The sequence below is a fragment of the Epinephelus lanceolatus genome, chromosome 22, assembly GCF_041903045.1.
Source record: "Epinephelus lanceolatus isolate andai-2023 chromosome 22, ASM4190304v1, whole genome shotgun sequence".
Classification (NCBI taxonomy): domain Eukaryota; kingdom Metazoa; phylum Chordata; class Actinopteri; order Perciformes; family Serranidae; genus Epinephelus; species Epinephelus lanceolatus.
In genome coordinates, this window is record NC_135755.1 from 21,912,555 (window position 1) to 22,017,653 (window position 105,099).

General features: G+C 40.0%; 1 protein-coding gene and 1 long non-coding RNA gene across 2 annotated transcripts; both read right to left on the minus strand.

Moving 5' to 3' along the window:
* Positions 1 to 341: 341 nt before the first annotated feature.
* On the minus strand, positions 342 to 75,674 carry LOC117246434 (uncharacterized). Its single transcript, XM_078164118.1, has 15 exons — positions 75,323 to 75,674; positions 71,165 to 71,224; positions 70,851 to 71,068; positions 70,653 to 70,717; positions 70,287 to 70,450; positions 24,651 to 24,805; positions 5,145 to 5,209; positions 4,791 to 4,954; positions 4,101 to 4,675; positions 3,908 to 3,972; positions 3,534 to 3,709; positions 2,696 to 3,042; positions 1,706 to 1,767; positions 1,418 to 1,566; positions 342 to 1,326 (listed from the first exon to the last, which is right to left on the minus strand). Exons 2-15 carry the CDS (start codon positions 71,205 to 71,207, stop codon positions 1,238 to 1,240), a joined length of 2,337 nt encoding a protein of 778 aa, XP_078020244.1. The 5' UTR covers positions 71,208 to 71,224; positions 75,323 to 75,674; the 3' UTR covers positions 342 to 1,237.
* A 21,761-nt stretch (positions 75,675 to 97,435) lies between these two features.
* Positions 97,436 to 98,100, minus strand: LOC117246436 (uncharacterized). The gene is made up of 3 exons (XR_013488531.1): positions 97,948 to 98,100; positions 97,762 to 97,826; positions 97,436 to 97,559 (listed from the first exon to the last, which is right to left on the minus strand). It is a non-coding gene; the product is annotated as an uncharacterized LOC117246436 (long non-coding RNA).
* Positions 98,101 to 105,099: the final 6,999 nt, after the last annotated feature.

Below are 105,099 nucleotides of genomic sequence, written 5' to 3' on the forward strand. Positions count from 1 at the left end.
AGTTATTATAAATTATTATTGATGAAGCTGACCTTTTTGTTGATTAATGAATCATATTTAAATCTGTAAAATATCAGTTAACAGTTGAACATGTCCATCACAAGTTCCCAGAGCCCAAATTGACATCATCAAATCACTTTTTTTGTTCAACAAGTCAACAACAGTCCTAATCCCAATGATATTCAGTTAAGTATTATAGGAAACAGAAAAAAACAACAAATATTTACATTTTGGAAGCTGGAATGTTTCTTCATTAGATCAGCTATTGATTGTGGCTGAGAATAGTTACTTTATGATGCTAGTGTAACATTCAATTTTAGGAAATGATGAGACTTTGTGCATATCTTCAATGCCTTTAATGGAAACAATTTTCATCCATATCATTCAATAAGTTGCATTTTATCACCCAGATAACAACATAGATTATGATATAAATGTTATAGCATGGACAGATTGTGATTTCTTTGATTTCTTTGTCATGTTTGCATTTTGATCATTAGGAAGAAAACAACGAAAAGTGTAGGCTATGAAAGTAAAGGTCTAAGAATACACAAATGTCAGATAACAGAAATATACATAAATAAGTAGAATAAAGGGATTGTTAAACAATCAATTATTCTGATAGTGTGGTAATGATTAGCCCCAACCATCAACATAAATCTGAGTAGGTAGAGCACACTATTGTAGGTTTTACCTCAGTGAAATTAAGATTTTTTTTCACTGTCAACTTTACTAGCCGAGCAGCTCTAAAAGACTCCATGTTTAAGTCAGATTCCTCAGTGATATGCATAAATTTCATGCAGGCAATTTTGGATTGAGGCTGTAATTTAAGAACCTGACAGTATGTTTTGATTTTTTTTTTTTTTGTCAAACAACTGCAATTTTTACTAAAGTGAGATTTTAAAAGATATTGGTTCTAAATATAATTATAGTACCTGTTACTCACAAATACACATTTAGACATACTGAAAATATTATGTATAGACTCATTAATATAACTGGTCAAATGGTCTAATTTCCATGCCATTGATCAGATTAGGTTAAACACATGTTTCTTTGTAATCAACCATTCTGGTTCACCAGTCAAAAGTTTAGATGTAATATCAGGTAGTTCGTCCCCAAACATATGGCAATTCAACTCCCCACAAGTGTAATTATTTTATGACAAAATTAATTTTTCACAACAGTGATAGCAGTCACTGTCTACTGGCATTTCACATGGACGTTAGCACAGACACTATTGCTGGCTGGACAGTAACCATGACAGCAGCACAAAGAAGGATGCAGTGATGAGACTGATCTTGTGGCTTACTCCACTTGAAACTTCTGTAAATGAGGAGAAAGGCAAATAAGACACAACAAATATTTCTGCAAAGTAATTAAAATGTTTGGTGAGGTAGCAATCAATATTGCTTACGTGTGCCATCCACAGAAATGGAGGTGGTGTCAATGTTGAAGGCTGTGATGTTTGAAGCTGCACCAACCAAAACATCTGCAATCTCAGTGCCATTAGGAACATTTGTGGATGCAAATTCAAGGTCCACGGTGCTGATGATTGATCCCCTACTGCATAAGGAATTTAACACAATGTCATATTTTTATATAATTTAAAAAATATATCATTTTTATAACTATTGTAAATGATTTCCATGTATTTCCAAAAACAATTTCTTTAGATTCTTTCAACAGAACATAGGTACATTACCTGAATGCAATTACTGTCAAGAATCTGAATGAAGGGAATGCTTTTTTGTAGAGAGGTTCAAGCTGCAAAAATACAAGCAAACAAACTGTAAGTACATTTATCTGTGGCTAATTCAAATAAACACAAGAAGTTTGTGCTCTGGAGAAAGGATCAGCACTCAGTGAATAACCTCCTAAGCCCTATGATAAGCTATATCCCCTAAGGCCAGGTCTCACTGCTCCCCGCACCGACCAAATAACCTCCTTTACCTTACTTACGCATGTCTTTCTCAGCCCAAACAACACTGCAACCTTCAACCAAACCCAGGCTCCGTACATGCAAGCTCCAGGTAGAAGCAGTGCTGATACTACCTTTCCTAGCACATTCACCATACTCTATTTCACACGCTACAGAGCATAACTCCAATATAAACTAAAGTTAAAGGAGATAGATTAACTCACAGGATCAGCAAATATTGTAATTGTGTGCTTTTCCTTGTTTGAGCAGTGCTTTTTATACAACTTGTTTTTTACAATTTAATAGCATTGTTTTCTTTATGATGTCTTCAGTACACTTTTGTCCAATTTCTGTTATGACTAACACATTTCCGATCTACTGTGTGTCCTTCATAATCTACATGGACAAATGGTTCCTTTGCTTCCTCATCTTCCTATTTAGACAGCAAATGAACTGTGGGATGTTTTGAGTGTGGGACCTGCAGATGTGTGTCCTGTTCTGGGCAGCAACCTGATGACAAGGTTGGTCTCAGTCTAATCATATGATGTTGCCTTTGGTTTGTATACACAGTGGAGAACAAGAACCCAGCACCTACCTACGGTTATGGGTCATAAAGTTCCTACAATTGAAAAGGCTTAAATGAGAGATAAAGGGCTTATTCTACAATATGTAACTATAGATCTTGTGATATTGGATGGAAAAACCTGTATTTTGAAATCATTGTGTTGTTGGTAATAACCTCACTCTACATGTCAAAGAAAGGATGAGATTTACCTCTGACTTTGTCATAGCAGCTCGGTTTATGAATGCTGAAGAAGATATATTCAGCAAGTCATTTGTAAATGTCTCTCCAGCAGATCTGAAAGTAAGCCTCCGTTTTATTAATTGTTCAGTAGTAGTAGTAGCAACTGCTGTTACAGAAGTCGTCGTTGCAGCAGTTGTAGCAGTTGTAAATTGAGATGCGGTAGTTGCTGTATTTGTGGTTGTGGCTGCAGCAGTTGTGGCTGCAGCAGTTGTAGCTGCAGTAGTTGTGGCTGCAGCAGTTGTAGCTGGAGCAGTTGTGGCTGTAGCAGTTGGATTTTGGGCTGTAGTTGGTGAACTTGTTGTTGAACTTGGAGTTGCTGTAAAAACAATAAGAATGCTTGAGAGTTTAAAAATTACCCATGAACATCAGCCTACTTATTTAGTTTGGCAGATAGGTATGTTACACCACAATCAATTCAACCTGGTTTTCACATTTGGTAAGGCTGGGCAGCATCAAGGAAAAAAAACTGATGGTAGCCAAAAGACCTTTCAAGGATATAGATATATATCAACACTCTTTAGGTCTAAAAAAAATCACACATTAATCTAATTGAAATACATCACAGTCAACTTTGTAGAAACAATATTGACAGGGTATACTCTTTATCCACCCAATTATTTTACAAAGAGGACTCAAGAAATAATCCATTGCTAATTGGACCTATTGTTTTTACATGAGATCTTGAAGAATGTCGGATATTTTGTGGTGATTACTGTGAACACACACACACACACACACACACACAAAGATGACTTGGTGACAGTTTTATCGATGGCTAAATCAACATATGAACAAGTGTTTACTTACCTAAAACTTCAACACTCTTGGGATCAACACTGAGGTTGAAGGTGTTGTTGGGGTTATTCACAGCTTGTACTAAGGTGTCTACAACAGCATCATCCTGTGGGATTTCCTCTGTTTGGTTGAACTCCAGTCCCACCTCTGCTCTAGTCTTCTCAGTTCGTGTCCTTGCTACAACACGACTGCATTTAGAAATCACACACACATACACACACACAACTTAATCTTAATCAACCTAATCACGTGATATTTCCAGATATTTTTACATACATTTTTGTTATCCACACTATTCTGTTATTGAAGACCAGACACTACAATGTACTCTTAAATTCTGAGTGAAAGTGTATTGTGTAGAATGCTTTCCAGGCTTGAAATATTACCTAAATCTTAGGAGAATGGTGCGGATGAAACGCAAACCAAATCTTGCCCTGTAAATGATGTCACACTGTGAAAGGGAAATAAAATTGAGAAAAAAACAATTAACTGGAAATGTCCCCAAATGTACATATAGCAAATTAAGATAAAATATCAAAATATCATTAAAATTATGTATAAGTAAGAGACAGTACTCACTGCTGTTACAACTTGTGTTTCAAGTGTTCTGTATTGTACACTGTTTGGATTATTTAGTTCTTCCACAAAAGGTTCTTCCAAGTTTGCTGCTAGAACAACAATTGACTGGGCAACTGTGGTAACTATTACACCGTTAGTTGTAACTGAAGGACCAGTTGACCCTGTAGCTGACCCTCCTGTTAAGGGAGAAGTTAATGAAGATGCAGTAGTTGCTGTAGTTGAAGTTGTAGCAGCAGCAGTTATAGCAGCAACAGTTGTAGCTGCAACAGTTGTGGGTGCCATAGCAGTCATAGCAGTTGTAAATGAAGATGCAGCAGTTGCTGTAGTTGAGGTTGTAGCAGCAGCAGTTGTAGCAGGTGACCCAGCTGTTGCAGTTGACCCACCAATTGTAGTTGACCCATCAGTATGTGTTGACCCAGCCACTGAAGTTGACCCACCAGTTGTAGTTGATGCACCAGTATGTGTTGGCCCAACAGTTGAAATTGACACACCAGCTGTGATTAATCCATCAGTACTTGTTGGCTCAGCAGTCGTTGTTGGCTCAGCGGTTGTTGTCGGCTCAGCGGTTGTTGGTACTACGGGTATTGTTAATAAGCAGTTGATGAAAAAGAGAAATATTATTTGCTGCATTTTCAAGATTTAATATTTACTGGAGGGAAATTTAGCTCCATGTATGAAAAGTTTATTTACCCGTGACTTCAATGGAGTTAGGATCAATAGTGAGGTTGAAGGGGTTGTTGGAGTCATTCACAGCTCTTTTCAAGGTGGTTACAACCAAATCAGCCTCTGGGGTCGGTGATACCGTGGTGTTGAACTCGAGCTCCACCTCCACCTCCACGTTTCCCATGTTTGACCTTGTGTGGTAAAAGCACATCTCAGTCAATTCTTATGTTGTAAAGTTACAGCAGGTTTTCTTGACTTTTTGTTTGATCAAATGGTCCAACACTTTGAAGACTTTATTTCTATTGACCGTGTTCGTCAACCTAGTTTTTTAGTAATGACTATGCAGCGTAAGCAAGGGACTTTCAAGATGTGGAATATTACCTAAATTCCAAGACAACAGTGCGGATGAATGTCGACTCAAAGCTTTGACTGAAGATGAAGTCACACTGTAAGCAGGAAAGAAAAATGAGGAACATTAATCATAGTAATATTACAGTGTTTTTCCAAGAAAGTCAAACGTCAGGACAAAGTTACACCAGGGAGCAACAAATGTTACCTGTAACTCTAAGTGTTACTTACCGTTTCTACCACTTGTTCTTCAAGCTCTCTGTATTGTTCACTGTCTGGATCATTGAGTTCTGGTACAAACTCTTCTTCCAAGGTTGCTTTGAGAAGCACAACTTCAGTGGGAGCTGCGGTGAAGCCAGTTGTGGTTGGCTCAGCGGTTGTTGTCGGCTCAGCAGTTGTTGGTACTAGGGGTATCGTTAATAAGCAGTTGATGAAAAAGAGAAATATTATTTGCTGCATTTTCCAGATTTAATATTTACTGGAGGGAAATTTAGCTCCATGTATGAAAAGTTTACTTACCCGTGACTTCAATGGAGTTAGGATCAATAGTGAGGTTGAAGGGGTTGTTGGAGTCATTCACAGCTCTTTTCAAGGTGGTTACAACCAAATCAGCCTCTGGGGTCGGTGATGCCGTGGTGTTGAACTCGAGCTCCACCTCCACCTCCACGTTTCCCATGTTTGACCTTGCGTGGTAAAAGCACATCTCAGTCAATTCTTATGTTGTAAAATTACAGCAGGTTTTCTTGACTTTTTGTTTGATCAAATGGTCCAACACTTTGAAGGCTTTATTTCTATTGATCGTGTCCGTCAACCTAGTTTTGTTGTCATGACGATGCAGCCTAAGCAAGAGACTTTCAAGATGTGGAATATTACCTAAATTCCAAGACAATAGTGCGGATGAACGTAGACTCAAAGCTTTGACTGAAGATGAAGTCACACTGTAAGCAGGAAAGAAAAAGGAGGAACATTAAGCATAGTAATAGTACAGTGTTTTTCAAAGAAAGTCAAACAGCAGGGAAAAGTTACACCAGGGAGCAAGAAATGTTACCTGTAACTCTAAGTGTTACTTACCGTTTCTACCACTTGTTCTTCAAGCTCTCTGTATTGTTCACTGTCTGGATCATTGAGTTCTGGTACAAACTCTTCTTCCAAGGTTGCTTTGAGAAGCACAACTTCAGTGGGAGCTGCGGTGAAGCCAGTTGTGGTTGGCTCAGCGGTTGTTGTCGGCTCAGCAGTTGTTGGTACTACGGGTATCGTTAATAAGCAGTTGATGAAAAAGAGAAATATTATTTGCTGCATTTTCCAGATTTAATATTTACTGGAGGGAAATTTAGCTCCATGTATGAAAAGTTTACTTACCCGTGACTTCAATGGAGTTAGGATCAATAGTGAGGTTGAAGGGGTTGTTGGAGTCATTCACAGCTCTTTTCAAGGTGATTACAACCAAATCAGCCTCTGGGGTCAGTGATACCGTGGTGTTGAACTCGAGCTCCACCTCCACCTCCACGTTTCCCATGTTTGACCTTGTGTGGTAAAAGCACATCTCAGTCAATTATGTTGTAAAATTACAGCAGGTTTTCTTGACTTTTTGTTTGATCAAATGTTCCAACACTTTGAAGACTTCATTTCGATTGACCGTGTTCGTCAACCTAGTTTTGTTGTCATGACGATGCAGCCTAAGCAAGAGACTTTCAAGATGTGGAATATTACCTAAATTCCAAGACAATAGTGCGGATGAACGTAGACTCAAAGCTTTGACTGAAGATGAAGTCACACTGTAAGCAGGAAAGAAAAAGGAGGAACATTAATCATAGTAATATTACAGTGTTTTTCAAAGAAAGTCAAACAGCAGGGCAAAGTTACACCAGGGAGCAACAAATGTTACCTGTAACTCTAAGTGTTACTTACCGTTTCTACCACTTGTTCTTCAAGCTCTCTGTATTGTTCACTGTCTGGATCACTGAGTTCTGGTACAAACTCTTCTTCCAAGGTTGCTTTGAGAAGCACAACTTCAGTGGGAGCTGCGGTGAAGCCAGTTGTGGTTGGCTCAGCGGTTGTTGTCGGCTCAGCAGTTGTTGGTACTACGGGTATCGTTAATAAGCAGTTGATGAAAAAGAGAAATATTATTTGCTGCATTTTCCAGATTTAACATTTACTGGAGGGAAATTTAGCTCCATGTATGAAAAGTTTACTTACCCGTGACTTCAATGGAGTTAGGATCAATAGTGAGGTTGAAGGGGTTGTTGGAGTCATTCACAGCTCTTTTCAAGGTGGTTACAACCAAATCAGCCTCTGGGGTCGGTGATGCCGTGGTGTTGAACTCGAGCTCCACCTCCACCTCCACGTTTCCCATGTTTGACCTTGCGTGGTAAAAGCACATCTCAGTCAATTCTTATGTTGTAAAATTACAGCAGGTTTTCTTGACTTTTTGTTTGATCAAATGGTCCAACACTTTGAAGACTTCATTTCGATTGACCGTGTTCGTCAACCTAGTTTTGTTGTCATGACGAAGCAGCCTAAGCAAGAGACTTTCAAGATGTGGAATATTACCTAAATTCCAAGACAATAGTGCGGATGAACGTAGACTCAAAGCTTTGACTGAAGATGAAGTCACACTGTAAGCAGGAAAGAAAAAGGAGGAACATTAATCATAGTAATATTACAGTGTTTTTCAAAGAAAGTCAAACAGCAGGGCAAAGTTACACCAGGGAGCAACAAATGTTACCTGTAACTCTAAGTGTTACTTACCGTTTCTACCACTTGTTCTTCAAGCTCTCTGTATTGTTCACTGTCTGGATCATTGAGTTCTGGTACAAACTCTTCTTCCAAGGTTGCTTTGAGAAGCACAACTTCAGTGGGAGCTACGGTGAAGCCAGTTGTGGTTGGCTCAGCGGTTGTTGTCGGCTCAGCAGTTGTTGGTACTACGGGTATCGTTAATAAGCAGTTGATGAAAAAGAGAAATATTATTTGCTGCATTTTCCAGATTTAATATTTACTGGAGGGAAATTTAGCTCCATGTATGAAAAGTTTACTTACCCGTGACTTCAATGGAGTTAGGATCAATAGTGAGGTTGAAGGGGTTGTTGGAGTCATTCACAGCTCTTTTCAAGGTGGTTACAACCAAATCAGCCTCTGGGGTCGGTGATACCGTGGTGTTGAACTCGAGCTCCACCTCCACCTCCACGTTTCCCATGTTTGACCTTGCGTGGTAAAAGCACATCTCAGTCAATTCTTATGTTGTAAAATTACAGCAGGTTTTCTTGACTTTTTGTTTGATCAAATGGTCCAACACTTTGAAGGCTTTATTTCTATTGATCGTGTCCGTCAACCTAGTTTTGTTGTCATGACGATGCAGCCTAAGCAAGAGACTTTCAAGATGTGGAATATTACCTAAATTCCAAGACAATAGTGCGGATGAACGTAGACTCAAAGCTTTGACTGAAGATGAAGTCACACTGTAAGCAGGAAAGAAAAAGGAGGAACATTAATCATAGTAATATTACAGTGTTTTTCAAAGAAAGTCAAACAGCAGGGAAAAGTTACACCAGAGAGCAACAAATGTTACCTGTAACTCTAAGTGTTACTTACCGTTTCTACCACTTGTTCTTCAAGCTCTCTGTATTGTTCACTGTCTGGATCATTGAGTTCTGGTACAAACTCTTCTTCCAAGGTTGCTTTGAGAAGCACAACTTCAGTGGGAGCTGCGGTGAAGCCAGTTGTGGTTGGCTCAGCGGTTGTTGTCGGCTCAGCAGTTGTTGGTACTACGGGTATTGTTAATAAGCAGTTGATGAAAAAGAGAAATATTATTTGCTGCATTTTCCAGATTTAATATTTACTGGAGGGAAATTTAGCTCCATGTATGAAAAGTTTATTTACCCGTGACTTCAATGGAGTTAGGATCAATAGTGAGGTTGAAGGGGTTGTTGGAGTCATTCACAGCTCTTTTCAAGGTGGTTACAACCAAATCAGCCTCTGGGGTCGGTGATGCCGTGGTGTTGAACTCGAGCTCCACCTCCACCTCCACGTTTCCCATGTTTGACCTTGCGTGGTAAAAGCACATCTCAGTCAATTCTTATGTTGTAAAATTACAGCAGGTTTTCTTGACTTTTTGTTTGATCAAATGGTCCAACACTTTGAAGACTTCATTTCGATTGACCGTGTTCGTCAACCTAGTTTTGTTGTCATGACGAAGCAGCCTAAGCAAGAGACTTTCAAGATGTGGAATATTACCTAAATTCCAAGACAATAGTGCGGATGAACGTAGACTCAAAGCTTTGACTGAAGATGAAGTCACACTGTAAGCAGGAAAGAAAAATGAGGAACATTAATCATAGTAATATTACAGTGTTTTTCAAAGAAAGTCAAACAGCAGGGCAAAGTTACACCAGGGAGCAACAAATGTTACCTGTAACTCTAAGTGTTACTTACCGTTTCTACCACTTGTTCTTCAAGCTCTCTGTATTGTTCACTGTCTGGATCACTGAGTTCTGGTACAAACTCTTCTTCCAAGGTTGCTTTGAGAAGCACAACTTCAGTGGGAGCTGCGGTGAAGCCAGTTGTGGTTGGCTCAGCGGTTGTTGTCGGCTCAGCAGTTGTTGGTACTACGGATATCGTTAATAAGCAGTTGATGAAAAAGAGAAATATTATTTGCTGCATTTTCCAGATTTAATATTTACTGGAGGGAAATTTAGCTCCATGTATGAAAAGTTTACTTACCCGTGACTTCAATGGAGTTAGGATCAATAGTGAGGTTGAAGGGGTTGTTGGAGTCATTCACAGCTCTTTTCAAGGTGGTTACAACCAAATCAGCCTCTGGGGTCGGTGATACCGTGGTGTTGAACTCGAGCTCCACCTCCACCTCCACGTTTCCCATGTTTGACCTTGCGTGGTAAAAGCACATCTCAGTCAATTCTTATGTTGTAAAATTACAGCAGGTTTTCTTGACTTTTTGTTTGATCAAATGTTCCAACACTTTGAAGGCTTTATTTCTATTGATCGTGTTCGTCAACCTAGTTTTGTTGTCATGACGATGCAGCCTAAGCAAGAGACTTTCAAGATGTGGAATATTACCTAAATTCCAAGACAATAGTGCGGATGAACGTAGACTCAAAGCTTTGACTGAAGATGAAGTCACACTGTAAGCAGGAAAGAAAAATGAGGAACATTAATCATAGTAATAGTACAGTGTTTTTCAAAGAAAGTCAAACAGCAGGGCAAAGTTACACCAGGGAGCAACAAATGTTACCTGTAACTCTAAGTGTTACTTACCGTTTCTACCACTTGTTCTTCAAGCTCTCTGTATTGTTCACTGTCTGGATCACTGAGCTCTGGTACAAACTCTTCTTCCAAGGTTGCTTTGAGAAGCACAACTTCAGTGGGAGCTGCGGTGAAGCCAGTTGTGGTTGGCTCAGCGGTTGTTGTCGGCTCAGCAGTTGTTGGTACTACGGGTATTGTTAATAAGCAGTTGATGAAAAAGAGAAATATTATTTGCTGCATTTTCAAGATTTAATATTTACTGGAGGGAAATTTAGCTCCATGTATGAAAAGTTTATTTACCCGTGACTTCAATGGAGTTAGGATCAATAGTGAGGTTGAAGGGGTTGTTGGAGTCATTCACAGCTCTTTTCAAGGTGGTTACAACCAAATCAGCCTCTGGGGTCGGTGATACCGTGGTGTTGAACTCGAGCTCCACCTCCACCTCCACGTTTCCCATGTTTGACCTTGCGTGGTAAAAGCACATCTCAGTCAATTCTTATGTTGTAAAATTACAGCAGGTTTTCTTGACTTTTTGTTTGATCAAATGGTCCAACACTTTGAAGACTTCATTTCGATTGACCGTGTTCGTCAACCTAGTTTTGTTGTCATGACGATGCAGCCTAAGCAAGAGACTTTCAAGATGTGGAATATTACCTAAATTCCAAGACAATAGTGCGGATGAACGTAGACTCAAAGCCTTGACTGAAGATGAAGTCACACTGTAAGCAGGAAAGAAAAATGAGGAACATTAATCATAGTAATATTACAGTGTTTTTCAAAGAAAGTCAAACAGCAGGGCAAAGTTACACCAGGGAGCAACAAATGTTACCTGTAACTCTAAGTGTTACTTACCGTTTCTACCACTTGTTCTTCAAGCTCTCTGTATTGTTCACTGTCTGGATCATTGAGTTCTGGTACAAACTCTTCTTCCAAGGTTGCTTTGAGAAGCACAACTTCAGTGGGAGCTGCGGTGAAGCCAGTTGTGGTTGGCTCAGCGGTTGTTGTCGGCTCAGCAGTTGTTGGTACTACGGGTATCGTTAATAAGCAGTTGATGAAAAAGAGAAATATTATTTGCTGCATTTTCCAGATTTAATATTTACTGGAGGGAAATTTAGCTCCATGTATGAAAAGTTTACTTACCCGTGACTTCAATGGAGTTAGGATCAATAGTGAGGTTGAAGGGGTTGTTGGAGTCATTCACAGCTCTTTTCAAGGTGGTTACAACCAAATCAGCCTCTGGGGTCGGTGATACCGTGGTGTTGAACTCGAGCTCCACCTCCACCTCCACGTTTCCCATGTTTGACCTTGCGTGGTAAAAGCACATCTCAGTCAATTCTTATGTTGTAAAATTACAGCAGGTTTTCTTGACTTTTTGTTTGATCAAATGTTCCAACACTTTGAAGACTTCATTTCGATTGACCGTGTTCGTCAACCTAGTTTTGTTGTCATGACGATGCAGCCTAAGCAAGAGACTTTCAAGATGTGGAATATTACCTAAATTCCAAGACAATAGTGCGGATGAACGTAGACTCAAAGCTTTGACTGAAGATGAAGTCACACTGTAAGCAGGAAAGAAAAAGGAGGAACATTAATCATAGTAATATTACAGTGTTTTTCCAAGAAAGTCAAACGTCAGGACAAAGTTACACCAGGGAGCAACAAATGTTACCTGTAACTCTAAGTGTTACTTACCGTTTCTACCACTTGTTCTTCAAGCTCTCTGTATTGTTCACTGTCTGGATCATTGAGTTCTGGTACAAACTCTTCTTCCAAGGTTGCTTTGAGAAGCACAACTTCAGTGGGAGCTGCGGTGAAGCCAGTTGTGGTTGGCTCAGCGGTTGTTGTCGGCTCAGCAGTTGTTGGTACTAGGGGTATCGTTAATAAGCAGTTGATGAAAAAGAGAAATATTATTTGCTGCATTTTCCAGATTTAATATTTACTGGAGGGAAATTTAGCTCCATGTATGAAAAGTTTACTTACCCGTGACTTCAATGGAGTTAGGATCAATAGTGAGGTTGAAGGGGTTGTTGGAGTCATTCACAGCTCTTTTCAAGGTGGTTACAACCAAATCAGCCTCTGGGGTCGGTGATGCCGTGGTGTTGAACTCGAGCTCCACCTCCACCTCCACGTTTCCCATGTTTGACCTTGTGTGGTAAAAGCACATCTCAGTCAATTCTTATGTTGTAAAATTACAGCAGGTTTTCTTGACTTTTTGTTTGATCAAATGGTCCAACACTTTGAAGGCTTTATTTCTATTGATCGTGTCCGTCAACCTAGTTTTGTTGTCATGACGATGCAGCCTAAGCAAGAGACTTTCAAGATGTGGAATATTACCTAAATTCCAAGACAATAGTGCGGATGAACGTAGACTCAAAGCTTTGACTGAAGATGAAGTCACACTGTAAGCAGGAAAGAAAAAGGAGGAACATTAAGCATAGTAATAGTACAGTGTTTTTCAAAGAAAGTCAAACAGCAGGGAAAAGTTACACCAGGGAGCAAGAAATGTTACCTGTAACTCTAAGTGTTACTTACCGTTTCTACCACTTGTTCTTCAAGCTCTCTGTATTGTTCACTGTCTGGATCATTGAGTTCTGGTACAAACTCTTCTTCCAAGGTTGCTTTGAGAAGCACAACTTCAGTGGGAGCTGCGGTGAAGCCAGTTGTGGTTGGCTCAGCGGTTGTTGTCGGCTCAGCAGTTGTTGGTACTACGGGTATCGTTAATAAGCAGTTGATGAAAAAGAGAAATATTATTTGCTGCATTTTCCAGATTTAATATTTACTGGAGGGAAATTTAGCTCCATGTATGAAAAGTTTACTTACCCGTGACTTCAATGGAGTTAGGATCAATAGTGAGGTTGAAGGGGTTGTTGGAGTCATTCACAGCTCTTTTCAAGGTGATTACAACCAAATCAGCCTCTGGGGTCGGTGATACCGTGGTGTTGAACTCGAGCTCCACCTCCACCTCCACGTTTCCCATGTTTGACCTTGTGTGGTAAAAGCACATCTCAGTCAATTATGTTGTAAAATTACAGCAGGTTTTCTTGACTTTTTGTTTGATCAAATGTTCCAACACTTTGAAGACTTCATTTCGATTGACCGTGTTCGTCAACCTAGTTTTGTTGTCATGACGATGCAGCCTAAGCAAGAGACTTTCAAGATGTGGAATATTACCTAAATTCCAAGACAATAGTGCGGATGAACGTAGACTCAAAGCTTTGACTGAAGATGAAGTCACACTGTAAGCAGGAAAGAAAAAGGAGGAACATTAATCATAGTAATATTACAGTGTTTTTCAAAGAAAGTCAAACAGCAGGGCAAAGTTACACCAGGGAGCAACAAATGTTACCTGTAACTCTAAGTGTTACTTACCGTTTCTACCACTTGTTCTTCAAGCTCTCTGTATTGTTCACTGTCTGGATCATTGAGTTCTGGTACAAACTCTTCTTCCAAGGTTGCTTTGAGAAGCACAACTTCAGTGGGAGCTACGGTGAAGCCAGTTGTGGTTGGCTCAGCGGTTGTTGTCGGCTCAGCAGTTGTTGGTACTACGGGTATCGTTAATAAGCAGTTGATGAAAAAGAGAAATATTATTTGCTGCATTTTCCAGATTTAATATTTACTGGAGGGAAATTTAGCTCCATGTATGAAAAGTTTACTTACCCGTGACTTCAATGGAGTTAGGATCAATAGTGAGGTTGAAGGGGTTGTTGGAGTCATTCACAGCTCTTTTCAAGGTGGTTACAACCAAATCAGCCTCTGGGGTCGGTGATACCGTGGTGTTGAACTCGAGCTCCACCTCCACCTCCACGTTTCCCATGTTTGACCTTGCGTGGTAAAAGCACATCTCAGTCAATTCTTATGTTGTAAAATTACAGCAGGTTTTCTTGACTTTTTGTTTGATCAAATGGTCCAACACTTTGAAGGCTTTATTTCTATTGATCGTGTCCGTCAACCTAGTTTTGTTGTCATGACGATGCAGCCTAAGCAAGAGACTTTCAAGATGTGGAATATTACCTAAATTCCAAGACAATAGTGCGGATGAACGTAGACTCAAAGCTTTGACTGAAGATGAAGTCACACTGTAAGCAGGAAAGAAAAAGGAGGAACATTAATCATAGTAATATTACAGTGTTTTTCAAAGAAAGTCAAACAGCAGGGAAAAGTTACACCAGAGAGCAACAAATGTTACCTGTAACTCTAAGTGTTACTTACCGTTTCTACCACTTGTTCTTCAAGCTCTCTGTATTGTTCACTGTCTGGATCATTGAGTTCTGGTACAAACTCTTCTTCCAAGGTTGCTTTGAGAAGCACAACTTCAGTGGGAGCTGCGGTGAAGCCAGTTGTGGTTGGCTCAGCGGTTGTTGTCGGCTCAGCAGTTGTTGGTACTACGGGTATTGTTAATAAGCAGTTGATGAAAAAGAGAAATATTATTTGCTGCATTTTCAAGATTTAATATTTACTGGAGGGAAATTTAGCTCCATGTATGAAAAGTTTATTTACCCGTGACTTCAATGGAGTTAGGATCAATAGTGAGGTTGAAGGGGTTGTTGGAGTCATTCACAGCTCTTTTCAAGGTGGTTACAACCAAATCAGCCTCTGGGGTCGGTGATGCCGTGGTGTTGAACTCGAGCTCCACCTCCACCTCCACGTTTCCCATGTTTGACCTTGCGTGGTAAAAGCACATCTCAGTCAATTCTTATGTTGTAAAATTACAGCAGGTTTTCTTGACTTTTTGTTTGATCAAATGGTCCAACACTTTGAAGACTTCATTTCGATTGACCGTGTTCGTCAACCTAGTTTTGTTGTCATGACGAAGCAGCCTAAGCAAGAGACTTTCAAGATGTGGAATATTACCTAAATTCCAAGACAATAGTGCGGATGAACGTAGACTCAAAGCTTTGACTGAAGATGAAGTCACACTGTAAGCAGGAAAGAAAAATGAGGAACATTAATCATAGTAATATTACAGTGTTTTTCAAAGAAAGTCAAACAGCAGGGCAAAGTTACACCAGGGAGCAACAAATGTTACCTGTAACTCTAAGTGTTACTTACCGTTTCTACCACTTGTTCTTCAAGCTCTCTGTATTGTTCACTGTCTGGATCACTGAGTTCTGGTACAAACTCTTCTTCCAAGGTTGCTTTGAGAAGCACAACTTCAGTGGGAGCTGCGGTGAAGCCAGTTGTGGTTGGCTCAGCGGTTGTTGTCGGCTCAGCAGTTGTTGGTACTACGGATATCGTTAATAAGCAGTTGATGAAAAAGAGAAATATTATTTGCTGCATTTTCCAGATTTAATATTTACTGGAGGGAAATTTAGCTCCATGTATGAAAAGTTTACTTACCCGTGACTTCAATGGAGTTAGGATCAATAGTGAGGTTGAAGGGGTTGTTGGAGTCATTCACAGCTCTTTTCAAGGTGGTTACAACCAAATCAGCCTCTGGGGTCGGTGATACCGTGGTGTTGAACTCGAGCTCCACCTCCACCTCCACGTTTCCCATGTTTGACCTTGCGTGGTAAAAGCACATCTCAGTCAATTCTTATGTTGTAAAATTACAGCAGGTTTTCTTGACTTTTTGTTTGATCAAATGTTCCAACACTTTGAAGGCTTTATTTCGATTGACCGTGTTCGTCAACCTAGTTTTGTTGTCATGACGATGCAGCCTAAGCAAGAGACTTTCAAGATGTGGAATATTACCTAAATTCCAAGACAATAGTGCGGATGAACGTAGACTCAAAGCTTTGACTGAAGATGAAGTCACACTGTAAGCAGGAAAGAAAAAGGAGGAACATTAATCATAGTAATATTACAGTGTTTTTCCAAGAAAGTCAAACGTCAGGACAAAGTTACACCAGGGAGCAACAAATGTTACCTGTAACTCTAAGTGTTACTTACCGTTTCTACCACTTGTTCTTCAAGCTCTCTGTATTGTTCACTGTCTGGATCATTGAGTTCTGGTACAAACTCTTCTTCCAAGGTTGCTTTGAGAAGCACAACTTCAGTGGGAGCTGCGGTGAAGCCAGTTGTGGTTGGCTCAGCGGTTGTTGTCGGCTCAGCAGTTGTTGGTACTAGGGGTATCGTTAATAAGCAGTTGATGAAAAAGAGAAATATTATTTGCTGCATTTTCCAGATTTAATATTTACTGGAGGGAAATTTAGCTCCATGTATGAAAAGTTTACTTACCCGTGACTTCAATGGAGTTAGGATCAATAGTGAGGTTGAAGGGGTTGTTGGAGTCATTCACAGCTCTTTTCAAGGTGGTTACAACCAAATCAGCCTCTGGGGTCGGTGATGCCGTGGTGTTGAACTCGAGCTCCACCTCCACCTCCACGTTTCCCATGTTTGACCTTGTGTGGTAAAAGTACATCTCAGTCAATTCTTATGTTGTAAAATTACAGCAGGTTTTCTTGACTTTTTGTTTGATCAAATGGTCCAACACTTTGAAGGCTTTATTTCTATTGATCGTGTCCGTCAACCTAGTTTTGTTGTCATGACGATGCAGCCTAAGCAAGAGACTTTCAAGATGTGGAATATTACCTAAATTCCAAGACAATAGTGCGGATGAACGTAGACTCAAAGCTTTGACTGAAGATGAAGTCACACTGTAAGCAGGAAAGAAAAAGGAGGAACATTAAGCATAGTAATAGTACAGTGTTTTTCAAAGAAAGTCAAACAGCAGGGAAAAGTTACACCAGGGAGCAAGAAATGTTACCTGTAACTCTAAGTGTTACTTACCGTTTCTACCACTTGTTCTTCAAGCTCTCTGTATTGTTCACTGTCTGGATCATTGAGTTCTGGTACAAACTCTTCTTCCAAGGTTGCTTTGAGAAGCACAACTTCAGTGGGAGCTGCGGTGAAGCCAGTTGTGGTTGGCTCAGCGGTTGTTGTCGGCTCAGCAGTTGTTGGTACTACGGGTATCGTTAATAAGCAGTTGATGAAAAAGAGAAATATTATTTGCTGCATTTTCCAGATTTAATATTTACTGGAGGGAAATTTAGCTCCATGTATGAAAAGTTTACTTACCCGTGACTTCAATGGAGTTAGGATCAATAGTGAGGTTGAAGGGGTTGTTGGAGTCATTCACAGCTCTTTTCAAGGTGATTACAACCAAATCAGCCTCTGGGGTCGGTGATACCGTGGTGTTGAACTCGAGCTCCACCTCCACCTCCACGTTTCCCATGTTTGACCTTGTGTGGTAAAAGCACATCTCAGTCAATTATGTTGTAAAATTACAGCAGGTTTTCTTGACTTTTTGTTTGATCAAATGTTCCAACACTTTGAAGACTTCATTTCGATTGACCGTGTTCGTCAACCTAGTTTTGTTGTCATGACGATGCAGCCTAAGCAAGAGACTTTCAAGATGTGGAATATTACCTAAATTCCAAGACAATAGTGCGGATGAACGTAGACTCAAAGCTTTGACTGAAGATGAAGTCACACTGTAAGCAGGAAAGAAAAAGGAGGAACATTAATCATAGTAATATTACAGTGTTTTTCAAAGAAAGTCAAACAGCAGGGCAAAGTTACACCAGGGAGCAACAAATGTTACCTGTAACTCTAAGTGTTACTTACCGTTTCTACCACTTGTTCTTCAAGCTCTCTGTATTGTTCACTGTCTGGATCACTGAGTTCTGGTACAAACTCTTCTTCCAAGGTTGCTTTGAGAAGCACAACTTCAGTGGGAGCTGCGGTGAAGCCAGTTGTGGTTGGCTCAGCGGTTGTTGTCGGCTCGGCAGTTGTTGGTACTACGGGTATCGTTAATAAGCAGTTGATGAAAAAGAGAAATATTATTTGCTGCATTTTCCAGATTTAACATTTACTGGAGGGAAATTTAGCTCCATGTATGAAAAGTTTACTTACCCGTGACTTCAATGGAGTTAGGATCAATAGTGAGGTTGAAGGGGTTGTTGGAGTCATTCACAGCTCTTTTCAAGGTGGTTACAACCAAATCAGCCTCTGGGGTCGGTGATGCCGTGGTGTTGAACTCGAGCTCCACCTCCACCTCCACGTTTCCCATGTTTGACCTTGCGTGGTAAAAGCACATCTCAGTCGATTCTTATGTTGTAAAATTACAGCAGGTTTTCTTGACTTTTTGTTTGATCAAATGGTCCAACACTTTGAAGACTTCATTTCGATTGACCGTGTTCGTCAACCTAGTTTTGTTGTCATGACGATGCAGCCTAAGCAAGAGACTTTCAAGATGTGGAATATTACCTAAATTCCAAGACAATAGTGCGGATGAACGTAGACTCAAAGCTTTGACTGAAGATGAAGTCACACTGTAAGCAGGAAAGAAAAAGGAGGAACATTAATCATAGTAATATTACAGTGTTTTTCAAAGAAAGTCAAACAGCAGGGCAAAGTTACACCAGGGAGCAACAAATGTTACCTGTAACTCTAAGTGTTACTTACCGTTTCTACCACTTGTTCTTCAAGCTCTCTGTATTGTTCACTGTCTGGATCATTGAGTTCTGGTACAAACTCTTCTTCCAAGGTTGCTTTGAGAAGCACAACTTCAGTGGGAGCTACGGTGAAGCCAGTTGTGGTTGGCTCAGCGGTTGTTGTCGGCTCAGCAGTTGTTGGTACTACGGGTATCGTTAATAAGCAGTTGATGAAAAAGAGAAATATTATTTGCTGCATTTTCCAGATTTAATATTTACTGGAGGGAAATTTAGCTCCATGTATGAAAAGTTTACTTACCCGTGACTTCAATGGAGTTAGGATCAATAGTGAGGTTGAAGGGGTTGTTGGAGTCATTCACAGCTCTTTTCAAGGTGGTTACAACCAAATCAGCCTCTGGGGTCGGTGATACCGTGGTGTTGAACTCGAGCTCCACCTCCACCTCCACGTTTCCCATGTTTGACCTTGCGTGGTAAAAGCACATCTCAGTCAATTCTTATGTTGTAAAATTACAGCAGGTTTTCTTGACTTTTTGTTTGATCAAATGGTCCAACACTTTGAAGGCTTTATTTCTATTGATCGTGTCCGTCAACCTAGTTTTGTTGTCATGACGATGCAGCCTAAGCAAGAGACTTTCAAGATGTGGAATATTACCTAAATTCCAAGACAATAGTGCGGATGAACGTAGACTCAAAGCTTTGACTGAAGATGAAGTCACACTGTAAGCAGGAAAGAAAAAGGAGGAACATTAATCATAGTAATATTACAGTGTTTTTCAAAGAAAGTCAAACAGCAGGGAAAAGTTACACCAGAGAGCAACAAATGTTACCTGTAACTCTAAGTGTTACTTACCGTTTCTACCACTTGTTCTTCAAGCTCTCTGTATTGTTCACTGTCTGGATCATTGAGTTCTGGTACAAACTCTTCTTCCAAGGTTGCTTTGAGAAGCACAACTTCAGTGGGAGCTGCGGTGAAGCCAGTTGTGGTTGGCTCAGCGGTTGTTGTCGGCTCAGCAGTTGTTGGTACTACGGGTATTGTTAATAAGCAGTTGATGAAAAAGAGAAATATTATTTGCTGCATTTTCAAGATTTAATATTTACTGGAGGGAAATTTAGCTCCATGTATGAAAAGTTTATTTACCCGTGACTTCAATGGAGTTAGGATCAATAGTGAGGTTGAAGGGGTTGTTGGAGTCATTCACAGCTCTTTTCAAGGTGGTTACAACCAAATCAGCCTCTGGGGTCGGTGATGCCGTGGTGTTGAACTCGAGCTCCACCTCCACCTCCACGTTTCCCATGTTTGACCTTGCGTGGTAAAAGCACATCTCAGTCAATTCTTATGTTGTAAAATTACAGCAGGTTTTCTTGACTTTTTGTTTGATCAAATGGTCCAACACTTTGAAGACTTCATTTCGATTGACCGTGTTCGTCAACCTAGTTTTGTTGTCATGACGAAGCAGCCTAAGCAAGAGACTTTCAAGATGTGGAATATTACCTAAATTCCAAGACAATAGTGCGGATGAACGTAGACTCAAAGCTTTGACTGAAGATGAAGTCACACTGTAAGCAGGAAAGAAAAATGAGGAACATTAATCATAGTAATATTACAGTGTTTTTCAAAGAAAGTCAAACAGCAGGGCAAAGTTACACCAGGGAGCAACAAATGTTACCTGTAACTCTAAGTGTTACTTACCGTTTCTACCACTTGTTCTTCAAGCTCTCTGTATTGTTCACTGTCTGGATCACTGAGTTCTGGTACAAACTCTTCTTCCAAGGTTGCTTTGAGAAGCACAACTTCAGTGGGAGCTGCGGTGAAGCCAGTTGTGGTTGGCTCAGCGGTTGTTGTCGGCTCAGCAGTTGTTGGTACTACGGATATCGTTAATAAGCAGTTGATGAAAAAGAGAAATATTATTTGCTGCATTTTCCAGATTTAATATTTACTGGAGGGAAATTTAGCTCCATGTATGAAAAGTTTACTTACCCGTGACTTCAATGGAGTTAGGATCAATAGTGAGGTTGAAGGGGTTGTTGGAGTCATTCACAGCTCTTTTCAAGGTGGTTACAACCAAATCAGCCTCTGGGGTCGGTGATACCGTGGTGTTGAACTCGAGCTCCACCTCCACCTCCACGTTTCCCATGTTTGACCTTGCGTGGTAAAAGCACATCTCAGTCAATTCTTATGTTGTAAAATTACAGCAGGTTTTCTTGACTTTTTGTTTGATCAAATGTTCCAACACTTTGAAGGCTTTATTTCTATTGATCGTGTTCGTCAACCTAGTTTTGTTGTCATGACGATGCAGCCTAAGCAAGAGACTTTCAAGATGTGGAATATTACCTAAATTCCAAGACAATAGTGCGGATGAACGTAGACTCAAAGCTTTGACTGAAGATGAAGTCACACTGTAAGCAGGAAAGAAAAAGGAGGAACATTAAGCATAGTAATAGTACAGTGTTTTTCAAAGAAAGTCAAACAGCAGGGCAAAGTTACACCAGGGAGCAACAAATGTTACCTGTAACTCTAAGTGTTACTTACCGTTTCTACCACTTGTTCTTCAAGCTCTCTGTATTGTTCACTGTCTGGATCACTGAGCTCTGGTACAAACTCTTCTTCCAAGGTTGCTTTGAGAAGCACAACTTCAGTGGGAGCTGCGGTGAAGCCAGTTGTGGTTGGCTCAGCGGTTGTTGTCGGCTCAGCAGTTGTTGGTACTACGGGTATTGTTAATAAGCAGTTGATGAAAAAGAGAAATATTATTTGCTGCATTTTCAAGATTTAATATTTACTGGAGGGAAATTTAGCTCCATGTATGAAAAGTTTATTTACCCGTGACTTCAATGGAGTTAGGATCAATAGTGAGGTTGAAGGGGTTGTTGGAGTCATTCACAGCTCTTTTCAAGGTGGTTACAACCAAATCAGCCTCTGGGGTCGGTGATACCGTGGTGTTGAACTCGAGCTCCACCTCCACCTCCACGTTTCCCATGTTTGACCTTGCGTGGTAAAAGCACATCTCAGTCAATTCTTATGTTGTAAAATTACAGCAGGTTTTCTTGACTTTTTGTTTGATCAAATGGTCCAACACTTTGAAGACTTCATTTCGATTGACCGTGTTCGTCAACCTAGTTTTGTTGTCATGACGATGCAGCCTAAGCAAGAGACTTTCAAGATGTGGAATATTACCTAAATTCCAAGACAATAGTGCGGATGAACGTAGACTCAAAGCCTTGACTGAAGATGAAGTCACACTGTAAGCAGGAAAGAAAAATGAGGAACATTAATCATAGTAATATTACAGTGTTTTTCAAAGAAAGTCAAACAGCAGGGCAAAGTTACACCAGGGAGCAACAAATGTTACCTGTAACTCTAAGTGTTACTTACCGTTTCTACCACTTGTTCTTCAAGCTCTCTGTATTGTTCACTGTCTGGATCATTGAGTTCTGGTACAAACTCTTCTTCCAAGGTTGCTTTGAGAAGCACAACTTCAGTGGGAGCTGCGGTGAAGCCAGTTGTGGTTGGCTCAGCGGTTGTTGTCGGCTCAGCAGTTGTTGGTACTACGGGTATCGTTAATAAGCAGTTGATGAAAAAGAGAAATATTATTTGCTGCATTTTCCAGATTTAATATTTACTGGAGGGAAATTTAGCTCCATGTATGAAAAGTTTACTTACCCGTGACTTCAATGGAGTTAGGATCAATAGTGAGGTTGAAGGGGTTGTTGGAGTCATTCACAGCTCTTTTCAAGGTGGTTACAACCAAATCAGCCTCTGGGGTCGGTGATACCGTGGTGTTGAACTCGAGCTCCACCTCCACCTCCACGTTTCCCATGTTTGACCTTGCGTGGTAAAAGCACATCTCAGTCAATTCTTATGTTGTAAAATTACAGCAGGTTTTCTTGACTTTTTGTTTGATCAAATGTTCCAACACTTTGAAGACTTCATTTCGATTGACCGTGTTCGTCAACCTAGTTTTGTTGTCATGACGATGCAGCCTAAGCAAGAGACTTTCAAGATGTGGAATATTACCTAAATTCCAAGACAATAGTGCGGATGAACGTAGACTCAAAGCTTTGACTGAAGATGAAGTCACACTGTAAGCAGGAAAGAAAAAGGAGGAACATTAATCATAGTAATATTACAGTGTTTTTCCAAGAAAGTCAAACGTCAGGACAAAGTTACACCAGGGAGCAACAAATGTTACCTGTAACTCTAAGTGTTACTTACCGTTTCTACCACTTGTTCTTCAAGCTCTCTGTATTGTTCACTGTCTGGATCATTGAGTTCTGGTACAAACTCTTCTTCCAAGGTTGCTTTGAGAAGCACAACTTCAGTGGGAGCTGCGGTGAAGCCAGTTGTGGTTGGCTCAGCGGTTGTTGTCGGCTCAGCAGTTGTTGGTACTACGGGTATCGTTAATAAGCAGTTGATGAAAAAGAGAAATATTATTTGCTGCATTTTCCAGATTTAATATTTACTGGAGGGAAATTTAGCTCCATGTATGAAAAGTTTACTTACCCGTGACTTCAATGGAGTTAGGATCAATAGTGAGGTTGAAGGGGTTGTTGGAGTCATTCACAGCTCTTTTCAAGGTGGTTACAACCAAATCAGCCTCTGGGGTCGGTGATGCCGTGGTGTTGAACTCGAGCTCCACCTCCACCTCCACGTTTCCCATGTTTGACCTTGTGTGGTAAAAGCACATCTCAGTCAATTCTTATGTTGTAAAATTACAGCAGGTTTTCTTGACTTTTTGTTTGATCAAATGGTCCAACACTTTGAAGGCTTTATTTCTATTGATCGTGTCCGTCAACCTAGTTTTGTTGTCATGACGATGCAGCCTAAGCAAGAGACTTTCAAGATGTGGAATATTACCTAAATTCCAAGACAATAGTGCGGATGAACGTAGACTCAAAGCTTTGACTGAAGATGAAGTCACACTGTAAGCAGGAAAGAAAAAGGAGGAACATTAAGCATAGTAATAGTACAGTGTTTTTCAAAGAAAGTCAAACAGCAGGGAAAAGTTACACCAGGGAGCAAGAAATGTTACCTGTAACTCTAAGTGTTACTTACCGTTTCTACCACTTGTTCTTCAAGCTCTCTGTATTGTTCACTGTCTGGATCATTGAGTTCTGGTACAAACTCTTCTTCCAAGGTTGCTTTGAGAAGCACAACTTCAGTGGGAGCTGCGGTGAAGCCAGTTGTGGTTGGCTCAGCGGTTGTTGTCGGCTCAGCAGTTGTTGGTACTACGGGTATCGTTAATAAGCAGTTGATGAAAAAGAGAAATATTATTTGCTGCATTTTCCAGATTTAATATTTACTGGAGGGAAATTTAGCTCCATGTATGAAAAGTTTACTTACCCGTGACTTCAATGGAGTTAGGATCAATAGTGAGGTTGAAGGGGTTGTTGGAGTCATTCACAGCTCTTTTCAAGGTGATTACAACCAAATCAGCCTCTGGGGTCGGTGATACCGTGGTGTTGAACTCGAGCTCCACCTCCACCTCCACGTTTCCCATGTTTGACCTTGTGTGGTAAAAGCACATCTCAGTCAATTATGTTGTAAAATTACAGCAGGTTTTCTTGACTTTTTGTTTGATCAAATGTTCCAACACTTTGAAGACTTCATTTCGATTGACCGTGTTCGTCAACCTAGTTTTGTTGTCATGACGATGCAGCCTAAGCAAGAGACTTTCAAGATGTGGAATATTACCTAAATTCCAAGACAATAGTGCGGATGAACGTAGACTCAAAGCTTTGACTGAAGATGAAGTCACACTGTAAGCAGGAAAGAAAAAGGAGGAACATTAATCATAGTAATATTACAGTGTTTTTCAAAGAAAGTCAAACAGCAGGGCAAAGTTACACCAGGGAGCAACAAATGTTACCTGTAACTCTAAGTGTTACTTACCGTTTCTACCACTTGTTCTTCAAGCTCTCTGTATTGTTCACTGTCTGGATCACTGAGTTCTGGTACAAACTCTTCTTCCAAGGTTGCTTTGAGAAGCACAACTTCAGTGGGAGCTGCGGTGAAGCCAGTTGTGGTTGGCTCAGCGGTTGTTGGTACTACGGGTATCGTTAATAAGCAGTTGATGAAAAAGAGAAATATTATTTGCTGCATTTTCCAGATTTAATATTTACTGGAGGGAAATTTAGCTCCATGTATGAAAAGTTTACTTACCCGTGACTTCAATGGAGTTAGGATCAATAGTGAGGTTGAAGGGGTTGTTGGAGTCATTCACAGCTCTTTTCAAGGTGGTTACAACCAAATCAGCCTCTGGGGTCGGTGATACCGTGGTGTTGAACTCGAGCTCCACCTCCACCTCCACGTTTCCCATGTTTGACCTTGCGTGGTAAAAGCACATCTCAGTCAATTCTTATGTTGTAAAATTACAGCAGGTTTTCTTGACTTTTTGTTTGATCAAATGTTCCAACACTTTGAAGGCTTTATTTCGATTGACCGTGTTCGTCAACCTAGTTTTGTTGTCATGACGATGCAGCCTAAGCAAGAGACTTTCAAGATGTGGAATATTACCTAAATTCCAAGACAATAGTGCGGATGAACGTAGACTCAAAGCTTTGACTGAAGATGAAGTCACACTGTAAGCAGGAAAGAAAAATGAGGAACATTAATCATAGTAATATTACAGTGTTTTTCAAAGAAAGTCAAACAGCAGGGCAAAGTTACACCAGGGAGCAACAAATGTTACCTGTAACTCTAAGTGTTACTTACCGTTTCTACCACTTGTTCTTCAAGCTCTCTGTATTGTTCACTGTCTGGATCATTGAGTTCTGGTACAAACTCTTCTTCCAAGGTTGCTTTGAGAAGCACAACTTCAGTGGGAGCTGCGGTGAAGCCAGTTGTGGTTGGCTCAGCGGTTGTTGTCGGCTCAGCAGTTGTTGGTACTACGGGTATTGTTAATAAGCAGTTGATGAAAAAGAGAAATATTATTTGCTGCATTTTCCAGATTTAATATTTACTGGAGGGAAATTTAGCTCCATGTATGAAAAGTTTACTTACCCGTGACTTCAATGGAGTTAGGATCAATAGTGAGGTTGAAGGGGTTGTTGGAGTCATTCACAGCTCTTTTCAAGGTGGTTACAACCAAATCAGCCTCTGGGGTCGGTGATACCGTGGTGTTGAACTCGAGCTCCACCTCCACCTCCACGTTTCCCATGTTTGACCTTGTGTGGTAAAAGCACATCTCAGTCAATTATGTTGTAAAATAACAGCAGGTTTTCTTGACTTTTTGTTTGATCAAATGGTCCAACACTTTGAAGGCTTTATTTCTATTGATCGTGTTCGTCAACCTAGTTTTGTTGTCATGACGATGCAGCCTAAGCAAGAGACTTTCAAGATGTGGAATATTACCTAAATTCCAAGACAATAGTGCGGATGAACGTAGACTCAAAGCTTTGACTGAAGATGAAGTCACACTGTAAGCAGGAAAGAAAAATGAGGAACATTAATCATAGTAATAGTACAGTGTTTTTCAAAGAAAGTCAAACAGCAGGGCAAAGTTACACCAGGGAGCAACAAATGTTACCTGTAACTCTAAGTGTTACTTACCGTTTCTACCACTTGTTCTTCAAGCTCTCTGTATTGTTCACTGTCTGGATCACTGAGCTCTGGTACAAACTCTTCTTCCAAGGTTGCTTTGAGAAGCACAACTTCAGTGGGAGCTGCGGTGAAGCCAGTTGTGGTTGGCTCAGCGGTTGTTGTCGGCTCAGCAGTTGTTGGTACTACGGGTATTGTTAATAAGCAGTTGATGAAAAAGAGAAATATTATTTGCTGCATTTTCAAGATTTAATATTTACTGGAGGGAAATTTAGCTCCATGTATGAAAAGTTTATTTACCCGTGACTTCAATGGAGTTAGGATCAATAGTGAGGTTGAAGGGGTTGTTGGAGTCATTCACAGCTCTTTTCAAGGTGGTTACAACCAAATCAGCCTCTGGGGTCGGTGATACCGTGGTGTTGAACTCGAGCTCCACCTCCACCTCCACGTTTCCCATGTTTGACCTTGCGTGGTAAAAGCACATCTCAGTCAATTCTTATGTTGTAAAATTACAGCAGGTTTTCTTGACTTTTTGTTTGATCAAATGGTCCAACACTTTGAAGACTTCATTTCGATTGACCGTGTTCGTCAACCTAGTTTTGTTGTCATGACGATGCAGCCTAAGCAAGAGACTTTCAAGATGTGGAATATTACCTAAATTCCAAGACAATAGTGCGGATGAACGTAGACTCAAAGCTTTGACTGAAGATGAAGTCACACTGTAAGCAGGAAAGAAAAATGAGGAACATTAATCATAGTAATATTACAGTGTTTTTCAAAGAAAGTCAAACAGCAGGGCAAAGTTACACCAGGGAGCAACAAATGTTACCTGTAACTCTAAGTGTTACTTACCGTTTCTACCACTTGTTCTTCAAGCTCTCTGTATTGTTCACTGTCTGGATCATTGAGTTCTGGTACAAACTCTTCTTCCAAGGTTGCTTTGAGAAGCACAACTTCAGTGGGAGCTGCCGTGAAGCCAGTTGTGGTTGGCTCAGCGGTTGTTGTCGGCTCAGCAGTTGTTGGTACTACGGGTATCGTTAATAAGCAGTTGATGAAAAAGAGAAATATTATTTGCTGCATTTTCCAGATTTAATATTTACTGGAGGGAAATTTAGCTCCATGTATGAAAAGTTTACTTACCCGTGACTTCAATGGAGTTAGGATCAATAGTGAGGTTGAAGGGGTTGTTGGAGTCATTCACAGCTCTTTTCAAGGTGGTTACAACCAAATCAGCCTCTGGGGTCGGTGATACCGTGGTGTTGAACTCGAGCTCCACCTCCACCTCCACGTTTCCCATGTTTGACCTTGCGTGGTAAAAGCACATCTCAGTCAATTCTTATGTTGTAAAATTACAGCAGGTTTTCTTGACTTTTTGTTTGATCAAATGGTCCAACACTTTGAAGGCTTTATTTCTATTGATCGTGTCCGTCAACCTAGTTTTGTTGTCATGACGATGCAGCCTAAGCAAGAGACTTTCAAGATGTGGAATATTACCTAAATTCCAAGACAATAGTGCGGATGAACGTAGACTCAAAGCTTTGACTGAAGATGAAGTCACACTGTAAGCAGGAAAGAAAAAGGAGGAACATTAATCATAGTAATATTACAGTGTTTTTCAAAGAAAGTCAAACAGCAGGGAAAAGTTACACCAGAGAGCAACAAATGTTACCTGTAACTCTAAGTGTTACTTACCGTTTCTACCACTTGTTCTTCAAGCTCTCTGTATTGTTCACTGTCTGGATCATTGAGTTCTGGTACAAACTCTTCTTCCAAGGTTGCTTTGAGAAGCACAACTTCAGTGGGAGCTGCGGTGAAGCCAGTTGTGGTTGGCTCAGCGGTTGTTGTCGGCTCAGCAGTTGTTGGTACTACGGGTATTGTTAATAAGCAGTTGATGAAAAAGAGAAATATTATTTGCTGCATTTTCAAGATTTAATATTTACTGGAGGGAAATTTAGCTCCATGTATGAAAAGTTTATTTACCCGTGACTTCAATGGAGTTAGGATCAATAGTGAGGTTGAAGGGGTTGTTGGAGTCATTCACAGCTCTTTTCAAGGTGGTTACAACCAAATCAGCCTCTGGGGTCGGTGATGCCGTGGTGTTGAACTCGAGCTCCACCTCCACCTCCACGTTTCCCATGTTTGACCTTGCGTGGTAAAAGCACATCTCAGTCAATTCTTATGTTGTAAAATTACAGCAGGTTTTCTTGACTTTTTGTTTGATCAAATGGTCCAACACTTTGAAGACTTCATTTCGATTGACCGTGTTCGTCAACCTAGTTTTGTTGTCATGACGAAGCAGCCTAAGCAAGAGACTTTCAAGATGTGGAATATTACCTAAATTCCAAGACAATAGTGCGGATGAACGTAGACTCAAAGCTTTGACTGAAGATGAAGTCACACTGTAAGCAGGAAAGAAAAATGAGGAACATTAATCATAGTAATATTACAGTGTTTTTCAAAGAAAGTCAAACAGCAGGGCAAAGTTACACCAGGGAGCAACAAATGTTACCTGTAACTCTAAGTGTTACTTACCGTTTCTACCACTTGTTCTTCAAGCTCTCTGTATTGTTCACTGTCTGGATCACTGAGTTCTGGTACAAACTCTTCTTCCAAGGTTGCTTTGAGAAGCACAACTTCAGTGGGAGCTGCGGTGAAGCCAGTTGTGGTTGGCTCAGCGGTTGTTGTCGGCTCAGCAGTTGTTGGTACTACGGATATCGTTAATAAGCAGTTGATGAAAAAGAGAAATATTATTTGCTGCATTTTCCAGATTTAATATTTACTGGAGGGAAATTTAGCTCCATGTATGAAAAGTTTACTTACCCGTGACTTCAATGGAGTTAGGATCAATAGTGAGGTTGAAGGGGTTGTTGGAGTCATTCACAGCTCTTTTCAAGGTGGTTACAACCAAATCAGCCTCTGGGGTCGGTGATACCGTGGTGTTGAACTCGAGCTCCACCTCCACCTCCACGTTTCCCATGTTTGACCTTGCGTGGTAAAAGCACATCTCAGTCAATTCTTATGTTGTAAAATTACAGCAGGTTTTCTTGACTTTTTGTTTGATCAAATGTTCCAACACTTTGAAGGCTTTATTTCGATTGACCGTGTTCGTCAACCTAGTTTTGTTGTCATGACGATGCAGCCTAAGCAAGAGACTTTCAAGATGTGGAATATTACCTAAATTCCAAGACAATAGTGCGGATGAACGTAGACTCAAAGCTTTGACTGAAGATGAAGTCACACTGTAAGCAGGAAAGAAAAATGAGGAACATTAATCATAGTAATATTACAGTGTTTTTCAAAGAAAGTCAAACAGCAGGGCAAAGTTACACCAGGGAGCAACAAATGTTACCTGTAACTCTAAGTGTTACTTACTGTTTCTACCACTTGTTCTTCAAGCTCTCTGTATTGTTCACTGTCTGGATCATTGAGTTCTGGTACAAACTCTTCTTCCAAGGTTGCTTTGAGAAGCACAACTTCAGTGGGAGCTGCGGTGAAGCCAGTTGTGGTTGGCTCAGCGGTTGTTGTCGGCTCAGCAGTTGTTGGTACTACGGGTATCGTTAATAAGCAGTTGATGAAAAAGAGAAATATTATTTGCTGCATTTTCCAGATTTAATATTTACTGGAGGGAAATTTAGCTCCATGTATGAAAAGTTTACTTACCCGTGACTTCAATGGAGTTAGGATCAATAGTGAGGTTGAAGGGGTTGTTGGAGTCATTCACAGCTCTTTTCAAGGTGGTTACAACCAAATCAGCCTCTGGGGTCGGTGATACCGTGGTGTTGAACTCGAGCTCCACCTCCACCTCCACGTTTCCCATGTTTGACCTTGTGTGGTAAAAGCACATCTCAGTCAATTATGTTGTAAAATAACAGCAGGTTTTCTTGACTTTTTGTTTGATCAAATGGTCCAACACTTTGAAGGCTTTATTTCTATTGATCGTGTTCGTCAACCTAGTTTTGTTGTCATGACGATGCAGCCTAAGCAAGAGACTTTCAAGATGTGGAATATTACCTAAATTCCAAGACAATAGTGCGGATGAACGTAGACTCAAAGCTTTGACTGAAGATGAAGTCACACTGTAAGCAGGAAAGAAAAATGAGGAACATTAATCATAGTAATATTACAGTGTTTTTCAAAGAAAGTCAAACAGCAGGGCAAAGTTACACCAGGGAGCAACAAATGTTACCTGTAACTCTAAGTGTTACTTACCGTTTCTACCACTTGTTCTTCAAGCTCTCTGTATTGTTCACTGTCTGGATCACTGAGCTCTGGTACAAACTCTTCTTCCAAGGTTGCTTTGAGAAGCACAACTTCAGTGGGAGCTGCGGTGAAGCCAGTTGTGGTTGGCTCAGCGGTTGTTGTCGGCTCAGCAGTTGTTGGTACTACGGGTATTGTTAATAAGCAGTTGATGAAAAAGAGAAATATTATTTGCTGCATTTTCAAGATTTAATATTTACTGGAGGGAAATTTAGCTCCATGTATGAAAAGTTTATTTACCCGTGACTTCAATGGAGTTAGGATCAATAGTGAGGTTGAAGGGGTTGTTGGAGTCATTCACAGCTCTTTTCAAGGTGGTTACAACCAAATCAGCCTCTGGGGTCGGTGATACCGTGGTGTTGAACTCGAGCTCCACCTCCACCTCCACGTTTCCCATGTTTGACCTTGCGTGGTAAAAGCACATCTCAGTCAATTCTTATGTTGTAAAATTACAGCAGGTTTTCTTGACTTTTTGTTTGATCAAATGGTCCAACACTTTGAAGACTTCATTTCGATTGACCGTGTTCGTCAACCTAGTTTTGTTGTCATGACGATGCAGCCTAAGCAAGAGACTTTCAAGATGTGGAATATTACCTAAATTCCAAGACAATAGTGCGGATGAACGTAGACTCAAAGCTTTGACTGAAGATGAAGTCACACTGTAAGCAGGAAAGAAAAATGAGGAACATTAATCATAGTAATATTACAGTGTTTTTCAAAGAAAGTCAAACAGCAGGGCAAAGTTACACCAGGGAGCAACAAATGTTACCTGTAACTCTAAGTGTTACTTACCGTTTCTACCACTTGTTCTTCAAGCTCTCTGTATTGTTCACTGTCTGGATCATTGAGTTCTGGTACAAACTCTTCTTCCAAGGTTGCTTTGAGAAGCACAACTTCAGTGGGAGCTGCCGTGAAGCCAGTTGTGGTTGGCTCAGCGGTTGTTGTCGGCTCAGCAGTTGTTGGTACTACGGGTATCGTTAATAAGCAGTTGATGAAAAAGAGAAATATTATTTGCTGCATTTTCCAGATTTAATATTTACTGGAGGGAAATTTAGCTCCATGTATGAAAAGTTTACTTACCCGTGACTTCAATGGAGTTAGGATCAATAGTGAGGTTGAAGGGGTTGTTGGAGTCATTCACAGCTCTTTTCAAGGTGGTTACAACCAAATCAGCCTCTGGGGTCGGTGATACCGTGGTGTTGAACTCGAGCTCCACCTCCACCTCCACGTTTCCCATGTTTGACCTTGCGTGGTAAAAGCACATCTCAGTCAATTCTTATGTTGTAAAATTACAGCAGGTTTTCTTGACTTTTTGTTTGATCAAATGTTCCAACACTTTGAAGACTTCATTTCGATTGACCGTGTTCGTCAACCTAGTTTTGTTGTCATGACGATGCAGCCTAAGCAAGAGACTTTCAAGATGTGGAATATTACCTAAATTCCAAGACAATAGTGCGGATGAACGTAGACTCAAAGCTTTGACTGAAGATGAAGTCACACTGTAAGCAGGAAAGAAAAAGGAGGAACATTAATCATAGTAATATTACAGTGTTTTTCAAAGAAAGTCAAACAGCAGGGCAAAGTTACACCAGGGAGCAACAAATGTTACCTGTAACTCTAAGTGTTACTTACCGTTTCTACCACTTGTTCTTCAAGCTCTCTGTATTGTTCACTGTCTGGATCATTGAGTTCTGGTACAAACTCTTCTTCCAAGGTTGCTTTGAGAAGCACAACTTCAGTGGGAGCTGCGGTGAAGCCAGTTGTGGTTGGCTCAGCGGTTGTTGTCGGCTCAGCAGTTGTTGGTACTACGGGTATCGTTAATAAGCAGTTGATGAAAAAGAGAAATATTATTTGCTGCATTTTCCAGATTTAATATTTACTGGAGGGAAATTTAGCTCCATGTATGAAAAGTTTACTTACCCGTGACTTCAATGGAGTTAGGATCAATAGTGAGGTTGAAGGGGTTGTTGGAGTCATTCACAGCTCTTTTCAAGGTGGTTACAACCAAATCAGCCTCTGGGGTCGGTGATACCGTGGTGTTGAACTCGAGCTCCACCTCCACCTCCACGTTTCCCATGTTTGACCTTGTGTGGTAAAAGCACATCTCAGTCAATTATGTTGTAAAATAACAGCAGGTTTTCTTGACTTTTTGTTTGATCAAATGGTCCAACACTTTGAAGGCTTTATTTCTATTGATCGTGTTCGTCAACCTAGTTTTGTTGTCATGACGATGCAGCCTAAGCAAGAGACTTTCAAGATGTGGAATATTACCTAAATTCCAAGACAATAGTGCGGATGAACGTAGACTCAAAGCTTTGACTGAAGATGAAGTCACACTGTAAGCAGGAAAGAAAAATGAGGAACATTAATCATAGTAATAGTACAGTGTTTTTCAAAGAAAGTCAAACAGCAGGGCAAAGTTACACCAGGGAGCAACAAATGTTACCTGTAACTCTAAGTGTTACTTACCGTTTCTACCACTTGTTCTTCAAGCTCTCTGTATTGTTCACTGTCTGGATCACTGAGCTCTGGTACAAACTCTTCTTCCAAGGTTGCTTTGAGAAGCACAACTTCAGTGGGAGCTGCGGTGAAGCCAGTTGTGGTTGGCTCAGCGGTTGTTGTCGGCTCAGCAGTTGTTGGTACTACGGGTATTGTAAATAAGCAGTTGATGAAAAAGAGAAATATTATTTGCTGCATTTTCAAGATTTAATATTTACTGGAGGGAAATTTAGCTCCATGTATGAAAAGTTTATTTACCCGTGACTTCAATGGAGTTAGGATCAATAGTGAGGTTGAAGGGGTTGTTGGAGTCATTCACAGCTCTTTTCAAGGTGGTTACAACCAAATCAGCCTCTGGGGTCGGTGATACCGTGGTGTTGAACTCGAGCTCCACCTCCACCTCCACGTTTCCCATGTTTGACCTTGCGTGGTAAAAGCACATCTCAGTCAATTCTTATGTTGTAAAATTACAGCAGGTTTTCTTGACTTTTTGTTTGATCAAATGGTCCAACACTTTGAAGACTTCATTTCGATTGACCGTGTTCGTCAACCTAGTTTTGTTGTCATGACGATGCAGCCTAAGCAAGAGACTTTCAAGATGTGGAATATTACCTAAATTCCAAGACAATAGTGCGGATGAACGTAGACTCAAAGCCTTGACTGAAGATGAAGTCACACTGTAAGCAGGAAAGAAAAATGAGGAACATTAATCATAGTAATATTACAGTGTTTTTCAAAGAAAGTCAAACAGCAGGGCAAAGTTACACCAGGGAGCAACAAATGTTACCTGTAACTCTAAGTGTTACTTACCGTTTCTACCACTTGTTCTTCAAGCTCTCTGTATTGTTCACTGTCTGGATCATTGAGTTCTGGTACAAACTCTTCTTCCAAGGTTGCTTTGAGAAGCACAACTTCAGTGGGAGCTGCGGTGAAGCCAGTTGTGGTTGGCTCAGCGGTTGTTGTCGGCTCAGCAGTTGTTGGTACTACGGGTATCGTTAATAAGCAGTTGATGAAAAAGAGAAATATTATTTGCTGCATTTTCCAGATTTAATATTTACTGGAGGGAAATTTAGCTCCATGTATGAAAAGTTTACTTACCCGTGACTTCAATGGAGTTAGGATCAATAGTGAGGTTGAAGGGGTTGTTGGAGTCATTCACAGCTCTTTTCAAGGTGGTTACAACCAAATCAGCCTCTGGGGTCGGTGATACCGTGGTGTTGAACTCGAGCTCCACCTCCACCTCCACGTTTCCCATGTTTGACCTTGCGTGGTAAAAGCACATCTCAGTCAATTCTTATGTTGTAAAATTACAGCAGGTTTTCTTGACTTTTTGTTTGATCAAATGTTCCAACACTTTGAAGACTTCATTTCGATTGACCGTGTTCGTCAACCTAGTTTTGTTGTCATGACGATGCAGCCTAAGCAAGAGACTTTCAAGATGTGGAATATTACCTAAATTCCAAGACAATAGTGCGGATGAACGTAGACTCAAAGCTTTGACTGAAGATGAAGTCACACTGTAAGCAGGAAAGAAAAAGGAGGAACATTAATCATAGTAATATTACAGTGTTTTTCAAAGAAAGTCAAACAGCAGGGCAAAGTTACACCAGGGAGCAACAAATGTTACCTGTAACTCTAAGTGTTACTTACCGTTTCTACCACTTGTTCTTCAAGCTCTCTGTATTGTTCACTGTCTGGATCATTGAGTTCTGGTACAAACTCTTCTTCCAAGGTTGCTTTGAGAAGCACAACTTCAGTGGGAGCTGCGGTGAAGCCAGTTGTGGTTGGCTCAGCGGTTGTTGTCGGCTCAGCAGTTGTTGGTACTACGGGTATCGTTAATAAGCAGTTGATGAAAAAGAGAAATATTATTTGCTGCATTTTCCAGATTTAATATTTACTGGAGGGAAATTTAGCTCCATGTATGAAAAGTTTATTTACCCGTGACTTCAATGGAGTTAGGATCAATAGTGAGGTTGAAGGGGTTGTTGGAGTCATTCACAGCTCTTTTCAAGGTGGTTACAACCAAATCAGCCTCTGGGGTCGGTGATGCCGTGGTGTTGAACTCAAGCTCCACCTCCACCTCCACGTTTCCCATGTTTGACCTTGCGTGGTAAAAGCACATCTCAGTCAATTCTTATGTTGTAAAATTACAGCAGGTTTTCTTGACTTTTTGTTTGATCAAATGGTCCAACACTTTGAAGACTTCATTTCGATTGACCGTGTTCGTCAACCTAGTTTTGTTGTCATGACGATGCAGCCTAAGCAAGAGACTTTCAAGATGTGGAATATTACCTAAATTCCAAGACAATAGTGCGGATGAACGTAGACTCAAAGCTTTGACTGAAGATGAAGTCACACTGTAAGCAGGAAAGAAAAAGGAGGAACATTAATCATAGTAATATTACAGTGTTTTTCAAAGAAAGTCAAACAGCAGGGCAAAGTTACACCAGGGAGCAACAAATGTTACCTGTAACTCTAAGTGTTACTTACCGTTTCTACCACTTGTTCTTCAAGCTCTCTGTATTGTTCACTGTCTGGATCACTGAGTTCTGGTACAAACTCTTCTTCCAAGGTTGCTTTGAGAAGCACAACTTCAGTGGGAGCTGCGGTGAAGCCAGTTGTGGTTGGCTCAGCGGTTGTTGTCGGCTCAGCAGTTGTTGGTACTACGGGTATCGTTAATAAGCAGTTGATGAAAAAGAGAAATATTATTTGCTGCATTTTCCAGATTTAATATTTACTGGAGGGAAATTTAGCTCCATGTATGAAAAGTTTACTTACCCGTGACTTCAATGGAGTTAGGATCAATAGTGAGGTTGAAGGGGTTGTTGGAGTCATTCACAGCTCTTTTCAAGGTGGTTACAACCAAATCAGCCTCTGGGGTCGGTGATACCGTGGTGTTGAACTCGAGCTCCACCTCCACCTCCACGTTTCCCATGTTTGACCTTGTGTGGTAAAAGCACATCTCAGTCAATTATGTTGTAAAATAACAGCAGGTTTTCTTGACTTTTTGTTTGATCAAATGGTCCAACACTTTGAAGGCTTTATTTCTATTGATCGTGTTCGTCAACCTAGTTTTGTTGTCATGACGATGCAGCCTAAGCAAGAGACTTTCAAGATGTGGAATATTACCTAAATTCCAAGACAATAGTGCGGATGAACGTAGACTCAAAGCTTTGACTGAAAATGAAGTCACACTGTAAGCAGGAAAGAAAAATGAGGAACATTAATCATAGTAATATTACAGTGTTTTTCAAAGAAAGTCAAACAGCAGGGCAAAGTTACACCAGGGAGCAACAAATGTTACCTGTAACTCTAAGTGTTACTTACCGTTTCTACCACTTGTTCTTCAAGCTCTCTGTATTGTTCACTGTCTGGATCACTGAGCTCTGGTACAAACTCTTCTTCCAAGGTTGCTTTGAGAAGCACAACTTCAGTGGGAGCTGCGGTGAAGCCAGTTGTGGTTGGCTCAGCGGTTGTTGTCGGCTCAGCAGTTGTTGGTACTACGGGTATTGTTAATAAGCAGTTGATGAAAAAGAGAAATATTATTTGCTGCATTTTCAAGATTTAATATTTACTGGAGGGAAATTTAGCTCCATGTATGAAAAGTTTACCTACCCGTGACTTCAATGGAGTTAGGATCAATAGTGAGGTTGAAGGGGTTGTTGGAGTCATTCACAGCTCTTTTCAAGGTGGTTACAACCAAATCAGCCTCTGGGGTCGGTGATACCGTGGTGTTGAACTCGAGCTCCACCTCCACCTCCACGTTTCCCATGTTTGACCTTGCGTGGTAAAAGCACATCTCAGTCAATTCTTATGTTGTAAAATTACAGCAGGTTTTCTTGACTTTTTGTTTGATCAAATGTTCCAACACTTTGAAGACTTCATTTCGATTGGCCGTGTTCGTCAACCTAGTTTTGTTGTCATGACGATGCAGCCTAAGCAAGAGACTTTCAAGATGTGGAATATTACCTAAATTCCAAGACAATAGTGCGGATGAACGTAGACTCAAAGCTTTGACTGAAGATGAAGTCACACTGTAAGCAGGAAAGAAAAAGGAGGAACATTAATCATAGTAATATTACAGTGTTTTTCAAAGAAAGTCAAACAGCAGGGCAAAGTTACACCAGGGAGCAACAAATGTTACCTGTAACTCTAAGTGTTACTTACTGTTTCTACCACTTGTTCTTCAAGCTCTCTGTATTGTTCACTGTCTGGATCATTGAGTTCTGGTACAAACTCTTCTTCCAAGGTTGCTTTGAGAAGCACAACTTCAGTGGGAGCTACGGTGAAGCCAGTTGTGGTTGGCTCAGCGGTTGTTGTCGGCTCAGCAATTGTTGGTACTAGGGGTATCGTTAATAAGCAGTTGATGAAAAAGAGAAATATTATTTGCTGCATTTTCCAGATTTAATATTTACTGGAGGGAAATTTAGCTCCATGTATGAAAAGTTTACTTACCCGTGACTTCAATGGAGTTAGGATCAATAGTGAGGTTGAAGGGGTTGTTGGAGTCATTCACAGCTCTTTTCAAGGTGGTTACAACCAAATCAGCCTCTGGGGTCGGTGATGCCGTGGTGTTGAACTCGAGCTCCACCTCCACCTCCACGTTTCCCATGTTTGACCTTGCGTGGTAAAAGCACATCTCAGTCAATTCTTATGTTGTAAAATTACAGCAGGTTTTCTTGACTTTTTGTTTGATCAAATGGTCCAACACTTTGAAGACTTCATTTCGATTGACCGTGTTCGTCAACCTAGTTTTGTTGTCATGACGATGCAGCCTAAGCAAGAGACTTTCAAGATGTGGAATATTACCTAAATTCCAAGACAATAGTGCGGATGAACGTAGACTCAAAGCTTTGACTGAAGATGAAGTCACACTGTAAGCAGGAAAGAAAAAGGAGGAACATTAATCATAGTAATATTACAGTGTTTTTCAAAGAAAGTCAAACAGCAGGGCAAAGTTACACCAGGGAGCAACAAATGTTACCTGTAACTCTAAGTGTTACTTACCGTTTCTACCACTTGTTCTTCAAGCTCTCTGTATTGTTCACTGTCTGGATCACTGAGTTCTGGTACAAACTCTTCTTCCAAGGTTGCTTTGAGAAGCACAACTTCAGTGGGAGCTGCGGTGAAGCCAGTTGTGGTTGGCTCAGCGGTTGTTGTCGGCTCAGCAGTTGTTGGTACTACGGGTATCGTTAATAAGCAGTTGATGAAAAAGAGAAATATTATTTGCTGCATTTTCCAGATTTAACATTTACTGGAGGGAAATTTAGCTCCATGTATGAAAAGTTTACTTACCCGTGACTTCAATGGAGTTAGGATCAATAGTGAGGTTGAAGGGGTTGTTGGAGTCATTCACAGCTCTTTTCAAGGTGGTTACAACCAAATCAGCCTCTGGGGTCGGTGATGCCGTGGTGTTGAACTCGAGCTCCACCTCCACCTCCACGTTTCCCATGTTTGACCTTGCGTGGTAAAAGCACATCTCAGTCGATTCTTATGTTGTAAAATTACAGCAGGTTTTCTTGACTTTTTGTTTGATCAAATGGTCCAACACTTTGAAGACTTCATTTCGATTGACCGTGTTCGTCAACCTAGTTTTGTTGTCATGACGAAGCAGCCTAAGCAAGAGACTTTCAAGATGTGGAATATTACCTAAATTCCAAGACAATAGTGCGGATGAACGTAGACTCAAAGCTTTGACTGAAGATGAAGTCACACTGTAAGCAGGAAAGAAAAAGGAGGAACATTAATCATAGTAATATTACAGTGTTTTTCAAAGAAAGTCAAACAGCAGGGCAAAGTTACACCAGGGAGCAACAAATGTTACCTGTAACTCTAAGTGTTACTTACCGTTTCTACCACTTGTTCTTCAAGCTCTCTGTATTGTTCACTGTCTGGATCATTGAGTTCTGGTACAAACTCTTCTTCCAAGGTTGCTTTGAGAAGCACAACTTCAGTGGGAGCTACGGTGAAGCCAGTTGTGGTTGGCTCAGCGGTTGTTGTCGGCTCAGCAGTTGTTGGTACTAGGGGTATCGTTAATAAGCAGTTGATGAAAAAGAGAAATATTTTTTCCTGCATTTTCCAGATTTAATATTTACTGGAGGGAAATTTAGCTCCATGTATGAAAAGTTTACTTACCCGTGACTTCAATGGAGTTAGGATCAATAGTGAGGTTGAAGGGGTTGTTGGAGTCATTCACAGCTCTTTTCAAGGTGGTTACAACCAAATCAGCCTCTGGGGTCGGTGATGCCGTGGTGTTGAACTCGAGCTCCACCTCCACCTCCACGTTTCCCATGTTTGACCTTGCGTGGTAAAAGCACATCTCAGTCAATTCTTATGTTGTAAAATTACAGCAGGTTTTCTTGACTTTTTGTTTGATCAAATGGTCCAACACTTTGAAGACTTCATTTCGATTGACCGTGTTCGTCAACCTAGTTTTGTTGTCATGACGAAGCAGCCTAAGCAAGAGACTTTCAAGATGTGGAATATTACCTAAATTCCAAGACAATAGTGCGGATGAACGTAGACTCAAAGCTTTGACTGAAGATGAAGTCACACTGTAAGCAGGAAAGAAAAATGAGGAACATTAATCATAGTAATATTACAGTGTTTTTCAAAGAAAGTCAAACAGCAGGGCAAAGTTACACCAGGGAGCAACAAATGTTACCTGTAACTCTAAGTGTTACTTACCGTTTCTACCACTTGTTCTTCAAGCTCTCTGTATTGTTCACTGTCTGGATCACTGAGTTCTGGTACAAACTCTTCTTCCAAGGTTGCTTTGAGAAGCACAACTTCAGTGGGAGCTGCGGTGAAGCCAGTTGTGGTTGGCTCAGCGGTTGTTGTCGGCTCAGCAGTTGTTGGTACTACGGGTATCGTTAATAAGCAGTTGATGAAAAAGAGAAATATTATTTGCTGCATTTTCCAGATTTAATATTTACTGGAGGGAAATTTAGCTCCATGTATGAAAAGTTTACTTACCCGTGACTTCAATGGAGTTAGGATCAATAGTGAGGTTGAAGGGGTTGTTGGAGTCATTCACAGCTCTTTTCAAGGTGGTTACAACCAAATCAGCCTCTGGGGTCGGTGATACCGTGGTGTTGAACTCGAGCTCCACCTCCACCTCCACGTTTCCCATGTTTGACCTTGCGTGGTAAAAGCACATCTCAGTCAATTCTTATGTTGTAAAATTACAGCAGGTTTTCTTGACTTTTTGTTTGATCAAATGGTCCAACACTTTGAAGACTTCATTTCGATTGACCGTGTTCGTCAACCTAGTTTTGTTGTCATGACAATGCAGCCTAAGCAAGAGACTTTCAAGATGTGGAATATTACCTAAATTCCAAGACAATAGTGCGGATGAACGTAGACTCAAAGCTTTGACTGAAGATGAAGTCACACTGTAAGCAGGAAAGAAAAAGGAGGAACATTAATCATAGTAATATTACAGTGTTTTTCAAAGAAAGTCAAACAGCAGGGCAAAGTTACACCAGGGAGCAACAAATGTTACCTGTAACTCTAAGTGTTACTTACCGTTTCTACCACTTGTTCTTCAAGCTCTCTGTATTGTTCACTGTCTGGATCATTGAGTTCTGGTACAAACTCTTCTTCCAAGGTTGCTTTGAGAAGCACAACTTCAGTGGGAGCTGCGGTGAAGCCAGTTGTGGTTGGCTCAGCGGTTGTTGTCGGCTCAGCAGTTGTTGGTACTACGGGTATCGTTAATAAGCAGTTGATGAAAAAGAGAAATATTATTTGCTGCATTTTCCAGATTTAATATTTACTGGAGGGAAATTTAGCTCCATGTATGAAAAGTTTACTTACCCGTGACTTCAATGGAGTTAGGATCAATAGTGAGGTTGAAGGGGTTGTTGGAGTCATTCACAGCTCTTTTCAAGGTGGTTACAACCAAATCAGCCTCTGGGGTCGGTGATACCGTGGTGTTGAACTCGAGCTCCACCTCCACCTCCACGTTTCCCATGTTTGACCTTGCGTGGTAAAAGCACATCTCAGTCAATTCTTATGTTGTAAAATTACAGCAGGTTTTCTTGACTTTTTGTTTGATCAAATGTTCCAACACTTTGAAGACTTCATTTCGATTGACCGTGTTCGTCAACCTAGTTTTGTTGTCATGACGATGCAGCCTAAGCAAGAGACTTTCAAGATGTGGAATATTACCTAAATTCCAAGACAATAGTGCGGATGAACGTAGACTCAAAGCTTTGACTGAAGATGAAGTCACACTGTAAGCAGGAAAGAAAAAGGAGGAACATTAATCATAGTAATATTACAGTGTTTTTCAAAGAAAGTCAAACAGCAGGGCAAAGTTACACCAGGGAGCAACAAATGTTACCTGTAACTCTAAGTGTTACTTACCGTTTCTACCACTTGTTCTTCAAGCTCTCTGTATTGTTCACTGTCTGGATCATTGAGTTCTGGTACAAACTCTTCTTCCAAGGTTGCTTTGAGAAGCACAACTTCAGTGGGAGCTGCGGTGAAGCCAGTTGTGGTTGGCTCAGCGGTTGTTGTCGGCTCAGCAGTTGTTGGTACTAGGGGTATCGTTAATAAGCAGTTGATGAAAAAGAGAAATATTATTTGCTGCATTTTCCAGATTTAATATTTACTGGAGGGAAATTTAGCTCCATGTATGAAAAGTTTATTTACCCGTGACTTCAATGGAGTTAGGATCAATAGTGAGGTTGAAGGGGTTGTTGGAGTCATTCACAGCTCTTTTCAAGGTGGTTACAACCAAATCAGCCTCTGGGGTCGGTGATACCGTGGTGTTGAACTCGAGCTCCACCTCAACCTCCACGTTTCCCATGTTTGACCTTGCGTGATAAAAGCACATCTCAGTCAATTCTTATGTTGTAAAATTACAGCAGGTTTTCTTGACTTTTTGTTTGATCAAATGGTCCAACACTTTGAAGACTTCATTTCGATTGACCGTGTTCGTCAACCTAGTTTTGTTGTCATGATGATGCAGCCTAAGCAAGAGACTTTCAAGATGTGGAATATTACCTAAATTCCAAGACAATAGTGCGGATGAACGTAGACTCAAAGCTTTGACTGAAGATGAAGTCACACTGTAAGCAGGAAAGAAAAATAAGGAACATTAATCATAGTAATATTACAGTGTTTTTCAAAGAAAGTCAAACAGCAGGGCAAAGTTACACCAGGGAGCAACAAATGTTACCTGTAACTCTAAGTGTTACTTACCGTTTCTACCACTTGTTCTTCAAGCTCTCTGTATTGTTCACTGTCTGGATCATTGAGTTCTGGTACAAACTCTTCTTCCAAGGTTGCTTTGAGAAGCACAACTTCAGTGGGAGCTGCGGTGAAGCCAGTTGTGGTTGGCTCAGCGGTTGTTGTCGGCTCAGCAGTTGTTGGTACTAGGGGTATCGTTAATAAGCAGTTGATGAAAAAGAGAAATATTATTTGCTGCATTTTCCAGATTTAATATTTACTGGAGGGAAATTTAGCTCCATGTATGAAAAGTTTATTTACCCGTGACTTCAATGGAGTTAGGATCAATAGTGAGGTTGAAGGGGTTGTTGGAGTCATTCACAGCTCTTTTCAAGGTGGTTACAACCAAATCAGCCTCTGGGGTCGGTGATGCCGTGGTGTTGAACTCAAGCTCCACCTCCACCTCCACGTTTCCCATGTTTGACCTTGCGTGGTAAAAGTACATCTCAGTCAATTCTTATGTTGTAAAATTACAGCAGGTTTTCTTGACTTTTTGTTTGATCAAATGGTCCAACACTTTGAAGACTTCATTTCGATTGACCGTGTTCGTCAACCTAGTTTTGTTGTCATGATGATGCAGCCTAAGCAAGAGACTTTCAAGATGTGGAATATTACCTAAATTCCAAGACAATAGTGCGGATGAACGTAGACTCAAAGCTTTGACTGAAGATGAAGTCACACTGTAAGCAGGAAAGAAAAATGAGGAACATTAATCATAGTAATATTACAGTGTTTTTCAAAGAAAGTCAAACAGCAGGGCAAAGTTACACCAGGGAGCAACAAATGTTACCTGTAACTCTAAGTGTTACTTACCGTTTCTACCACTTGTTCTTCAAGCTCTCTGTATTGTTCACTGTCTGGATCATTGAGTTCTGGTACAAACTCTTCTTCCAAGGTTGCTTTGAGAAGCACAACTTCAGTGGGAGCTGCGGTGAAGCCAGTTGTGGTTGGCTCAGCGGTTGTTGTCGGCTCAGCAGTTGTTGGTACTACGGGTATTGTTAATAAGCAGTTGATGAAAAAGAGAAATATTATTTGCTGCATTTTCAAGATTTAATATTTACTGGAGGGAAATTTAGCTCCATGTATGAAAAGTTTATTTACCCGTGACTTCAATGGAGTTAGGATCAATAGTGAGGTTGAAGGGGTTGTTGGAGTCATTCACAGCTCTTTTCAAGGTGGTTACAACCAAGTCAGCCTCTGGGGTCGGTGATGCCGTGGTGTTGAACTCGAGCTCCACCTCAACCTCCACGTTTCCCATGTTTGACCTTGCGTGGTAAAAGCACATCTCAGTCAATTCTTATGTTGTAAAATTACAGCAGGTTTTCTTGACTTTTTGTTTGATCAAATGGTCCAACACTTTGAAGACTTCATTTCGATTGACCGTGTTCGTCAACCTAGTTTTGTTGTCATGACGATGCAGCCTAAGCAAGAGACTTTCAAGATGTGGAATATTACCTAAATTCCAAGACAATAGTGCGGATGAACGTAGACTCAAAGCTTTGACTGAAGATGAAGTCACACTGTAAGCAGGAAAGAAAAATGAGGAACATTAATCATAGTAATATTACAGTGTTTTTCAAAGAAAGTCAAACAGCAGGGCAAAGTTACACCAGGGAGCAACAAATGTTACCTGTAACTCTAAGTGTTACTTACCGTTTCTACCACTTGTTCTTCAAGCTCTCTGTATTGTTCACTGTCTGGATCATTGAGTTCTGGTACAAACTCTTCTTCCAAGGTTGCTTTGAGAAGCACAACTTCAGTGGGAGCTGCGGTGGAGCCAGTTGTGGTTGGCTCAGCGGTTGTTGTCGGCTCAGCAGTTGTTGGTACTAGGGGTATCGTTAATAAGCAGTTGATGAAAAAGAGAAATATTATTTGCTGCATTTTCCAGATTTAATATTTACTGGAGGGAAATTTAGCTCCATGTATGAAAAGTTTATTTACCCGTGACTTCAATGGAGTTAGGATCAATAGTGAGGTTGAAGGGGTTGTTGGAGTCATTCACAGCTCTTTTCAAGGTGGTTACAACCAAATCAGCCTCTGGGGTCAGTGATACCGTGGTATTGAACTCGAGCTCCACCTCAACCTCCACGTTTCCCATGTTTGACCTTGCGTGATAAAAGCACATCTCAGTCAATTCTTATGTTGTAAAATTACAGCAGGTTTTCTTGACTTTTTGTTTGATCAAATGGTCCAACACTTTGAAGACTTCATTTCGATTGACCGTGTTCGTCAACCTAGTTTTGTTGTCATGACGATGCAGCCTAAGCAAGAGACTTTCAAGATGTGGAATATTACCTAAATTCCAAGACAATAGTGCGGATGAACGTAGACTCAAAGCTTTGACTGAAGATGAAGTCACACTGTAAGCAGGAAAGAAAAATAAGGAACATTAATCATAGTAATATTACAGTGTTTTTCAAAGAAAGTCAAACAGCAGGGCAAAGTTACACCAGGGAGCAACAAATGTTACCTGTAACTCTAAGTGTTACTTACCGTTTCTACCACTTGTTCTTCAAGCTCTCTGTATTGTTCACTGTCTGGATCATTGAGTTCTGGTACAAACTCTTCTTCCAAGGTTGCTTTGAGAAGCACAACTTCAGTGGGAGCTGCGGTGAAGCCAGTTGTGGTTGGCTCAGCGGTTGTTGTCGGCTCAGCAGTTGTTGGTACTAGGGGTATCGTTAATAAGCAGTTGATGAAAAAGAGAAATATTATTTGCTGCATTTTCCAGATTTAATATTTACTGGAGGGAAATTTAGCTCCATGTATGAAAAGTTTATTTACCCGTGACTTCAATGGAGTTAGGATCAATAGTGAGGTTGAAGGGGTTGTTGGAGTCATTCACAGCTCTTTTCAAGGTGGTTACAACCAAATCAGCCTCTGGGGTCGGTGATGCCGTGGTGTTGAACTCAAGCTCCACCTCCACCTCCACGTTTCCCATGTTTGACCTTGCGTGGTAAAAGTACATCTCAGTCAATTCTTATGTTGTAAAATTACAGCAGGTTTTCTTGACTTTTTGTTTGATCAAATGGTCCAACACTTTGAAGACTTCATTTCGATTGACCGTGTTCGTCAACCTAGTTTTGTTGTCATGATGATGCAGCCTAAGCAAGAGACTTTCAAGATGTGGAATATTACCTAAATTCCAAGACAATAGTGCGGATGAACGTAGACTCAAAGCTTTGACTGAAGATGAAGTCACACTGTAAGCAGGAAAGAAAAAGGAGGAACATTAATCATAGTAATATTACAGTGTTTTTCAAAGAAAGTCAAACAGCAGGGCAAAGTTACACCAGGGAGCAACAAATGTTACCTGTAACTCTAAGTGTTACTTACCGTTTCTACCACTTGTTCTTCAAGCTCTCTGTATTGTTCACTGTCTGGATCATTGAGTTCTGGTACAAACTCTTCTTCCAAGGTTGCTTTGAGAAGCACAACTTCAGTGGGAGCTGCGGTGAAGCCAGTTGTGGTTGGCTCAGCGGTTGTTGTCGGCTCAGCAGTTGTTGGTACTACGGGTATTGTTAATAAGCAGTTGATGAAAAAGAGAAATATTATTTGCTGCATTTTCAAGATTTAATATTTACTGGAGGGAAATTTAGCTCCATGTATGAAAAGTTTATTTACCCGTGACTTCAATGGAGTTAGGATCAATAGTGAGGTTGAAGGGGTTGTTGGAGTCATTCACAGCTCTTTTCAAGGTGGTTACAACCAAATCAGCCTCTGGGGTTGGTGATGCCGTGGTGTTGAACTCAAGCTCCACCTCCACCTCCACGTTTCCCATGTTTGACCTTGCGTGGTAAAAGTACATCTCAGTCAATTCTTATGTTGTAAAATAACAGCAGGTTTTCTTGACTTTTTGTTTGATCAAATGGTCCAACACTTTAAAGGCTTTATTTCTATTGATCGTGTTCGTCAACCTAGTTTTGTTGTCATGACGATGCAGCCTAAGCAAGAGACTTTCAAGATGTGGAATATTACCTAAATTCCAAGACAATAGTGCGGATGAACGTAGACTCAAAGCTTTGACTGAAGATGAAGTCACACTGTAAGCAGGAAAGAAAAATGAGGAACATTAATCATAGTAATATTACAGTGTTTTTCAAAGAAAGTCAAACAGCAGGGCAAAGTTACACCAGGGAGCAACAAATGTTACCTGTAACTCTAAGTGTTACTTACCGTTTCTACCACTTGTTCTTCAAGCTCTCTGTATTGTTCACTGTCTGGATCATTGAGTTCTGGTACAAACTCTTCTTCCAAGGTTGCTTTGAGAAGCACAACTTCAGTGGGAGCTACGGTGAAGCCAGTTGTGGTTGGCTCAGCGGTTGTTGTCGGCTCAGCAGTTGTTGGTACTACGGGTGTTGTTAATAAGCAGTTGATGAAAAAGAGAAATATTATTTGCTGCATTTTCAAGATTTAATATTTACTGGAGGGAAATTTAGCTCCATGTATGAAAAGTTTACCTACCCGTGACTTCAATGGAGTTAGGATCAATAGTGAGGTTGAAGGGGTTGTTGGAGTCATTCACAGCTCTTTTCAAGGTGGTTACAACCAAATCAGCCTCTGGGGTCGGTGATGCCGTGGTGTTGAACTCGAGCTCCACCTCCACCTCCACGTTTCCCATGTTTGACCTTGCGTGGTAAAAGCACATCTCAGTCAATTCTTATGTTGTAAAATTACAGCAGGTTTTCTTGACTTTTTGTTTGATCAAATGGTCCAACACTTTGAAGACTTCATTTCGATTGACCGTGTTCGTCAACCTAGTTTTGTTGTCATGACGATGCAGCCTAAGCAAGAGACTTTCAAGATGTGGAATATTACCTAAATTCCAAGACAATAGTGCGGATGAACGTAGACTCAAAGCTTTGACTGAAGATGAAGTCACACTGTAAGCAGGAAAGAAAAATGAGGAACATTAATCATAGTAATATTACAGTGTTTTTCAAAGAAAGTCAAACAGCAGGGCAAAGTTACACCAGGGAGCAACAAATGTTACCTGTAACTCTAAGTGTTACTTACCGTTTCTACCACTTGTTCTTCAAGCTCTCTGTATTGTTCACTGTCTGGATCATTGAGTTCTGGTACAAACTCTTCTTCCAAGGTTGCTTTGAGAAGCACAACTTCAGTGGGAGCTGCGGTGAAGCCAGTTGTGGTTGGCTCAGCGGTTGTTGTCGGCTCAGCAGTTGTTGGTACTACGGGTATCGTTAATAAGCAGTTGATTAAAAAGAGAAATATTATTTGCTGCATTTTCCAGATTTAATATTTACTGGAGGGAAATTTAGCTCCATGTATGAAAAGTTTATTTACCCGTGACTTCAATGGAGTTAGGATCAATAGTGAGGTTGAAGGGGTTGTTGGAGTCATTCACAGCTCTTTTCAAGGTGGTTACAACCAAATCAGCCTCTGGGGTCGGTGATACCGTGGTATTGAACTCGAGCTCCACCTCAACCTCCACGTTTCCCATGTTTGACCTTGCGTGATAAAAGCACATCTCAGTCAATTCTTATGTTGTAAAATTACAGCAGGTTTTCTTGACTTTTTGTTTGATCAAATGGTCCAACACTTTGAAGACTTCATTTCGATTGACCGTGTTCGTCAACCTAGTTTTGTTGTCATGACGATGCAGCCTAAGCAAGAGACTTTCAAGATGTGGAATATTACCTAAATTCCAAGACAATAGTGCGGATGAACGTAGACTCAAAGCTTTGACTGAAGATTAAGTCACACTGTAAGCAGGAAAGAAAAATAAGGAACATTAATCATAGTAATATTACAGTGTTTTTCAAAGAAAGTCAAACAGCAGGGCAAAGTTACACCAGGGAGCAACAAATGTTACCTGTAACTCTAAGTGTTACTTACCGTTTCTACCACTTGTTCTTCAAGCTCTCTGTATTGTTCACTGTCTGGATCATTGAGTTCTGGTACAAACTCTTCTTCCAAGGTTGCTTTGAGAAGCACAACTTCAGTGGGAGCTGCGGTGAAGCCAGTTGTGGTTGGCTCAGCGGTTGTTGTCGGCTCAGCAGTTGTTGGTACTAGGGGTATCGTTAATAAGCAGTTGATGAAAAAGAGAAATATTATTTGCTGCATTTTCCAGATTTAATATTTACTGGAGGGAAATTTAGCTCCATGTATGAAAAGTTTATTTACCCGTGACTTCAATGGAGTTAGGATCAATAGTGAGGTTGAAGGGGTTGTTGGAGTCATTCACAGCTCTTTTCAAGGTGGTTACAACCAAATCAGCCTCTGGGGTCGGTGATGCCGTGGTGTTGAACTCAAGCTCCACCTCCACCTCCACGTTTCCCATGTTTGACCTTGCGTGGTAAAAGTACATCTCAGTCAATTCTTATGTTGTAAAATTACAGCAGGTTTTCTTGACTTTTTGTTTGATCAAATGGTCCAACACTTTGAAGACTTCATTTCGATTGACCGTGTTCGTCAACCTAGTTTTGTTGTCATGATGATGCAGCCTAAGCAAGAGACTTTCAAGATGTGGAATATTACCTAAATTCCAAGACAATAGTGCGGATGAACGTAGACTCAAAGCTTTGACTGAAGATGAAGTCACACTGTAAGCAGGAAAGAAAAATGAGGAACATTAATCATAGTAATATTACAGTGTTTTTCAAAGAAAGTCAAACAGCAGGGCAAAGTTACACCAGGGAGCAACAAATGTTACCTGTAACTCTAAGTGTTACTTACCGTTTCTACCACTTGTTCTTCAAGCTCTCTGTATTGTTCACTGTCTGGATCATTGAGTTCTGGTACAAACTCTTCTTCCAAGGTTGCTTTGAGAAGCACAACTTCAGTGGGAGCTGCGGTGAAGCCAGTTGTGGTTGGCTCAGCGGTTGTTGTCGGCTCAGCAGTTGTTGGTACTACGGGTATTGTTAATAAGCAGTTGATGAAAAAGAGAAATATTATTTGCTGCATTTTCAAGATTTAATATTTACTGGAGGGAAATTTAGCTCCATGTATGAAAAGTTTATTTACCCGTGACTTCAATGGAGTTAGGATCAATAGTGAGGTTGAAGGGGTTGTTGGAGTCATTCACAGCTCTTTTCAAGGTGGTTACAACCAAATCAGCCTCTGGGGTTGGTGATGCCGTGGTGTTGAACTCAAGCTCCACCTCCACCTCCACGTTTCCCATGTTTGACCTTGCGTGGTAAAAGTACATCTCAGTCAATTCTTATGTTGTAAAATAACAGCAGGTTTTCTTGACTTTTTGTTTGATCGAATGGTCCAACACTTTAAAGGCTTTATTTCTATTGATCGTGTTCGTCAACCTAGTTTTGTTGTCATGACGATGCAGCCTAAGCAAGAGACTTTCAAGATGTGGAATATTACCTAAATTCCAAGACAATAGTGCGGATGAACGTAGACTCAAAGCTTTGACTGAAGATGAAGTCACACTGTAAGCAGGAAAGAAAAATGAGGAACATTAATCATAGTAATATTACAGTGTTTTTCAAAGAAAGTCAAACAGCAGGGCAAAGTTACACCAGGGAGCAACAAATGTTACCTGTAACTCTAAGTGTTACTTACCGTTTCTACCACTTGTTCTTCAAGCTCTCTGTATTGTTCACTGTCTGGATCATTGAGTTCTGGTACAAACTCTTCTTCCAAGGTTGCTTTGAGAAGCACAACTTCAGTGGGAGCTACGGTGAAGCCAGTTGTGGTTGGCTCAGCGGTTGTTGTCGGCTCAGCAGTTGTTGGTACTACGGGTGTTGTTAATAAGCAGTTGATGAAAAAGAGAAATATTATTTGCTGCATTTTCAAGATTTAATATTTACTGGAGGGAAATTTAGCTCCATGTATGAAAAGTTTATTTACCCGTGACTTCAATGGAGTTAGGATCAATAGTGAGGTTGAAGGGGTTGTTGGAGTCATTCACAGCTCTTTTCAAGGTGGTTACAACCAAGTCAGCCTCTGGGGTCGGTGATGCCGTGGTGTTGAACTCGAGCTCCACCTCAACCTCCACGTTTCCCATGTTTGACCTTGCGTGGTAAAAGCACATCTCAGTCAATTCTTATGTTGTAAAATTACAGCAGGTTTTCTTGACTTTTTGTTTGATCAAATGGTCCAACACTTTGAAGACTTCATTTCGATTGACCGTGTTCGTCAACCTAGTTTTGTTGTCATGACGATGCAGCCTAAGCAAGAGACTTTCAAGATGTGGAATATTACCTAAATTCCAAGACAATAGTGCGGATGAACGTAGACTCAAAGCTTTGACTGAAGATGAAGTCACACTGTAAGCAGGAAAGAAAAATGAGGAACATTAATCATAGTAATATTACAGTGTTTTTCAAAGAAAGTCAAACAGCAGGGCAAAGTTACACCAGGGAGCAACAAATGTTACCTGTAACTCTAAGTGTTACTTACCGTTTCTACCACTTGTTCTTCAAGCTCTCTGTATTGTTCACTGTCTGGATCATTGAGTTCTGGTACAAACTCTTCTTCCAAGGTTGCTTTGAGAAGCACAACTTCAGTGGGAGCTACGGTGAAGCCAGTTGTGGTTGGCTCAGCGGTTGTTGTCGGCTCAGCAGTTGTTGGTACTACGGGTGTTGTTAATAAGCAGTTGATGAAAAAGAGAAATATTATTTGCTGCATTTTCAAGATTTAATATTTACTGGAGGGAAATTTAGCTCCATGTATGAAAAGTTTATTTACCCGTGACTTCAATGGAGTTAGGATCAATAGTGAGGTTGAAGGGGTTGTTGGAGTCATTCACAGCTCTTTTCAAGGTGGTTACAACCAAGTCAGCCTCTGGGGTCGGTGATGCCGTGGTGTTGAACTCGAGCTCCACCTCAACCTCCACGTTTCCCATGTTTGACCTTGCGTGGTAAAAGCACATCTCAGTCAATTCTTATGTTGTAAAATTACAGCAGGTTTTCTTGACTTTTTGTTTGATCAAATGGTCCAACACTTTGAAGACTTCATTTCGATTGACCGTGTTCGTCAACCTAGTTTTGTTGTCATGACGATGCAGCCTAAGCAAGAGACTTTCAAGATGTGGAATATTACCTAAATTCCAAGACAATAGTGCGGATGAACGTAGACTCAAAGCTTTGACTGAAGATGAAGTCACACTGTAAGCAGGAAAGAAAAATGAGGAACATTAATCATAGTAATATTACAGTGTTTTTCAAAGAAAGTCAAACAGCAGGGCAAAGTTACACCAGGAAGCAACAAATGTTACCTGTAACTCTAAGTGTTACTTACCGTTTCTACCACTTGTTCTTCAAGCTCTCTGTATTGTTCACTGTCTGGATCATTGAGTTCTGGTACAAACTCTTCTTCCAAGGTTGCTTTGAGAAGCACAACTTCAGTGGGAGCTGCGGTGAAGCCAGTTGTGGTTGGCTCAGCGGTTGTTGTCGGCTCAGCAGTTGTTGGTACTAGGGGTATCGTTAATAAGCAGTTGATGAAAAAGAGAAATATTATTTGCTGCATTTTCCAGATTTAATATTTACTGGAGGGAAATTTAGCTCCATGTATGAAAAGTTTATTTACCCGTGACTTCAATGGAGTTAGGATCAATAGTGAGGTTGAAGGGGTTGTTGGAGTCATTCACAGCTCTTTTCAAGGTGGTTACAACCAAATCAGCCTCTGGGGTCGGTGATGCCGTGGTGTTGAACTCAAGCTCCACCTCCACCTCCACGTTTCCCATGTTTGACCTTGCGTGGTAAAAGTACATCTCAGTCAATTCTTATGTTGTAAAATTACAGCAGGTTTTCTTGACTTTTTGTTTGATCAAATGGTCCAACACTTTGAAGACTTCATTTCGATTGACCGTGTTCGTCAACCTAGTTTTGTTGTCATGATGATGCAGCCTAAGCAAGAGACTTTCAAGATGTGGAATATTACCTAAATTCCAAGACAATAGTGCGGATGAACGTAGACTCAAAGCTTTGACTGAAGATGAAGTCACACTGTAAGCAGGAAAGAAAAAGGAGGAACATTAATCATAGTAATATTACAGTGTTTTTCAAAGAAAGTCAAACAGCAGGGCAAAGTTACACCAGGGAGCAACAAATGTTACCTGTAACTCTAAGTGTTACTTACCGTTTCTACCACTTGTTCTTCAAGCTCTCTGTATTGTTCACTGTCTGGATCATTGAGTTCTGGTACAAACTCTTCTTCCAAGGTTGCTTTGAGAAGCACAACTTCAGTGGGAGCTGCGGTGAAGCCAGTTGTGGTTGGCTCAGCGGTTGTTGTCGGCTCAGCAGTTGTTGGTACTACGGGTATCGTTAATAAGCAGTTGATGAAAAAGAGAAATATTATTTGCTGCATTTTCAAGATTTAATATTTACTGGAGGGAAATTTAGCTCCATGTATGAAAAGTTTATTTACCCGTGACTTCAATGGAGTTAGGATCAATAGTGAGGTTGAAGGGGTTGTTGGAGTCATTCACAGCTCTTTTCAAGGTGGTTACAACCAAATCAGCCTCTGGGGTTGGTGATGCCGTGGTGTTGAACTCAAGCTCCACCTCCACCTCCACGTTTCCCATGTTTGACCTTGCGTGGTAAAAGTACATCTCAGTCAATTCTTATGTTGTAAAATAACAGCAGGTTTTCTTGACTTTTTGTTTGATCAAATGGTCCAACACTTTGAAGACTTTATTTCTATTGATCGTGTTCGTCAACCTAGTTTTGTTGTCATGACGATGCAGCCTAAGCAAGAGACTTTCAAGATGTGGAATATTACCTAAATTCCAAGACAATAGTGCGGATGAACGTAGACTCAAAGCTTTGACTGAAGATGAAGTCACACTGTAAGCAGGAAAGAAAAATGAGGAACATTAATCATAGTAATATTACAGTGTTTTTCAAAGAAAGTCAAACAGCAGGGCAAAGTTACACCAGGGAGCAACAAATGTTACCTGTAACTCTAAGTGTTACTTACCGTTTCTACCACTTGTTCTTCAAGCTCTCTGTATTGTTCACTGTCTGGATCATTGAGTTCTGGTACAAACTCTTCTTCCAAGGTTGCTTTGAGAAGCACAACTTCAGTGGGAGCTGCGGTGAAGCCAGTTGTGGTTGGCTCAGCGGTTGTTGTCGGCTCAGCAGTTGTTGGTACTACGGGTGTTGTTAATAAGCAGTTGATGAAAAAGAGAAATATTATTTGCTGCATTTTCAAGATTTAATATTTACTGGAGGGAAATTTAGCTCCATGTATGAAAAGTTTACCTACCCGTGACTTCAATGGAGTTAGGATCAATAGTGAGGTTGAAGGGGTTGTTGGAGTCATTCACAGCTCTTTTCAAGGTGGTTACAACCAAATCAGCCTCTGGGGTCGGTGATGCCGTGGTGTTGAACTCGAGCTCCACCTCCACCTCCACGTTTCCCATGTTTGACCTTGCGTGGTAAAAGCACATCTCAGTCAATTCTTATGTTGTAAAATTACAGCAGGTTTTCTTGACTTTTTGTTTGATCAAATGGTCCAACACTTTGAAGACTTCATTTCGATTGACCGTGTTCGTCAACCTAGTTTTGTTGTCATGACGATGCAGCCTAAGCAAGAGACTTTCAAGATGTGGAATATTACCTAAATTCCAAGACAATAGTGCGGATGAACGTAGACTCAAAGCTTTGACTGAAGATGAAGTCACACTGTAAGCAGGAAAGAAAAATGAGGAACATTAATCATAGTAATATTACAGTGTTTTTCAAAGAAAGTCAAACAGCAGGGCAAAGTTACACCAGGGAGCAACAAATGTTACCTGTAACTCTAAGTGTTACTTACCGTTTCTACCACTTGTTCTTCAAGCTCTCTGTATTGTTCACTGTCTGGATCATTGAGTTCTGGTACAAACTCTTCTTCTAAGGTTGCTTTGAGAAGCACAACTTCAGTGGGAGCTGCGGTGAAGCCAGTTGTGGTTGGCTCAGCGGTTGTTGTCGGCTCAGCAGTTGTTGGTACTACGGGTATCGTTAATAAGCAGTTGATTAAAAAGAGAAATATTATTTGCTGCATTTTCCAGATTTAATATTTACTGGAGGGAAATTTAGCTCCATGTATGAAAAGTTTATTTACCCGTGACTTCAATGGAGTTAGGATCAATAGTGAGGTTGAAGGGGTTGTTGGAGTCATTCACAGCTCTTTTCAAGGTGGTTACAACCAAATCAGCCTCTGGGGTCGGTGATACCGTGGTATTGAACTCGAGCTCCACCTCCACCTCCACGTTTCCCATGTTTGACCTTGCGTGGTAAAAGCACATCTCAGTCAATTCTTATGTTGTAAAATTACAGCAGGTTTTCTTGACTTTTTGTTTGATCAAATGGTCCAACACTTTGAAGGCTTCATTTCGATTGACCGTGTTCGTCAACCTAGTTTTGTTGTCATGACGATGCAGCCTAAGCAAGAGACTTTCAAGATGTGGAATATTACCTAAATTCCAAGACAATAGTGCGGATGAACGTAGACTCAAAGCTTTGACTGAAGATGAAGTCACACTGTAAGCAGGAAAGAAAAATGAGGAACATTAATCATAGTAATATTACAGTGTTTTTCAAAGAAAGTCAAACAGCAGGGCAAAGTTACACCAGGGAGCAACAAATGTTACCTGTAACTCTAAGTGTTACTTACCGTTTCTACCACTTGTTCTTCAAGCTCTCTGTATTGTTCACTGTCTGGATCATTGAGTTCTGGTACAAACTCTTCTTCCAAGGTTGCTTTGAGAAGCACAACTTCAGTGGGAGCTGCGGTGAAGCCAGTTGTGGTTGGCTCAGCGGTTGTTGTCGGCTCAGCAGTTGTTGGTACTACGGGTATTGTTAATAAGCAGTTGATGAAAAAGAGAAATATTATTTGCTGCATTTTCCAGATTTAATATTTACTGGAGGGAAATTTAGCTCCATGTATGAAAAGTTTATTTACCCGTGACTTCAATGGAGTTAGGATCAATAGTGAGGTTGAAGGGGTTGTTGGAGTCATTCACAGCTCTTTTCAAGGTGGTTACAACCAAATCAGCCTCTGGGGTTGGTGATGCCGTGGTGTTGAACTCAAGCTCCACCTCCACCTCCACGTTTCCCATGTTTGACCTTGCGTGGTAAAAGTACATCTCAGTCAATTCTTATGTTGTAAAATAACAGCAGGTTTTCTTGACTTTTTGTTTGATCAAATGGTCCAACACTTTAAAGACTTCATTTCGATTGACCGTGTTCGTCAACCTAGTTTTGTTGTCATGACGATGCAGCCTAAGCAAGAGACTTTCAAGATGTGGAATATTACCTAAATTCCAAGACAATAGTGCGGATGAACGTAGACTCAAAGCTTTGACTGAAGATGAAGTCACACTGTAAGCAGGAAAGAAAAATGAGGAACATTAATCATAGTAATATTACAGTGTTTTTCAAAGAAAGTCAAACAGCAGGGCAAAGTTACACCAGGGAGCAACAAATGTTACCTGTAACTCTAAGTGTTACTTACCGTTTCTACCACTTGTTCTTCAAGCTCTCTGTATTGTTCACTGTCTGGATCATTGAGTTCTGGTACAAACTCTTCTTCCAAGGTTGCTTTGAGAAGCACAACTTCAGTGGGAGCTACGGTGAAGCCAGTTGTGGTTGGCTCAGCGGTTGTTGTCGGCTCAGCAGTTGTTGGTACTACGGGTGTTGTTAATAAGCAGTTGATGAAAAAGAGAAATATTATTTGCTGCATTTTCAAGATTTAATATTTACTGGAGGGAAATTTAGCTCCATGTATGAAAAGTTTACCTACCCGTGACTTCAATGGAGTTAGGATCAATAGTGAGGTTGAAGGGGTTGTTGGAGTCATTCACAGCTCTTTTCAAGGTGGTTACAACCAAATCAGCCTCTGGGGTCGGTGATGCCGTGGTGTTGAACTCGAGCTCCACCTCCACCTCCACGTTTCCCATGTTTGACCTTGCGTGGTAAAAGCACATCTCAGTCAATTCTTATGTTGTAAACTTACAGCAGGTTTTCTTGACTTTTTGTTTGATCAAATGGTCCAACACTTTGAAGACTTCATTTCGATTGACCGTGTTCGTCAACCTAGTTTTGTTGTCATGATGATGCAGCCTAAGCAAGAGACTTTCAAGATGTGGAATATTACCTAAATTCCAAGACAATAGTGCGGATGAACGTAGACTCAAAGCTTTGACTGAAGATGAAGTCACACTGTAAGCAGGAAAGAAAAATGAGGAACATTAATCATAGTAATATTACAGTGTTTTTCAAAGAAAGTCAAACAGCAGGGCAAAGTTACACCAGGGAGCAACAAATGTTACCTGTAACTCTAAGTGTTACTTACCGTTTCTACCACTTGTTCTTCAAGCTCTCTGTATTGTTCACTGTCTGGATCATTGAGTTCTGGTACAAACTCTTCTTCCAAGGTTGCTTTGAGAAGCACAACTTCAGTGGGAGCTGCGGTGAAGCCAGTTGTGGTTGGCTCAGCGGTTGTTGTCGGCTCAGCAGTTGTTGGTACTACGGGTATCGTTAATAAGCAGTTGATTAAAAAGAGAAATATTATTTGCTGCATTTTCCAGATTTAATATTTACTGGAGGGAAATTTAGCTCCATGTATGAAAAGTTTATTTACCCGTGACTTCAATGGAGTTAGGATCAATAGTGAGGTTGAAGGGGTTGTTGGAGTCATTCACAGCTCTTTTCAAGGTGGTTACAACCAAATCAGCCTCTGGGGTCGGTGATACCGTGGTATTGAACTCGAGCTCCACCTCAACCTCCACGTTTCCCATGTTTGACCTTGCGTGATAAAAGCACATCTCAGTCAATTCTTATGTTGTAAAATTACAGCAGGTTTTCTTGACTTTTTGTTTGATCAAATGGTCCAACACTTTGAAGACTTCATTTCGATTGACCGTGTTCGTCAACCTAGTTTTGTTGTCATGATGATGCAGCCTAAGCAAGAGACTTTCAAGATGTGGAATATTACCTAAATTCCAAGACAATAGTGCGGATGAACGTAGACTCAAAGCTTTGACTGAAGATGAAGTCACACTGTAAGCAGGAAAGAAAAATAAGGAACATTAATCATAGTAATATTACAGTGTTTTTCAAAGAAAGTCAAACAGCAGGGCAAAGTTACACCAGGGAGCAACAAATGTTACCTGTAACTCTAAGTGTTACTTACCGTTTCTACCACTTGTTCTTCAAGCTCTCTGTATTGTTCACTGTCTGGATCATTGAGTTCTGGTACAAACTCTTCTTCCAAGGTTGCTTTGAGAAGCACAACTTCAGTGGGAGCTGCGGTGAAGCCAGTTGTGGTTGGCTCAGCGGTTGTTGTCGGCTCAGCAGTTGTTGGTACTAGGGGTATCGTTAATAAGCAGTTGATGAAAAAGAGAAATATTATTTGCTGCATTTTCCAGATTTAATATTTACTGGAGGGAAATTTAGCTCCATGTATGAAAAGTTTATTTACCCGTGACTTCAATGGAGTTAGGATCAATAGTGAGGTTGAAGGGGTTGTTGGAGTCATTCACAGCTCTTTTCAAGGTGGTTACAACCAAATCAGCCTCTGGGGTCGGTGATGCCGTGGTGTTGAACTCAAGCTCCACCTCCACCTCCACGTTTCCCATGTTTGACCTTGCGTGGTAAAAGTACATCTCAGTCAATTCTTATGTTGTAAAATTACAGCAGGTTTTCTTGACTTTTTGTTTGATCAAATGGTCCAACACTTTGAAGACTTCATTTCGATTGACCGTGTTCGTCAACCTAGTTTTGTTGTCATGATGATGCAGCCTAAGCAAGAGACTTTCAAGATGTGGAATATTACCTAAATTCCAAGACAATAGTGCGGATGAACGTAGACTCAAAGCTTTGACTGAAGATGAAGTCACACTGTAAGCAGGAAAGAAAAATGAGGAACATTAATCATAGTAATATTACAGTGTTTTTCAAAGAAAGTCAAACAGCAGGGCAAAGTTACACCAGGGAGCAACAAATGTTACCTGTAACTCTAAGTGTTACTTACCGTTTCTACCACTTGTTCTTCAAGCTCTCTGTATTGTTCACTGTCTGGATCATTGAGTTCTGGTACAAACTCTTCTTCCAAGGTTGCTTTGAGAAGCACAACTTCAGTGGGAGCTGCGGTGAAGCCAGTTGTGGTTGGCTCAGCGGTTGTTGTCGGCTCAGCAGTTGTTGGTACTACGGGTATTGTTAATAAGCAGTTGATGAAAAAGAGAAATATTATTTGCTGCATTTTCAAGATTTAATATTTACTGGAGGGAAATTTAGCTCCATGTATGAAAAGTTTATTTACCCGTGACTTCAATGGAGTTAGGATCAATAGTGAGGTTGAAGGGGTTGTTGGAGTCATTCACAGCTCTTTTCAAGGTGGTTACAACCAAGTCAGCCTCTGGGGTCGGTGATGCCGTGGTGTTGAACTCGAGCTCCACCTCAACCTCCACGTTTCCCATGTTTGACCTTGCGTGGTAAAAGCACATCTCAGTCAATTCTTATGTTGTAAAATTACAGCAGGTTTTCTTGACTTTTTGTTTGATCAAATGGTCCAACACTTTGAAGACTTCATTTCGATTGACCGTGTTCGTCAACCTAGTTTTGTTGTCATGACGATGCAGCCTAAGCAAGAGACTTTCAAGATGTGGAATATTACCTAAATTCCAAGACAATAGTGCGGATGAACGTAGACTCAAAGCTTTGACTGAAGATGAAGTCACACTGTAAGCAGGAAAGAAAAATAAGGAACATTAATCATAGTAATATTACAGTGTTTTTCAAAGAAAGTCAAACAGCAGGGCAAAGTTACACCAGGGAGCAACAAATGTTACCTGTAACTCTAAGTGTTACTTACCGTTTCTACCACTTGTTCTTCAAGCTCTCTGTATTGTTCACTGTCTGGATCATTGAGTTCTGGTACAAACTCTTCTTCCAAGGTTGCTTTGAGAAGCACAACTTCAGTGGGAGCTGCGGTGAAGCCAGTTGTGGTTGGCTCAGCGGTTGTTGTCGGCTCAGCAGTTGTTGGTACTACGGGTATTGTTAATAAGCAGTTGATGAAAAAGAGAAATATTATTTGCTGCATTTTCCAGATTTAATATTTACTGGAGGGAAATTTAGCTCCATGTATGAAAAGTTTATTTACCCGTGACTTCAATGGAGTTAGGATCAATAGTGAGGTTGAAGGGGTTGTTGGAGTCATTCACAGCTCTTTTCAAGGTGGTTACAACCAAATCAGCCTCTGGGGTCGGTGATGCCGTGGTGTTGAACTCAAGCTCCACCTCCACCTCCACGTTTCCCATGTTTGACCTTGCGTGGTAAAAGTACATCTCAGTCAATTCTTATGTTGTAAAATTACAGCAGGTTTTCTTGACTTTTTGTTTGATCAAATGGTCCAACACTTTGAAGACTTCATTTCGATTGACCGTGTTCGTCAACCTAGTTTTGTTGTCATGATGATGCAGCCTAAGCAAGAGACTTTCAAGATGTGGAATATTACCTAAATTCCAAGACAATAGTGCGGATGAACGTAGACTCAAAGCTTTGACTGAAGATGAAGTCACACTGTAAGCAGGAAAGAAAAAGGAGGAACATTAATCATAGTAATATTACAGTGTTTTTCAAAGAAAGTCAAACAGCAGGGCAAAGTTACACCAGGGAGCAACAAATGTTACCTGTAACTCTAAGTGTTACTTACCGTTTCTACCACTTGTTCTTCAAGCTCTCTGTATTGTTCACTGTCTGGATCATTGAGTTCTGGTACAAACTCTTCTTCCAAGGTTGCTTTGAGAAGCACAACTTCAGTGGGAGCTGCGGTGAAGCCAGTTGTGGTTGGCTCAGCGGTTGTTGTCGGCTCAGCAGTTGTTGGTACTACGGGTATTGTTAATAAGCAGTTGATGAAAAAGAGAAATATTATTTGCTGCATTTTCAAGATTTAATATTTACTGGAGGGAAATTTAGCTCCATGTATGAAAAGTTTATTTACCCGTGACTTCAATGGAGTTAGGATCAATAGTGAGGTTGAAGGGGTTGTTGGAGTCATTCACAGCTCTTTTCAAGGTGGTTACAACCAAATCAGCCTCTGGGGTTGGTGATGCCGTGGTGTTGAACTCAAGCTCCACCTCCACCTCCACGTTTCCCATGTTTGACCTTGCGTGGTAAAAGTACATCTCAGTCAATTCTTATGTTGTAAAATAACAGCAGGTTTTCTTGACTTTTTGTTTGATCAAATGGTCCAACACTTTAAAGGCTTTATTTCTATTGATCGTGTTCGTCAACCTAGTTTTGTTGTCATGACGATGCAGCCTAAGCAAGAGACTTTCAAGATGTGGAATATTACCTAAATTCCAAGACAATAGTGCGGATGAACGTAGACTCAAAGCTTTGACTGAAGATGAAGTCACACTGTAAGCAGGAAAGAAAAATGAGGAACATTAATCATAGTAATATTACAGTGTTTTTCAAAGAAAGTCAAACAGCAGGGCAAAGTTACACCAGGGAGCAACAAATGTTACCTGTAACTCTAAGTGTTACTTACCGTTTCTACCACTTGTTCTTCAAGCTCTCTGTATTGTTCACTGTCTGGATCATTGAGTTCTGGTACAAACTCTTCTTCCAAGGTTGCTTTGAGAAGCACAACTTCAGTGGGAGCTACGGTGAAGCCAGTTGTGGTTGGCTCAGCGGTTGTTGTCGGCTCAGCAGTTGTTGGTACTACGGGTGTTGTTAATAAGCAGTTGATGAAAAAGAGAAATATTATTTGCTGCATTTTCAAGATTTAATATTTACTGGAGGGAAATTTAGCTCCATGTATGAAAAGTTTACCTACCCGTGACTTCAATGGAGTTAGGATCAATAGTGAGGTTGAAGGGGTTGTTGGAGTCATTCACAGCTCTTTTCAAGGTGGTTACAACCAAATCAGCCTCTGGGGTCGGTGATGCCGTGGTGTTGAACTCGAGCTCCACCTCCACCTCCACGTTTCCCATGTTTGACCTTGCGTGGTAAAAGCACATCTCAGTCAATTCTTATGTTGTAAAATTACAGCAGGTTTTCTTGACTTTTTGTTTGATCAAATGGTCCAACACTTTGAAGACTTCATTTCGATTGACCGTGTTCGTCAACCTAGTTTTGTTGTCATGACGATGCAGCCTAAGCAAGAGACTTTCAAGATGTGGAATATTACCTAAATTCCAAGACAATAGTGCGGATGAACGTAGACTCAAAGCTTTGACTGAAGATGAAGTCACACTGTAAGCAGGAAAGAAAAATGAGGAACATTAATCATAGTAATATTACAGTGTTTTTCAAAGAAAGTCAAACAGCAGGGCAAAGTTACACCAGGGAGCAACAAATGTTACCTGTAACTCTAAGTGTTACTTACCGTTTCTACCACTTGTTCTTCAAGCTCTCTGTATTGTTCACTGTCTGGATCATTGAGTTCTGGTACAAACTCTTCTTCTAAGGTTGCTTTGAGAAGCACAACTTCAGTGGGAGCTGCGGTGAAGCCAGTTGTGGTTGGCTCAGCGGTTGTTGTCGGCTCAGCAGTTGTTGGTACTACGGGTATCGTTAATAAGCAGTTGATTAAAAAGAGAAATATTATTTGCTGCATTTTCCAGATTTAATATTTACTGGAGGGAAATTTAGCTCCATGTATGAAAAGTTTATTTACCCGTGACTTCAATGGAGTTAGGATCAATAGTGAGGTTGAAGGGGTTGTTGGAGTCATTCACAGCTCTTTTCAAGGTGGTTACAACCAAATCAGCCTCTGGGGTCGGTGATGCCGTGGTATTGAACTCGAGCTCCACCTCCACCTCCACGTTTCCCATGTTTGACCTTGCGTGGTAAAAGCACATCTCAGTCAATTCTTATGTTGTAAAATTACAGCAGGTTTTCTTGACTTTTTGTTTGATCAAATGGTCCAACACTTTGAAGGCTTCATTTCGATTGACCGTGTTCGTCAACCTAGTTTTGTTGTCATGACGATGCAGCCTAAGCAAGAGACTTTCAAGATGTGGAATATTACCTAAATTCCAAGACAATAGTGCGGATGAACGTAGACTCAAAGCTTTGACTGAAGATGAAGTCACACTGTAAGCAGGAAAGAAAAATGAGGAACATTAATCATAGTAATATTACAGTGTTTTTCAAAGAAAGTCAAACAGCAGGGCAAAGTTACACCAGGGAGCAACAAATGTTACCTGTAACTCTAAGTGTTACTTACCGTTTCTACCACTTGTTCTTCAAGCTCTCTGTATTGTTCACTGTCTGGATCATTGAGTTCTGGTACAAACTCTTCTTCCAAGGTTGCTTTGAGAAGCACAACTTCAGTGGGAGCTGCGGTGAAGCCAGTTGTGGTTGGCTCAGCGGTTGTTGTCGGCTCAGCAGTTGTTGGTACTACGGGTATTGTTAATAAGCAGTTGATGAAAAAGAGAAATATTATTTGCTGCATTTTCCAGATTTAATATTTACTGGAGGGAAATTTAGCTCCATGTATGAAAAGTTTATTTACCCGTGACTTCAATGGAGTTAGGATCAATAGTGAGGTTGAAGGGGTTGTTGGAGTCATTCACAGCTCTTTTCAAGGTGGTTACAACCAAATCAGCCTCTGGGGTTGGTGATGCCGTGGTGTTGAACTCAAGCTCCACCTCCACCTCCACGTTTCCCATGTTTGACCTTGCGTGGTAAAAGTACATCTCAGTCAATTCTTATGTTGTAAAATAACAGCAGGTTTTCTTGACTTTTTGTTTGATCAAATGGTCCAACACTTTAAAGGCTTTATTTCTATTGATCGTGTTCGTCAACCTAGTTTTGTTGTCATGACGATGCAGCCTAAGCAAGAGACTTTCAAGATGTGGAATATTACCTAAATTCCAAGACAATAGTGCGGATGAACGTAGACTCAAAGCTTTGACTGAAGATGAAGTCACACTGTAAGCAGGAAAGAAAAATGAGGAACATTAATCATAGTAATATTACAGTGTTTTTCAAAGAAAGTCAAACAGCAGGGCAAAGTTACACCAGGGAGCAACAAATGTTACCTGTAACTCTAAGTGTTACTTACCGTTTCTACCACTTGTTCTTCAAGCTCTCTGTATTGTTCACTGTCTGGATCATTGAGTTCTGGTACAAACTCTTCTTCCAAGGTTGCTTTGAGAAGCACAACTTCAGTGGGAGCTACGGTGAAGCCAGTTGTGGTTGGCTCAGCGGTTGTTGTCGGCTCAGCAGTTGTTGGTACTACGGGTGTTGTTAATAAGCAGTTGATGAAAAAGAGAAATATTATTTGCTGCATTTTCAAGATTTAATATTTACTGGAGGGAAATTTAGCTCCATGTATGAAAAGTTTACCTACCCGTGACTTCAATGGAGTTAGGATCAATAGTGAGGTTGAAGGGGTTGTTGGAGTCATTCACAGCTCTTTTCAAGGTGGTTACAACCAAATCAGCCTCTGGGGTCGGTGATGCTGTGGTGTTGAACTCGAGCTCCACCTCCACCTCCACGTTTCCCATGTTTGACCTTGCGTGGTAAAAGCACATCTCAGTCAATTCTTATGTTGTAAAATTACAGCAGGTTTTCTTGACTTTTTGTTTGATCAAATGGTCCAACACTTTGAAGACTTCATTTCGATTGACCGTGTTCGTCAACCTAGTTTTGTTGTCATGACGATGCAGCCTAAGCAAGAGACTTTCAAGATGTGGAATATTACCTAAATTCCAAGACAATAGTGCGGATGAACGTAGACTCAAAGCTTTGACTGAAGATGAAGTCACACTGTAAGCAGGAAAGAAAAATGAGGAACATTAATCATAGTAATATTACAGTGTTTTTCAAAGAAAGTCAAACAGCAGGGCAAAGTTACACCAGGGAGCAACAAATGTTACCTGTAACTCTAAGTGTTACTTACCGTTTCTACCACTTGTTCTTCAAGCTCTCTGTATTGTTCACTGTCTGGATCATTGAGTTCTGGTACAAACTCTTCTTCCAAGGTTGCTTTGAGAAGCACAACTTCAGTGGGAGCTGCGGTGAAGCCAGTTGTGGTTGGCTCAGCGGTTGTTGTCGGCTCAGCAGTTGTTGGTACTAGGGGTATCGTTAATAAGCAGTTGATGAAAAAGAGAAATATTATTTGCTGCATTTTCAAGATTTAATATTTACTGGAGGGAAATTTAGCTCCATGTATGAAAAGTTTATTTACCCGTGACTTCAATGGAGTTAGGATCAATAGTGAGGTTGAAGGGGTTGTTGGAGTCATTCACAGCTCTTTTCAAGGTGGTTACAACCAAATCAGCCTCTGGGGTCGGTGATGCCGTGGTGTTGAACTCAAGCTCCACCTCCACCTCCACGTTTCCCATGTTTGACCTTGCGTGGTAAAAGTACATCTCAGTCAATTCTTATGTTGTAAAATTACAGCAGGTTTTCTTGACTTTTTGTTTGATCAAATGGTCCAACACTTTGAAGACTTCATTTCGATTGACCGTGTTCGTCAACCTAGTTTTGTTGTCATGATGATGCAGCCTAAGCAAGAGACTTTCAAGATGTGGAATATTACCTAAATTCCAAGACAATAGTGCGGATGAACGTAGACTCAAAGCTTTGACTGAAGATGAAGTCACACTGTAAGCAGGAAAGAAAAATGAGGAACATTAATCATAGTAATATTACAGTGTTTTTCAAAGAAAGTCAAACAGCAGGGCAAAGTTACACCAGGGAGCAACAAATGTTACCTGTAACTCTAAGTGTTACTTACCGTTTCTACCACTTGTTCTTCAAGCTCTCTGTATTGTTCACTGTCTGGATCATTGAGTTCTGGTACAAACTCTTCTTCCAAGGTTGCTTTGAGAAGCACAACTTCAGTGGGAGCTGCGGTGAAGCCAGTTGTGGTTGGCTCAGCGGTTGTTGTCGGCTCAGCAGTTGTTGGTACTACGGGTATTGTTAATAAGCAGTTGATGAAAAAGAGAAATATTATTTGCTGCATTTTCAAGATTTAATATTTACTGGAGGGAAATTTAGCTCCATGTATGAAAAGTTTATTTACCCGTGACTTCAATGGAGTTAGGATCAATAGTGAGGTTGAAGGGGTTGTTGGAGTCATTCACAGCTCTTTTCAAGGTGGTTACAACCAAATCAGCCTCTGGGGTCGGTGATGCCATGGTGTTGAACTCGAGCTCCACCTCCACCTCCACGTTTCCCATGTTTGACCTTGCGTGGTAAAAGCACATCTCAGTCAATTCTTATGTTGTAAAATTACAGCAGGTTTTCTTGACTTTTTGTTTGATCAAATGGTCCAACACTTTGAAGACTTCATTTCGATTGACCGTGTTCGTCAACCTAGTTTTGTTGTCATGACGATGCAGCCTAAGCAAGAGACTTTCAAGATGTGGAATATTACCTAAATTCCAAGACAATAGTGCGGATGAACGTAGACTCAAAGCTTTGACTGAAGATGAAGTCACACTGTAAGCAGGAAAGAAAAATGAGGAACATTAATCATAGTAATATTACAGTGTTTTTCAAAGAAAGTCAAACAGCAGGGCAAAGTTACACCAGGGAGCAACAAATGTTACCTGTAACTCTAAGTGTTACTTACCGTTTCTACCACTTGTTCTTCAAGCTCTCTGTATTGTTCACTGTCTGGATCATTGAGTTCTGGTACAAACTCTTCTTCCAAGGTTGCTTTGAGAAGCACAACTTCAGTGGGAGCTGCGGTGAAGCCAGTTGTGGTTGGCTCAGCGGTTGTTGTCGGCTCAGCAGTTGTTGGTACTAGGGGTATCGTTAATAAGCAGTTGATTAAAAAGAGAAATATTATTTGCTGCATTTTCCAGATTTAATATTTACTGGAGGGAAATTTAGCTCCATGTATGAAAAGTTTATTTACCCGTGACTTCAATGGAGTTAGGATCAATAGTGAGGTTGAAGGGGTTGTTGGAGTCATTCACAGCTCTTTTCAAGGTGGTTACAACCAAATCAGCCTCTGGGGTCGGTGATACCGTGGTATTGAACTCGAGCTCCACCTCCACCTCCACGTTTCCCATGTTTGACCTTGCGTGGTAAAAGCACATCTCAGTCAATTCTTATGTTGTAAAATTACAGCAGGTTTTCTTGACTTTTTGTTTGATCAAATGGTCCAACACTTTGAAGGCTTCATTTCGATTGACCGTGTTCGTCAACCTAGTTTTGTTGTCATGACGATGCAGCCTAAGCAAGAGACTTTCAAGATGTGGAATATTACCTAAATTCCAAGACAATAGTGCGGATGAACGTAGACTCAAAGCTTTGACTGAAGATGAAGTCACACTGTAAGCAGGAAAGAAAAATGAGGAACATTAATCATAGTAATATTACAGTGTTTTTCAAAGAAAGTCAAACAGCAGGGCAAAGTTACACCAGGGAGCAACAAATGTTACCTGTAACTCTAAGTGTTACTTACCGTTTCTACCACTTGTTCTTCAAGCTCTCTGTATTGTTCACTGTCTGGATCATTGAGTTCTGGTACAAACTCTTCTTCCAAGGTTGCTTTGAGAAGCACAACTTCAGTGGGAGCTGCGGTGAAGCCAGTTGTGGTTGGCTCAGCGGTTGTTGTCGGCTCAGCAGTTGTTGGTACTAGGGGTATCGTTAATAAGCAGTTGATGAAAAAGAGAAATATTATTTGCTGCATTTTCCAGATTTAATATTTACTGGAGGGAAATTTAGCTCCATGTATGAAAAGTTTATTTACCCGTGACTTCAATGGAGTTAGGATCAATAGTGAGGTTGAAGGGGTTGTTGGAGTCATTCACAGCTCTTTTCAAGGTGGTTACAACCAAATCAGCCTCTGGGGTCGGTGATGCCGTGGTGTTGAACTCGAGCTCCACCTCCACCTCCACGTTTCCCATGTTTGACCTTGTGTGGTAAAAGCACATCTCAGTCAATTCTTATGTTGTAAAATTACAGCAGGTTTTCTTGACTTTTTGTTTGATCAAATGGTCCAACACTTTGAAGACTTCATTTCGATTGACCGTGTTCGTCAACCTAGTTTTGTTGTCATGACGATGCAGCCTAAGCAAGAGACTTTCAGGATGTGGAATATTACCTAAATTCCAAGACAATAGTGCGGATGAACGTAGACTCAAAGCTTTGACTGAAGATGAAGTCACACTGTAAGCAGGAAAGAAAAAGGAGGAACATTAATCATAGTAATATTACAGTGTTTTTCAAAGAAAGTCAAACAGCAGGGCAAAGTTACACCAGGGAGCAACAAATGTTACCTGTAACTCTAAGTGTTACTTACCGTTTCTACCACTTGTTCTTCAAGCTCTCTGTATTGTTCACTGTCTGGATCATTGAGTTCTGGTACAAACTCTTCTTCCAAGGTTGCTTTGAGAAGCACAACTTCAGTGGGAGCTGCGGTGAAGCCAGTTGTGGTTGGCTCAGCGGTTGTTGTCGGCTCAGCAGTTGTTGGTACTACGGGTATTGTTAATAAGCAGTTGATGAAAAAGAGAAATATTATTTGCTGCATTTTCAAGATTTAATATTTACTGGAGGGAAATTTAGCTCCATGTATGAAAAGTTTATTTACCCGTGACTTCAATGGAGTTAGGATCAATAGTGAGGTTGAAGGGGTTGTTGGAGTCATTCACAGCTCTTTTCAAGGTGGTTACAACCAAATCAGCCTCTGGGGTCGGTGATGCCATGGTGTTGAACTCGAGCTCCACCTCCACCTCCACGTTTCCCATGTTTGACCTTGCGTGGTAAAAGCACATCTCAGTCAATTCTTATGTTGTAAAATTACAGCAGGTTTTCTTGACTTTTTGTTTGATCAAATGGTCCAACACTTTGAAGACTTCATTTCGATTGACCGTGTTCGTCAACCTAGTTTTGTTGTCATGACGATGCAGCCTAAGCAAGAGACTTTCAAGATGTGGAATATTACCTAAATTCCAAGACAATAGTGCGGATGAACGTAGACTCAAAGCTTTGACTGAAGATGAAGTCACACTGTAAGCAGGAAAGAAAAATGAGGAACATTAATCATAGTAATATTACAGTGTTTTTCAAAGAAAGTCAAACAGCAGGGCAAAGTTACACCAGGGAGCAACAAATGTTACCTGTAACTCTAAGTGTTACTTACCGTTTCTACCACTTGTTCTTCAAGCTCTCTGTATTGTTCACTGTCTGGATCATTGAGTTCTGGTACAAACTCTTCTTCCAAGGTTGCTTTGAGAAGCACAACTTCAGTGGGAGCTGCGGTGAAGCCAGTTGTGGTTGGCTCAGCGGTTGTTGTCGGCTCAGCAGTTGTTGGTACTAGGGGTATCGTTAATAAGCAGTTGATTAAAAAGAGAAATATTATTTGCTGCATTTTCCAGATTTAATATTTACTGGAGGGAAATTTAGCTCCATGTATGAAAAGTTTATTTACCCGTGACTTCAATGGAGTTAGGATCAATAGTGAGGTTGAAGGGGTTGTTGGAGTCATTCACAGCTCTTTTCAAGGTGGTTACAACCAAATCAGCCTCTGGGGTCGGTGATACCGTGGTATTGAACTCGAGCTCCACCTCCACCTCCACGTTTCCCATGTTTGACCTTGCGTGGTAAAAGCACATCTCAGTCAATTCTTATGTTGTAAAATTACAGCAGGTTTTCTTGACTTTTTGTTTGATCAAATGGTCCAACACTTTGAAGGCTTCATTTCGATTGACCGTGTTCGTCAACCTAGTTTTGTTGTCATGACGATGCAGCCTAAGCAAGAGACTTTCAAGATGTGGAATATTACCTAAATTCCAAGACAATAGTGCGGATGAACGTAGACTCAAAGCTTTGACTGAAGATGAAGTCACACTGTAAGCAGGAAAGAAAAATGAGGAACATTAATCATAGTAATATTACAGTGTTTTTCAAAGAAAGTCAAACAGCAGGGCAAAGTTACACCAGGGAGCAACAAATGTTACCTGTAACTCTAAGTGTTACTTACCGTTTCTACCACTTGTTCTTCAAGCTCTCTGTATTGTTCACTGTCTGGATCATTGAGTTCTGGTACAAACTCTTCTTCCAAGGTTGCTTTGAGAAGCACAACTTCAGTGGGAGCTGCGGTGAAGCCAGTTGTGGTTGGCTCAGCGGTTGTTGTCGGCTCAGCAGTTGTTGGTACTAGGGGTATCGTTAATAAGCAGTTGATGAAAAAGAGAAATATTATTTGCTGCATTTTCCAGATTTAATATTTACTGGAGGGAAATTTAGCTCCATGTATGAAAAGTTTATTTACCCGTGACTTCAATGGAGTTAGGATCAATAGTGAGGTTGAAGGGGTTGTTGGAGTCATTCACAGCTCTTTTCAAGGTGGTTACAACCAAATCAGCCTCTGGGGTCGGTGATGCCGTGGTGTTGAACTCGAGCTCCACCTCCACCTCCACGTTTCCCATGTTTGACCTTGCGTGGTAAAAGCACATCTCAGTCAATTCTTATGTTGTAAAATTACAGCAGGTTTTCTTGACTTTTTGTTTGATCAAATGGTCCAACACTTTGAAGACTTCATTTCGATTGACCGTGTTCGTCAACCTAGTTTTGTTGTCATGACGATGCAGCCTAAGCAAGAGACTTTCAGGATGTGGAATATTACCTAAATTCCAAGACAATAGTGCGGATGAACGTAGACTCAAAGCTTTGACTGAAGATGAAGTCACACTGTAAGCAGGAAAGAAAAAGGAGGAACATTAATCATAGTAATATTACAGTGTTTTTCAAAGAAAGTCAAACAGCAGGGCAAAGTTACACCAGGGAGCAACAAATGTTACCTGTAACTCTAAGTGTTACTTACCGTTTCTACCACTTGTTCTTCAAGCTCTCTGTATTGTTCACTGTCTGGATCATTGAGTTCTGGTACAAACTCTTCTTCCAAGGTTGCTTTGAGAAGCACAACTTCAGTGGGAGCTACGGTGAAGCCAGTTGTGGTTGGCTCAGCGGTTGTTGTCGGCTCAGCGGTTGTTGTCGGCTCAGCAGTTGTTGGTACTAGGGGTATTGTTAATAAGCAGTTGATGAAAAAAAGAAATATTTTTTGCTGCATTTTCTAGCTTTAATATTTTCTTGAGGGAAATTTACCTCCATGTATGAAAAGTTTACTTACCCATGACTTCAATGGAGTTAGGATCAATAGTGAGGTTGAAGGGGTTGTTGATGTCATTCGCAGCTCTTTTCAAGGTGTTTACAACCAAATCAGCTTCTGGGGTCGGTGATACCGTGGTGTTGAACTCCAGCCCCACTTCTACCTCCACTTTTCCCATGTTTGACCTTGGGTGTTAAAAGCACATATCAGTTAAATCTTATCTTGTGAAATTACAGCAGGTTTTCTAGATGTGTTGTTTGATCAAATTTTAGATTTTCTTTTTGTCCAACACTTTGAAAAACTTTATTTCTACTGACTGTAACTGTCCATGTAGTTTTGTAGTAATTACAATACAGCCTAAGAGACTTTCAAGATTTAGAATATTACCGAAATTCCAAGACAACAGTGCGGATGAACGTGGGCCCAAAGCTTAGACGGAAAATGAAGTCACACTGTAAGCAGGAAAGACAAAGGAGGAACATTAAGCATAGTAATATTACAGTGTTTTTCAAAGAAAGTCAAACAGCAGGGCAAAGTTACACCAGGGAGCAACAAATGTTACCTGTAACTCTAAGTGTTACTTACCATTTCTACCACTTGTTCTTCAAGCTCTCTGTATTGTTCACTGTCTGAATCATTGAGTTCTGGTACAAACTCTTCTTCCAAGGTTGCTTTGAGAAGCACAACTTCAATGGGAGCTACAGTGAAGCCAGTTGTGGTTGGCTCAGCGGTTGTTGTTGGTACTGCAAGTGTTGTAAATAAGTGGTTGACAGTTGTCATTGCCTCACCAATTTCATTGGCCCCTATTTGTAGAAAATGTGATGAATCACAGCAAGAAATATGTTAAACTTTTTTTAGTATTGTCTTTCAATTAGTTAATAATGTAATTACTTACTTACCCATAATTATCAGCAGTATTGGTAAGATGGGTCCCACACCCATCTTGTCTGCTTTTGGACCTGTAGAATCAGTCAGTATTATTACCTATAACAGCAGAATATTTACAGCCATTTATGGTAATGTTAATATTGTTATGTTTTTGCCCCAGTAAAGCCCCAAGAGTTAAATTCATATCATCTCTGTTCACATGATTATTCTCACCAATTTCAGTTTTTAATCCCTCCATGTCTAAATTTCATCAACATTTCATCTTTGTTGACTTAAAAAAAAAATCCAATATATTTGAAATACATTCACCTAGGTTGAGTTTTGAATTCATGTATAATATGTCAAAAAAATAAAGTCAAAATGAGAGATAAATATTTAATCTGATGGTGGTCCACCACTTTGTCCATACTGAAATATCTAAATTAGGGACATCCGGACCAAGTGTTTTGTATCCCCAATCCTGATCCAAGTCATTTAATATCGAGAATCTGCCAATACAGAATCCAGATCTGATACTTCTATTTTCTTTGGTGATAGAGCTTTACAGTGCACAGTTTAAGTACTTCAAAGTTATTAAACTCAATCAAAAATTTCTGCGTGTTCCTTTATGGGGTTTTTTTAATTATTATTATGTGTCTGCACCAGTGATAGCCATGGCGGGAGGCACTATTCTTTTTAGGTTGTCCATCTTTATGTCCGTCCAATCATTCGTACATCCGTACATCTGCCCCATCCTTGTTAATAGATATCTCAAGAATGCCTCAGGAGAATTTATTCAAATTTGGCAAAATGTTCACTTTGACTCAGTGATGAACTGCTTAGTTTTTGGTGGCCATAGGTCAAAGATCAAGGTCACTGTGACCTTGTCTGTCCCATTTTTGTGAGCATGATATCTCAAGCACGCCTTCAGGGAATTTCTTAAAATTTGGTACAATGGTTGACTTGGACTTGAGGACTAATTGATTACATTTTGGTGGTCAAGGGTCAATGTCGCTGTGACCTTGCATTCATCTCATTGTCTTGAATATGATATCCCAAGAACAGTGTGAGGGATTTTTTTTTCCACAAATGCCCACTTGCACTCAACAATGAACTGATTAGATTTAGGTGGTCATACATCAAAGGGCCAAGGTCACTGTGACGTTAACTGTCTCATTCTTGTGAATGTGATATCCTAAGAACGCCTTGAGGGAATTTCTTCAAATTTGACACAAACATTCACTTTAATGCAATGAAGAACTGATAAGGTTTTGATGGTCATAGGTCAAAGGTCAAGTCCATGTGACACCATCTGTCTCATTCTTTTGAATGTGATATTTTAAGAATACCTCAAGGGAATTTCTTCAAATTTGGCACACGTTTCACTTGGATTCAACAATGAACTGATTGGATGTTGGTTGTCAAAGGTCAAGGTCAGTGTGACCTTGTCTCATTCTCGTGAACATGATATCTCAACATGATATCTCATAAACGGGTAATTTCTTTAAATTTGACACAAACGTCTACTTGGACGTAAAGTAAGTGATTAGATTTTTTTTGTAAAAGGTCAAAGTCAATGTGACCTCACGTAACATGTTTTTGTCTATTACTCAAGAATTCCTACGCTAACTATGACAAAACTTCACACATATGTCTAATAGAATAAAGTAATGAAGTGATGACATTTTATATCCAAAAGGTCAAAGGTGAACTTCACTGTGATGGATTGCCATGGAATTTGATAAAGACATTTATTACCCATCAGGATAAATTGTATTATTTTAGGAAATCCTGCAACTTTTCATCCCAAACCATTACCACATCAAAGTCTTAATTAGTCCAATGCTCTGATCCATGAACAAACACCTGCAAAACATTCATACGTGTTAGTATGCTATCATTAGAATTTATTTAAAGCACCACAGCAGCTCAGGACAGTCTTATAGAACTGGAAATGTGGCTTTTAGTTTTGTTTGAACAGATGTCAGAGCAAAGGGAAAAGGCGTGTGCAGAGCACATACTGGAACTGTTGTGAGGTGTGGTCATTGACACAACCTGAAAAGCCAGTTAAAAATTTCCCATGAATCTTTTGTGCTGTTCCTGAAATACAAGCCAGTTGAGCATACATGTGACTGAAGCTCCTGCCACCTGTACCACAACAATGATCCCTCTTTCAGGGTCACTGAGATCTTTTCCTCTTGGCATCTCGATTGAAAATCAGAATCAACTAGGCCTGCTCTGCATTTACAGAGAATTATTGGATGTTTATTGCCTAATTGCACCATGCAGCACACCTGTGTGGAAGCATCTGCCTTAATTTATTTTTCTCCTATCATCTTGGGTTTTTTTTTTTTTTGTGAAATGTCACCTCTCTGTATCTTGCTGTGGAGTTTCTTTGCTTGATGAGGAATTACATTGATGTGGGTTTTATAGTGAATGAATTAATTAATTACTTTATTTCAAACCAAAATGACAAAAAATAAAATAATGAATAAAAAACATTATAAATAAAATTTATATTCTTTTTTTTTAAAAATAAAAATCAAATTTAAAGTCTTCCATACCTGTGGCAGGAGCTTTGTCAAGTCGATAATTACTGCAGATGATTAACCCTTTCATGTGTGAATTATGAATATGTCAGTCAAGTTTTTTTTTATTCATCTTAAGGTTTAAAAAAAAAAAGAATTTGAAGTTCATTTTTTAAACATGCATTTTTCAAGGATTTTTTTTACATGTCCACTTGGGTGGACAGCATTAGTTTAAGTTTTCAACCGAAGAATTATAAAGCAATGAAAATAACATATTCTAATACTTTTAAATGCAATGCATAAGCGTTGAACCTTGGTTCTGACTCCTCAGCCTCTCCCTTCCGTCTTTCTTCTTGTCTCTACTGTCCCCCCTCCCTTCTTCCCTCATTCAGCTCATGGCTTTTGACTCTTTGGTCCCCCTACACACCTCCCCTGTTGAACTGTATATTTTATCAACTAACATTTTCTACAAAAATAATCTCAAAACAAATGAGTTTAGTGGACAGATGAATAATTAAAGCTTCCTCCCCAACATAAAATCAAAATGTGGAAATTCTAACAACTGTATTACTACTTAGATGTTAAATGTTACCAAATGTTATTTTCCTGCAAAGGTCTGGTATTACAGAGAAGTTGGCAAGATATTTCTTCATCTTAGTTTTGATAGATTTGTGTTGCACTTACAGAAAATGTATGTCATGACACACTAGGGTCATAAAGGGTCAACTATAGCTTTAAAACCCATGCATATACGAGAAAATGGCTTTAAAATAGATGTCCATTGTAGTGACCACTATGCGTGAAAGGGTTAAATCATCTAATTGTTAGGCTTTTCAATAACAGAAAGCCATTTTTTTTTTTTTTTGTTTAATAGACCTTTAAATTTGTTTCATGAGTACCTCTTTTAATGTATATACAAAATATTCAGAATAATGACCATGATGTGTTTTGGGGCTTTTTTTTATTACCAGCTATAGTGGTTCTGCTATAGTAGCCGGCCCTGACTTGCAATCTCACCACGGAGAGGGGTTTAAAAAAAAGTAGTAGTAGTAGTTTGTTAGAATCTGATTCAACCAATTTCTATGTCTTCATTCAGTGACCCATCTCACTTTCTCCAAAAGCCATCTATTCGTTATGTTTCTCCACTCGTTTAACACAAGTCATGCAGCATCAATTAATAGTCATATTCTACAATGGCTGAATATTCAGTTTTCTTAACGTGTGCTGAATCACGGCTGTGATTTGTTTAGTGAGTTATCATCTGCACAGACAGCTGTTTAAATAAAACAAATATCTAACTGTATTTACACTGATTGAGTTGCTCCCAGTCTGTCTGTGAGCGGCAGATTCCCCTCACTCCTAATTGTGGGTTGGGGAATAAAATCAGTGGATCAGTAAACGCTGTTGATTTCCTCCCGTGGAGATGACATGAAAAATATTTTGGTTCAGCAAATGTTTGTCCATCATCTAAGGAAGCGTTATTTAATGATTGACCATTATGTAATTAACAGTTTAGAACACATGTAAAGCAGACATGACATGTATAATCAAAAGTCCCAGTGACATTATGCTCTATTTCAGCACTCATTGAAGGCTTCCTGTCCAATCAAGGTACTTCGTCAGACCTAGCTGTTCTTTAAAAAGCTTTAAAAGTTTACTTACCAAAGTAGAAGAAGAAGAAGAATAGATACTACTTAGAAGAAGTCCTCTCTTTTTTGATCTAGTTTAGATTTACTTTAGCATTTACACTGCTTTAATTGTAATTTATGTAATCCTGGTCACATCTATGACATTACAAACATTTCACCTGTGTAGCAGTCCTTGTCAATTAATGCCTTTCTATAGTGCTTTGTGACTAATAATGACATGACTCAGAGATGATTCCTCCCACATCAATGCTGAAAATTAACAGGGCGTCATTGCCATCAGTTTCTTGGCTCACCCTCATCATGTACAGCCATCTTTGGTCTTAGAATAACATTGTCCTCTTACTGCATTCCACCTGTGCACGGTATGAAAGAATCTCCAACAGCATGCCAGTTAGTGACGTCAGACAAATTAATACAGAAATGAAAGTGAAGTGGAACCAAATACATTTTAAAAAGTAATATGATTAACATATTGTAATTATTTTATTTGGCAACATATTTTAATTTATACCTTATTTAATTTTATTTTTTGATTTACTGCACTAGTTTAAAAAAAAATCTTGGTAATGTTTAATCACATTCCTCTTGTGTTTTTGTTTTTGTTCCTTTGCTTTTTTATGAGAACACCCGTCAGAACACCTGTCAGTTCCCTGTCAATCAAACTGTGCAACAACGTCATGTCTTTTTCCGTCATCAACATGGTTTAATTCATTGTAAGCAATGAATTCAACTATAGCATGTACCTAATCTGTTTTTAGATAACCCAGTTGCCAGTATACAATGTTGGTTTTGTACATTCTGCTTTGGTGGGTAGGCGTCAGGGCTGCTGCTGGCCATTTGAGTGTCCTTAGTGTATTTTTTTTTTGTGTGTTTTAAAAAGAAATATAGACAGACATATATTTACAAATAAGAAAATGGGATCTATACAATAATAAAATATTGTATATACTGTATATTTCACTGAAGGATCAACTGGAGGGGCCACACTGGTCCCTACAATTTCACTGATAGGGTTGTACCAATTGCCAGTATAGTCAGTGCTTTCGGCAATGTCAAGATGATATTTGGCTTGTTTTCCCATTAATGTAGGCTATTAATATTATTAATATTATTATGAGTAGTAGTTGCAGTAGTACTAGTTGTAGTAAATTGATATTAAGTTTAACTTTCCCCTACAGAGTTTCACATCTGCATCCGATGTCTATAACTAACACACAAAGACCAGGACTGAGCACTTCTCAAGGGGTGTGTGTATTTGTGTGCGTGTTTGAGAGAGAGTGACAGAGGATAGAAGAGTGGAAAGAGGACTATGGCACGCAGTGTTTTTGACACGCACACCCAAACCACTGTCCTCGGTACTGAATAGAGCAGAGGAGAGATAGACGTAAGAGGTTACTTCAGTTCAGCTTTACTTGCTTGCTGGGGTTGTAATATAACTTTTGGTTCAAATTCTTTCAGGGGAGGGAGAGATAGAAAGAGAGCACGATAGATGCATAAGCAGAAAGAGACAATGCAATATGATATTTTTTTAATGTAATGACCATGATGCAAAATTAATTTCATCATTTACTTTTTTTTTTTTTTTTTTTTTACTTATTATGTATATCATGTTGCCTGTAAACTTGATGCCTTTGGCACAGCGCAAGAGTGGGTGGGCGTCAGGGCTGCTGCTGGCCATCTGAGTGCCCTTAGTGTAATTTTTTGTTTTTTAGAAATAAATATGGAAATATCTGTGCAAAAATAAAATACTGTATATTGCACTCCAAGATCAACCGGCGGGGCCACCAGACTTACACCTAGTGTGCATCTGTAGCTTCAGTGAGGCTTAGAAAATGATCCCACAAAGCCACCATCTAATGTGGTCCAAGATAATGAGCTCAGACTGACAACTGCATATTAAACCCCGTGGCATACTTTTAAAATACAGTCTAAATGTCATAGCCATGGCAGTGCTCCCATTTCTCCCTTGTGTTCTCCTGTGTTCCCAGCTCCTCTTCTGTGTCCCATGTCCCTGTTTTGTCCATGCGTCTGTTCATGTGTGTGTGTGTGTGTGTGTGTGTGTGTGCGTGCGTGTGCGTGTGTGTGTGTGTGTGTGTGTGTGTGTGTGTAGGAGAGAAAGAGAGAGAGAGAGCCTCATTCCTATCCTGCTGCTAAACTGGAACCAGCCTACCAACACACCTGTTGGCAATCACCTCAAAACCTCGCCCAGCTCAGCTCACTTCCCATCTCAGTGGTAGCTATATTTAGGCCCTATGTACTGATAATTTGGTGTAAAAATATACAGTTATATTCACCTATATATATATATCCCAAGTTCTCCTGTCTCGCATCCTGGTTTCCAAAACGGTGAGAATACTGCTAAAGTACTGGTAAGCTTTCTACTTTTTGATAAATTCGCTGAATAATGATGTGGGGTGTGTTTCAACTGATGAGTATTTTGATTAGCATTAAGAGAACTCTTTGCAACTTTTCATTTGGAAAAAATGAAAAATACATAACTTGTCAACTCTGTAATATGTCAACTCCATGCCTATTTGAAGATAGTAATACAAAACAAAAAAAGGCTTTGTCCCAATTCTCAAGAATGTATGCTAAAACCAGGGAGAATCCTAGCTGCTGCATTCTGAACCAAGTGGGGGGAGAGAGAGTTACAGTCGTCAAGCATGGAAAGGATAGCCTAAGTGTATAAATAATTTTATCCAAGCCTGAGTATTTAATTCTTTAATTCTGGTTTTATTTGTAGAAAGCAGAATGAGCAAACTTTTTTGATATGTTGCTGAGAGCTTATATCTGAATCAAATGTCACTGCCAGATTTCTGGCAGTGGGCTTCAGATTAGCACACAGCGGACCAAGGGCATACACAATATGCCTGATAGTGTCTGGGGGGAGAACAGCCTGATGTCTGATTTTGAGTTATTAAGTTAAGGTACTTTTTGCCATCCAGCAGTTGACATCACTAAGACAATTTAAAACAGCAGCTAGGCTTTCTGGGTCATCAGGTCTCAGGGGAACGTATATCTGTATGAGAGGATATGTTGTGATGTTGGATGATTTTGGACCAAATTGGACCAAAAATAGAACCCCGCAGAACACAGGTAATTACCTATGGTGACTGAGTGTTTTCATTCTAAAAGATAAGAATAAAACCAACTAAGTGCAGTGTCCTTGTTGCCTAGGTTGACCTAGGATGAACCTGACTGTGACCTCACAAAGATTCATGTACATTGCTCAAAAAAATGATAGGAACACTTAAATCACACAACAGATCTTGATGAATGAATTAATCAAGTTGACAGTCTTTACTGATGTACAGTACAGGCCAAAAGTTTGGACACACCTTCTCATTCAATGCGTTTTCTTTATTTTCATGACTATTTACATTGTAGATTCTCACTGAAGGCATCAAAACTATGAATGAACACGTGGAGTTATGTACTTAACAAAAAAAGGTGAAATAACTGAAAACATGTTTTATATTCTAGTTTCTTCAAAATAGCCACCCTTTGCTCTGATTACTGCTTTGCACACTCTTGGCATTCTCTCCATGAGCTTCAAGAGGTAGTCACCTGAAATGGTTTCCTCTTCACAGGTGTGCCTTATCAGGGTTAATTAGTGGAATTTCTTGCTTTATCAATGGGGTTGGGACCATCAGTTGTGTTGTGCAGAAGTCAGGTTAATACACAGCCGACAGCCCTATTGGACAACTGTTAAAATTCATATTATGGCAAGAACCAATCAGCTAACTAAAGAAAAACGAGTGGCCATCATTACTTTAAGAAATGAAGGTCAGTCAGTCCGGAAAATTGCAAAAACTTTAAATGTGTCCCCAAGTGGAGTCGCAAAAACCATCAAGCGCTACAACGAAACTGGCACACATGAGGACCGACCCAGGAAAGGAAGACCAAGAGTCACCTCTGCTTCTGAGGATAAGTTCATCCAAGTCACCAGCCTCAGAAATCGCAAGTTAAGAGCAGCTCAGATCAGAGACCAGATGAATGCCACACAGAGTTCTAGCAGCAGACCCATCTCTAGAACAACTGTTAAGAGGAGACTGCGCGAATCAGGCCTTCATGGTCAAATAGCTGCTAGGAAACCACTGCTAAGGAGAGGCAACAAGCAGAAGAGATTTGTTTGGGCCAAGAAACACAAGGAATGGACATTAGACCAGTGGAAATCTGTGCTTTGGTCTGATGAGTCCAAATTTGAGATCTTTGGTTCCAACCGCCGTGTCTTTGTGAGACGCAGAAAAGGTGAAGGGATGGATTCCACATGCCTGGTTCCCACTGTGAAGCATGGAGGAGGAGGTGTGATGGTGTGGGGGTGTTTTGCTGGTGACACTGTTGGGGATTTATTCAAAATTGAAGGCACACTGAACCAGCATGGCTACCACAGCATCCTGCAGCGACATGCCATCCCATCCGGTTTACGTTTAGTTGGACGATCATTTATTTTTCAACAGGACAATGACCCCAAACACACCTCCAGGCTGTGTAAGGGCTATTTGACCAAGAAGGAGAGTGATGGAGTGCTGCGGCAGATGACCTGGCCTCCACAGTCACCGGACCTGAACCCAATCGAGATGGTTTGGGGTGAGCTGGACCGCAGAGTGAAGGCAAAGGGGCCAACAAGTGCTAAACACCTCTGGGAACTCCTTCAAGACTGTTGGAAAACCATTTCAGGTGACTACCTCTTGAAGCTCATGGAGAGAATGCCAAGAGTGTGCAAAGCAGTAATCAGAGCAAAGGGTGGCTATTTTGAAGAAACTAGAATATAAAACATGTTTTCAGTTATTTCACCTTTTTTTGTTAAGTACATAACTCCACATGTGTTCATTCATAGTTTTGATGCCTTCAGTGAGAATCTACAATGTAAATAGTCATGAAAATAAAGAAAACGCATTGAATGAGAAGGTGTGTCCAAACTTTTGGCCTGTACTGTACATTGTATAAGTTGTTGAGAACAAAATGACGGAACAAGTCAGTGGAAATCAAAATCATCAACCCACTGAGGGCTGGATTCAAAATCACACCGAAAATCAAAGTTTAAAATTGAAATCACAGGCTGATCCAACTTCTGTGAATTTTATCATGGCAACTCATAATGTGTATCTACTGCCCCTGGGATCCATCCTGAGAAAGCATGGCATCTCCTTCCACTTTTATGCTGGCGATAGTCAGCTATATGTGCCGCTAAAAAAGAAAAATGCCTTCTCACTCACACCACTTCTGGCATGTCTTGAAGACATCAAAGAATGGATGGCCTTGAACTTTTTAAATTTTAATGAGAAAAAAACAGAAGTGATGGTGTTTGGTCCCAGTGGCCTTTGTGAACCTCCCCCTGTTGACTTAGGCCCTTTGGCAGATTTTTTAAAGCCAACAGTCTCAAACGTTTTAAGATGGACAGTGATTTTAAATTGGATCGGCAAATTAGCTCTGTAGTGAAGTCCAGCTTTTTCCAAATTAGACAGCTGGCTAAGGTGAAACCTTTCCTTGCACAACAGCACTTTGAAACAGTAATCCATGCCTTTATTACATCTCGGCTGGATTACTGTAATGCACTTTATTTTGGAGTCAGCCAGTCCTCCCTCACACGTCTCCAGTTGGTGCAAAACGCAGCTGCGCGCCTGTTAACTGGAGTACGTAAGAGGGAGCACATAACTCCCATCCTGGCCTCCCTCCACTGGCTGCCTGTGCACTTTAGAGTCCATTTTAAGATTCTTTTATTAGTTTTTAAATCTGTAAATGGTCTGGCCCCACCTTACCTCTCTGAGCTTCTTCACCCCTACGCTCCTGCTCGGTGCCTCAGGTCAGCTGATCTGCTGCTTCTGGAGGTGCAGAGGTCCAAACGGAAGCTCAGAGGGGACAGAGCTTTCTCCGTTGCCGCTCCTAAATTGTGGAACAAGCTACCCCTCCACATAAGACAAGCCTCCTCACTGTCCATTTTTAAAACTCGTCTAAAAACCCATTTTTATTCCTTGGCTTTCAACTCTGCATGAGACTCTGCTTCTGTTTTAGTGTTTTATAGTTTGTTTTATTTATTGTTTTATTGTTTTTAAATTGTTTTAAAAACAATAAACAATTATTTTAGTATTTATTTCCTGTTAATTGTTTTATGTCCCTGTGTTGCTTTGTCTATTTATGTACAGCACTTTGTTTCAGCCGTGGCTGTTTTAAAGGGCTATATAAATAAAGTTGAGTTGAGTTGAGTGTGTGTGGCCCCCACATGCCTGTATGCACTCCTAACAACAGCTGGGCGTGCCCCTGATGAGTTGGCGGATGGTGTCCTGGGGGATCTCCTCCCAGACCTGGATCAGGGCATCAGTGAGGTCCCGGACAGTCTGTGGTGGTACTTGGCAGCGTTGCACTGATACATAACATAACATCCCATAGGGACGCAATTGGTACAAGGTCAAGGGAACGAGAGGGCCAGTCAATGGCATTGGTGCCTTCATCATCCAAGACCTGCCTACACACTCTGGCCACGTGAGGCCGGGCATTATCCTGCACCAGGAAGAACCCAGGGCCCACTGCACCAGTGTAAGGTCTGACAATCACTCTGAGGATTTCTTACCGGGACCTAACAGAAGTCAGTGCACCATTGGCTATGACAAGGATATGCCTCCCCAGACCATCACTGACCCACCACCCAGTTGGATATTACAGGCAGCATAACATTCACCACGCCGTCTCCAGACTCTTTGACGGCTGTAACGTGCTCAGTGTGAACCTGCTCTCATCTGTGAAGAGAACGGGGCACCAATAGCAGACCTGGGAATTCGGGTGTTCTCTGGTGAATGCCAATCAAGCTGCATGGTGCCGGGGCTGTGAGCACAGGTCCCACTAGGGGACGTCAGTCACTCACTCCACCCTCATAGATAGCAAGCAACCACTAGGGTGGATTGATTTATTGTTGTTGATTTATCTAGTCAACAAAATGTGTTTTGAAGTATTTTTTGAAATAGAAGATTCAAAAGTTGTGAATGTACATTTCAAATTCCTCTGAAAACAAACAGAAAAGAGTTATTTCAGGTCCCTAAAATTGGCACTCATCAGTCTTTATTTAAATGGTGTGGAGACTTTTAACATAATGCTCTGGAATACACATTTTGACAGAGCTGCTGTTTTTAGTAAATTACCTGCTTTACCACTGCAAGTGAACATTGGCATGTTGGTTTAAAGACATTTACACAAACATCCTATAGGATCAGATCTAGTTATGGACTTATTTGAAAAGGTTAACATAGCCTATGAAAAGGATAGGTCCATATCCCATGATGTCACAAGCCACACCACCTGTAGTTCTGGAACAAATAGTTTACTGTAAGTTATGACACTAAATGAGTGAGTGAGATTATGGAAAAACACAGCTGGTGTGATGACTCCCCCTGTTGATGAATAAGGGTACACTTAGGTGCACTTTTTTTTTTTCATCTTTTTAATTAACAAGACCATAGGTACACCAGGGATACAGGCAGAGGGTATAAAAAAATTTAATTAAATTAAATAAGTAAATATGAAACTATGTGCATTTCACAAAATATTTAGTTTTCCAAGTTGTAACATATATAATTGTGGTGTCATATTAACAAAAACATTTTGAGTCAGTCTATTTATTTTTCTGTTTGTGGAATTTCTCCACTATAAAAAAACAACCATAAAAGGTCTACATAAGGTGTCCTTATCATGTAGCTAATATATATATATATATATATATATATATATATATATATATATATATATATACGTACTTAAAATGTTCAATATACATTCAAAGTATTATTTTTTTTTTAATTTTTTATATATACACTAAAAGAATGAGTGACAAATGTCTTCTTTAGTCTAAAGATGCTACAAGATCATTCAATATCCAATCCTAACCCCTCCAATACATGTTCTACTGGATGTAGGCTACCTGTGTCAAAATTCCAAAAAAAAAAATCATATTCTTAGTTTTTTACAAACACAATATGTATCACCAGTTTTACATGAATTATGCCAGTGCATAAAGGCCTTTACAATGCCCAAAACATCTCCCAATTTTTCTGATATAATGTTTTGAAGAAGCCTTTGTGAATTTTCCCCTAATAATCACTAATTATCGCACCAATTTGAAACTTCTTTTTAATGTCAAATTGTACATCTTCAGGAGACGTATGTGTTGCGCCCATGAATCACAACAGACTCAAAGACATATTTAAAACATAAGTAGATTTATTCTGAAAGAATAAAAAACATAGCAACTAACAAACAAGCAAACAAACAAAAATGATCACTTGCTGTTTTTCATTGACTTTCAGGTATCAACGGTCAACTGATGAGGCCAAGGCATTTACCAACAGTCATAGTCCCCAAACCCTTAACTAATATGCTGTCATAAGCCAGATTGTCAAAATTTAAAAAACACCACTTTAAATCCTGAGAAGATATGCACACCTTTGGTGACAGGTGTGTCCTCTTGTGCTGAACATAAACTTAAATGACATTAATTTCCTTAAACAATACAACGAAACATATTACAAGCAATACAGAACTAATCTATTAAGGGTACACTACTTGTAAAATATGAAAGTACTGAAGTTACATTTACCCACCAGAAAGAATAAATAAATAATAAAAAAAGATTACTTGTTTTCTTTCTGGTGTCAACAGCCAACTGAAGAACGCAGCTTGAACCCCCAGTTTATATACTCACAGGTGATGTCATGCCTTTTGTATTCAAAAATAGAAATAATTGAAATTGAACAAGGGTGTCTGTCAATGTGAAAAATACATAACAACATATACATAAAGAATAAGACACATAAGGAAGTGGACAGCAGGCTATGAATATCCTCAGTGCCACACAAGGTGTTCTTTATTCTAACATGTTTCAGTGATTTGGAATACTTTTAAATTTTGAATTTAAAGTCTATGGGAGCAATGTTTGAAAGCTGAAAGCTCAACATCTGCAAGTGCTAAAGTATTAACACTTAATACACAGGTGCTGGAAAAGTGGAACATATTAAAACATGGTACTAATAGCACCACTGTGTGGTGAGATATTATGTGTTTTACCTGGCTCTAAAGCCATGACAAAAGAGAGGGAGACAAAGTCTAATAAAATAATTAATAATTTATTTACATAAAAACAATAATTTTAAATGCAGGAAACACAAAAACAAACTAAAGTAACAATGAGATGTGTTTATCAGTAGAATCAGTGGTGAAGACGTGTGTCTGCATGAGTGCTGCCTGTAGTGTGGGGTGTTGGAAGTGTGAATGTTACAAGCAATGCTTTGAGGTAAGAGAGAGTCTCAGCCAGAATGATGGGGTATTTATAGCCGGGGTGCACCAGGCCCAGGTGCTCCCAACAGCAACAATCACTCTGTCCACCAGGGAACCATGCACCTGCTGCATTAAAGAATCTGAACAAAGAATACATATATTTAATCTAATCTTCACCAAACATTGTACATACCATATTTAGGTGACCTCCAACAAAACTCATGAGTGTGTTTTGGGGTTTCACTTACTGTGGATTGCAACCAGATTTGGTAATGTACATACAGCCAAATTTCAACTGTGTAAAATTATATACAGTTCTGCCCCAAGGGGCGCCACAGTAACAAATGATAGTTTTACAATGCTTTTGACTAAAAATGATTTGATAAACAATTTCTTCATAAGTGCATGACATAAGCATAGCACAAATAGCCCCATCTTGTGACAATATTTGAAACTCTTCCTCTCTCAGCCTCTGGCTCAGACCTGTGCTCAAAAACATTGCGTCTGGTATTTCTCTAATGCGATCATGCTCCCTCTTCAGGCAGAGAATGCTTTTTGTCTGTACACTTACTAAGTCTGGAACAGCATGGATGCAGTGTGGTTTAGGTGGAAGTGGCTACGCTAGCTTGCTAGTTGAGCTTCTTCAGGTCAAAATGTTGTGCAGCGTGACTGTGGTGGCACATGCCCTCACATGTTTAAATACCCTGTGATGCAAATACTAATGAGGGGGTGACACCGCCCCTGCTGGTGCGGGGCTATTGCCGAATCTCTTAAATATAATATTCCATCAGTGGTCAGTGGTAGGTAGAATACTGAAAATCTGTACTCAAGTAAAAGTCCAATTACCATTTGAGAAACCTACTCAAGTAAAAGCAAAAAAGTACCATAAAAATAAATTTACAAGTACAAGTTACTCTGCGTCAGGGCCAGTGCAAAACAATGAAAAAACAGCACATGCTTTGGTGAGCAGGTCGGCTAATCAAACAAATAATGGCCTATGCAAGTAAGATATGAATCGTCTCCCACTCTCTTTTCATCTCCTCCTCCCTACCCCTTTCTTCTCTATCATAATATCATAAATTAACGTTGCACTGAAGAAATTAACGTAGTGAAAGTTAGGAATATATATGGAATATGATACAGATTTGGTATGTATTCATGAGAGACTGAAATAGGAGAACAAAACAAGATTTTGCATAGGGCCCCAAAAAAGCTAGGAACGGCCCTGCTAACTAGTGCATTTACTGGGCATGATGCAGCTGTCATGAGGAGAAGAGCAGCAAGGACAAAATGCAATGGGTAGATCTCATTTCAGCCCCAAGTCCCATAGGGGATAAAGAAGAGTCAGTAAGTTAGCACGTGGTTAATATTAGTAACATGATTTGATTTGACTCCTCACAGTTAACTTAACCGTAACATCAGCTCACTCACTATACAGTAAGTGTAATCATTGGCTGATAGCTCATTAAGTGTAAGGTTACCATTAAAATCAAACAGTCTATCATTAGCTAGCTAGCAAAGTTAACATTATTACCAGGAGGTTTACCTTATTGACTTGGGTTGAATCCCCCGTTAGTTGTGGCTGTCATGAGGTCAGAGGCTGCCTCTGTGCTCATGTGCGTGTGTGATCAGTTTCATTTTCATCTCTGTTCATTGTTATTTAAGCAGAGGGTTTTTCTTTACCAGTTTGGTTCAAAAACATATTTAAAAAAACATTTTAAAAAGTCGACGATGCTTTTGGCATGTCGGAGGGTCAACTTAGGCTGGGCAGGCCACCTGGCTTGCAGTAGAAGTGCTCCTCGTCCTAGAGCAGGTGCCCCATGTACAAAGGCCTTGTCCCTCCTGCAGCGGCCCGGGTTTGATGCATGTCATTCCCTCTCTCTCTCTGTCTCTCTCTGTCATGCTTAATTATTGTTATCCTGCATGTTCTTCTTCTTCTTCTTCTTCTTCTTCTTCCGAGGAAATCCTACTTCCCATGCGTGAAAAATCACCAAACTTTGCACAAAGGTCCAGTCCCATGCTAGATTGTCTCAGCTGCAAAAACAGGCCCATAGTCCTGATGGTGGCGCTACAGCAAGCCTCTAAATTTCAAAATTTTGAAAATTCACAACAAATCAGCCATATGTGCTACAGATTTGCAACTTTCACCAAAATGTAGCCCCAATACTGAAGAAACTTTTGTACATTTAAACCTATTGCAAATTATGAAGTCCATCACTTTTTCAAAAACTGTAAAACCTATTAAACCTATCTCCTCCCACAATTTTTGCTCAGTTGACACCAAACTTGCTACAGAGCATCTTCAGACTGTCCTACACAAACGGTCCACACAGATTTTTGATTTATCGAAAATTGAGCCTACAGTGCATCAGAATGTTTGACTGTAACGGTATTGTAAACACATACTTGCAAATTCTTGCTAAATACATTTTCAATGTTCATTTAAAAAAATGACAAAATTTTGGAGTCATGGTAGATGATGTTTGGAAAATATCAGAATTTTATCTCAAAAACTGAATTTTTTTACAGCATTTTGAATTTCGCTCTCATGCGAACAGTTGGAGTCAATGAAAAAAATGGCATTTTTAAACATCAGTTTTTCACTTATGGAGCCAATAAATCATTGTTAAAAACAAATTACCAACATCTCCATGCTGTCTAGATGCAATTTGTGTATTTTCGGATTTTTGTCTTAATAACTGAATTTTTGACAGCCGTTTGAAATCTGCCTTTACACACTAACAGCTGCTGTCTTGCACAAAGGTGACTGGCTTAGTCAATTTGTGAAGCTACATGTGATGTTTCTGTTTGCCAATTAGCTCAGTGAGATAGAGGATGGTTCTTGGTGTTGAAGATTGTGAGTTCAAGCCTCAGCTCATGCAACATTTCCATATGAGAAATCTACCCAAACTTTTCATAAAGGTCCAGTCTCATGCCAGATGTCCTCAACTGGAAACACAAGACAATAGTCCTGATGGTGGCGCTACAGCAAGCCTCTAAATTTCAAAACTTTGAAAATTCATAACAAATCAACCATATGTGCTACAGCTTTGGAACTTTCACTTTGAAATTTGCTTTTCCATGGCATGGATGGCTACTGTCTGGCACCCTGATGCTTGGCTTAGTCAATTTGTGAACTGTGAATGGACAGAGTGATTGTTGCTGTTGGGAGCACCTGGGCCTGGTGCTCCCAGGCTATAAATACCCCATCATTCTGGCTGAGACTCTCTCTTACCTCAAAGCATTGCTTGTAACATTCACACTTTCAACACCCCACACAGTTCATTGGCATCAAAGTTACATACATTGGCACATCCTTTACTTACTTATATATTTACTTCAGTACCCATTCAGTCATGGAGACAAGGGCATCATTTGGTTTAAACTTTAGGGGGAACACATATGAAGTAGGGGGCCTGAGGGTTCCTTACCCTGGAAATTTTGACTATCAAACACATAATTTCCTGCATTCTGGTGAATTTTTCTGCTTTAATTTATGGTGGAAATGTCTAAAGTTATGTACTTTTTTAAACTGATTTTTCTCTTACACTCCCTTAACAAACACATGCACTCTCAGACATACATATATTCATTAACAAACTCATCAGTTCACTTCATCTCATTAACACTCAACACTCAACTAAACTTTAAACCACATGTCAACAATTTCATACAACCCTGCTACTTCCACCTAAGAAATATTGCCAAAATTAAAAAAAAAAAAAAGCTGTTTCTTTTTCTGACCTACAAAGACTTTTTCATGCTTTTGTACTCTCACACCTTGACCACTGCAATGCACTGTTTACATGCCTCATTAAACCTTCAGTGGCTCGCCTTCAACTAGTGCAGAATGCTGCAGCTCGAATTTTGACTGGGACAAATCGCAGGTCCCCTATTACCCTAATTCTCGCCTCCCTCTATTGGTTGCCAGGTAACTTCAGGATTGAATTTAAGATTCTTTTGATAACTTTTAAGGCTCAACATTGTTTGGCCCCAAGTTATATAGCTGAGCGTCTGACTCCCAACGCTCCAAGTCGACCTGAGATCCTTGAGCCTGCCTGCCTTTGACATTAGGGACCTTCGGCTGTAGAAGTCTCTGCCCGAGGAGATAAAGCTTACCAGCACATTACCCGTCTTTAAGTTAGTTGTACTGAAGTTATTTGTAACTTTAGTTTTTTATTTCTGTTTGTCCTGTCTTTGCCTCTGTAGATGTGCTTTGGACCCAGATGCAGCACCACTGACAACATGGACAGTTCGTAACAGCCTTTAATGCAGAACACAGAACACAGAATGAGCGGGTAAGTAAGAAAACAGAAAATTTCCATCTTGGGGTCAACAGCATCTGCAGGACATACACATACACCAGGCAGTTCAGTTGTGTGCTGCGGTACCGTGAGGGAGCAGGCAGAAGACGTTTTTGGGCAGGCAGAGGATCCAACACCAGGTAAGCACACAGGAGGGATAAACACAACACTGGGAAATAGGCGAAAGGTAGGTTGGGCCACTGTTGCCTTTTTCCAGTTTTCCAAATATCTGTTGTGATCACTTTATTTCTGGTGTTATAGCGTCATTGTGTTGGGTGGGAAATGTGTGCATATCCCTAATGAGATTAACTACAAATATTATCCCTGCATGATCAAATCTGTAGCATTTCATTCACTCACTGTCATCCAGTGTTTAGAGAATATTTCTCTTACTTCTTTATCTTTCTGGCATTTTCTCCTCTGATTAAGAAACTCTTAAGCCCCTTAAAAGTCCTCCTCCCTGCTACAGTTTGTTATCTTAGGAGTTATTTTAAGGTCTAAGATGCTTTGTGAATAACTTTTATCTTTATAAGGACCTAGTCTTTACTTTAAGGGATAATTCTAAGAAAATGTCACAATTCTAAGAATTGTCTTATAATTTCGTCACGAGGAATGACTCTTAGTGCTAGGAAGCTTTGTGAATAAGGCCCCATGAATGCAGAAGCAGAGCTCATGGCTGGGGACCGAAGGCTGAGGAGTTTACTGGGAGGCAGATGAAACAGGTGAGTCAGAGACAGGCAGGGTCTGCAACGAGGAGTCCATCCAAGGATAAACACTGGAAAGTCTTGCATAGGGATGGCAAAGAAGAATCTGCTCTTAAAAGTAAATAAAATGCTAACATGCACAGTCAGTATATAGGCCTCCAAATATATGTCACATTCAGCATAATCCTGCTGAGCTCTAGCGGCAGAGCTTGCAGTCTCCACATCCACTGAATTAAAATGGAGGCTCTGCCTTTTATTTACCTGTTGCCATGGTAAATCGTATTATTGAAGCTCCATTGATGATGGCTTTTTACAGTCACACACAAGCTTAACTCAGTGTGAACATACTCAGAGTTCAGGGTTAGACTTTAGACCTGCTTTCTGGAATGGACCCCAAGAAGTAGAACTGTGACAGCTTCATTGCAAACTGTTTTTCTTAGCCCATGACATTGTTTTTAATTATTATAACTGTATTTTGTTATGCACTTTGTGTAAGCACTTTACAAATAAAAAAGAAAGATTATTATTATTGTTAAATTTAGCTTCCTACAAACATCCCTTAATGCAGGGCTTGTTTTTATATTTTCTCTTGCTGTCACTTTCCTACCAGAACACTTTAATTTAACCTGCAGTGAATTTAATGTTGCTTTATTTCCTGTTGGTTCATAGATAAAATTAAATTCACATTTTTTCAAGTTCAGTCCACCGCCTCAGAATTTGTAAAGAATTAAGTCTGTGTATAAGACAGTTGTGATGTAACCCTGTAAAACATAAAATCACTTTTAATAATCCTAAAAAGAGTTTTAAGAAGAAAAACACACATTTACATATGCCCCTTTTCAACAGTCATGGGCTGGCTTAGCTTGGCTTGACTTGGTTTGGTTTGGGCTGTCAGCCCAGCACAGCAGGGATTTGCATTTGGGGGTTTGCTGCAGTCAGCAAGATGTCACTGCTACCTGCTTACGGGGCGGGCAGCTTGGCTTTTGGATCTACTCATGAGAAGGTCAATGTCTGCCACAGCTCGGTGTGGCACGGCGCATCTAAACTGACAATGGAAACAGAAATCGGCATGGCATGGCTTTACTCTGTGAAGCCAAGAGTGGCAATGGAAAAAGGGTAATAATCAGTGGGCCCTATTGTTTATTTTTGCGCTGCTTTCAGAAACTACATGTGTTAATAGTTCCAGCCATCTGGCCATAAACTCGCATAGCCTGCACACTTTCCTTCAAACTCATCTCTGTTTTACTGGACTGGATTTGTCGAGATTTAAGTAAGTAAAATGTCTTAAATATTTTTCTGTGATTATTACAATGTCAAGAACATGTAGATATTTAGTTATTGTAGAACACATTTATCATATTTGATTTTAATGTTGTCATATCTGTGTTTAAATACCCAGGTCAGGGTGGTAGTCACAATATGTGCACCCTGCACATCACATGAAGACATTGCACTTTTCACATGTTCACATGTGGAAAAAATACCAAAAGTAATAAACTGTATTTAATGATTCAGTGTAACTACGTTCTCGATGTGTTTCCATCCATCCATCCATCCATCCATCTTCTAACTGCTTCATCCTCTTGAGGGTCGCGAGGGGGCTGGAGTGTATCCCAGCTGACAATGGACAAGAGGCAGGGTACACCCTTGACAGGTCGCCAGACAATCACAGGGCTGACACATAGAGACAAACAACCATTCACACTCACATTCACACCTACGGACAATTAAGAGTTATCAATTACCCAGAGAGAGAACCCACGCTGACACGGGGAGAACATGCAAACTCCACACAGAAGGGCTCCCACACCCAGGATCGAACCGGTAACCCTCTTGCTGTGAGGCGACAGTGCTAACCACCACACCACCGTGCCGCCATCGATGTGTTTCCTCTGTTAAAATTTTAAGTTTAGACCAGAAATGAATAAATTATTTCTAGTCCTGGGTTTTTTCTGGCGTGTGTTTATTTGCCCCAAAGAGCAGGTTCTCAATGTTCTGGAATGTTTTGGGGATGGTAGTTGCATTGTTAAGGGTAAGGTGAGAATTGTTCCTGTAGGTGGGGGTGAAAACGTTCTGGGGGAGATGCATGTGTTCCTTTGATAAGTAGAGAGCATAGGCTAGTCAGACTGCATTGTGTGCATTCCATCGAATCAGAAAATGAGTAAATCATTTAGTCTGGGAAATACCTAGTCCTTTACCCTGTGACCATTTGGTCCATCATCCTATCCACGCCTTCAGCTTACCAACTACAAAAGATATTGTATTATTGATTATTATTACCATTATTTTCACTTTTTCCATTCTAGAATGCCACCAGCAAAGAAAGATCTTCTATACAATGCGCAGGATGTAACCGATGCTATCCAAAATGGAGACTGATTTTGAGATGGGGTCAGATGCCATTGATGCAATTGATGAAGAGGCAGATGAAGATGCCAGTGAAGTGGACAAAGAAAATTAATGACCCACGACTGTTCAGCTGGTGATTATGTGGATATTTAGCCCCACCCAAGCACATACACCATGCCCTGCAAAAGGTAAAGCTGGCAAAGAAGAAGAAAAAGGATTTTCTCAGTCCCAATACAGATTTTTCCAGTCTGGATATCACTGATGATGCCACTTTACTCCATTCACCACTGGAGTATTTCCAGTAATGTAATGGTGGTCTTTGCTTTTCAGAAGGAAAGAACTGTCTTTGGGGCTATCATTGCAAAAAACATGATTGAACACTGAGATGAAGATGAAATTCAGTTTTGTAAATTCGATCTCATACATATTTTTGTGTGATTATTATTCATGACGTATACATTTGGTTCTAAAAAAGCAATCAACCCTGAAAATGAACCCTTCATTGTTTTGTATATTTATTCAGTACAAATACAGAAGTTTTGCTCCACACCAGGTCAGATGCTGTAATATCACTACATTTACATGAAAACTTGCTAAAATGAAAAAAAAAAAAAAAAAAAAAGTAAACCTTTTCATTTCTGCAACAGAGGCCTCCTACAACATCTGGTTGGTGAACCCGAATCTGCCAGAGTTGGAAGAAGACTGTATGATTTTACGCCAGCAGAGCTGACTCGTTAGGCTTAATGGTTATGTTATCATCTAAGTTAGGCTGGCTGTGTTAAGATGTTTTAACAGAATGCCCCAGGGATGACATTTTTCTGTAGGCCGACGCAGAACCTAGCATCGCACTGGTTCCCTTGTCAAAAAGCCTAGGGGTTTTTTCCATTTGAGATTGGAATTATTGCTGAAAAAAAGTCTGTGGCAAAAAACATTTATGATATTCAGCAAGATCATCTTCACAAATAAACACCACTTCCACGATTATCGAAGCCTGAATGCAATCGCCAGAAGTAAAAAGCTAACGTTTGGCTATAAACAAACTACACTATAAATGCATGACCTAATGTCACCACCATAACAATACTGTGAAGCTGTGTTCGGCGCAGCGTGCCGTGATGACGTTCTGTAGTGTCATGTGGCCGCTTATTAGCAACTGCCTTTTTTCAGAAACGTAGGAGCGTCAAAGTTGTTGATGTATTTTATGTCATAGAACAAAACATTAAAGCCTCTTCAGCTTGTGTTTATTACAGCCCTTATTTCAGGCATGGAACCAAAAGCCCATTAAAAAAAAAAACACTGACTTTGACACGCTCCTAAAATCCTGAAATGCTAACTCATTTCAGGATTTTAGGACTTCCTGGGGTACTCTGTAGTGGTTTGAATTCACAACAGTAAATAAACAATGCCAAGGCTTGGGCAAACACTATTGTTACCCATCTGTCCATAAAGGCAGGTCAGGGATATGTGAATGCATTAACTGAGGTGGCTGTGACAACAAGGGAAGTTGAAAAGGGAAGGCCAAGGGCAATTGCGGCCTCGAAAATTCAAATTCAAAAGAAAAACAATTTTCATTGGAAATTGATGCCTTGGGCCGAACTTAATATTGATTCATTTGTTGTATCCATCTGTTGTCTTTAGTTTTTGGTCTTGAAGTATTTTATTACACCTTTTATTCTACTTTCTGATGCCTCATGCAACTTTGTTTTTTTTTTCTTTCCTCTGTGAAGCATTTGGAGCTTCATTTTATGCATGAAAGTTGTTGGATAAATAAAATGCATTTTTATTATATAAAAACAGAAAAACAACCAATATTCACATTTGGGAAGCTGGAACCACATAATGTTTGGACATTTTTGCTAGTTGTGGTCTAATTCTATCATTAAATTAGCAAATTGATTGACCTTGGTTGTGAATATCTACCTAATGTTGTGAAATTTAGTTTTAAGAAATGATGAGACAGGTTTTGATAATTTGTACACATCTTTAATGCTGTTAATGTAAGCCTTTTTTCCACATACCTGATAACAAAGATGTAATTTAAAACCACATAGATACAAAAGATTATGACAATAATGTTTTAGCAGTTTTTTTTTAATTTGCTGTGTTTGTATCCTGATCATTAGGAACACAACAGGAAAAAAAGGAAAGCTCTCCAAAAACACATATGTGTAATAGAAATATAGATTAATAAGTACAGTGAATTGATTATTATACCAGACATTATTCTGACAGTGCAATAATGATTAAACCAACCAACCAACACAAAGCTGAGTTAGTTTTTACACAAAGAGCACACCATTGCATGGTTTACGTAATGAAAAAAAGATTTTTTTTTTCCACAGTCAGCTTCACTAGCTGAGCAGCTCCGAAAGACTTCGTTGTAGGTCGAGTTCCTCAATGATCTGAATACATTTCATGAAGGCAATTCTCAATTGGAGCTGTGATTTAAGAAGCTGACAATATGTTCTGATATTTTCTTGTCATACACCTGCAATTTGTACTATAGTAAGATTTTAAAAGACATTAGTTCTAATTACAATTATAGCATGTTACTCAATAATATAAATTTAAACATACTGAAAATATTATGTGAAGACTTAATAATGTAAGATGTCAAATGTTATTGGTCTAATGTCCATGCCATTAATTAGAGTTTCTGGCTGCAGGCAAAGTTGTGTGCTGTCAAGGTTAAATATTTGTTTCTTCACAATCAACCATTCTTGTTTCTGTGTCAGGAGATTAAATGTAATATCTGGTAGTTCCCCCCAAAACCTTTAACCTTAACCTTTAAATCCTCCCAAGTGTAATTATTTTAGTGATAGCAGTCACTGTCTTCTGGCATTTCACATGGACGTTAGCACAGACACTATTGCTGGCTGGACAGTAACCATGACAGCAGCACAAAGAAGGATGCAGTGATGAGACTGATCTTGTGGCTTACTCCACTTGAAACTTCTGTAAATGAGGAGAAAGGCAAATAAGACACAACAAATATTTCTGCAAAGTAATTAAAATGTTTGGTGAGGCAGCAATCAATATTGCTTACGTGTGCCATCCACAGAAATGGAGGTGGTGTCAATGTTGAAGGCTGTGATGTTTGAAGCTGCCTCAACCAAAACATCTGCAATCTCAGTGCCATTAGGAACATTTGTGGATGCAAATTCAAGGTCCACGGTGCTGATGATTGATCCCCTACTGCATAAGGAATTTAACACAATGTCATATTTTTATGTAATTTCAAAATATATCATTTTTATAACTATTGTAAATGATTTCCATGTATTTCCAAAAACAATTTCTTTAGATTCTTTCAACAGAACATAGGTACATTACCTGAATGCAATTACTGTCAAGAATCTGAATGAAGGGAATGCTTTTTTGTAGAGAGGTTCAAGCTGCAAAAATACAAGCAAACAAACTGTAAGTACATTTATCTGTGGCTATATTTTTAATTGTGTGCTTGTTTGTTTGAGCAGTGCTTTTTACACAACTTGTTTTTTACAATTTAATAGCATTGTTTTCTTTATGATGTCTTCAGTACACTTTTGTCCAATTTCTTTTGTGTCTAACTCATTTCTGATCTACTGTGTGTCCTTCATAATCTACATGGACAAATGGTTCCTTTGCTTCCTCGTCTTCTTATTTAGACAGCAAATGAACTGTGGGATGTTTTTGTGATGGTATGGTGCAGGGAGAGTGTGGGACCTGCAGATGTCTGTGTGTCATGTTCTGGGCAGCAACCTGTCCTGAGGGACGCACCAAGCTCTGGAGAGCTGGTCAGTGGCAGTGTTGGCAGGGGAGCTGTTCTGTTGGCTGTCTAATGCACTCTTTGTGCTTCATTCAGTTGAGCTCCTACCGTGGGTGTGGCTCATCTTTTTATTGAAGGACACTGATGTTTAAATATTACCATATGTAAAGGAAAATCTATAGTAATGCCACTTTTTCCATTGTTGACTGTCTCACAATTGCACTGTACCTGGCACACTCGCCTACTAAGCAACACATAAAAATAACAAGGTTGGTCTCAGTCTAATCATATGGTGTTGCCTTTCCAATGAATACAGGTTCCGGTTTGAAAACACAGTGGAGAACACGAACCCAGAACCTACTCCTAATGGGTTCTTAAAGGTTCTGGTTATGGGAAACTCCAGGTTATTGGTAATAAAGTTCCTATAGTTGAAAAAGCTTAAGTGAGAGATAAAGGGTTTATTCTACAATATGTAACTATATATCTTGTGATATTGGATGGAAAATCCTGTATTTTGAAATCATTGTCTTGTTGGTAATAACCTCACTCTACATGTCAAAGAAAGGATGAGATTTACCTCTAACTTTGTCATTTCAGCTCGATTTATAAATGCTGAAGACGACGTATTCAGCAAGTCATTTGTAAATGTCTCTCCAGCAGATCTGAAAGTAAGCCTCCGTTTTATTAATTGTACAGTAGTAGTAGTAGTAGCAACTGCTGTTACAGAAGCTGTCGTTGCAGCAGTCTTGGCAGTTGTAAATTGAGATGCAGTAGTTGCTGTATTTGTTGTTGTAGCTGCAGCAGTTGTGGCTGCAGCAGTTGTGACTGCAGCAGTTGTGGCTGCAGCAGTTGTGGCTGCAGCAGTTGCGGCTGCAGCAGTTGCGGCTGCAGCAGTTGTGACTGCAGCAGTTGTGGCTGCAGCAGTTGTGACTGCAGCAGTTGTGGCTGCAGCAGTTGCAGCTGCAGCAGTTGTGGCTGCAGCAGTTGTGGCTGCAGCAGTTGTGGCTGCAGCAGTTGCAGCTGCAGCAGTTGCAGCTGCAGCAGTTGTGACTGCAGCAGTTGTGGCTGCAGCAGTTGTGGCTGCAGCAGTTGTAGCTGCAGCAGTTGTAGCTGGAGCAGTTGTGGCTGCAGTAGCTGTAGCAGTTGGATTTTGGGCTGTAGTTGGTGAACTTGTTGTATTTGGAGTTGCTGTAAAAACAATAAGAATGCTTGAGACTTTAAAAATTATCCGTGAACATTACTTACTTAGTTTGGCAGATAGGTATGTTACACCACAATCACTTAAACCTGGTTTTCACACTTGGTAAGGCTGGGCAGCATCAAAGGAAAAAAAACTGATGGTAGCCAAAAGACCTTTCAAGGATACAGATATATATCAACACTTTAGGTATAAAAAAGCATCACTAGTCTAATTGATATACATCACTGTCGACTTTGTAAATCATGATATTGAGAAATAAAACCAAGAAATGATACTGGAATCATTTTGGTGATTATAGTTATTGATTTACTAAAACTATTCTAACACCCATTGTTATTTGGATCTATTGTTTTTGCACGGGATCTTGAAGAATGTCAGATATTTTGTAGTGATTACTGTGAACACACACACACACACACACACACACACACACACACACACACAGATGACTTGGTGACAGTTTTATCGATGGCTAAATCAACATTTGAACAAGTGTTTACTTACCTATAACTTCAACACTTTTGGGATCAACAGTGAGGCTGAAGTTGTTGCTGGAGTTAGTCACAGCTTGTACTAAGGTGTCTACAACAGCATCATCCTGTGGGATTTCCTCTGTTTGGTTGAACTCCAGTCCCACCTCTGCTCTAGTCTTCTCAGTTCGTGTCCTTGCTACAACACGACTGCATTTAAAAATAACACACACACACACACACACACACAACTTAATCTTAATCAACTTAATCACGTGATATTTCCAGATATTTTTACATAATTTTTTGTCATCCACACTATTCTGTTATTGAAGACCAGACACTACAATGTACTCTTAAATTCTGAGTAAAAGTGTATTGTGAAGAATGCTTTCCAGGCTTGAAATATTACCTAAATCTTAGGAGAATGGTGCGGATGAAACGCAAACCAAATCTTGCCCTGTAGATGATGTCACACTGTAAAAGGGAAATAAAATTGAGAAAAAAAACAGTTAACTGGAAATGTCCCCAAATGTAAACATAGCAAATTAAGATAAAATATAATTAAAATTATGTATAAGTAAGAGACAGTACTCACTGCTGTTACAACTTGTCTTTCAAGTGTTCTGTACTGTACACTGTTTGGATTATTTAGTTCTTCCACAAAAGGTTCTTCCAAGTTTGCTGCTAGAACAACAACTGACGAGTCAGCAGTGGTAACTGTTACACCATTAGTTGTAACTGAAGGACCAGTTGACCCCACAGCAGTAGTTGGTGTAGTTGAGGTTGTAGCAGCAGCAGTTGTAGCTGCAACAGTTGTGGGTGCTATAGCAGTCGTAGCAGTTGTAAATGAAGATGCAGGAGTTGCTGTAGTTGAGGTTGTAGCAGCAGCAGTTGTAGCAGGTGACCCAGCTTTTGCAGTTGACCCACCAGTTGTAGTTGACCCATCAGTATGTGTTGACCCAGCCACTGAAGTTGACCCACCAGTTGTAGTTGATCCATCAGTACGTGTTGGCTCAGTGGTTGAAGTTGACCCACTAGTTGTAGTTGATCTAGCAGTACTTGTTGGCCCAGTGGCTGAAGTTGACCCACTAGTTGTAGTTGCTCTAGCAGTACTTGTTGGCCCAGTGGTTGAAGTTGACCCACTAGTTGTAGTTGATCTAGCAGTGCTTGTTGGCCCAATGTTTGAAGTTGACCCACCAGCTGTAGTTGGTCCATCAGTATGTGTTGACCCAGCCGCTGAAGTTGACCCACCAGTTGTAGTTGATCCATCAGTACCTGTTGGCCCAGTGGTTGAAGTTGACCCACTAGATACATCAGTATGTGTTGACGGAGCAGTTGAAGCTGACCCACCGGTTGTGGTTGATCCAGAGGTACTTGTTTGTGCAACCGCTGAAGTTGACCCACCAGTTGTAGCTGATGTATCAGTATGTGTTGAACCAGCTGTTGAAGTTGACCCATCAGTTGTATGTGATCCATCAGTATGTGTTGGTCCAGCAGTTGAAGTTGACCCAGTAAGTGTAGTTGATCCATCAGTATTTGTTGACCCTGGAGATGCAGTAGTTGCTGTTCTTGTGATTGTAGCTACAGCAGTTGAAGCACTACTAGTTGTGGCTGCAGTAGCTGTAGCAGTTGGATTTTGGGCTGTAGTTGGTGAACTTGTTGTACTTGGAGTTTCTGTAAAAACATTAAGAATGCTTAAGAATTATCCATGAACAATACTTACTTGGTTTAGACAGATAGGTACGTTACACCACAATCACTTAAACCTGGTTATCATACTTGGTGAGGCTGGGCAGCATCAAAGGAAAAAAAACTGATGGTAGCCAAAAGACCTTTCAAGGATACAGATACATATCAACACTGTTTGGATATAAAAAGTACCCCACACTAGTCAGATTGATAGTCACGTTTCTTCAAGTAATATTCGCAGGATATGCTCTTTATCGACCAAATAATATTACAAAGAGTAATCAAAAAATGATTCAGGAATCATTTTGGTGATTATAGTTATTAAATTATTGAAGCTAACAACTATTTTAATACCCATTGCTAATTGCACCTATTGTTTTTGCATGAGATCTTGAAGAATGTCAGATATTTTGTTGTGATTACTTTGTGTTTACAAGTGTTTACTTACGTATAACTTCAATGGAGTTAGGATCGATAGTGAGGTTGAAGGGGTTGTTGGAGTCATTCACAGCTCTTTTCAAGGTGGTTACAACCAAATCAGCCTCTGGGGTTGGTGATACCGTGGTGTTGAACTCGAGCTCCACCTCCACCTCCACGTTTCCCATGTTTGACCTTGCGTGGCAAAAGCACATCTCAGTCAATTCTTATGTTGTAAAATTACAGCAGGTTTTCTCGACTTTTTGTTTGATCAAATTTTTGATTTTCATTTTGCTCCAACACTTTGAAGACTTTATTTCTATTGACCGTGTTCGTCAGCCTAGTTTTGTAGTAATGACGATGCAGCCTAAGCAAGAGATTTTCAAGATGTAGAATATTACCCAAATTCCGAGACAACAGTGCCGATGAATGTAGACTCAAAGCTTTGACGGAAGATGAAGTCACACTGTAAGCAGGAAAGAAAAATGAGGAACATTAAGCATAGTAATATTACAGTGTTTTTCAAAGAAAGTCAAACGGCAGGGCAAAGTCACACCAGGGAGCAACAAATGTTACCTGTAACTCTAAGTGTTACTTACCATTTCTACCACTTGTTCTTCAAGCTCTCTGTATTGTTCACTGCTTGGATCATTGAGTTCTGGTACAAACTCTTCTTCCAAAGTTGCTTTGAGAAGCACAACTTCAGTGGGAGCTGCGGTGAAGCCAGTTCTGGTTGGCTCAGCGGTTGTTGTTGGCTCAGCGGTCGTTGTTGGTACTACAGGTATTGTAAGACAGTGGTTGACGACAAAAGGATGTATTACTCGCTGCATTTTCAAGCTTTAATATTTACTGGAGGGAAATTTAGCCCCATGTATGAAAAGTTTGCTTACCCGTGACTTCAATGGAGTTAGGATTAATAGTGATGTTGAAGGGGTTGTTGGAGTCATTCGCAGCTCTTTTCAAGGTGTTTACAACCAAATCAGCCTCTGGGATCGGTGATGCCGTAGTGTTGAACTCGAGCTCCACCTCCACCTCCACGTTTCCCATGTTTGACCTTGCGTGGTAAAAGCACATCTCAGTCAGTTCTTATGTTGTAAAATTACAGCAGGTTTTCTCGACTTTTTGTTTGATCAAATTTTTGATTTTCATTTTGCTCCAACACTTTGAAGACTTTTTTCTATTGACCGTGTTCGTCAACCTAGTTTTGTAGTAATGACGATGCAGCCTAAGCAAGAGATTTTCAAGATGTAGAATATTACCCAAATTCCGAGACAACAGTGCCGATGAACGTAGACTCAAAGCTTTGACGGAAGATGAAGTCACACTGTAAGCAGGAAAGAAAAATGAGGAACATTAATCATAGTAATATTACAGTGTTTTTCAAAGAAAGTCAAACGGCAGGGCAAAGTCACACCAGGGAGCAACAAATGTTACCTGTAACTCTAAGTGTTACTTACCATTTCTACCACTTGTTCTTCAAGCTCTCTGTATTCTTCACTGCTTGGATCATTGAGTTCTGGTACAAACTCTTCTTCCAAGGTTGCTTTGAGAAGCACAACTTCAGTGGGAGCTACGGTGAAGCCAGTTGTGGTTGGCTCAGCGGTTGTTGTTGGCTCAGCGGTTGTTGTTGGCTCAGCAGTCATTGGTGGTACTACAGGTATTGTAAGACAGTGGTTGATGACACCAGGGAAATTTTTCCTGCAGTGTGTTCCAGCTTTAATATTTACTGGAGGGAAATTTAGGTCAATGTATTAAATGTTTTCTTAGCACTGACTTCTGAGGGAGCTGTGTTGAAGCCAGCTGTTGTTGACTCAGTAGTCGTTGTTGGGACTACAGGTGTTTTACATGAGTGGTTGTAGATAAAACGTCAGTATGCTCTTTTTTGACAAAATATGTTGAATGTTTTCAAATAACTTCTTTTTAGCAATGTCTTTCAATTCATTAATTTCCATATTTGCTTACTTACCCATCAATATCAGAAATATTGATAAGATGGGTCGGACACCCATCTTGTCCAACACTCTTGCTTTCGAACCTGTAGAATCAGCTGGTACAGTTACTTACAACAGCAGAATATTAACAGCCAACATGTAATATAAATCTGCTTTGCACCTCGTAAAGTCCCAAAAACTTTTTTGATGGCATTTTTTTCACACCAATTTCAGGTTGTTGTTTTTGTTTTGTTTTTTATGTTAATTAATTCAACAACCCTTTCGTCTGCTCCACATGTTTAAAGGCATTTCAAAAAGTACAGTATGTTTGCATATATTTCCTAGATAGGTTTCTGTTTGTCGAGTCACCAAAAACATATACTCAACACAACAAGGAGTCACACAGTTTCAATGATGGCAATGTTGGTCTGATGGTGGTCCACAATTTTTGTCCATACTGAAATATCTAAACAACTATTGGACAGATTCCAGTTCAACCGGGTACTTATGTCCCTGCTGGAGGAAGCTCTCTGACTTTGTTGTGATGCTCTAGTGCCACCTTGAGGTTAATGTATGTAGTTTTAAATTATATTTTTCATTATCTATATAATGATCTGATATGGACATTTATGTATGCCTCAGGATGAACTCTATTAACTTTTCGTGATCCCTTCACTTTTCATTCAAAACCGTCATCAGGCTAAAATTGTTCATGAACAACTACATTTAAAATTGACATTCCTATAAGTTTCAGCTGTGTTGCATGCTAGAATTTATGTAGCAGCACCACAGTGGCACAGAACAGCCTCACCTAACTGCTAATGTGGCTTCGACCGTAGTTTTGTTTGAAGAGATGTCAGAACAAAGACCAAAGGTGTGTCCAAAGCACATACTTAAACTGTTTTGATGAGGTGTCCTCGCTGACACAACCTGAGCAGCTAGTCTGAAATGAATTGGGTCACAGAGTGGTGCAGGAATGTGTCCTAAAACTCTGATAATGAGTTTTAGCACCTCTGGTTCCCTCCTTGAAGTCAACTGGTTTTTTGAATGGGTTTTTGGTTTGGTATCTGAAATAAGGTCGTTGGTCATCACAGGCTTAAGAAACTTTCACATTTTGTCCTACATCATAAAATATGTCAGTAAATACCCCTTACATGATATTACATTTTAAAAAAGCAGTTGTTTTTAAACAAGCTAAATGAGACTTCAGTACATCATCACGCTGAACACAGTTTTAGAGCCTTGTTGTGGTGACGTTAGTCATAGGACAGTAAAACAGTGTAGTTCATTTGTGGCCCAAACATTAGCGTTTTACTTCTGGTGATTGCAGTATCATAAACATTAATAAAGTATCATAAACTTCTAAAGTATCATAAACTTTTGTTTGCCATGGAGCTTCTTTTCTGCAATAATCCAATAACCAGGGCGACATTAACAACTTTGTTGGCCTACAAAAAAAAAAAACAGCATACCCGTAGCACTCCAAACCTGGTATGCAACAACATTTTAAACCTAATGAATGACTCATAATTTCTTTTTTAGTTTTGCACTTCTATTTCAAGCAATTCACTTTGTGTGTCCATCCCTTACTGCCATGCCTTTATATAATGGAGTGCTATGTTACTACCAAATTGCATGACTCAGAGACAATACCTTCTTCAGCAATGATGTGGCATCTTACCAATGAACAATCAGGACTTAATGGCTGTCATTTCATAATCTGTCACTATCTTGGCTCAATTTCATCATGTACTGCCTACTTTTGTTACAAGATAAATCCCAGCTGCATTCCACTTGTGCAATTTATGAAGGAAGTTCCAACAGTATGACAGTAAGTATATGTCAAACAAATAAGCACAGAAATGAAAGTGAAGTGAAATCTACTGAGTCCATAAGGGGACATAATGGAGAAAAAAATAGATGGACGGGGATAGAAAGATGGGGGAGAAAAAAATATATGAGTGGGGAAAAAAACCTGCGGCAGCACAACATGCAAAGGGCTTCATGGAGGTGAATATAGCCTAGATCAGCAGGTGTGGTGATTATCAAATACTCTCTCAGCCAGTCACATCACTGGTGTCATTGCTCTGAAACAGCTGTGCCACCATTAAATGTGATAAAAAGATCAACAGACAGAAAGCTTAGCATTTTAGCACCCCTGATTATCGCCATAAATGTAATGAGTCTCACTTCGTACATGGTTGCATAGCTCAGTAATAATGTTACACGACAGCATTTGCGCTGCATAGTGTTTCAAGGATAAAACATGAGACAATACTTTCTCTAAAAAGAAAGAGGCTCTGATAAGCCCCTTTACTGGGTGTCTTCTTCATAAGAAAAGTAGAATATCAAGATATAACCGACCAGTCTGATGTGTATAGAGGTCTGTATGGTTAAGCAGCCTGGTGTTGTTTTCAGGTGATTTAATAAAGGTAAACAGTGAATGTATGTGCTTATTGGCACTGCACTCTGATGCAGAGCTTCTTATGGGCTGCTGCCTTCAGATGCTCTACGATTCTTATAAACTGAAAGAAAAAGTTTTTCATACAGACTAACAGCAGCTGTAGACTGCAGATACTGTAAGAATTACCCATGTTTATTCGTAGATCAATGCAGACTGCTTTAGTGATGTTGCTGCTTTAACCACATTAAACGTGTGCCAATTTTGATTATAGAGTGTCTTATTGAAAAAAATGAGCTATATTTTAAGCATTTATGTATTGTTGCAACACATCTGCAGCACAGGCACCTAATAAACTACCCTTTTGCATGAGCCTGCCAACAAAGGTAATAATTCATATACAAATAAGTTATTCTCTGTCTGTCTTAAAAGGAGAGCAATAGTGGAGAATAAAACATTATGTGCATAAATGTTGCTTTTTGTTGTAAATTGTTAAAAGCTTGTTTCATGTTTAAGTTTTTGCTGAGCTGTCCAGCTGTTGCTGGTTATCTGTCCATCCAGAGAGAAGGATCGCTACTCTGTTGCTCCTCCTTAAGTTTCTTTCATTCTTCTCTGTAGTAAAGATTTTTTTTTAGTTCTTACTATCCAAATCAGGGGTCTCGGAACAGAGGGTGTCATTAGCTGTACAGATTGTAAATCAATCAATCAATCAATCAATTTTATTTATAAAGCCCAATATCACAAATCACAATTTGCCTCACAGGGCTTTACAGCATACTAAAATTACAAAGGCCCCTAAGGCGAGGGTCAAGAGCATGCTGTTGGCTATCACAAGAATTATTAAGACTTTGTACTAACTTCCTTTTTTACTAACTTAGCAGCTGTTAAAAGAGTAAAATATAATTTAATTTAAATCATCTTTGGTTGTGGTCATTTCATTTTTGATCTTTGTGTTCAATTCAAAAGTTTTTATAGTTAATATAGTCTATATATATATATATATATATATATATATATATATGTACATACATGTATGTACATGTTACACTTCATATATGTACATGTATGTACATATATATATATATATATATATATATATATATATATATACACTGCTAAAAAAAATAAAGGGAACACTTAAACAACACAATGTAACTCCAAGTCAATCACACTTCTGTGAAATCAAACTGTCCACTTAAGAAGCAACACTGATTGACAATCAATTTCACCTGCTGTTGTGCAAATGGAATAGACAACAGGTGGAAATTATAGGCAATTAGCAAGACACCCCCAATAAAGGAGTGGTTCT

Excerpts from the sequence above, each read along its gene's own strand:
- LOC117246434 (XM_078164118.1), bottom strand. The coding sequence starts at position 71,207 with ATGGGTGTGGGACCCATCTTACCAATACTGCTGATAATTATGG. Across the intron at positions 71,069-71,164 it reads AATACTGCTGATAATTATGG|GGGCCAATGAAATTGGTGAG; the intron begins GTAAGTAAGTAA and ends TTCTACAAATAG. Across the intron at positions 3,710-3,907 it reads ACCATTCTCCTAAGATTTAG|TCGTGTTGTAGCAAGGACAC; the intron begins GTAATATTTCAA and ends TTCTAAATGCAG.